This window comes from Heptranchias perlo, chromosome 28 (genome assembly GCF_035084215.1).
Source record: "Heptranchias perlo isolate sHepPer1 chromosome 28, sHepPer1.hap1, whole genome shotgun sequence".
In the NCBI taxonomy this organism is placed as follows: domain Eukaryota; kingdom Metazoa; phylum Chordata; class Chondrichthyes; order Hexanchiformes; family Hexanchidae; genus Heptranchias; species Heptranchias perlo.
The window spans coordinates 4368418-4484169 of record NC_090352.1 but is presented as its reverse complement, the minus strand read 5'-3'; the positions used below and the strand labels follow the sequence as shown (position 1 = coordinate 4484169).

The window sequence follows — 115752 nt, the reverse complement described above, 5'->3', positions numbered from 1 at the left end:
CCTTCTTTTAGGCCTTTTTGCATCAAGTACTAATCCTTAGCTCTGAGGAAAGGCAGGAGACACATTTCTAGATCTTTACGAATGGAATTCCAGTCCGAGCTACTAAGAGGTGTACAAGTGCTTTCCTTTCCCTCGCTGAAGCACCAATCTCTTACAGCTGGAACGAGACCAGAAACTCACTGCAGGGACAGGTTGGGGAAACCGGCACAGAAATAATGCCGCCTACGGTTGCCAACACTGGTTGGGCATATTCCAGGAGGTTCCATCACATGACCTCCCTCCTCCAACTGCCCGCCCCCACACTCTAGCCATTGGTCGCCTGGCACGTCAATACCCACAGCCCACCATCTTCTCACGCCCGTTATTTGGAAAGCGAACAGACTCTAGGTTACTTGATTGCATGATATTTGCCTGTTAGTCAAACAGCCTTTTTACTCATCTCCAATATTTTTATAATTAATAAATGGAAATGTTCAAAGAAGACTAAGAAAACATAATTTTTTCTTAATTCCCCTATGATTTTTCTCCTGAAGATTAATTCTTGGAGACTCCAGTACAATCCTGATAGGTTGGCAAACCCTAATACAACCCCAAACTTTATTGTTGCTCTGGACTTGCAAGCACAGGCGTAACCACTGTGGGGTTGAGGGGGACGTGTCCCACCAATTTATTTTTTGGCATGGCTCTCCTGGGTCAGATCCCAGAACCCCCCAATGTCCCCAATCAACTCTTTCCAGAGTGTTGCTCCTATGTTTGAAAGGCAAGGATAATGTTTGAAAGAGCAGTAAATGATACCACCCTGTCAGCCTGTTTACTAACATGATTTTAATGCTTGATATAGAAGACACATGGGACGATTTCCAGCTGTTATTATTGTGTTAATAGTAATATGGCACCAAGATGTTAACATCCAAGTACTTCCCAATAAATATTAATTGCAACGATATCGTATTTCATCAACAGCAGTGCAAAAAAAAAACCTCGCTGCTGCACTTGACAATTAATTTAGGGAACAAATTGCGCTACCAATCTGCAGAGCGCTGTGCATTTCCTACCAAATTTGGGGAGGGGGAGGAGAGCAGCGCCACAAGGCAAGAAGCCGGCTCAACCACACTTGACGCAGACTCCCCTGGCGACGACGTCCGCGTGACTGACAGCCCGGTCAACCAACCAGATCGCGAGAAGCCACCGCCGCTCGCCCAAGACTCGCCAATCGTGAAAGAAGGAAGCAATAAAGGGGCGGGGGCTAACCGGCACATCACGTTCGGATGCACGGAAGCACAAGGGGCGGCGGCGGCGGCGGAGACGGAGATGGGGAGGGTTGAGCTGGTCGCAGTGCGCATGCGTGGATCAGGCCGGAGAACATAAAACTTGAAGAGAAAGCGAGCGGGGGGAGCTGGTGCGTGTCGGCGCGGATCGCGAGGGGATTGCCTTTGTGCGCTTCACGGTCCGGTATCATGACAGAGCCGCAATCGGCGCTCTTACTCCGCAGGCAGCTGGCAGGTAAAGGCTATTAGCGGCATCCGCTCCGGTGTCCGCGGCTGGGATCTCTCTTCACCTCCTCCCCGCCGCCCGCCCGCCGCCTCCCCTCCCCTCCTTATTTCCGAGCCTTTTTAAGGCTCTCTATGGCGACGATCGTTGCACAACACCGGGCGGAACGGCACCTCACGAACTGCGCCCGATTGTCTGTACAAACGGTTATTTTTTAAACCGACTATTTGCCTGTTTTAAGTGCCGAGTAGCTCGGGTTATTGGTTCTCACCGTCTGTTGAAGCCGGAGGCCCGGTTCTTTGTCCGGTTACGGTCGCGCTTTCCCTCACCCCCCCCCCCTCTCCTTTTTTTTTTCTTCTGTCCGTCGCGCGTTCCTCCACCCCCCCCCCCCCCGCGTGTCATTCGCTCGCTTTCCCCCCCCCCCCCCCAACACATGGACCGGCTCGGCCGCCCGCGCATGCGTATGGCGCCAAGCGTGTCAGGTAGAGGCAATTGAGGTCTGCGCCTCTATTGTTGGCTTGAGTTAAAGGAACAGCCGTCACCATTCTCTTCTTCCCCCCCCCCCCCCCCCCAATTTCTTTTCTCTTCAGTGTCCTTCTAATCCCAAAATGAATCTCGCATGTACAGCATTTGCACCAAGAGCTTTTGATTGCAAACCATGTTATGAACGTTTCTTGTATGAATCTTTCAGGAATAAAATGCGAGTACAGATTTCGAGAAACTGGCCCATTTACAAATTTGAAACTAACACAAAATACTGTGGATGCTGAAAATCTGAAATAAAAACAGAAATTGCTGAAAACATTCAAGCAGGTCAGGCAGCATCTGTGGAGAGAGAAAGTTAACGTTTCAGGTTGATGACCTTCCTTTCTTCAGAACTTTACACTGACCAAACTTGCTAGTAATACATTCATGTAATATAGAAGGGTACTCTTGCTATTTTAATGGATCAGTAAGATGTCTGTTTAAATGGGTGCTAAAAATTATATAAAGTGACATTTCTTTAGCCATGCCAAGCAAGATTGCTTTTCTCCTGTAGTGATAGGAAAATTGTACATTGAAGTGAAAGAATGGCCTCTATGGGGGATGTGGTGTGGTGGGTGGATAAGAGGGAGTGTTCATAGTAGAAAATAATAATAAATGCCTGAAGTTTCTTATGTTAGTAGAACATAACTTTATTCCCAGTATGGAGGAGTCTGACCATGCTAGGTGTTGAATATGTTTTTTAAAATTTGTTCATGGGATGTGGGTGTTGCTGGCAAGGCTAGTATTTATTGCCCATTCCTAATTGCCCTTGAGAGGTAGTGGTGAGCCGCCTTCTTGAACTGCTGCAGTCCGTGTGGTGAAGGTTCTCCCACAGTGCTGTTAGATAGGGAGTTCCATGATTTTGACCCAGTGACTATGAAGGAACGGTAATATATTTCCATGTGGAGTGTGTCCTGGAGTTCTGGCATAGAACGTTAGTCAGTTGTAGGACACTGGAGAACTCACACCACCTTCTCTTTAAATAGTGCCTGATCAGGTGGATGGATCTTTGATTTAATATCTCATCTGAAAGATGGTAGTGCAGTATTTCCTCAGTATTTTGCTGAAGATTATGTGCTCATGTCCTGGAATGGGTTTGCTATGACATCTAAACATAAATAACAAAAGGGTGGGGCTGATTAGGGATCACATAGAAAATCTTGTGGCGGCAGAGGTACTGAATGAGTATTTTGCATCTTTTGTCACAAAAGAAGAGGATGCTGCCAGTGTCGCTGTAAAGGAGGGGTAGTAGAGAAATTGGTGAGGATAAAAATAGATGAGGTACTTAAAAGGTTGGCAGCACTCAGTAGAAAAGTCACCTGTCTGAAAGGGATGCATCTTAGGCTGCTGAGGGAAGTAAGGGTGAAAATAGCTGAGGCTCTGGCCACAATCTTCCAATCCTTCTTTAGATATGGGAATGGTGCAGAGAACTGGAGGGTTGCAAATGTTACACCCCTGTTCAAAAAAGGAACAGGGTAAACTACAAGCCAGTCAGCCTGATTCTGATGACGGGGGAAACTTTGAGACAATATTCTGGGACAAATTGTCACTTGGGAAAACATGGATTAATCAATGACAGCCAGTGCAGATTTGTTGAAGGCACATTGTGTTCGACTTACTTGATTGTTTTCTTTGAAGTAACGGAGAGGGTTGATGTTGTGTATATGGACTTTCAAAAGGCATTTGATAAAGCACCACGTAATAGACTTGTTAGCAAAATGAAGCCTATGGGATTAAAGTGGCAGTGTGGATACAAAATTGGCTCAGACAAAGTAGAGTAGTGGTGAATGGTGGTTTTTTCAGACTGGAGGAAAGTATAGTGGTGTCCCCCAGCAATTGGTATTGGGACCACTACTCATTTTGATGTATGTTAATGACCTGGACTTAGGTATACAGGGCATAATTTCAAAGTTTGCAGATGACGACACAAAACTTGGAAAAGTAGTAAAGTGAGGAGGATAGTAGCAGGCTTCATGAGGACGTACAGACTGGTGAAATGGGAAGACACATGGCAGATGACATTTAATGCAGAGAAGTGTGAAGTAATACATTTTAGAAGGATGAGGAGAGGCAATAATAACTTGCATTTATATAGTGCCTTTTTAACGTAGTAAAGCATTTCAAGGTGCTTCACTGGAGCGATTATCAAACAAAATTTGACACAGCTGCATAAGGAGATATTAGGACAGATGACTCAAAAGCTTGGTCAAAGAGGTAGGTTTGAAGGAGCATCTTTAAAGGAGGAGAAAAGGGTAGAGACGGGGAGGTTTAGGGAGGGAATTCTAGAGCTTAGGGTCTCGGGTGGAGTTGAGGTCTAAGATCAGCCATGATCTGATTGAATGGCAGAGCAGGCTTGAGGGGCCGTGTGGCCTACTCCTCCTATTTCTTATGTAGGCAGCTGAAGGCAATATAAATTAAATGGTACCATCTTTTTAAAGGGTGTAGGAAGAGTGAGAGACCTGGGGGTTTACATACTGAAATCTTTTTGAAGGTAATAAGGCTTTTTTTTAAAAAAGCACCTGGGGTCCTTTAATAGAGGTACAAAAGCAAGGAAGTTATGGTAAATCTTTATAAATCACTGGTTATGCCTTAGCTGAGGTATTGTGTCCAATTCTGGGCACTGCACTTTAGAAAGGATGTCGCGGTCTACTAGAATGGTACCAGGGATGAGGAGCTTCAGTTATGTGGAGTGACTAGTGAAACTGGAGTTGCTCTCTTTAGAGCAGAGGAGCTTAAGGGGAGATTTAATAGTGGCTTTTGAAATCATGAAGGGTTTGATGGAGTAAATAAGGAGAAACTGTTTCCACTGGCAGAAGGATTGTTACCCAGAGAACAGAGGCAAAAGAGCCAGAGATGATGAGGAGAATTTTTTTTATGCACAGCCTGAAAGGGTGGTGGAACTAGATACAATAGTAACTTTCAAAGGAGAATTGGATAGCTCTTTGAGTCAGCACAGGCATGATGGACCAAATGGCCTCCTTATGTATTGTAATGATTCTATGACCACCATCTCAAGTTAAGAATGCTGCCAAGAGCCAAGCTAACAGCATAGTTTTTTTTTGGTCAGGTTGAAGCATCTGGGCATTGATTGGCTCTGTGTGGCTGCCATTCTTTGTCCTAAGGTGTTACTTGAATAAACCTTGCATAAGACTTGTACAGCAAGTAGTGCACACTGAAGCTGAGAGGTCTGGTCATGAGGATATTGACACTTAAAACAATGGCCAGTTGTTTTTGGAGGGGGAGGAAGGAACATGACTAGCTCTGTTGAGCTGCAATATGTGCAATATTGGGGAAGAGTAGGGAAAGGGGGGGGGGGGGAGAAGAGTAGACTGTATTTGACTCCTGACTAGACTTAAGTTCCTGGAAAAGCAGCTATTGTGACTGATGGAAACCCAAGGATCAAAAGGAATTACAGTCCCCATTGCATATAGTGGGCATGTTCACACTAATATGATTTACCTGCTATAAGCTATGGGGGTAAAACCATCTGAATGAAGCATCCTGAAGTCTTCACTTTCCAACTGCCTCCTGCAGTTGGAGCTGCTCAGACCTGAGCTTTTAAATCATTAAGTACTCACGGCACAGTGCGTTTAATACATTTTAAGTGGTGTCTTTGTAATTGATACCTATGGTAATGACGAGTAGTTAGTGCCATTTGCCCAATATGGTGGCTGCCCATGATCATGTGCAGTGTAAATAGTGGGGACTGCGAAATTTTGTATTGCACCCTTTTTGTCAGAATGCCCCAGAGAGCTTCTCATCCAATGAGTTACTTTTTGAAGTGTAGTTACTGTTACATAGGGAAACGTGGCAGCCAATTTGCACTCAAGATCAGACAAATGGTAATTGCAATGGATAACCAGTTTTTGGTTGAGCGGAGTCAGCTTGGATACCAAGCTAGCCACCCCTACCCCTTCTTGAATATTGCCATAGGATTTTTACTGTACTCCTGTCCAGGCAGATGGAACTCCATTTTACCAGTATCTATGACATACAGCACTTCAGTGCACAAAGCTTCAGCTTAGGTTATGTGCTGAAGTCCTGAAGTGGACCTTGAACCCACAACCTTCTGACTTGAAGTGAGGGTATTGCCAACTGAGCCAAGGAGATGCTTAAGCTGATTAATTATTAAACATGTATTGCAGACCTAGTTTTTTTTTTCCTTGGGGTTTAAGGTTATGATTTGTCTAGTCACCAGCCAAATTGCACAAAATTACCCTTCCACAGATAAGGGCTGTGGAGGAACTTGGCACTCAGAAATTCAGGAGTTTACCATTTGTCAGGCTTGTAAGAGGTACAAGAAATAGTAATTTTTTTGGCTCTAGGTGATCTTTACCTGCTTGGACTTGAGCAATCTGAGGATCACCTAGCCCCATAAAATTACTATTTCTTATTCCCTTGCCTATGTGATCCATAAGTTAGGTGAATTTGAAGAAATTGATTCCTGGTCTGTGCTGAGTTAGCTGATTGTCACCAGGACAGTATGAGGGTGCTACATTTGGACAGAGGGGGGAGGGAAAATGTTGGAAGTAAATACTCATTTCTAGGCTAGCCTTACAAGCATATAAAGGCTTTTAAAAATGTATTTTGCATGATTTGATATATATTTGGCTCACATTTTAAAATTGAGCTTATGCCCTGCAATGCAAGCTGAAATGTGATTTCTAGTGTCTCATCCACTGGTACCTTTCAGTGAAGTTGAACGATTGGTCTTTTGAACATTAGCTGTCCAGTGAATAAATTCACTGTCTGGCCCTGAGCCAGATAGAGCAAGAATGTCTGAAAATGACTCTTGGTCTATGTTGAATTAGTGTAGAGTGGTGGTAGGAAAGCTACAATTGACCTTGGATGTGCTAGGCTTGTACTTGACCAAAGTTTGTAGTTTTGACCAAAGTTTCTGTTCAATTGCTAGGCTGACTATGTAATGATGCTCCCTGCCCCCACAATTGAATAGCCTGCCAATATTTTGTCTAGGCTCTCACTTGAAGGCTGGCCACGTGGGTGAGTTATTGGAGGGCATTTGGCAGTAGTTCAACAATATCTGCAGATGCTGCCTTCTATAAAGGAACAACAATACCTAGAATTTTAATAGTATTACGTGTATCTTGGTTCTGGTAAGTATTGCACATCCATGGTAAAAATAAATATGCTGGTCTTGTATTGGAAAATGCATTACGGTGTACAAAAATATTTGGTTCACCGTGTAACTTGGTACCAGGGAAACCACAGCATTGAAAAGTGTCCAGAATTCACAATTGTTTGTTTCAAATTGCTGTGACTGCAAACTGCTTTTAGCATGCTGCCTGTTTTTTGAAAGGATGTATATTACAACACTTTCCAAACTGCTGGAGTAGAGGAATTTTCCAGTTTTACCCCTTTTGCAAGGGTGTGAAGAATGGATCACTGACCCATCCACCAGTGGAAACAGTTTCTCCTTTACTCATTCAAAACACTTGGGTTTTGAACACCTCTATTAAACCCCTCTCCAATCTCCTTCTCTGCTTCAAGGAGAACCTTCCCGCTTCTCTAGTCTCTCCACATAACTGAAGTCCCTCATCCTTGTAATTACTTTGAGAACATGTGGCTTGGAACTATACTTGCTGAGTAGTAAAGGTTAGGTTGATTCATCAAATGTCATATTGCCATTAACTTGTGTACCCATGAAGAATGGCAGATGGCTACCATTTTAAGCCTAGATCATATGAGCATGGCACTGTTTGGGGATAGGACTGATGATTATTTTCCATCTAGCTGGTACTAAATAACAGAAGTATGATGCACTGCTTTCATGCCCCCCCCCCTCACTTTTGTCAAATATGTATTGAACTCTTATTTTGAATTTGCTCACAATATCTGCTTCTACTGTCTCCTGAAGTGCTGCAAGTGGCCAGAGATGCAAGGGAAGGTGCACAGATTTAACTACTCGACAGAGCTTGGTGAATATAGTCAGTGTATTCATATATACATCCACACTGTTAAATCTGTGGCCTGTTCACCTTCCCTCGTGAGCTGGAGTCTTTCTCTCTGTGAATTTATTCATCAAACCCATTTCTGTTCAATTCATTTATACTTCCTTGCTGCCTTTCAGTGAGCTTTCCAAACGTGCCTCCAGATCTCTCTTGTATTGTCCTGTACAATAACACTATTTAGCTTGTATTTTCATAGCCATATTCTCCTTTCCCATTCTTGGACACTGTTCTTGTTAAATGACATCTGCTTCTTGTCATTCCCCATGCACTCTATGAATAGTTTTCAGAATTTGTAATTAAAACATCCCCTGCCACTGCAACAGGGGGAAAAAAAAGCACACAATCTACTTGACATTCTTGCCAGCATGTAATTTATCAATGTGACAAGTTCATGTAATGTACTGCAGTAAGTATTTATACTCTTGCAATGTATTCTGCCTGTTTAGTAAATTAGAATTTCGTTTTATTGTATCATTACTTTTGAAGGTGCTGGCAATAACTTCTACTGAATGCAAATTGCAAGCTGCAGCATCTAGGTTCTTTTTAAAGTTGGGTTTGCTTACCTGGGTTTTCTTGTTTGAAATGTACCCTCCCCCCCCCCCCCCCCCTCCTCGGGCCTTCAGTTGGTTGCAGTACCAATGGTTTTTTTAAATCGCCACTTTCCAAGAGGAAGGGGCTTTGATTACCTGTCGACTTTTGTTATACACCAAAGGGTCTTGCCAAGTATGGCAGATATGGATGTTCCACTTCATAACAACTTTTAAAGTTGAAAGCTGTACTTTTTTTTTCCTGCACCATGCCTTTGGCTGAGGAAGAAAAGGCCAGTAGCTGGCCTCTACCAAAGCAGTTCTTTCTGCAATGTGTAGATGGCTTGGGTTAATTAGCCCTCTTTGTTTCCAACCTGTGCCGTACATCATGGTCTCTGCTGGGAACCTTTGTTTATGAATCTGCAGTTCAATTCTGGTATGGCATTTTGGTGCTTAAACAAACTGCTGTGCCATTTTAAATTTATAAATTCAGCTTCTGGATTTTTGCTAGTAGACTTGGTTATTGAGCATTGTTTTGTTCTAGGAAAGTGGTGGCTGTACAGTAGTTTATTGCCACAATACCATAGCTGCAGGATGGCCTTAAGCCATATAAATTAATCTACTTGAATAAGCAGCTGTTATGGGGACCAATTTGTACAATAGAAAATTTCATCACAGCCAACACAGCATCTTGTGGAATGGGATGTTTTCAAATCCTGCAGTAAGGCTGAAAGTGTTCTTTATATTTGAAACTTGGAAACCAATTTTAATAGCTAACTGCTTGGTGGAAGAAACATGCAATGGTTACACTGTACTGTAAAATTGATCCTAATAACAGTGGTACTGTTCTTGTGTTCTCCACTTAACTGAAACTACTGCAGAGTAAGTTTGTTTCTGCAGCAAATTTGTTTCTCCTTCATACAGGTGTTTAGTGAGCAACAAGGGAATTGGAGAAGGAATGCTTGCTTATTGATGAGCTTACATTACAATCTGCAGTTAATTATGGGAGGGAAGAAAATGTTTGTTCAGACAGCACCTCTGTAGACTTGTTTGTGCTAGAATACCATAATTTATATTTAATTCATAAATGATATGCAATATACTGGCTGTAGTACTGCAGGAAATATCTAAAGTTTCAGTCAAATATCTTTGTTTGCATTTAGCTTGTCCCTCAAACCAACATACAAACATACAGCAGGAGTAGGCCCCTTGAGCCTGCTCTGCCCTTTGATAAGATCGTGGCTGATCTGATTGTTACCTCAACCCTACTCCCATCTACCTACTATAACCTTTGACTCCCTTGGTAATCAGGAATCTATCTAACTCAGCCTTAAAAAAATATTCATGACCCTGCCTCCACCGCTGTGGGGAAGGGAGTTCCACAGACTCTCGACCCTCAGGAAAAATTTGTCCTAATTTCTGACTTAAATGGGAGACCCCTTATTTTTAAACTGTAGCCCCTAGTTCTAGTCTTTCCCACAAGGGGAAACCTCAGCATCTACCCCTTCTAATCCCCTCAGGATCTTCTTTCAATAAGCATCACCTCTCATTCTTCTAAACTCCAGTGTATACAGGCTCAACTTGTCCAACCTTTCCTCATAAGGTAACCTCCCTCATCCCAGGAATCAGTTGAGTGCACCTTCTCAACAGCCTCCAAAGCAATTATGTCCTTTCTTAAATAAGGAGACCAAAACTGTACCCAGTATTCTAGATGTGATCTCACCAATGCCCTGTACAACTGTAGCAAAACATCTCTACTTTTATATTCCATTCCATTTGCCTTCCTAATCACTTGCTGTACCTGCATACTAACTTTTTGTGATTCATGTACTAGGACACCCAGATCCTTCTGTACCTCAGTTCTGCAACCTCTCTCCATTTAAATAATATACTGCTTTTCTATTCCTCCTGCTGAAGTGGACAAGTTCACATTATACTCCATCTGCCAATTTTTTGCCCACTCATTTAACCTATCTACTTCCCTTTGCAGACTCCTTAAGTCCTCTTCACAACTTGCTGTCGTTCCTACCTTTTTGTCATCAGCAAATTTAGCAACCATATATTTGGTCCCTTCAACCAAGTCATTGATGGATAAATATGAAGATCTTATGAAAAACAGCACTGACATTTTCTGGAGTAAATGTTTAGTGTTGGCAATTGTGATGTATTCGATTACTTAAACTATTAATTCTATAGCTCTGTGCCAGTCTGTATCTGATATGTTTCAGTCAAAAGTCGTCTTTTTTTTCTAGTCTACACAAGGACATGGTGGTATGCTGATCCATAGCTCAAATGGCATTTATTGCCTATCCTGAATTTCTCTGGTAATGGGTCTTCTCCTTGAACAATACAGTCCTTGTGATAGTGCTCCCACAATGGTGTTGGGTGGGAACGTTAGAGGTGATGGTGTTAGCACAGTAATACTGATCTTGATTTACACAATCTCATTGGCATTGTGCCTTTTCACATCCCATTTATATTGGACCTTCCATTGGAAGTCGTTGTGTAATATAATCTGGGTCTGTCGCTGCTCAATCTGCCCTTTTTTATATTGTGGAGCAGATGAAGCAACAGAACCACTAGTCTGGCTGCCAATATCTCTGATTTGGGAACTACAATGAAAGCACACTGCTGGCTTATGAGGATGGGCTGAGGGGTCAGTCTGTGACTGGAACCCAAGGTGGCAGATCAGGTGCAAGACCCATTGGGCAAACTTCCCAAAGAGGGTTGTTTCTCCGATGGTATTACTGCTAACTTACAGGGTTGTCTCTAGTAGAAATAAATAGTTGATAAGCTCCCATGTTCTTTATTAATGTGTTGTACAGTTAGTGTGATTTAGTCTGCAAGATGGTGACTTGATTTAATGTGTCATGAAGGCTATTGGTGATGTCTGGTTGCTTGGGCCACTTCACTGTCTTGGCAAAGAATGGTACATTTGATGTAGTGACTTGAATGTGGGTGGAGTGTCTTGCTGCAATGCCTGCACTTGTGCTTCACCTGTAGTAAGTGAAATGTCAGTCATACTGGTCTGGCAAAAGTTCAGTTTGTCTTTGTACATTACAAATTTTCCACAAATATTAATGTGCTGATTGACTTGGGTTCTAAAGGTGGTGACTGGCAGGCACTGATCCAAATGAATGTTCAGCACCTGAAAAGCTATGACACATCTGGGAGGCACCAAAATGTGTAATAGGCTATACTGTAGTCAAATTAGAGCTGTACCTGGGGACTAAAACTAGACTGTACAGGTTGTCTATTGTGAATTGTTGAGTATAAACTAAAATTAGTACTCCTGGTGCTATAAGTTTTATTTGCTTATTGGGAATGACCATAATTTCCATTTAAATCCAGTGGCAGATTTTTCAGTGCATTTGGCTTTGTATGGTCTGACTTAGTGTAAGTGGTACAAAGTACAAGTTATACAGGTTTGGTAGCATAATGGTTGTTACTGGGCTAGTAATCCAGAGGCCTGGACTAATAATCTGGAGTCATGAGTTCAAATCCCACCATGGCAGCTGGGGAATTTAAATTCAATTAATTAAATTTTAAAAATCTGGAATAATCACCCTCTGAAATGGCCTAGCCAGCAACTCAGTTGTATAATTGCTACAAAAAGTCATAAGAATAAAACAGGTATTGGCACCAAGCCCAGTTGACCCTGCAAAGCCCTCCTCACTAACATCTGGGGACTTGTGCCAGAATTGAGAGCTGTCCCACAGACTAGTCAAGCAACAACCTGACGTAGCCATACTCACAGAATCATACCTTTTTAGCCAACGTCCCAGACTCTGCCATCACCATCCCTGGTATGTCCTGTCCCACCAGCAGGACAGACCCACCAGAGGTGACAGGACAGTGATATACAGTCAGGAGGGAGTGGCCCTGGGAGTCCTCAACATTGACTCTGGACCCCATGAAATTTCATGGCATCAGGTCAAACATGGGCAAGGAAACCTCCTGCTGATTACCACCTACCGTCCTCCCTCAGCTGATGAATCAGTCCTCCATGTTGAGCACCACTTGGAGGAAGCACTGAGGGTAGCAAGGGCACAGAATGTACTCTGGGTGGGGGACTTCAATGTCTATCATCAAGAGTGGCTTGATAGCACAACTACTGGCTGAGTCCTGAAGGACATAACTACCAGACTGGGCCTGTGGTGGTGAGCAAACCAACATGAGGGGAAAAACCTACTTGACTTCATCCTCACCAATCTACATGTCACAGATGCATCTGTCCATGTCAGCATTGGTAGGAATGACCACTGCACAGTCCTTGTCAAAACAGTCCTGTCTTCACACTGAGGACATCATGTATGGCACTACCACTGTGCTAAATGGGATAGATTCAGAACAGATCTAGCAGCTCCAAACTGGGCATCCATGAGGTGCTGTGGGTCAGGAGTAGCAGAATTGTATTCCAGCACAATCTGTAACCTCATGGCCTGGCGCATTCCTCACTCGACCATTACCAACAAGCCAGAGGATCAACTCTGGTTCAATGAGGAATGTAGAAGAGCATGCCAGGAGCAGCACCAGGCATGCCTAAAAATGAGGTGCCAACCTGGTGAAGCTACAACACAGGACTGATGCATGCTAAACAGCAGAAGCAACATGCTATAGACAGCTAAGCAATTCCACAACCAGCAGATCAGATCAAAGCTCTGCAGTCCTGCTGCATCCAGTCATGAATGGTGGTGGACAATTAAACAACTAACAGGAGGAGTAGGCTCCGTGAACATCCCCATTATCAATTATGGCAGAGGCTGGTACATGAGTGCAAACGACAAGGCTGAAGTGTTTGCAACCATCTTCAGCCAGAAGTGCTGAGTGGATGATCCATCTCTGCCTTCTCCCGATATTCCCACCATCACAGAAGCCAGTCTTCAGCCAATTCAATTCACTCTGATATCAAGCAACGGCTGAGTGCACTGGATACAACAAAGGCTATGGGTCCCGACAACATCCCAGCTGCAGTGCTGAAGTCTTGTGCTCCAGAACTAGCTGCGCCACTAGCCAAACTGTTCCAGTACAGCTACAACACTGGCATCTAGCTGACGACTGTGGAAAATTGCCCAGGTATGTCCTGTCCACAAAAAGCAGGACAAATCCAATCCGGCCAATTACCGCCCCATCAGTCTACACTCAATCAGCAAAGTGATGGAAGGTGTCGACGACAGTGCTATCAAGCGGCACTTACTCACCAATAACCTGCTTACCGATGCTCAGTTTGGGTTCTGCCAGGACCACTCGGCTCCAGACCTCATTACAGCCTTGGTCCAAACGTGGACAAAAGAGCTGAATTCGAGGTGAGGTGAGAGTGACTGCCCTTGCCATCAAGGCAGCATCTGACAGAGTGTGACACCAAGAAGCCCTAGTAAAATTGAAGTCAATGGGAATCGGGGGAAAACTCTCCAGTGGCTAGCACAAAGGAAGGTGGTAGTGGTTGTTGGAGGCCAATCATCTCTGTCCCAGGACATTGCTGCAGTAGTTCTTCAGGGCAGTGTCCTAGGCCCAACCATCTTCAGCTGCTTCATCATTGACCTTCCTTCCATCATAGGTCAGAAATGGGGATGTTCACTGATGATTACACTGTTCAGTTCCATTCATAACCCCTCAAATAATGAAGCAGTCTGTGCCCGCATGCAGCAAGACCTGGACAACATCCAGGCTTGGGCTGATAAGTGGCAAGTAACATTCGCGCCAGGCAATGACCATCTCCAACAAGAGAGTCTAACCACCTCCTCTTGACATTCAACAGCATTACCATTGCTGAATCCCCCACCAACAACATCCTGGGGGTCACCATTGACCAGAAACTTAACTGGACCAGCCACATAATACTGTGGCAAGTGACTTGCCTCCTGACTTCCCCCAAATCCTTTCCACCAACCACAAGGCGCAAGTCAGGAGTGTGATGGAATACTCTCCACTTGCCTGGATGAGTGCAGCTTCAACAACACTCAAGAAGCTTGACACCATCTAGGACAAAGCAGCCCACTTGATTGGTACCCTATCCACTACCCTAAACATTCACTTCCTTCACCAGTGTACCTGGCTGCAGTGTACCATCTACAGGATGCACTATGGCATCTTGCCAAGGCTTCTTGGACAGCACCTCCCAAACCCATGACCTCTACCACCTAGAAGGACAAGGGCAGCAGGAACGTGGGACCAATACCACCTGCACATTCCCCTCCAAGTCACACCATCCCAACTTGGAAATATATCGCCGTTCCTTCATCACTAGGTTAAAATCCTGGCACTTCCTACCTAACAGTACTGTGGGAGAACCTTCACACTGACTGCAGCAGTTCAAGAAGGCAGCTCACCACCTTCTCAAGGGCAATTAGGGATGGGCAATAAATGCTGGTGTTGCCAGGCACTCCCACGTCCCATGAACAAATTTTAAAAATATATACTTTTATAACTAAATCCTGCATTGAGCAAACAATGATCATGTCTAGTTATGAGTCAATCAAGACCTTGTCTATTAAGTTGAAACCTGCTTGGCATGCTTCTGTGATGTTACCCTGGAGGTGTGGTCTTGGCTGTTACATGAGTCTAGGTTTTAAAAAGTACTAGTTGTCTCAGTCATGTATCTGTCTGGTTACTTATAAATATCCAATTGATGAAAGCTGCACAAATCCAAAACAGTGAAGAAACAATCAAATTTCCTTTTTCGCCCCCATGGCTACCATTCACTTAGTGCCACAAAATCAAATGATCATATCTCAACTTTTTTTACATTACTCAGTACATAAGAATGGCATTCAAAAGCAAAGACAAACAAAATAGGTACAATATAATTTGTATGCCTGTTGTACTTAGAGCAAAAAGGATCAAAACAGACAACTATTGTGACCTGAAGGGAATTACAGGAGAACGGCCATAGCTTTGAGTAGTGCAGTTTAATGCATGATTACCAGATATAATTTTATCTATCTATTACATAATTTCTGTAACACATCCATTATAAAGAACTATCATGTAACTTGGAGGTCTGCTGGCATTGCTGGGGGAAAAAATAAAATTGCCAAAAGCTAATGCCTTACCATAGTGGTGTGCAGGTTATCACCCCCATTTCTTGCATACAGAGTTTCTGACCATGTAAATGAATGCTAGTACCTTTCCGCATTGACGCCTGTGGTTCTCCCATCAGCAAAAGTCTGGTACTCAAGTGGCATAGCACTGTTTTACTATTTTTAACTTTCTATTTCACCCAGTCCTGCTCTACCCTGGAATCCTATGTCTGATAAATGCCATTCGACTTCTAGCTAAACATTGGGGTCTATTTTTGTGTCTTGTCCATGGCTCCTAAAATTCTTGTCTCAACTGTAAATATGGTTGGGTTTTTAGTATTTTGCAATGCAACCTTCCACTTGGTGCCTTAATCATTAGTGAATGCCAGGTGGTTAATGAGTGCAAGTGGTGGATTTTGATATTGGAGGCTGATTGAATCAGGGTTGCTTTGCCAGTTAGTACACCAAGGATGCAGAAACTGCAAGCTGGTAAAATTCAGATATTGATGCATAATTTCCAACAAAAAAAATCCTTTGTTCAAACATTTTACTATTTATACAAGACCTAACAGTTCAAGTGCAAGAAGAAAGAACTTGCATTTATATTGTGCCATTTATGATCTTGGGATGTCCTGAAGTGTTTCATAGGCAATGAATTACTTTTGAAGTGAAGTCACTGTTTTATAATGGAGGAAACATAGCCAATTTGTGCACAGCAAGGTCCCACAAACAGCAATGAGATAAATGACCAGATAATCTGCTTTAGTGATGTTAGTTGAGGGCCAAGACACAAGAGAACTCTCCTGTTCAAAGGCTGAAGCAGTTTGCCCCAGGTATGTCTTGGTGACTTCTGGTTGAATATCAATACTGCACCCACTTCTAATTTTAGATCTTAACAAATGTTCAACTGACAATTCTATTTGTGCTTTGATTTAATGCTGATAAAAATTTCATTCACTTACAATGTAATATGGTTTAAGGCCAGCACTAGTGTTAAGTGGCTTTTAATTCTGTGTATTTCATGTTCACCATGCCGCTTCAAATTGTCACCAACAAAAATCTCCATTCTACACTGAGCCATTTTCTGTAGAGCAGCTGTTTTTCCCTTGCCCAGTATGTTGTGTGCCTCAATCTGTTATACATGGAATCCTCACAGGAAAATGAAGTTCAAAATACAATTTTTTTCCTCAATGATATAATTAAAATCCTTTCTTCAATGTGAAGGAATACAGAGGTAACTGCTTTTAAGAATTTCTTGTTGCTGTTGGAGTGAGTCTAATGCTGAGCACCACAAAATTCAGAACTCCGCCTGTGGCATTTGCAAGTTGCTTAACTAACTGCTTATTCTTCTGTTCGTGTGTTTTTGTTGGTTCATTTAATCTGAACATGAAAATACAAGGCCTCCCTACCTTGGCGAGGGGAAAGATGTTGGTGATGGTGCTGCCTGCTAGCTTACTTGATGACTATTAATACATCTTTGTTGGGTTGCTTTTATTAAGTTGGGCGGTACTGCGGTTGTAAAAAATCAGTGTTCAACCTTGTAACTTAATGTGAACTGTCCCTCTTCAGGCTGCATTGCCTGAACATTAACATTTAGGTGCTGTTTGAAAGAAGTTTGCAGACAATGGTGATTATAAAATGCCAAGTTTGGTGGGGGGGGAAACTGACCAGGTGGGGGGAAGGAAAGGAATGTTAAATTAAATACATAAAATTGCAGTCTCGTGATGGCTTAGTTATTGCCATGCTGTTTTATATACTATAACAACCTGTAATGTAGAATTGCTTTTCCTTGTTCAAATGCTTCAGGGAATGATCTTGGGTTGGGAATGGTTGCAGCTCAACAGACCATGGTGTCCTCGGTCAGGATATGTGCTGCAAGTCTGAAGTTGAGTCCTACTGCCAAAAGCTGAAACTGCAGTTTGTTATGACGCAGTGTTGGAGGAAACTGAGCTGTCTGACCCTGTTTGACCTAATTATCTCACTGCATTGTGGGATAGTTGAGAACTTTTAAATAATGTCTTTAAAAAAAAGTCAGTACAGGAATTGCTGCCTTGCCTAATGTATTTTAAGAAATATGGGTCAACTCAAATTTACCTTTTTTAAATCACTGAAAACTAATGGTACATAGTGCCATCAAAAATTCAATTTAACTGTTTTAAATCCTATTGTGCACTACATATATTCATGACCTGCTTACTATAATGATTAATATTTGCACATGCAGAATTTTCCTCCTTTTTGCCCCTCTGTTTCCAAACCCCCATGAGTACTGAATTATGCTGAGACATAATTTTGCAGTACCTTTTGTTGAGAATGTGGTCACTTGGGCATGTAAACCTGACCGTTAAGATTCCAGGCTATTGGGAAGTATTGCAGCGGAGTCCTGTCCAGTCATACTTGTGCTTTGCAGCATGGGTAACTGGATAGTAGTTGAGAATGAAAGCCGAGTTTTTTTTGTTCCTCGTTCTCTCTCCTTCCCCTAGGCCTCTGCACCTTCAGCTCAAGGTGAGTGCAATTACAACCCCTCATGCTATCCATGGCCTTTTGAACACCTGGGGTCTCCCTAGTTTGTGGCTGTTGGTGAGCCATCAGGGAACTTGATTCTTTTAATACTCATTGTAATGGTGCTGTATCAGCAATAAATCTAAACAGCATTCTGTTTAACAAAAAAAAACATCTGCAGCATTACAAGTGAGGAACAAAGCTGTAATGTAATCTTAAATGCAGATGACCTTATGATTCAAGTATCTGTCCTGGAATTGTTGCCTCTTTAATAATCTACAGTGTGTAAACATTAAATGTTTCTTGCTTTCAAGAGTCCAGGTACATAGCTGAGTGAAGGTTGGGGAAGTAATGTTGAGCTCCTTTTTTTAGATTGAAAAGCTGTGTCCAACTGTTTCATAAGTTTGCGAGCAAGGAAACTGTTCCATAGTGATTTAGTGTAAAGCATTTTTAAACACGACTGATAAAATTTTGTCTGACCTTGATCATTTGCATATGGAATGGCTACACTCAAACTACAACTGCTAGAAATATTCACTTTTTTTATTCATTCATGGGATGTGGGTGTCGCTGGCAAGGCCAGTATTTATTGCCCATCCCGAATTGCAATTGAGAAGGTGGTGGTGAGCCACCTTCTTGAACCACTGCAGTTAGTGTGGTGAGGGTTTTCCCACAGTGCTGTTAGGTAGGGAGTTCCAAGATTTTGACCCAGTGACAATGAAGGAATGGCTATATATTTCCAAGTCTGAAAGGTGTGTGACTTGGAGGGGAACATGCAGGTGATGTTGTTCCCATGTTCCTGCTGCCCTTGTCCTTCTAGGTGGTAGAGATTGTGGGTTTGGGAGGTGCTGTCAAAGAAGCCTTGGCGAGTTGCTGCAGTGCATCCTGTAGATGGTACACACTGCAGCCACGTTGCACTGGCAGTGAAGGGAGTGAATGTTTCGGGTGCTGAATGGGGTGCCAATCAAACGGGCTGCTTTGTCCTGGATGGTGTCGAGCTTCTTGGGTGTTGTTGGAGCTGCACTCATCCAGGCAAGTGGGGAGTATTCCATCACACTCCTGACTTGTGCCTTTTTAGGTGGAAAGGCTTTGGGGAGTCAGGTGAGTCACTCTATGCTGAATACCCAGCCTCTGACCTGCTCTGTAGCCACAGTATTTTATGTGGCTGGTCCAGTTACATTTCTAGTCAATGGTGATCCCCAGGATGTTGATGGTGGGGGATTTGGCGCTGGTAATGCTGTTGAATGTCATGGAGGTGGTTAGACTCTCTTGTTGAAGATGGTTATTGCCTGGCACTTGTCTGGCACAGGTCTTGCTCCATGTGGGCATGGACTGCTTCATTATCTGAAGGGTTGTGAATGGAACTGAACACTGCAATCATCAATGAACATCCCCATTTCTGACCTGGGAAGGTCATTGAAGCAGCTGAAGATGGTTGGGCCTAGGACACTGCCCTGAGGAATGCCTGCAGCAGTGTCTTGGGGCTGAGATGATTGGCCTCCAACAGCCACTACCATTTTCCTTTGAGGTATGACTCTAGCCACTGGAGAGTTTTCACCCTGATTCCCAATTTTACTAGAGCTCCTTGGTGCCACATTTGTTCAAATGCTGCCTTGATGTAAAGGGCAGTCACTCTTTCACCTCACCTCTGGAATTCAGCTCTTTTGTCCCTTTGGACCAAGGCTGTAATTTAAGTCTGGAGCAGAGTGGTCCTGGTGGAACCCAAACTGAGCATTGGTGAGCAAATGCTGCTTGATAACACTGACAACACCTTCCATCACTTTGCTGATTGAGAGTAGACTGATGGGGCATTGCTTGTTGGTGAGTCAGAGGTTACATTCTTGCTGGGTGAAGATATGTATCTTCAATGTAAATTTGGTAAGTTTATAAGATCTCCAACTGACTCCTGACTGGTCCCTGGAGAATAGTTTTCCTTATCCACAGTAAATTGCATGTAATCTGGGGAAGTAGCTCTTTACTGTCCACTATTTTAGAATCCTCACTTTTATAAGTGAAGATAAAGAAATATATAGAACGTATAAAAACATTTGGCAATGGAAATTGCACTGGTGTGTAGTGTTTGTTTGATTTAATAACTTTTTTTACATCAGGACTTCTGTTCCAAGCCTCCCTCTAATCTAAATTAATGGTCCTTCCTGCTGGTCTTTAATTTTTTTTTGCAACCTAGTGTATTCTAGATTTCTGTACTGCAAGGTATAAAAATACACTGATTTTATGAGTCATTTCTCACTAACTAGTTTTTCTCCTATGTGTATTTGTCTGCTTTGGAGTGTAGTTATGGGAGATCAGCTAGTATATACTAGCTTTCAAAGTTTGATGAATTGATGCTTCATTTTGTTTGTGAAAATCAGTTAAATTCTGGCTGATATATTGCTGTTCAGAGCTTTCCTGGAGGATAACATTTGAATTCAGAACTTTGAAATTTGTGCTGGCATTGGACATTTTTGTGGAGTGGGGGGATGGAAGGAAAGAGGAGCTCGAAGACTTTTAGATGCTGGGCTTTGGGAACACCTTGCTGGGGGAGGAGTTGAGGTTGGTATGATTTGGTGGGGGGAGTAGGAGGAAAGAGAAGGGGTGGCTAGGCATTTGTGGGAGCACAGCACTGGCTGAGATTTGGTGTGGCAGCGGTGGGGGGGGGGGGGTAGGTGCATTGTGTGCGATTGAATTTTATGAGCATTTAAGCATGGCATACTGAGGGCTGGAAACAGTCCAGGACAATCCTTGGCCCATGTTTGGAAGCTAATGGATGCAGAATGGAGTGCAACAGAAGTACTGTGCTGGAATATGCTGAAGTATTGGGAAGCAGGTAAGAGGTGTGACTGAGAAAGCACAGCTAAAGAAACTGAAGATGGAATTTCCTTGAGATTAAGTTCTAACTTCACTGGAACAAAATGCTGAAGTTCTGCAGCAAGGTGGAGTCAATGAAGAAAGGGCCCTAGGCAGCAGAATTAAAGACATTTCCACAAATATAATTTGGCAATGAAGGCCAAGGAAATAATTGAAGCTTAGGCCAAGTATTCTAATTTAAATCTGTTCTCTCTCCGATGTAAGGAGTCACACAACACCAGGTTATAGTCCAACAGCTTTATTTGAAATCACAAGCTTTTGGAGCTTTGCTCCTTCGTCAGGTGTGTGAAGAGTTGCATAAAGGCACCACATATATAGTCAGAACAATGCCTGGTAATTACAGATAATCTTTCTAACTGCCCTTATCACACCTCGGCAGAGATAATCACAGCAATCAAAGGAGTGAATGGTGTTCAGACAAGTTAGTCAGGGAAACATTACATCCAAGAATATTACATCCAAGAATGCTGAGGTGTGATAAAGGGCAGTTAGAAAGATTATCTGTAATCACCAGGCATTGTTCTCTGACTATATATGCTGTGCCTTTTATGCAACTCTTCACTCACCTGACTAAGGAGCAAAGCTCCGAAATTTTGTGATTTCAAATAAAGCTGTTGGACTATAACCTGGTGTTGTGCGACTCCTTGCATTTGTCCACCCCAGTCCATCACCGGCATCTCCACATCATTCTCTCTCAGAAGTAGGCCTATAAAAAAATCTTTGCAGGGATTTCCAGCCCATAAAAGCAGCTTTGATTTAAATGGCATTTTTATTCAGAATTTTTTTTAATAGGCTGTTATAAATGTTACTTCCACCAGAGCTGGGTGATAAAAAGTGGTTTTATTAATTTATAAAATTTTTCACGCCATCGTGGCTTTCGGGAGGGAGCCGGATGAATACTTGGGGGTGGGGCAACTGGCTGGGTTGCTCTTTTATAGAGCTGGCGCTGACTCGATCGGCCAAATGGCCTCCTTCCGTGCTGTAACTGTTCTAATGATTCTAATTGTATTTCCTGATGTTGCTCAGTTTAGAATCTTGGTGATATCTGAAGATATGGGGTCAGCTTTTGCATTTACTGACATCCACCTGTACCTCCTTAACAGGTGTCTCAACTCCTGCTGTCTGTGCTGCCAGACTGCTGGTCAGAATCCAATCTTGGATAAGCAGCAGTTTCCTCCAGCTTAATGTTACAACTTCAGTTTCTCTGCTGTGCACCAATGCAGTCATATATTAAAGTAACCTTGGAGTTCAAAGTTATGTAGTTGCTACATGGAGGAGACCGCCCAGGATAGGTCTGGAGGAGAAGGCATTGATTGAGACCTTTTTTATTCATTCTCTGTGGGCGTCACTGGGAAGTAGGAGTATAGCTGTTTGTGCTGTGGGAGGTGCAGAAACCTGATTGAAGAGATTCAAATAGTGTAGATGCAGTTGCTCCTAGTCTAGTCCAATGACTAATTGGATTTCATATGCAGCTACAAATCTAGAGTGAAGAACATGTGGTCCATCAAGTTCATGCCATCTAGTTGATAGTACATCTACTCACCCTTTAGCAATATTTCCTGGTACAGTATTCCACATGCTTCAGCAGTTTCATCCAGATGAGAAAACTTCCTGGCATCTAACCTAACTCTGTTCCCTATATTTTATAGGCCTGATCACTAGTGCTATCATCCCTATCTATTATAAATAATCTCTCTAATGGAACTGTAACAAATCATATCTCCCTGTAAGTTTGTGATTCAGTAAATAAATGAATTTCTTGGAGCCTAAGCAATTGAGCACTCCCAAGATTTGGTGGTAGCACATGGAGAATAATGAATTATCATCTCCAGTTTCTTCAAGTCTTGTATTGGCCAGAGAGCTACTGGCTTGGGGACAAAAGTAGGAGTGAAAAACTTTCATGACTAAAGCCCTTTTATTTCTAAGGAGGATCAGACTAAATGAGAAGATCGAATATAGGTTCAGAGTGCATATGTAAATGCACAAAGCGTGGTAAATAAGGTTGGTGAGCTGCGGGTGCAAATAACCACATGGCAGTATGTTTTAGTGGTGATAACTGAGACCTAGCTCAGGGCAGGATTGGGTACACGGTGTTCAGGAAAAATAGGGAAGGGAAAGAAAAGGGGGTGATGGTATTGATTTTTAAGGAGAATATTGCTGTGCTGGGGAGCGGATGTCCTTGAGGGGTCAAGGACAGAATCTATTTGGTTAGTTAAACAGTAGAGGTGCCATAATACAACTGGGTGTATTCTGTAGGCCACCAACTAGTGGGAAGGAGATAAAGGAGCAAATTTGCAGGGAAATTAGAAGTGCAAGAACAATAGAGTAGATCCCCAGGACATTGCTGCAGGACAGTGTCCGAGGCCCAAACATCTTCAGCTGCTTCATCAATGACCTTCCCTCGAGCATAAGGTCAGAAAAGGGGATGTTCGCTGACTATTGCAGTGTTCAGTTCCATTCTCAGTCCGTGCCTGCAAGCAGCAAGACCCGGACAACATCCAAGCTTGGGCTGATAAATGGCAAGTAACATACACACCAAACAAGTGCCAGGCAATGACTATCTCCAACAAGAAAGTCTAACCACCTCCCCTTGACATTCAACGGCATTACCAAGGGTACGGTAGCATAGTGGTTATGTTACTGGGCTAGTAATCCAGAGGCCTGGACTAAAATCCAGAGACATGAGTTCAAATCCCGCCACGGCAGCTGGTGAATTTAAATTCAATTAATTAATTAAATTCAATTAATTAAAATACTAGTATCAGTAATGATGCAGCCATGAAACTACCGGATTGTCGTAAAAACCCATCTGGTTCACTAATGTCCTTTAGGGAAGGAAGCCTGCCGCCCTTACCCGGTCTGGCCTATATGTGACTCCAGACCCACAGCAATGTGGTTGATTCTTAATTGCCCTCTGAAATGGCCTAGCAAGCCACTCAGTTGTAAAATCTCGCTACGAAAAGTCATAAGAAGAATAAAACCGGACGGACCACCCGGCATCGGACCACTCTGCACCGGACACGACAACGGCAAAACACCAAGCCCAGTCGACCCTGCAAGGTCCTCCTTACTAACATCTGGGGACTTGTGCCAAAATTGGGAGAGCTGTCCCACAGACTAGTCAAGCAACAGCCTGACATAGCCATACTCACAGAATCATATCTTTCAGCCAACGTCCCAGACTCTTCCATCACCATCCCTGGGTATGTCCTCTCCCACCGGCAGGACAGACCCACCAGAGGTGGCGGTACAGTGATATACAGTCAGGAGGGAGTGGCCCTGGGAGTCCTCAACATTGACTCTGGACCCCATGAAATCTCATGGCATCAGGTCAAACATGGGCAAGGAAACCTCCTGCTGATTACCACCTACCGTCCTCCCTCAGCTGATGAATCAGTCCTCCTCCATGTTGAACACCACTTGGAGGAAGCACTGAGGGTAGCAAGGGCACAAAATGTACTCTGGGTGGGGGACTTCAATGTCCATCACCAAGAGTGGCTCGGTAGCACCACTACTGACCGAGCTGGCCGAGTCCTGAAGGACATAGCTGCTAGACTGGGCCTGTGGTAGGTGGTGAGCGAACCAACACGAGGGAAAAACTTACTTGACCTCGTCCTCACCAATCTACCTGTCGCAAATGCATCTGTCCATGACAGTATTAGTAGGAGTGACCACCGCACAGTCCTCGTGGAGATGAAGTCCAGTCTTCGCACTGAGGACACCATCCAACGTGTTGTGTGGCACTACCACCGTGCTAAATGGGATAGATTCAGAACAGATCGAGCAGCTCAAAACTGGGCATCCATGAGGCGCTGTGGGCCATCAGCAGCAGCAGAATTGTATTCCAGCATAATCTGTAACCTCATGGCCCGGCATATTCCTCACTCTACCATTACCAACAAGCCAGGGGATCAACCCTGGTTCAATGAGGAGTGTAGAAGAGCATGCCAGGAGCAGCACCAGGCGTACCTAAAAATGAGGTACCAACCTGGTGAAGCTACAACTCAGGACTACATGCATGCTAAACAGCGGAAGCAACATGCTATAGACAGAGCTAAGCGATTCCACAACCAACGGATCAGATCAAAGCTCTGCAGTCCTGCCACATCCAGTCGTGAATGGTGGTGGACAATGAAACAACTAACGGGAGGAGGAGGCTCTGCAAACATCCCCATTCTCAATGATGGCGGAGTCCAGCACGTGAGTGCAAAAGACAAGGCTGAAGCGTTTGCAACCATCTTCAGCCAGAAGTGCCGAGTGGATGATCCATCTCAGCCTCCTCCCGATATCCCCACCATCACGGAAGCCAGTCTTCGGCCAATTCGATTCACTCCACATGATATCAAGAAACGGCTGAGTGCACTGGATACAGCAAAGGCTATGGGCCCTGACAACATCCCAGCTGTAGTGCTGAAGACTTGTGCTCCAGAACTAGCTGCGCCTCTAGCCAACCTGTTCCAGTACAGCTACAACACTGGCATCCACCCGACAATGTGGAAAATTGCCCATGTATGTCCTGTCCACAAAAAGCAGGACAAATCCAATCCGGCCAATTACCGCCCCATCAGTCTACTCTCAATCATCAGCAAAGTGATGGAAGGTGTCGTCGACAGTGCTATCAAGCGCCACTTACTCACCAAAAACCTGCTCACCGATGCTCAGTTTGGGTTCCGCCAGGACCACTCTGCTCCAGACCTCATTACAGCCTTGGTCCAAACATGGACAAAAGAGCTGAATTCCAGAGGTGAGGTGAGTGACTGCCCTTGACATCAAGGCAGCATTTGACCGAGTGTGGCACCAAGGAGCCCTCGTAAAATTGAAGTCAATGGGAATCGGGGGGAAAACTCTCCAGTGGCTGGAGTCATACCTAGCACAAAGGAAGATGGTAGTGGTTGTTGGAGGCCAATCATCTCAGCCCCAGGGCATTGCTGCAGGAGTTCCTCAGGGCAGTGTCCTAGGCCCAACCATCTTCAGCTGCTTCATCAATGACCTTCCCTCCATCATAAGGTCAGAAATGGGGATGTTCGCTGATGACTGCACAGTGTTCAGTTCCATTCGCAACCCCTCAGATAATGAAGCAGTCCGAGCCTGCATGCAGCAAGACCTGGACAACATCCAGGCTTGGGCTGATAAGTGGCAAGTAACATTCGCGCCAGATAAGTGCCAGGCAATGGCCATCTCCAACAAGAGAGAGTCTAACCACCTCCCCTTGACATTCAACGGCATTACCATCGCCGAATCCCCCACCATCAACATCCTGGGGGTCACCATTGACCAGAAACTTAACTGGACCAGCCATATAAATACTGTGGCTACGAGAGCAGGTCAGAGGCTGGGTATTCTGTGGCGAGTGACTCACCTCCTGACTCCCCAAAGCCTTTCCACCATCTACAAGGCACAAATCAGGAGTGTGATGGAATACTCTCCACTTGCCTGGATGAGTGCAGCTCCAACAACACTCAAGAAGCTCGACACCATCCAAGATAAAGCAGCCCGCTTGATTGGCACCCCATCCACCACCCTAAACATTCACTCCCTTCACCACCGGCGCACTGTGGCTGCAGTGTGCACCATCCACAGGATGCACTGCAGCAACTCGCCAAGGCTTCTTCGACAGCACCTCCCAAACCCGCGACCTCTACCACCTAGAAGGACAAGGGCAGCAGGCGCATGGGAACAACACCACCTGCACGTTCCCCTCCAAGTCACACACCATCCCGACTTGGAAATATATCGCCGTTCCTTCATTGTCGCTGGGTCAAAATCCTGGAACTCCCTTCCTAACAGCACTGTGGGAGAACCGTCACCACACGGACTGCAGCGGTTCAAGAAGGCGGCTCACCACCACCTTCTCGAGGGCAATAAGGGATGGGCAATAAATGCCGGCCTTGCCAGCTACACCCGCATCCCGTGAACGAATAAAAAAAAAAAAAAAAAAATCCCCCACTGGCAACATCCTGGGGGTCACCATTGACCAGAAATTAACTGGACCAGCCACATAAATACTGTGGCTACAAGAGGAGGTCAGAGGCTGGGTATTCTGCGGCGAGTGACTCACCTCCTGACTCCCCAAAGCCTTTCCACCATCTACAAGGCACAAGCCAGGAGTGTGATGGAATACTCTCCCCTTGCCTGGATGAGTGCAGCTCCAACAACACTCGAAGCTCAACATCATCCAGGACAAAGCAGCCCATTTGATTGGCACCCCATCCACCATCCTAAACATTCATTTCCTTCACCACTGGTGTACCATGGCTGCAGTATGTACCATCCACAGGATGCACTGCAGCAACTCGCCAAGGCTTCTTCAACAGCACTTCCCAAACCAGTGACCTCTACCACCTAGAAGGACAAGGGCAGCAGGCACATGGGAACAACATTACCTGCACATTCCCCTCCAAGTCACACACCGTCCCGACTTGGAAATATATCGCTGTTCCTTCATCGTTGCTGGGTCAAAATCCTGGCACTCCCTACCTGCAGCATTGTGGGAGAACCTTCACATGGACTGCAACAGTTCAAGAAGGCAGCTCACCACCACCTTCTCGAGGGCAATTAGAGTTGGGCAATAAATACTAGCCTTGCCAGCAATGCCCACATCCCATGAATGAATAATAAAAAAAAAATAATGGACTTTACTATCCTAACACAGACTGGGATGGTAATAGTGTGAAGGACAAAGAGGGGGAGGCATTTTAAGTGTGTTCAGGAGAACTTTATTTCAGAGTGTTTCCAGCCCAATGAGGAAGGAGGCATTGCTGGTTCTGCGGAATGATGGTCAAGTGGAGCAAGTGTTTGGGGGGGAATATTTAGGGAACAGTGATCTTGTATCATAAAGTTTAGATTCCTTATGGAAAAGGACAAGGAGCAATGTGGAATAAATATACCTAATTGGAGGAGGGCCAATTTCAGTGGGTTGAGAACAGATCTGTCCCAGATAAATTGGAATCAACAATTGGCAGGCAGAACTGTAATCAAACAATAGGCGGCCTTTAAAGAGGAGATGGTTCGAATACAATCTAGGTACGTTCCCACGAGGGGAAAGGTAGGACAACCAAAGCCAGAGCTCCCTGAATGACTTAAGATGAAGTATGTCAGATGTCAGGTTGATAATACAAGTGAGAACAAGGCTGAATATAGAAAAAAGTGGTGAAAAAGTAAAGAGGGGCAAAGAGTAGGAGAATAGACTGCCAGCTAACATAAAAGGGAATCCAAAAGTCGTCTTTATGCATATAAATAGTAAACTGGTAGTAAGAGGAGACATGGGGCTGATTAGGGACCAAAAAAGATCTCAGCCATGCCCTCTGTTTTCATACTGAGGTACTAAATGAGTACTTTGCATCTGTCTTTACCAAGGAAGAAGATGCTGCCAAAGTTACAATAAAAGGGGAGGTAGTTGAGATACTAGATGGGGTGAAAATTGATAGGAGGTATTAGAAAGGCTTGCTATACTTAAAGTAGATGAGTCACCCAGTCTGGATGGGATGCATCCTCGGTTGCTGAGGGAAGTAAGGGTGGAAATTGCAAAAGTGATGACCATAATCTTCCAATCATCCTTATATAGGGGATGGTGCCAGAGGACTGGAGAATTGCAAATGTTACGCCCGCGTTCAAAAAAGGTGAGGATAAACCCAGCAACTACAGGCCAGTCAATTTAACCTTGGTGGGGAAGCTTTTGGAAACAATTTTTTTTGTCCCAGATTATCAATTGTCACTTGGACAAGGTGGATTAATAAGAAAGCCAGCACTGATTTGTTAAAGGCAAATTGTGTTTAACGAACTTTTTTTTGATGAGGGCAATGCATTTGATTCTATATGGACATTCAATAGGTGTTTGATAAAGTGCCACATAATAGACTTGTCAGCAAAATTGAAGCCCATAGAATAAAAGGAGCAGTGGCAGAATGGATACAAAATTGGCTAAGTGACAGGAAACAGTAGTGGTGAACAGTTGGTTTTTGGACTGGAGGAAGGTATGTTGGTGTGTCCCAGGGGTTGGTACAAAGTCTGCTGCTTTTCTTGATATATTAATGACTTGGACTTGGGTGTACAGGGTACAACTTCAAAATTTGCAGATGACACAAAACCTGGATGGGTTGTGAACAGTGAGGAGGATAGTGATAGACTTCAAGAGGACATAGACAGGCTGGTGGAATGGGTGGACACATGGCAGATGAAATTTATGCAGGGAAGTGTGAAGTGATGCATTTTGGCAGGGAGAACGAGGAGAGGCAATATAAATTAAATAATACAATTCCAAAGAGGATACAGGAACAGAGATCAAGGGGTATATGTGCACAAATCTTTGAAGGTGACAGGACAGATTGAGAAAGCTGTTTTTTAAAAAAATAAGGGATCCTGGGCTTTATTAAGAGGCATACAGTACAAAAGCAAGGAAGTTATATTGAACTTTTTATAAAACACTGGTTGGTTTGGCCACAACTGGAGTATTGTGTCCAATTCTGGGTACCACACTTTAGGAAGGATGTCAACACCTTAGAGGGTGCCAAGGGGATTTACTAAATGAATTTTTTGCATCTGTTTTCACTATGGAGAAGGACGATGTAGACATAGAAATACGGCAGGGGGACTGTGATATACTCGAACATATTAACATCGAGCGGGAGGAGGTATTGGCGGTTTTAGCAGGCCTAAAAATGGATAAATCCCCAGGCCCGGACGAAATGTATCCCAGGCTACTGTGAGGCAAAGGAGGAGATTGCGGGGGCTCTGACACATATATTCAGAACCTCTCTGGCCACAGGGGATGTGCCAGAGGACTGGAGAACCGCTAATGTAGTACCATTATTGAAGAAGGGGAGTAGGGAAAAACCGGGGAACTACAGGCCAGTGAGCCTAACATCAGTGGTAGGAAAATTATTGGAAAAAATTCTGAAGGACAAAATTAGTCTCCACTTGGAGAAGCAAGGATTAATCAGGATAGTCAACATGGCTTTGTCAAGGGAAGATCATGTCTGACTAATTTGATTGAATTTTTTGAGGGGGTGACTAGGCGTGTGGATGAGGGTAACGCAGTGGATGTGGTATACATGGATTTCAGTAAGGCCTTCGATAAAGTCCCTCACAGGAGACTGGTCAAGAAGGTACGAGCCCATGGAATCCAGGGTGCCGTGGCACTTTGGATACAAAACTGGCTTAGTGGCAGAAGGCAGAGGGTGATGGTCGAAGGTTGTTTTTGTGACTGGAAGCCTGTGGCCAGTGGGGTACCACAGGGATCGCTGGGTCCCTTGCTGTTTGTGGTCTACATTAATGACTTGGATATGAATGTAAAAGGTATGATCAGTAAGTTCGCTGATGATGCAAAGATTGGTAGGGTGGTAAATAGCGAGGAGGATAGCCTCAGTCTGCAGGACGATATAGATGGGTTGGTCAGATGGGCGGAACAGTGGCAAATGGAATTTAACCCGGAAAAGTGCGAGGTGATGCACTTTGGAGGGACTAACAAGGCAAGGGAATATACAATGAATGGGAGGACCCTAGGCAAGACAGAGGGTCAGAGGGATCTTGGTGTGCAAGTTCACAGATCCCTGAAGGCGGCGGAACAGGTAGATAAGGTGGTAAAGAAGGCATATGGGATACTTGCCTTTATTAGCCGAGGCATAGAATATAAGAGCAAGGAGGTTATGATGGAGCTGTATAAAACACTGGTTAGGCCACAGCTGGAGTACTGTGTGCAGTTCTGGTCGCCACACTACAGGAAGGATGTGATTGCTTTGGAGAGGGTGCAGAGGAGATTCACCAGGATGTTACCAGGGCTGGAGCGCTTCAGCTATGAAGAGAGACTGGGAAGATTGGGTTTGTTTTCTTTGGAGCAGAGGAGGCTGAGGGGGGACATGATTGAGGTGTACAAAATTATGAGGGGCACAGATAGGATGGATACTAAGGAGCTTTTTCCCTTCGTTGAGGGTTCTATAACAAGGGGACATAGATTCAAGGTAAAAGGCGGGAGGTTTAGAGGGGATTTGAGAAATAACTTTTTCACCCAGAGGGTGGTTGGAGTCTGGAACTCACTGCCTGAAAGGGTTGTGGAGGCAGGAACCCTCACAACATTCAAGAAGCATTTGGATGAGCACTTGAAATGCCATAGCATACAAGGCTATGGACCAAATGCTGGAATATGGGATTAGAGTAGGCAGGGCTTGATGGCCGGCGCGGACACGATGGGCCGAAGGGCCTCTATCCGTGCTGTATGACTCTAGGGACGAGGGACTTCAGTTATGTGGGATGACTGGAGAAGCTGTGGTTGTTCTCCTCCTTGGAGCAGAGAAGGTTAAGGGGAGATTTGATAGTGTTCAAAATCATGAGGGGTTTAGATAAAATAGAGAAACTGCTCCCATTGGCGAAGTGTCAAGGACACAGATTTAAGGTGGTTGGCAAAAGAACCAAAAGCGAAGTGAGGAAAAACTTTTATGCAGCGAGTAGTTATGATCTGGAATGCATTGCCTGAAGGAGTGGAGGATTCAGATTCAATTGTGGCTTTCAAAGGAATTAGATAAATGCTTGAAGGGGGGGAAATATTTGCAGGGCTGCAGGGGTATGGGACAACTGGATTGCTCTTACAAAGAGCCAACACAGGCCTAATGGCTGCCTCCTGTGCTGCAACGATTCTAGGAGTGGGGGGAAACTATTTCGAGTTTTAGAGTCTGTGCCCAGCAAATTTTCATCTACAGTGTGGAAGTTCCAATAAAGAAATGGTCTTCCCAAAAGGCCTTACCCACATCAACAAAATGGCTGCAAAGGTTCAAACTCCTACTGAAAAGTAGTCTTGCTAGCTTTGGTAAAGGAGGCAGTGATAGTGATTCTGACTGGAAACTTTTTTCCCCTTTGTACAGCTGCTGCTTTTGTGGCCCAAATCAGGAATTGCTTTGAAACGTTCATGTTTCCTCAACTTGCTCTGCAAAAAGTAATTTTCCTTGGCAAATGTTCCTTCATCACTGTCTAAGTTAATGGGAGCCTGAAATTCTTGACTTGCCTATGGAGTGAAGTAACTTTGGCTGCAGGCCATACACTTAACCTTGAGATCCGTTTCAGAATTTTACAAGAGAATAACCAGTCTGTATAATGTGGCCTGACCACAACATGGTGTATCGCTTGCGGGTGGATCAACATTACTTGGTGGTTTTGACAATGTGAAATCCTTACATGGTTCATGGATGCGTTGATGTCCTTGCCTGCCATTACCACATAGTTTCTTAGAGTTTGGGGCATAGGGCTCTTAACTGGATAGTATTTATACAGTCTGGACATGAGTTTCCTAAAGTTTTACTTGGGAAATGAATGGGGGAGGAGGAGAAGAGAGGAGACATTTGGAAAAGCCAAACTTGGAATGGTTGGAGGATGTACATGGGTCCATCTAGGATTATATTTTGGTTATGACAAATTTTGTAGGACACACCAGTGAGTACTTGTAGCCCTTAGGTTTTTGTAGGCCAGAAACAAATCCAGTGCTCCCCTCTTGAGGAAACTCATGTAGCAGATGATTGAACCTGTACTTTAAGGGTTATGGTCAGTTTGCAGATTGTACTTTGACCTAGAACTCCTGTGATTCAAATTTAAACTGAAATTGGAGTACAGATTTGGATAATATGGCCTGAAAACAGGTCCCTTTTTGTTCAGGGATCACTTTCCATTGTTTGCAGCACAGTATTCCAGGATAATGCTGTAAGCATTAGTGACTGCTGACTTGGACTTTTTGCTATGAGTTGAGGCTGTTGAGCAACAGCTGCTTTTGCTGCCAATCCTACTGGATGGGATATTGCTATGATTTTTTTCTCCAAATTAAAATTGATCTGAAAGACCATCTGGTTAGAGGGGCAACAATACCCTTCAATACTAGTAATAGTATTGAAGCACTTTACATTTATTTGCCAGTTATACAAAAACTTGAACAGTAAAGATCAGATCTGTAGGATAAATATTTCTCCCTTTTTTTCTCCTCCTGCCCCTTTGTACTGCCAATTAAGTAATTGCTTTTAGCAGGCTGCTGAATATAGTTTCCACCCTAAACTTGAGTTGCACAATGCAGTGAAGATGGAATTTTGAGGTAAGGGAGCCAAAACTTGCAGTTGCATTGGAGGAAGATATTTGACCCACTGTGCTGATGCTAGCTGTCAGTTGGAGCTGATCCTGTTTCTTTGTATCCTATATGCTTATCCCATTTTTTAAATGATTAGTCTTTGCCTCAGTCATGATGTGGAGATGCCGGTGATGGACTGGGGTTGACAATTGTAAACAATTTTACAACACCAAGTTATAGTCCAGCAATTTTATTTTAAATTCACAAGCTTTCGGAGATTTTCTCCTTCCTCAGGCAAATGCCTCAGTGGCATTTGTGGTAAAACATCATACTTCTCTGCATCTGCCTACTTTGCTAACATGTTCGGTCTGCCTGCATGCATTCTCATTTTTGCCATGGTGGCTGATTTGATATAGTCCTCTTGTGCCTAAGTAGCACTGTATCAAATTCCTTCCCCAAATTCTGTGTAATTAGGATAATATTCCAGATAGCTTTAGAAATTGTGGTCGTTCTGATACTTTGGCAGGGATCCCAATCTGGACTTTATATTATGCAGTAAAAAGCTAACTAGTTCAGTTTGCAAACTAAGAACACATGCATGTTCCTCCCTAACTTCCAAGACAGCTTCTCTAAGCAAGCCCTAACTCTCCATGAGCCAGTGATTATTAGCACTATTTGCTAAACTAGAATTGTTCGGTTAAACAGATACCCTAGTTACAGTAGCTCACTGAATTGACAAGACAGTCAAGTGTTCTTGGATAGTGGAAGAATAAATGTACTCAGACTGTGACTTGTGCTATAAAATATGAATTGAGTTTAGGGTTATCCATTAAAGCTAGAGTTAAGCTGACTTGTGAAGGGTAGGTTGTGCTCAGCTAGTTTATTAGCCTGTGCTGTTGCTAATTATCCTGCACACCCACAAGAGGTTAGACTAGCCCCCAAAATGGCCTGGTTTATCCTCTTCCCTTTCTGAACAGGGATTACATAGAATGTACAGGCTATTTGGCCCAACAAGTCTGTGCTGTGTTTATGCTCCATACATGCCTCCTCCCTCCCTACTTCATCTAACTCATTCCTTTCTCCCTCATGTTTTTCTAGCTTCCCCTTAAATGCATCTATGCTAGTCACCTCAACTACTCCTTGTGGTAGTGAGTTCCACATTCCAACCACTGAGTAAAGAAGTTTCTCCTGAATTCCCTATTGGATTTATTTGTGACTCTTCTATTTATGGCCCTAAGCTCTGGGGTCTCCCATAAGTGGAAACTGCTTCTGTGTCTACCCTATCAAACCATTTCATAATCTTAAAGACCTCTCAGGTCACCCCTCAATTTTTTTTTTCTGAAGAGCTCCAGTTTCTTCAGTCTTGATCGATCTAACCTCAATTCTAGTAAATCTTTTGTGCACCTTCTCCAGTGCCTCGACATCCTTTTTTCTTTTACAATACGGAGACCAGAACGGTTCACAGTTTTCCAAGTGTGGTCTAACAAAGATTTCTATAAAAGTTGAACTTCTCTGCTTTTCAATTCTATCCCTTTTTAGAAATGAGTGTTTGGTTTGCTTTTTTCTTTGTAACATTCAGCACTCTTCTGGTTCTTTGGCATAATTTTGGTTTCTTAAGATTTAAAAAAAAAATCTCTTGTTGCCATTATCTCTTTTCCAACCTCCTTCAGTATTCAGATGTATATATTTTTTTTATTCGTTCACGGGTTGTGGGCGTCACTGGCGAGGTCAGCATTTATTGCCCATCCCTAATTGCCCTTGAGTATATTATTTATGCCACTTTTTAATCTCTTTAATAGCTTCCTTTTTAAAATATTTATTTCCAGTATTGGCCTTTCAACTTCTTTGGTACTCCTACAGTCCCTTTGCTTTACTAGGTTTATAAACTAAGCTGAAATACTTGTGGGATTTCCTCACTCAGGTAAAAGATTACACTGGAGTTTTTCTCCCCTGACTTTTACTACACATGTGCTCTAAAGAGGCCCCTTGCTATTCCCCATGTTAGCTGCCAGTCATTCATATTCTCTCTTCCATGTTTCCTAATTTTTTTTGCTTCCCGGTTATCAAATTTTCATTTAAAGGGTTCCATGGACAAGTCATGCCAGAATGCCTGTAACTTGTACTGGATCCAACTGATTTTTAAGTTTCCCATTGCTAGTCTGTTTTGATTTGCCATTTTTCCAACCAATTATTTTGGGCTTGGTCTCTCATTCCACTGAAATTAGATAACTTCTGGATCAGCACTTATTTTTCTTAAAGAAATCTCTACAATTTAAATGATGTGAACTGAAGTTGTGGTTCCAGAATGGTGGCCTTCCTTGTCCAGCTTTTAACTAAAGGTAAAACTTTGTGTAGGATTCAATGTGGTTGACTCTTAACTGCCTTCTGAAGTGGCCTAGCAAGCAACTCAGGACCATAGAAAAGATATAGCACAGAAGGGGGCCATTTGGCCCATGTCTGCACCAGCTCGGAGAACAACCAGGTGCTGATTCTAATCTCCCCTTACAGCACCCGGTCTGTAGCCCTGCAGCTTACAGCACTTTAGGTGCAGGTCCAGGTACTTTTAAGGAGTTCAGGGTCCCTGCATCTACCACCACCCTCTGGGTAAAGTTTTTCCTCATGTCACCTCTAATCCTTCCACCAATCAGCTTAAATCTATGTCCTCTAGTTCTTTCTAAATGGTAAAAAGTTTAAAAACAGTGGATGTCCAAAGGAACCTAGGGGTTCAGGTACATAGATCATTGAAGTGTCATGAACAGGTGCAGAAAATAATCAGTAAGGCTGATGGAATACTGGCCTTTACATCTAGAGGACTAGAGTACAAGGGGGCAGAAGTTATGCTGCAGCTATACAAAACCCTGGTTCGACCGCACCTGGAGTACTGTGAGCAGTTCTGAGCACCGCACCTTCGGAAGGACATATTGGCCTTGGAGGGAGTGCAGTGTAGGTTAACTAGAATGATACTCGGACTTCAAGGGTTAAGTTAGGAGGAGAGATTACACAAATTGGGGTTGTATTCTCTGGAGTTTCGAAGGTTAAGGGGTGATCTGATCGAAGCTTATAAGATATTAAGGGGAACGGATAGGGTGGACAGAGAAATTATTTCCGCTGGTGGGGATTCTAGGAGTAGGGGGCACAGTCTAAAGATTAGAGCCAGACCTTTCAGGAGCGAGATTAGAAAACATTTCTACTCACAAAGGGTGGTAGAAGTTTGGAACTCTCTTCTGCAAACGGCAATTGATACGAGCTTAATTGCTAAATTTAAATCTGAGATAGATAGCTTTTTGGCAACCAAAGGTATTAAGGGATATGGGCCAAAGGCAGGTATATGGAGTTAGATCACAGATCAGCCATGATCTTATCAAATGGCGGAGCAGGCATGAGGGGCTGAATGGCCTACTCCATGTTCTTGAACTCTCTGCTAGGGGAAACGTACTTCCTGTCTACTCTACTGTCTAGGCCCCTCATAATTTTATACACAATCAAGTCTCCTCTGCTCCAAGGAAAATAACCCCAGCCTATCCAATCTCCTCATAGCTGCAATTTTCAAGCCCTGGCAACATTCTTGTAAGTCTTCTCTACTCTCTCCAGAGCAATTACATCCTTCCTTTAATGTGGCGACCAGAACTGCGCACAATACTCCAGCTGTGGCCTCACCAGCGTTTTATACAGTTCCATCATTACATCCCTGCTTTTGTATTCTATACTCGGCTAATAACAGAGCATTCCATAGGCCTTCACAACCTTATCTACCTGTACTGCCACCTTCAGGAACCTGTGCACATGCACTCAAAGGTCTCTCACTTCCTCTATCCCTCAATATATTCCCGTTTACTGCGTATTCCCTTTTTTACTGTTTGCCCTCCTGAAGTGCATTACCTCACGCTTCTCCCGGTTGAACTCAATTTGCCACTTTTCCACCCACTCCACCAACCCATTGATATCTTCTTGGAATCTACAGCTATCCTCTTCACTTTCAACTATGCGGCCAATTTTTGTGTCAGCAAATATGCTAATCATGCCCCCTACATTCAAGTCCACATCATTAATATATACCACAAACAGCAAGAGACCCAACACAGCCCTGTAGCACGCCACCGGAAACTGATTTCCGTTGGCAAAGACATCCATCGACTTTTACCCTTTGTTTCCTGTAACTGAGCTAATTTTGGATCCAATTCGCCAGATTTCCTTGTATCCCATGGGCTTTTACCTTTCTGACCAGTCTGCCATGTGGGACCTTGTCAAATGCCTTACTAAAATCCATTTAGACAACATCCACTGCACTACCCTCATCAATCTTCCTTGTCACTTCCTCAGAGAATTCAATCAGATTTGTAAGGCATGATCTTCCCTGAACAAATCTATGCTGACTATCGCTGATTAAACCATGCCTTTCCAAGTGACAGTTTATCCTATCTCAGTATTGATTCTAATAATTGTAAACAATTTTACAACACCAAGTTATAGTCCAACGATTTTATTTGAAATTTACAAGCTTTCGGAGGCTTCCTCCTTCCTCAGGTTAAAAATATTGATTCTAATAGTTTGCCCACCACTGAGGTTAGACTGACCGGCCTATAATTGTTCAGCCTTTCCATCGTACTCTTTAAACAAAGGTACTACGTTTGCAGTCCTCTGGTACCTCCCCTGTATCTAGTGAGGATTGGAAAATGATCCTCAGGGCATCTGCTATTTCCTCCCTGGCTTCCTTCAATAGTCTAGGAAACAATCTATCTGGCCCTGGTGACTTATCAACTTTCGAGGATTCCAATCCCTCTAGTACTTCCCCTCATTATGTTTACCTTATCCAATATTTCACACCTCTCCTCTTTACTACGTCCAGATCATCCCTTTCCTTTCTGAATACGGAGACAAAATATTCATTTAAAATCCTACCCACATCCTCTGCTTCTAAACACAAGTTACCCTTATCCCACCTTTTCCTTAGCTATCCTCTTGTTCTTAATGTACTGATAAAACATTGTTGGGTTTTTTCATGCCCTCTTTGCTTTCCTTTTTTACATCATCCCTGTACTTTCTATACTCCTCTAGGCTTTCTGCAGTATTTAGTTTTCTGTGACCATCATAAGCTTTCTTTTTCTGCTTTATCTTGCCCTGATGCTTCTAGACAACCAGGGGGATCTAAATTTGGCAGTGCCACCCTTTTTCATTTGAGGGGACATGTCTGCATTGTTCAAGAAGGCACATTACCATCACTTTCTTGGGGCAGCTAGGGATGGGTAATGAATACTGGGTTTGCCAGTGACATCATTGCCCAGAGAATGAATAAAAATAATGTGATCAAATTTGTAATTATTCTGTTCTTTCCTCACCGCCCCCCCCCCCCCCCCCTGCCCAAAACAAAGGATTTTGAAGTGCACTAAGGGAATACTGTGGCTAGGTGGACTCAATGGACTGAAGGTCTTTTCCCGATTTGAAACACTGTTATCTCTGGGTGAGAGGACGGGCAGGTGAAGTGGCTTATGGTGATTCTCCTTTTTTGGTGCCTCAAAACCTCTGCTGTACTACTGCAGGAAAGCAACATGTGAAATTGATGAATAGATTTGTCTGCCATTTGTTGCAAATGTGTATTTCAAATGCATTGGCACTCCAGTACATTGATGCCCTGAGTGATTTTAGTCCTAATTTGTCTAAAAGGTTGCACACCTTTCAAGAGTGTGTGAAGTGCTCTTGCTGTATCACCATTACAATCAGTAAATAGGCAGTTTGAAGATTCAAAAAGTCTAAGTTGTGAATTAATTTTGTTCTGAATGTTACTGATTTGCCCCATAAACTCCAGAGACTTGTCTAGTTTGACTCATTAGCAGTCTGATTAAAGCCCAAACAAAATTCTGGAGTAGGTCCACACCTGGTACAGTCAAAACACATTTATTCATAGGCTTAATACTCTAGTACAGGAAAGACAAGTGTTGAGAGCAATTGAAAGCTGCTCCAGCCATTTGTCTTTGTAAAACAAGTCATCCTGTTTTTTTTCCTTCCTTCTCCCCCGCCCCCCCCCCCCCCAACCAAAAAAAAAATCTCTTCAGCATGGTACAACTCCATATCAAGATTTAGTGCTTATCTCATCCGTTCAGAGCATGAATAATCCTGGCTGTAGCTGGAATCTACTTTATTGGGCAGGTATCCATGCAGACCTATTATAATTAATTTTAGTTCAACTAATTATCTTGGATTTCTAAATCCAACACATTCTTGGTAATGCAACAAATGTATTTAACTCGTCCAGTAAACTAGCATGGCAATCAATGCTCGTTATATTGTTTGCAGTGTATTTATGTAAACTTTTGTTCCTGTTGGCTGGTGCTGTGGATTGTGTCTTTAACATAAGACCACTCCTTTCCCATATGTGATGTGGAGACATATGAATCATGATAAACTAGTTAAAATTTGAGATGGAGAAAGTTCAGCTTCTAAAAATAGAATGTCCTTAGTGTTGGCCTGTATCATACTAGTAGGTTTTAACAGGCTGGATTTTGCTGTAAAAATAACGGTGAGGCTAACAGCAGTTGCCATTATGTGCAAATCGGACAGTAATTTACAGCAACCGCAAATATGCAGTTAAACACGGAAATCCAGAAGTTGCTGTCCCAAATGCCCTGCTCCTTCCAAAGCTGCATGAAAACATTGTGCCATCTGACTCACCATTCAGTTTTATTGAACAGTATGAAGTTCCTGTACTTACACTGGAATGGACAAACCCTAATTTTTTTTTTCGGTGTGTTTAGTCGATATCTAAGAGTAAGTACCCTTTTAACAGCATGGTAGTTCTTAATTACTGCCAAACAACCCCTCTAGCACAAATTAACTTTTACAAGTGTGGAATCTCATTCCTTCAGCTTTTAATTGTTAGACATTTTTACAATTTTTTTCTTGTCTGTCTCTTAATCCAATCTTTCTTTCCTTCTATTTTGCTTACTGTACCTGATTTGACATTGAATTCACTATTCTAACTTACAGTTCCTGCTTCAGTCTCTGTACTACTCATTAACGATTCTTCAATCTGGTTAAGTAGATACACTGTTGCTTGCCCTGCTCACACAGGTCCCAGATGCCCTGTAGAGGGCACCATGCCATTTGGCTGTCCCGCTGACAGCAACTTGCCGTGCTAAACCCCGTAGAAAGTCTAGCGGCAAGTGCAAGTCTAACTAACAGTTGATGCTACTCACGGCAAAATCCAGCCCATAGACTAAACCCCTGGGTTTTGCACTGACTTGATGGTTTGTAATTGTAAACAATTTTACAACACCAAGTTATAGTCCAACAATTTTATTTTTAATCCCACAAGCTTTCGGGGGCTTTCCCCTTCCTCAGGCGGTGTGGAAATGACATTTTTGAATCCTTTGCATTTTAAGATCACATAACAATGCCTGGTGATTACTGCCCGTTGCCAAGGCAATCACAGTGAGCAGACAGAAAGGTGTCACCTAAAAAGGCCACCGAATATACGAGAGAGAGAGTGTGTTCGCTGGTGGGGTTACGTGTAGTGTGACATGAACCCAAGATCCCGGTTGAGGCCGTCCTCATGGGTGCGGAACTTGGCTATCAATTTCTGCTCGACGATTTTGCGTTGTCGTGTGTCTCTAAGGCCGCCTTGGAGTATGCTTACCCGAAGGTCAGTGGCTGAATGTCCATGACTGCTGAAGTGTTTCCCGACAGGGAGAGAACCCTCCTGTTTGGCGATTGTTGCGCGGTGTCCGTTCATCCGTTGTTGCAGTGTCTGCATGGTCTCGCCAATGTACCATGCTCTGGGGCATCCTTTCCTGCAATGTGTGAGGTAGACAACGTTGGCCGAGTCACAGGAGTACGAACCGTGCACTTGATGGTTTGTATTAGTGTTACAACCTTGCAGTGTCCTCCCAGCTGTTCTGCAGCTTTTACACCTGAACTATGGGAGTGTAAACCTTGCAAGTGACTGAGTGCCTGAACTATCATTTGAAATGGAGTGATTCCATTTTACCAGTTGGTAACGACCCTGACTCTGGTTTATCTCGGGGCTTATTTCAAGTGTAAAGTGCTTTTCTGCTTGCTACAAAAGCTAAGTTCCCTCCCCAGTGTTTTGCACAACTGAGGTGGTGAGTTTTGCTGCTAGCTGTATTTGAGGGTTTCCTGTTCAGGATTATTCACACCCTTTGGCAGAACATACAATACTGAGGAAGTAACTCATTTTGATCTGTTTGAAATCTTCCATTGCTGTAACTTTCAACATTTTGGAGTTGTATCCCTTTGTAACCTTGACTGCCATCTGTAGTTTACTGGGGAGGGAGTTTGTTTTGAAGGGGTGGGAAGCAAATGGCTGTTGCAGCTTTCAGTTGCCCCCCCCATTCTGGGTCACTTCCCATTGTGCTGCCTTGATTTCCTGTAATAGGAGTGTTTAGTCATTTCTGTTATGAAACAAGTGTTTTGACTTTAGGTGCAATCAGCTCTGGAGCTGCTCCAGAATTTATTTTTATCTAACTGGGTTTTAATCAAAATGTTACAGGTGAAAGCAGGTATGGATCCCTGTTTTATTGTTGAAGTGCCATTTCTTGCAAATATAAGCTTAAAGCTATTAAAATTTCTCATACAGCAGGTGTGGTATGTTTTCCCTTATTTTGCTCCATGACTCTTTCTGCCATGCAGTAACACCAAATGAGAATGGTGTGGAGACTGGGTTGTAGATTCTCCACTACCATATTCATCAGTCAGCAGAACACATAAATCAGCTGGACAGAGGACAGTGTTTCCTGATGAATCGGCTGGAGGGAGGGCTGTCTTTCCTGCTTGAGAAAAAATTTGTGGAGGGCTGGCCTGTGTCTGGCAAAAACTGAGTTTGAGATGGGCAGCTCAGGGCTCTAACGTCTGACCATCTGCTTGGTTTTGTGTAGCACTCCCTTGTTGAGCTATGATTTTTGTACTGTTAAATTACAAATTTATTAGTCTTGATGATGGATTCGCTTACTTGGTATTGAATACATGTACAAATGACCTACTGAGGCTTTCTTCAGTGGACTTGTGATAGTGTTGTGCCTAGTTATTGCTAGCTTGTTTTCTAATCTCTACCAATTCATTTTTGTATTGCACAGACCTCTGCATGGAAGGGAATGAATACTATACAAATACCTGCAGTTGGTGGTTATGTGTGTGTATATGTATTCTGTAACATAGAATCTTTAGCACAAGTGGAATGTTAAATGCCATTCACTTGGTGACTCTTTTTTTCCTGCTACCACAGGACTCCTCTGCATGGAGTACAGATGGTAGAGGCAAAATTCAAATGTCAGGTCTTGGTTGTAATCATGCCCAAGATAGACTAAACAGATGTTTTAGTTTCACTTGGAAAAAGTTTACATAAACCAGGGAGTTTTGCAATATTACTTGTCTTAGTCAGGAGTATTTTTGTACCCACCCTTGTGTGAGGAATGTAGTTTGTTCAGACCTTGTTGCCTGCACCAGTCTAGCTGCTCAGTACTGATGTTCAATATTTGAATCCACAGACACTTGGCAGTGAAACTCTGGAATTTAACTGGACTTGTGAATGCATTTCCATGCCAGTACATGCTTATTGTTATGTACTTCCATCTTTCTTAATTTTTCTCTCCCTCCCTCCTCCTCCTGTCTTCTGTGGGCCTATATCACTTAAGCAGCCTGGTTGAGTCCTGCTTCCTACACCACATTTTCTCAACATTGTGGCTTGAGATGGGAGACAGGGTGTGTCACCACCTGTTCTGCTTCACAAACCACTTCCACATGCTATCTAAGCTGAGTACACCAGTGACTTACATTTCTGCAATTTCAATTTCAGGATCTTGCCCTTTTTGAAAGCCTTGATGTGAACAGCCAAATGTTAGTATTTTATCTCCTTTCTCGCCCTACCAGGCAGTAGTACCTATAATTCATACTGTTTTTCCATAGGTTGTTACGATTCATGATCTTGAAAAGAGTGTTTGGCAGGTGCTTGACTGTAGAAGTGCTGCAGCTTAGCAGAAATGTCTCTATTTTGGGTCAACACAGTAACTTTCAGCAGGAGTTACTGGATATTGATCAGGGCCTCCAGCAAAGCCAGTTGTGAATCCACTGGCCCCTCAGCACATGCCAGTGTTTTTTTTGACTTGGCTAGATACTTAACATGCATGGAAGCCTTATCCCCATGCTTCAGACTCAATCAAACAAGAATCATAACATTGTTACAGCACAAGAGGAGGCCCACTGAGCCTGTGCTGGCTCTTTGTAAGAGCAATCCAGTTAGTCTCTTTCCCTGTAGCCCTGTAGTTTTTTCTCTTCAAATATTGATCCAATTCCTTTTTTTGAAGCCACAATTGAATCTGCATCCACCATCCTTTCAGGTAATGCAATCCAGATCATAACAACTCACTTTTTTAAAAAAAAGTTTTTCCTCATCACCTTTTTTGGTTCTTTTGCCAATCACTTTAAATCCGTGTCCTCTGGTTCCTCGACCCTTTCGCCAATGGGAACAGTTTCTCTATTTACTTTGTCTAAACTGTCATGATTTTGAACACTGCTATCAAATCTCCCCATCTCCATCTATGCTCTAAGGAGAACAACCCCAGCTTCTCCAGTCTCAGTGGAACTGAAGTCCCTCATCCCATGAACTATTCTAGTAAATCTTTTCTGCACCCTCTAAGACAGTCACATCCTTCCTAAAGTGCAGTGCCCAGAATTGGACACAATTCTCCAGTTGTGACTGAACCAGTGTTTTACAAAGGTTCAACATAACTTCCTTGCTTTTGTACTCTGCCACTATTTATAAAGCCCAGGATCCCATATGCTTTTTAAACTATCTCAACCTGTCCTGCCACCTTCAAAAATTTGTGCACATATATCCCCAGGTCTCTGTTCCTGCACCCCCTTTTAGAATTGTACCATTTAGTTTATATTGCCTCGCCTCATTCTTCCTGCCAAAATGTATCCCTTTGCACTTCTTGGTGTTAAATTTCATTATGTGTCCGCCCATTCCACCAGCCTGTTTATGTCCTCTTGAAGCCTATTACCATCCTCTTCAATGTTTACTACACTTCCAAGTTTTATGTCCTCTGCAAATTTTGAAATTGTGCCCTGTACATTCAAGTCATTAATATATAACAAGAAAAGCAGTGGTCCTGGTAGTGATCCATGGGGAACACCACTGTATACCTTCCTTCAGTCCAAAAAAAAACTTTTTGCCAATTCTGTATCCATGTTGTCACTGCCCTTTTTATTCTATGGGCATCAATTTTGTTGACTTAAGATCTCTAAGTAGAATTTGACTGATAATGGAATGTATTCCCCAAACCCCACTTGAGGCTTTAACTTTTGTGTATGTTGGCAAGAGTCTAGGCTTGAGGGATCCCAGCGTACTGCTGGAGTTTAATGAGCACCAACTTGGAGTACTAGTAAGCATCCTGTTGTGTTTAGTAATACATTGACATGAAGGGTTATCCAGAGCTGCACCCTCAGGTGGTTAGACAGTTCATGGATCAGAGTAAGCCTGGCTGACCAGTGTCCAGAATACTGTGGACCTACCTGACTCTGGTATTATATTACTGAGTGTACCATAGAGGCTTCACTTCCTATCCCAATCTGTTGTTGGCAAGTGTGTCATCTTGGAGCCAACATGACTTCCTCTCCCCGCAAACCCCCCCCCCCCCCCCCGCCCCCCCCCAAAGGGATTCTGCTTGCCTCCTACCATATCTGCAATGACATGGAACTCCTTGAAATAAGGTAAGTACAATTTGCCAGTAAGAGTGGAATACTATTTCCATCCTGATCACTACAGGGGCCCACAAATGGTAGCTCCACCAGCTAAAAGCAGAACTTCAGCAACTTCTTGCCTCTCTGGAACTTAATTGAGGTGGTCATGAACCTTAGCTATTTATGTCACCAGTCTCCAGTAGGATGGCGATCTGCTTTTAATATGATGGAAGGACCTAATCAAGATGCATTACAAAGTGCTAGGTACCTTGATGTTTTGGGCATTTGAGTCTGTACCAGGCTTACTCAACATTTGGATTTGCTTTAATAATTTGCTGGTGCTGCTTGCTTCTGGTAATGACTACCTGATTAAACTGGTTTGGTAAAGTGTGTGGTGTGACTAATATTAGTTGCCCTCTGCTCTGACTGGGTGCACATTGGAAATCCTACCTTTAAATCCAGGGACAATAAATTGTTTTGTTTTTCCACTGAGTGTGTTATCTCCAATTCCAGACAAGCTCTTGCTGCAGTTCATGGGAGGTGCAGGCTTAGGTTTTGGCATTGGCTTGTGTTGGGCATGAGGAAAGGTATTTGAAGGTTGATTATAGGGTAGGCTGGAGTCTATATTCCCTCCCTCAACCATTTTCCTGTTTTGTCACAAATTTACCTCTGTTTTGTCCTGGATCTTGTACATGGGCCAAAGGAGTTGTTTCAGTGGAGACAAACTGCATGCACCAGTAATTGAACCTGGGATGTTTGCTTCTAAACTGTACAATTTAGCAGCTACATGTGTGTTTACAACAAAAAAATGAGCAATTTGTGTGGCAATCAAAGACCATTCCTAAAATTTGTGAATTGAAGTAAATGGGATTAAGAATTTGCAGGAATAATCCAAAGGCTGTATAATAACCTTGGTTTAGACTGATCATACCTTGTTTATGCTGCAGCACATTATGATGGCTCAGCATTTTTCTCCCTCTGCTGGAGAAACTGCTGCATTTATGCTGCAGTGCTGAGAAGTTTGCTTTAGTGACTTTTTAAAAAAGTTGTCTGTCTGAGCAATAGTAATGTATAAGCAGCATTAAAATGTGTGGATACTCTTTTTTTTAAACAAAACTACTTTTTGAAACCTCTTCCCTTAAACTGATTCATACTTGGTTATAAATGACCATAAGTGCAAGTGGAATTATTTGACTTCAGGCAGTGTTTTCTCAACAACCATAAAATCAATGTTAGACTTCCTACCTTTTGAGACCCCAAGTCAAATTAGTGGACTTTATAGTGACCAAGTGGGAGTGCCAGCTTTTCTCCTGCTAGAAAGAGCTTGTATTAGAGTTTCTTTCATAACCTCAGGACATCCATGCTTCACAGCACACTTTTTGAAGTATAGTCACTAATGTAGGGACTCACAGCAGCCAATTTGCACACAGCAAGGACCAGCAATAGTCATGAGATAAATGACCAGATAATCTGTTTTTGATGGTTAAATGTTGGCCAGCCATTGCTCTTCAAACAGTCCCACAGGATTGTTTGGCCCCCTGAGCAGTTAGATAGGGCCTCTTGTTTGTTTAATGGGTTAGCTGGAATACAGGAAAACCAGATGTTTTTGTTTTAAACTGCTGACTTCTTTACATAGAATGTACAGCACAGAAACAGGCCATGTCGATGATTATGCTCCACACGAGTCTCCCCTCATCCTATCCACATAACTTTCTACTGAATGCCTAAGACAAAAAAAAACTTCTGCAGTCTAGTGTGCTCCCACTGGTCACAGGGGACAGAGTTTTGGTCTGTAGTCTGCAAATTTGAAACTTCAGTGGGGACACCAGAGCAAATGACCTGGCCAATGAAGCAATAAAATAATTCATGTTTGTTGCTGGTTTTAGAGCTTACAGGAAAGCTGTATCCACTCACTTAGCGCAGTAGCTGATAATTCAAAGCTAACTGGTGCTATCAAAGTTCCCATCAATGGGTTAAAATTCACACATGACTGGACTTGTAAAACCCACACAAGCAAATTCGTGCCAATATTGAAATATACTCATCACTAGACCTCTAACATAGGAATGCACAGGACTAGAGAAAGCCACCTATAGTGACCGCTTGCCTCAGCTAATAGGACTCTTACCCCAGTGCCCTGCCCCCCCCCCCCCCCCCCCCCCCCAAAAAAGTCAGAATGTTTTGGCTTCAGGTCCCACTGCAGGACTGAGTATGTAATCTATGCTAACATTCTGATGCAGTACTGCCCTCGAGGTGTGATGCTGAGGCATCAGTGAGGGCCCCCCCCCCAGCCCCGGTTTGCCTGTTTAGTGGCTTGTTAAAAGTCATGTGACATTTTTTGATGTGCAGAGTCCTCACTTGGTTAAGATACCACCTTCCTCTTCTCCCTCCCCCCCCCCCCCCACCATTTTTCTTTTTTTTTCCCCTCACCCAACACCCTTAAAAAAAAACTATTGCCACACCATTTTCTGCCTGAAATAACTAAATCTAAACTCTCTGCTTGCTTTCCTGCTTCTAAGCTTTAGTGTGCTCCTTAGAGTTTGTCAAATATATTGAGGTTCAATTTATCTGTACCCCTTAGAATCTTGACAATCTCAATAAGGAACCCCCCCCCACACAAGCTCTTTTCTCTAATGTAAATAATCCCAGTTGCTATACCAGCCTGTTATCTTGGAATTAGGCACCTGAGCTGTGTTGATTTGCAATATGCTTCAATGCCAGACTGACTCACTATCAGTGACCAGTACTCTAGGTGGGGCCAAACCTGTGCTTTATACAAGCTTGTCTCTTCTTGTGACTAATGTTCCAATACTCAGTGTACGGTCAGAGTTAGTGCAGTGTGTGGCAGCAGTAATGAAAATAAACTAACAGTATCAATCAACTATTCAAGTACCTCCACATCCCTCTCATGGCTTGGCCTTTAGGCAGGTTCCCCAGCCTCTAGAGGTGTCCTGTTAGTGGATCTCTGTCTGTCTGTCATCCACTGCTAATGGCTAAATGTGGCAGAGGCAGTGTTTCCCTTATTTTGTATGAAGTTTACATATGCCCTCCCAAATAACTTTCCCATCTGATCCCCATATCCCTTGATTTTCCCCTAGAGTCCAAAAATCTATCTTGGCCTTGAATATATTCAATAACTGAGCATCCACAGCCCTCTGGGGTGGAGAATTCCAAAAACACAACCCTGAGTGAAGAAATATCCTCATCAGTTCTGAGTGGCCAATCCATAGTTTTGATATAACACTTGCCACAGCCTACATGTGACCATTTCAGTAAGCTTGTAGTATTGCATCAACGGACAAAATACTTTCATGACTGCATCTTAACTTTTATATCTAACTCAGCATCAATAAAAAGGCACAGAATAAGTCAATTATTGTTCCCTGTCAATGTCTTGGGTTACTTTTTAAAAAATTTTGCTCTAATTGCCCCCATTTTGATTTTTGCAGTATTTGCTTAAGATGAAAGTACTTTTTCTTGTTTGATTTGATTATAGATTTCTACTTGCTTATCACAATGGATTTGTGGCTTTGGCTAAAGCTGATACAATGGAAAGAGAAGTTTTTCCCCTTGGTCATTTACAGTGATTCAGGCCTGAATGTCTGGAATCAGCATCACAATGCCACAAAAATCAGTTTCCCTTGGCAACATCACAAAAAAAATCCCAAGCAACTCTGACTTTTTTTAAAAATGGCTTAGACCATATGAAAAGCAAATTATTTTTTTCTCTTCAGCTGCTCATGCCTCAATTTGTGAATTTTGTGCCTGGCTCTAGTTCCATGGGAGCAGGATGGAAAAACAACCCACCTAAATATGAAACATTACCTGAAACTAGAATTCATTCTCCATCTTATTTAGCAAAACAAAAACTTAGTCCTATTGTGGCATAGTGATTCATCCCTCCAGTTGTACAGAGATCACATTGGGAGATTCTGCACATGCTCAGATTGTAGCATCCTTTGAACTACAGTGCAAAAAATGTTGCTCAGGCATAGAAAGAACTTGCATTTATATAGTGCTTTACAGTCAGTGAAGTACTTTTTTTGATGTACAATCACTGTAGGAAACACAGCAGCCAATCCACACAGCAAGGTCCCACAAACTGTGATAACGACATAATCTTTAGTGTTTGAGGGATAAATATTGGTCAGGACATCGGGGAGAATTACATAGAATTTACAGCAGAGTGACAAGCTATTCAGCCCAACAGGTCTATGCTGGTGTTTATGCTCCATATGAGCCTCCTCCTATCCCTCTTCATCTAACTATCAGCATATCCTATTCCTTTCTCCCTCATGTTTATCGAGTTTCCCCTCAAATGCATCTGCTATTTGCCTCAACCGCTCCATTTGGTAGCATGTTCCACATTCTAACCGCTATCTGGGTAAAGAAGTTTTTCCTGAATTTCCCTGCTCTTTGGCTTCTATCCAAGAGTGCAGATGGGACCTCTGGTTAACGGCACCTCAGTACTGCACTGTAAGTGTCAGCCTAGATTATAATGCTAAAGTTGCTGGAGTGGGACTTCAATGCACAGCCTTCTGACTCGGGCGAGAGTGCTACTACTGAGCCACGGCAGACACAATTTTAGGGACGTTTTAATCATATTCTGAAGTATGTTGATGGAGCCTGCAGTTGGCAGACTGGTCAGAGGAAGAGGAGAGAATTTTGGATGACTTGGTTTGCTGCTTTACCATAAATTTGCATGAATTAATTACAATTTGCATAATAGCCAAAAACACCAATTCCAGCTAGCTAGGTTCAAATTTATGTATGCTAATCAAGCAACAGAGGGATACAAAATGTGTGCAAGTGTGGGTTATTGTGGTGATTTGTAATTGACTAGTAAATCAACTCCTGTGGGTCACATCAGAGGATGTACTATATGAAGACTAGGACAATGTACTATACCCTCCCAACAACCAACCCCCCCCACCTTACCAAAGTGTTCTAACTGAAATTTGCATTAGATGTTTGTGATGATATCTGAAATATGAAGGACATGATGTGTTTTTGTAAAGTTTCATACTATATACAATGCAGTGTGGCAAAAATACTTTTTTAAAACTGATGTGGCATACTATATCTGGAGTGGGGGTGGTTTCTAGTAACAATTTTGAAATGTTTGTTTTAAACAACACTAAGTTTGACCTGATTTTGAATTAACTTGCCACTGTTTCAGTTTATACAGCCTGTAATCTGTCTGCAATGTAGGCTGAGATATTGAAACATTTTTGCTGCACTAAGTGTGCCATTGCCAGCAAAGTGCAATCAGAAGTTTAATCTGCAAGCCCAATTAAGACCACTTCCACTTGCAAAACTTGTGTACTGTATTCTTCTTGCTAAATGCTTTCCCAAAGGGCCCTCATTCAATATTCTTCAGCATAAGGCACCATCTTGTTCCAGATGCACAATAGATACTATCTTGAGAGCAGACCTATGGACTCTGCTGTAAAAGCCCCAATGGCATTGAAAGGAGGCAATGCTGGCACCAAAGCAAAAAAGAGCTATATCAAATTGAAAGAATTGTCAGAATTTGAAAGCTATGGGAACTCGTGACTTTTTCAAGAATAACATTAACCAGACCTCAAGGTTAACTTTTTTGGGCAAGTAGCCCAGTTTTTTTGGCTGAAATTTTCTGGCAAAAGTATGTGCTGCATGGAGACCCTCCAGTAAATCTGTTGATCAGTCACTAAAATTGATAAATACAAAATGTTCCCATAGTTATTAAAGGATGATCTCAATTTCCCACTCTAATCTATTGTTTACAATTGCTAAATTGATCTTTTGGGTAGGCTGAACAAACTACCCCAACATTACTTGGAAAAAGCATAAATTCATGCTTGCCTTTGCTACTAGCTGTCAGCTGTGGCTCAGTGGTAGTACACTCTCCTCCTGAGCCAGAAGATTGTAGTTTCAAGTCCCACTTGAGACCTGAGCACAAGATCTAAGCTGACATTTCAGTGCAGTACTGAGGGAGTGCTGCACTGTTGGAGGTGCCATCTTTCAGATAAGATGTTAGTCTGCCCTTTCAGGCGGAAGATCCTGTGGCACTATTTGGAGGGGTGGGGAAAAGAGAGAGAGTTTGCCCTAGTGTTCTGGCCAATAATTATCCCTCAACCAACATCGCTAAAACAGATTGTGGTCACTTTCTCATTGCTGTTTGTGGGACCTTGCTGTGCCTAAATTGGCTGTCGCACTGCCTACTTTATAACAGACTACACTTTAAAAAGTACTTCATTAGTTGTAAAGTGTTCTGGTGTCGTGAAAGGTGCTATATAAATGCAAATCTTTTTTACTAAAATGCAAATCTCCAAAACTAGTCTTTATCACAAAGTAGTTCTTCCCAACTTGTCACTGCAATGTTAAAATAACAGTACAGATGAGCACTGGCTTCAAAATAATATTGTACATATGTTCTCATGAACAGCCTTTGACTTTTTATTGGATTAATAGTGTTGTCTGCAAAGCTGTCCCAGTAACTGGTGGTGTGGCTCTTTGAACAATGCTTTGTCAGTATTTTGTATGAAATATGGGAACTTTGTTAAAAATGTAACCTTTGCCCATGCTTATCATTCTAGAGCTGAACAAGAATCCCGTTGATGGTTTTTCAGCGGGGTTGATCGATGACAATGACCTATACAGATGGGAAGTACTTATCATAGGCCCTCCTGACACTTTATAGTAAGTATCACACCTATGGCCTATTTTGAGGTGGGTGATTGTGCAATGGTTTGTTTCATCTCACAGGAGTCCTACGCAGTGAATAAAATTATCTGCAATATCTAGGTGCTGACAACCAGTGTTACCCTTCATGTCGGGTTGGTGGAAGAAAGCTATACTATTGCTTAAAACTGGATTACTTTCTGGGCTGCTTTGCTGTGGGTTCTTGAGTTTCTATGGAGGAATATTGAATGGGTGATTTGAAATGCTCACTGTTTTCTGGTTTTACTAAGATCTTCCGAATTAAGAATTGTCCTTTTTGATTGTAACAGAGCAGGCTATTCTAGATTTGGTAATGCATAATGAGACAGGATTAATTAATGACCTCATTGTAAAGGAGCCTCTAGGTAGCAGTGATCACAATATGATTGAATTTCGCATTCAGTTTGAAGGAGAGATGAGTAGGTATAAGACTAGTGTTGCTGCAGGAGTTCTTCAAGGCAGTGTCCTAGGCCCAACCATCTTCAGCTGCTTAATCAATGACCTTCCCTCCATCATAAGGTCAGAAATGGGGATGTTCGCTGATGATTGCAGTGTTCAGTTCCGTTCGCAACCCCTCAGATAATGCAGTCCGAGCCTGCATGCAGCAAGACCTGGACAACATCCAGGCTTGGGCTCAAAAGTGGCAAGTAACATTCGTGCCAGGCAATGACCATCTCCAAAAGAGTCTAACCACCTCCCCTTGACATTCAACAGCATTACCATCGCCAAATCCCCCACAATCAACATCCTGGGGGTCACCATTGACCAGAAACTTAACTGGACCAGCCACATAAATACTGTGGCTACAAGAGCAGGTCAGAGGCTGGGTGTTCTGCAGTGAGTGACTCACCTCCTGACTCCCCAAAGCCTTTCCACCATCTACAAGGCACAAGTCAGGAGTGTGATGGAATACTCTCCACTTGCTTGGATGAGTGCAGCTCCAACAACACTCGCAGCTCGACACCATTCAGGACAAAGCAGTCCGCTTGATTGGCACCCCATCCACCACCCTAAACATTCACTCCCTTCACCGGCGCACAATGGCTGCAGTGCACTATCTAGAGGATGCACTGCAGCAACTCGCCAAGGCTCCTTCAACAGCACCTCCCAAACCCGCGACCTCTGCCACCTAGAAGGATGAGCAGCGGGTACATGGGAACAACGCCACCTGCACGTTCCCCTCCAAGTCACACACCATCCCTACTTGGAAATATTGCCGTTCCTTCATCGTCGCTGGGTCAAAATCCTGGAACTCCCTTCCTAACAGCACTGAGGGAGAACCTTCACCACATGGATTGCAGTGGTTCAAGAAGGCGGCTCACCACCACCTTCTCGAGGGCAATTAGGGATTGACAATAAATGCTGGCATTGCCAGCAATGCCCATGAACAAATTTTTAAAAAAACTTAAAAGGCAATTATGAGGGCTTGAAGACAGAGCTGGCTAAAGTGAACTGGGAAATTAGGTTTAGGGATAAGTCAGTAGAGATGCAGTGGCAGACATTTAATGAGATTTCATAACACTCAGCAAAGATACATTCTGGTGAGAGACTCTAGGGGAAGGATGTACCATCTGTAGCTAACTAAGGAAGTTGGATATTATCAAATTGAAAGAAAAAGCATACAATTCCAAGAAGATTGAACAGAATATAAAAAACAGCAAAGAATGACAAAGAATAATGAGGGAGAAATTAGAATATGGGAGAAAGTTAGTAAGAGTTTCCATGGGTATTTAAAAAGGAAAAGAGTAAGTAAAGTGAGCATTGGTCCTCCTAGAGTGAGTCTGGGGAATTATAATGGAGAATAAGGAAATGGTGGATGAATTGAACAGATATTTTGTCCGTCTTCACTGTAGAGGGTCCATCTTCACTGTAGAGGGTACAGATAACATGACACATAATTGTGAATAGAGAGGTGAAAGGGAGAGAGGAATTTAAAACACTTACAATCACCAAGGAAAGGGGTCTGAAAAAACAATATTAGAACTAAAAGCTGACAAGTCCCTAGGGTCTTAAAAGAAGTGGCTGCAGAAATAGATGCATTGGTATTAATTTTCCAAAATTCCCTAGATTCCAGAAGGGTCCCATCAGATTTGGAAAATAGCAAATGTAACTCCTCTATTCAAGAAAGGAGGGAGACAGCTGAAAACTACAGGCCAGTTAGCTTAACATCTGTCATAGGGAAAATGCTAGAATCTATTACTAAGGGGGTTATAGCAGGGCACTTAGAAAATCTCAATGCAATCAGGCAGATTCAACACAGATTTGTGAAAGGGAAATTGTGTTTGACTAATTAGAGTTCTTTGAGGAAGTAACCAGCAATGTGGATAAAGGATCCTGTGGATGTGGTGTACTTGGATTTCCACAAGGCATTTGACAAGATGCCACATCAAAGGCTACTACACAAAATAAGTGCTCATGATGTAGGGGGTAACATATTAGCGTGGATAAAGGATTGGTTAGCTAACAGGAAACAGTAGGCATAAATGGGTCATTTTCAGGTTGGCAAGATGTAACGAGTGGAGTGCCACAGGGATCAGTGCTTGGGCCTCAACTATTTACAATCTATATCAATGACTTGGATGAAGGGACCGAATGTATGGTTGCTAAATTTGCTGATGACACAAAGGTAGGTAGGAAAGTAAGTTGTGAAGAGTATAGGAGCCTGCAAAGGGATATAGATAGGTTAAGGGGAGTGGGCAATAATTTGGCAGATGGAGTATAATGTGGGGAAATGTGAACTTGTCCACTTTGGCAGGAGGAATAGAAAAGCAGTATATTTAAATGGAGAGATTGCAGAACTCTGATAGAGGGATCTGGGTGTCCTCGTACATGAATCACAAAGTTAGTATGCAGGTACAGCAAGTGATTAGGCAGTCAAATGGAATGTGGTCATTTATTGCAAGGGGAATGGAATATAAAAGTAGAGATGTTTAGCTACAGTCATACAGGGCATTGGTGAGACCACATCCAGAATACTGTGTGCAGTTCTGGTGGCCTCATTGCTTTGGAGGTGGTTCAGAGAAGGTTCACTTGACTGATTCCTGGGATGAGGAGGTTATCTTATGAGGAAAGGTTGGACAAGTTGGGCCTGTATACACGAGTCTAGAAGAATGAGAGGTGATCTTATTGAAACATAAGATCCTGAGGGGGATTTGAAGGGGTAGATACTGAGGACATTTCCCCTTGTGGGAGAGACTAGAACTAGGGGCCACAGTTTTTAAAAATAAGGGGTCTCCCATTTAAGACTGATGAGAAATTTTGAGGGTTGAGTCTGTGGAACTCCCTTCCCTAGAGAGCGGTGGAGGCAGGGTCATTAACAAGGGAGTCAATCTAACTCAGCCTTAAAAATATTAATCAGGAATCTAAGGTTATAGTTGGTAGATGGGAAAGTTGGGTTGAGGTCACAATCAGATCAGCCTTGATCTTATCAATGGCAGAGCAGGCTTGAGGGGCTGAATGGCCTACTTCTGCTCTTAGTTCATGTGTATCAAAACCAGTGAAAGGACTGTGCACTAAGCTATTGCATCTTTTACCTCATCTGACTGAGGGGATGAAACTCTGCACTCTGTTAAAACCAAAGTCATTGAAATCCACTTCCTAATAATAAATGTGGGTCCACAATAGATTGTCAAGTGCCCCTCATGGCTTTAATGGAAATAGTGGTATGGGGGCTGCTTTGGGTGAAGAGAAGAAAAAGTTGGAGTTTTTTTCTAGCTTATCCTATTCCTAAATAACTTATACAAACAGACATAGTGATGACGCAGAAAACACAAATGCAAGTAAATGGCTGACCACTTCAGAAGATGGACAAATGGCTTTCATGTTTTAAGTTTTTTTTGATGCGGGTAATGCATTTGATGTGTGTATATATGGACTTTCAAAAGGTGTTTGATAAAGTGCCACATCATTTATGCCCATGGAATAAAGGGGGCAGTGGCAGCATAGATGCATAGATGCAAAATTGGTTAAGTTACAGGAAACAGTGGTGAACAGTTGGTTTTTAGACTGGAGAAAGGTGTCCCCAGGGGTTGGTACTAGAACCGTTGATTTTTTTATATATGACTTGACTTGGGTGTACAGGGCACAATTTCAAAATTTGCAGATGAGACAAAACTTGGAAGGATAGTGATAAATTTAATCTGCTATGTGTCCACTCATTCCACTTGAAGTCTTAACACCGAAAAGTGCAGTGTGATACATTTTGGCAGGAAGAAAGAGGAGAGGCAATATAAACTAAATGGTACAATTCTAAAGGGGGTGCAGGAACAGAGATCTGGGTATATATGCACAAATCTTTGACAATGGCAGGACAAGTTGGGAGCAGTTTTAAAAAAAGCATTTGGGATCCTGGGCTTTATAAATAGAGGCATAGAATGCAAAAGCAAGGGAGTTATGTTGAACCTCTTAAACACTGGTTCAGCCACAGCTGGAATATTGTCCAATTCTGGGCTCTGCACTTTAGGAAGGATGTGAAGGCCTTAAGAGGATGCAGAAAAGATTTACTAGAATGGTTCCAGGGATGAGGGATTTCAGTTAAGTGGATAGACTGGAGAAGCTGGGGTTGTTCTATCCAATCTCCTCTGCCCTGAGAAGTGGTGTTCAAAATCATGAAGGGTTTAGATAAAGTAAATGAAGAGAAACTGTTCCCATATATGGAAAGGCAGAGAACTAGAGGACACATATTTAAGGTGATTGGCAAAAGAACCAAAGGTGACATGAGAGAAACTCTTTTATGCAGTGAGTAGTTATGATCTGGAATGTGCTGCCTGAAAGGGTGGTGGAAGCAGATTCAATCCTGGTTTTCAAAAAGGAATTGGGTAAATACTTGAAGGGAAGACATTTGCAGGGCTACAGGGAAAGAGTGGGGGAATGGGACCAACTGGATTGCTCTTACAAAGAGCCAGCACAGGCTCAATGGGCCAAATGACCACCTTCTGTGCTGTAACCATTCTATGATTGTAATGTGTTGTGGACTAAATTGAACTGCAAGATTGAACATAAATAGGAGTAGGCCATACTGCCCCTGGAGCCTGCTCTGTCATTTAGTAAGTTCATGGCTGATGTTTGACCTCAACTCTACTTTCCCACCATTCTCTGCTGCATGCCACCTTTTTTTCCCCCATCCCTTAAAAAAAATCTATCTCTCAGCCTTGAATATACTCAATGACTCAGCATCCACAGCCTTATTGGGGTAGAGAATTCCAGAGAAGCACAACCCTCTGAGTGAAATTCCTCCTTGCCTCACTCCTAAATTGCCCACCCCCTTATCCTGAGACTATGCCCCCTAGTTCTAGACTCTCCAGCCAGGGGAAACAACCTCTCTGCATCTACCCTATCAAGCCCCCTCAGAATCTTGTTTCAGTTAGATCACCTCTCATTCTTCTAAACTATAGGCTCATTCTACTCAATCTTTCCTTATAGGACAACCCTCCTTAGATAAGGAAACCAAAACTGTGCACAGTACTCCACTTGTGGTCTCTCAAAGCCCTGTACAATTGTAGTAACACTTCTTACTCTTGTACTCCAACCCCCTTGCAATAAAGGCCAAAATGCCATTTGCCTTCCTAATTGCTTGTACTTGCATGCTAACTTCCTGTGGTGCTTGTACGAGGGCACCCAAATCTCAATGCCAACATTTAAGTTTCTCACCATTTAAAAAATATTCTGTTTTTTCTATTCCTATCAAAGTGAATACCCTCACATTTCCCCACATTACACTGCATCTTCCACATTCTTGCCCACTCACTTAACCATCACTTTGCAGCCTCTTTGCGGCGTCCTCGCAGCTTACTTTCCCACCTAACTTTATAGCATCAGCAAACTTGGATACATTACACTCTGCCCCTTCATCTAAGTCATTAATATAGATTGTAAATAGCTGAGGCCCAAGCACTGATTCTTGCGGCATCCCACTAGTTACAGCCTGCCAACCTGAAAATGACCCATTTATCTGTTTTGTCTGTTAACCAATCCTCTATCCATGCTAATATATTACAGCCCTTATCTTGAGTAATAACCTTTTATGTGGCACCTTATTCACTGCCCTTTGGAAGTCCAGATATATCGCATCCACTAGTTCCCCTTTATCCACCCTGCTAGTTACATCCTCAAACGCAATAGATTTGTCAAACACTGTTTTATTAAAGGGAAATAATGTTGACTCTGCCTAATGATTTTGAGTGCCCTGTTACTACTGCCTTAATGGATTCTGGCATTTTCCCGATGACTGATGTCAGGCTAACTGGCCTGTAGTTCATTGTTCAAGAAAGGAGAGAGAAAACAATGGTGTTACATTTGTTACCTTCCAATCCACTGGGACCGTTCTAGAATCTAGGAAATTTTGGAAGATCATAACCAATGCATCCACTATCTCTGCAGCCACCTCTTAGAACAAAAGGATGTAGGCCATCAGGCCCAGGGGATTTGTCAGCTTTTAGTCCCATTAGTTTCTCCAGTACTTTTTCTTTACTAATATTAATTACATTAAGTTCCTCACTCTCTCATTGGCTCCTTGGTTCCCCACTATTTCTGGTATGTTTTTGTCTTCCACTGTGAAGACAGAAAATATTTTCTAACGTATCTGCTGTTTCCTTATTTCTCCTGTCTCAGCCTCTAAGGGACCAATGTTTGCTTTTGCTACTCTGTTCCATTTTGTATACTAGTAGAAGCTCTTACAATCTGTTTATATTGCTAATTTACCCATTCTATTTTCTCCCTCAATTTTTTGGTCATCCTTTGCTGGTTTTTAAAACTCTCCCAATTCTCAGGCTTACTACTATTCTTTGCAACATTATAGAATCAGGTTATAGCACGGAAGGAGGCCATTCAATCCATCAAGTCCATGCCAGCTAGTCCCTATCCCTGTAGCCCTGCAAATGTTTTCCTTTTAAGTACTTATCCAGTTCCCTTTTGAAAGCCACGATTGAATCTGCATTAAATTTCAACTGCCATATGTCCACCCATTCTACCAGCCTGTCTATCCTCTTGAAGTCTATCACTGTCTACCTCACTGTTCACTACACCTGCAAATTTGGAAATTGTGGCCTGTACACCCAAGTCCAAGTTCTTTATATATAATCAAGAAAAGCAGTGGTCCTAGTACTGACCCCCTCCAATCTGAAAAAGAACTGTTCTTCACTACTGTTATTACCTAATTTTGTATCCATGCTGCTGCCCCCTTTATTCCATGGGCTTCAATCTTGATGACAAGCCTATTATGAGCACTTTATCAAATGCCATTTGAAAATCCATATACACCACATCAACTACATTGCCCTCATCTACCCTGTTACCTCATCAAAAAACTCTTATCGGGTTAGTTAAACACAATTTGCCTTTAGGGAAAGTCAGCATGGATTTGTTAATCAATCCACATTTGTCCAAGTGACTGCTAATTCTGTCCCAGATTATCATTTCTAGAAGTTTCCCCACCACTGAGGTTAAACTGTCTGGCTTGTAGTTGCTCGGTTTATCCTTGCACCCTCTTGAACAAGGTGTAACTTTTTTGCAATTCTCCAGTCGTCTGGCACCACCCCCGAATCTAAGGATGTTTGGAAGATTATGGCCATACCTCCACAATGTCCACCCTTACTTCCCTTAGCAACCTAGGATGCATCCCACTCAGACTGGTTTACTTATCTACTTTAAGTACAGCTAGCCTTTCTAGTACCTCCTTTATTAATTATTAGCCTATCCAGTATCTGGACCACATCTTCCTTTTACTGAGGTTCTGGCAGCATCTTCCTTGGTAAAGACAGATGCAAAGTACTCATTTAGTACCTTATCTATGCCCATTGCCTCCTTTTTTGTCCCTGATTGGCCCCACCCCTCCTCTTACTACCCATTTACTGTTTACATGCCTATAGAAGACTTTTGGATTCCCTTTGCTGCCAGTCTATCTTCATACTCTTGCTCTTTCCTTTTTCACTTCCCTTCTGAACTTTCTATATTCAGCCTGGTTCTCATTTCTTATCAACTGGACACCTGTCATGTGCCCCTTTTTTCTGCTTCATCTTGCACTCTGTCATCCAGGGAGCATTGGCTTTGATTGCCCTACCTGACTCCCTTGTGGGAATGTACCTAGATTGTACTTGAACCATCTCCTTAAAGGCTGCCCATTGTTCAATTACAGTTTTGCCTGCCAGTCTTTGATTCCAATTTACCCGGGCCAGATCAGTTCTCATCCCACTGAAATTGGTTCTTCTCCAATTGAGTTTTTTTACTTGAGTGGTCCATGTCCTTTTCCATAGCTATTATAAACCTTATGATACTATTATTGCTGTTCCCCTCCCACTGACAGTTGCTCCACTTGGCCCACCTCATTTTCCCAGAACCAAGTCCAGCAATGCCTCCTTCCTTGTTAGGCAGGCAATATACTGGTCAAGAATGTTCTCCTGAACACACTTCAAAAATTTCTCCCCCTCTTTGCCCCTTATATTATCCCAGTTTATATTAGGATTGTTGAAGTCACTGTTATCAGTACTCTGGCTTTTGCACCTCTCTGTAATTTCCCTGCAAATTTGCTCCTCCTATCTCCTTCCCACTAGTTGGTGGCCTATAGAATACACCCAGCACTGCAATATTCTTAATCAATACTGCTGCCCCCCCCCCCTCACTCTGTTCTTCCCTATCTTTACTGAACACCTTTTTATCCAGGAAAATTTAATATCCAATCTTGCCCTTTTTTGAGCTGGGTCTCATCACCATATCATATTCCCATGTGGCTAACTGTGCCTGCAGCTCTCCAAGCTTCATAGGTTTACAGGTATACACACATGCACTATCTTAGATTTTCTTGAACTCTTAGTGCAGTAGTAGATGGGACCAGACTATTTCTTGCTTTAGTGCTATCATTCTCTCCTGATCCTTTGCACCTTTGTTTTTTGTTTCCAATTCTACATCCTGAATCCCACCCCCCTGCCAAATTAGTTTTAAACCCCCCCCCCCCCCCCAAACAGCACGAGCAAACCTCACTGCAAGGACATTGATCCCAGCTCCATTGAAGTGTACATCGGAGTACTTTTTAAATGTGATTGAGGGTTTGTGCCTCTACCACCCTTTCAGGTAGTGAGTTCCAGGTCCCTACCACCCTCAGTGGGGGGGGGGGGGGAATTCTCCTGAGCTCCCCTCTAATCCTTCTACCAATTCCTTTAAAGCTATGCCCCCTGGTTATTGACTTCTCTGCTAAGGGAAATAGGTTCTTCCCATCCACTCTATCTAGGCCCCTCAATTTTATACACCTCAATTAAATCACCCCTCAGCCTCCTCTGTTCCAAAGAAATCGACCCCAGCCTATCCAATCTTTCCTCATAGCTAAAATTCTCCAGTCCTGGCAACATCCTTGTAAATCACCTCTACTCTCTCTAGTGCAATTACATCTTTCCTGTAATGTGATGACCAGAACTCTATGCAGTACTCTAGCTGTGGCCTAACTAGTGTTTTGTACAGTTCCAGCATAACCTCCCTGCTCTTGTATTCTATCCCTTGGCTAATAAAGGAAAGTATCCCATATGTCATGTTAACCACCTTTATCTACCTGTCCTGCTACCTTCAGGGATCTGTGGACATGCACTCCAGTCCCTTTTTCCTTTACATCTCTCAGTATCCTCCCATTTATTGCATATTCCCTTGCCTTGTTTGCCCTCCCCAAATGCCTTGCCTCACACTTCTCTGGATTGAATGCCAAGTGCCATTTTTCTGCCCATGTGACCAGTCTACAGCTTTCCTCCTCACTATCAACCACACGGACAATTTTTGTCATCTGCAAACTTCTTAATCATGCCCCCTACATTTAAGTCCAAATCATTAATATATACCACAAAAAGCAAGGGACCTAGTACTGAGCCCTGCAGGACCCCACTGGAAATAGCCTCTAGTCACAAAAAAAACAATCTTCCTGCCACTGAGCCAATTTTGTTTCCAACTTGTCACTTTCCCTTGGATCCCATGGGCTTTCACTTTTTTGACCAGTGTGCCATGTGGGACCTTGTCAAAAGCCTTGTTAAAATCAATGTAGACTACATCAAACACACTACCCTCATCGACCCTCCTTGTTACCACATCAAAAAATTCAAACAAGTTAGTCACTACCTTCCCTTAACAAATCCATGTCTGCTGTCCTTGATTAATCTGTGCCTTTCTAAATGATGGAATCAATTGAGGGACAATATAAACCAATAATTTGCTCCCCACTGATGAGTGACTGGCCTGTAATTACTAGGCCTATCCCTTTCTCCCTTTTTTAAACATTAGTAGTCCTCCAATCCTCCTGTAGCCAGGGAGGATTTAGTTAGCCACAGGTGGATCACTCTTCCCGTGGAGTTTTTATTTCTCAATGGAATATATATTTGTTGAGAATTTTGAAATTTCTTTAAATGTCTGCCACTGCTTATCTACTGTCATTTATGATGTGGAGATGCCGGTGATGGACTGGGGTTGACAATTGTAAACAATTTTACAACACCAAGTTATAGTCCAGCAATTTTATTTTAAATTCACAAGCTTTCGGAGATTTTCTCCTTCCTCAGGCCTGAGGAAGGAGAAAATCTCCGAAAGCTTGTGAATTTAAAATAAAATTGCTGGACTATAACTTGGTGTTGTAAAATTGTTTACTACTGTCATTTAGATTGCTTAATGATCCTGAGTTGCTGGCTGAAGGAAGGTGGTGTTGTAGTTCCTTCCATCCCTGGGGAGGGGGAAGTTTGGTATATAAAGCAAGGTTCTGTGGCAGGAGGAGGGAAAGGCAAAGTGTTATTGTACAAGTGCACACAACAGATAGTGTTCGTTATTAAACATGATTTATTCAACAAAATTACCTGGGTTATCTGGTGCTGTGAGTCATCCAACTTTTTTGAGATGAATCTTGCATACAAGCTACAAGAACATTGTGTTCAAGTGGGATCAAGATTAAGTTTCTGGTTCAGGTTATTGTCTCCATTTTTTTTGTTCACTTTAGGGATTTTTGCTTAAAGACTGAATATTAACTTTTTTAAAACCCTGCCTGCTGTTAATTGTGCAGGCACTGAAGTTGAGTGTGGTGGAATTTTTGACTTGTTTTTCCACATCTTTATTCTGGAAAACAATTCAAGGAGGAGGTAGTCAGGGTTCAGAGCAAATATGATCCCACAAGGAAAAAAGGTGAATGCCAAATCTTGAGCCCCCCCCCCCCCCCCCCCTGGATTTCAAGGTAAGATGAAGCAAAAAAGGAAACTTATGTCAGACACAGTGCTCAATACTGCAGAAAACCTAGAGTATAGAAAGTGCTGGGGTGAAATTAAAAAGATTGGGAAAGCAGAGGGCATAGAGAAAATACTGACTAGTAAAATCAAAGAAAACCCAAAGATGTGTTATAAATATATAAAGAGCAAGATGATAACCAAGGAAAGATTAGGGCCTATTAGAGACCAAAAAGGTAACCTATTTATGGAGGCCGGAAGCTGTGGGTATGGTTCTTAATGAATGCTTTGCACCTGTCTTCACGACAGGAACGATGCAGATTGTAGTGGAGGAGTGAAATATTGGATGGGATAAACAGTGAAGGAGGAAATATTAAGTGGGTTAGCATCTTTGAAAGTAGATCAATTGCCTGCCCTGGATGAAATATATCCGACTGTTAAGAGAAGCAAGGGAGGAAATAGTAGAGGCTCTGACCATTATTTCCAATCCTCCCTGGCTACAGGCATGGTACTGGAGGATTGGAGGACTGCTAACGTTTTACCCCTTATTAGAAAAGGATAGACTGAGTAATTACAGGTCAGTCAGCTGTACCTCAAGTGGGCAGATTATTGGAAGCAAGGGACTGTATAAATAGTCATTTAGAAAAGCACAGATTAATCAAGGACAGTCAGCATGGATTTGTTACAGGACTGACTTGATTGAATTTTTTTGAGGTGGGTCAATGAGGGTAACTCGTTTGATGTAGTCTACATGGATTTTAGTAAGGCTTTTGACAAGGTCCCATATGGCAGACTGATCAGAAAAGTAAAAGCCCATGGGGTCCAAGGGAAAGTGACAAGTTGGATCCAAAATTGGCTTGGTGGCAGGAAGCACAGGATAATGGTTGACGAGTGTTTTTGTGACCAGAAGGTTGTTTCCATTGGGGTTCCACAAGGCAGTACTAGGTTCCTTGCTTTTTGTGGTATAAATTAATGATTTGGACTTAATCATGCCCCCTACATTTAAGAAGTTTGCAGATGATACAAAAATTGGCTGTGTGGTTGATTAGTGAGGAGGGAAGCTGTAGACTGCAGGAAGGTATCAATGGATTGGACAGTTAGGCAGAAAAGTGGCAAATGGAATTCAATCTGGAGAAGTGAGGTAATACATTTGGGGAGGGCAAACAAGGCAAGAGAATACACTAAATGGGAGGATACTGAGGTGTAGAGGAAAAAAGATCCTTGGAGTGCATGTCCATAGATCCCTGAAGGTAGCAGGGCAAGTAGATAAGGTGGTTAAGAAGGCATGCAGGATACTTTCCTTTTTTATTAGCTGAGGGATAGAATATAAGAGCAGGGAGGGTGTGCTAGAACACTAGGCCACAGCTTGAGTTCTACACACAGTTCTGGTCACCATGTTGCAGGAAAGATGCGAGTGCACTAGAGGGTACAGAGGAGATTTATGAGGATGTTGCCAGGGCTGGAGAATTTTAGCTATGAGGAAAGATTGGATAGGCTGGGGCTTTCATTGGCACAGAGGAGGCTAAGGATGATTTTAATTGAGGGGCCTATTTCCCTTAGCAGAGGGGTCATTGACCAGAGGGCATAGATTTAAAGTAATTGGTATAAGGATTAGAAGGGAGTCAAAGAGAAATTTTTTCAGAGGGGTCTGGAACTCACTGCCTGAAAGGGTGGTAGAGGCAGAAACCCTCACTACATTTTTAAAAAGTAGTTGGATGGGCACTTGAAGTGCCGTAACCTACAGGGCGACAGACCAAGTGCTGGAAAGTGGGTAACTCTTTCGGCCAGCACAGACTAGATGGGCTGAATGGCCTCTTTCAGTGCCGTAACTTTCTATGATTCTGACAAGTCTTACAAGTTGTGTTCTAATAGGGTTCTTAAGAAAATTGACTCTTCTGCAACTTCAATCCAGTGTGATGTAAATATCACCCTCTTGCTGCAGAGATGAATGGCTTCATCATTGACCTTAGAATTGAATCTCAGCACAGAAGGAGGCTGTTTGTGCAGGTGCTGGCTCTTTGAAAGAGCTGTCAAATTTAGTCCCACTCTAGCTTTTTCCCCATAACCCTGAAAATTAGTCAATTAGTCCTCAAGTACATGTCCAGTTGTCTTTATGACAGTTCTTATGGAATCTGCTTTCCCCCCCAAAAAAAACCTTTCAGGTAGTGCATTCCAGAGCTTAACAACCCTCTGAAAAATTCTTTCTCTTGCCAATTACTTAATGCTGCCTCTCTATGTTCCTTCCAAAGTGCATCATTTCACACTTATCTGCATTAAATTGCATCTGCTGTGTCTGCCTATTTCACCAGTCTGTTAATGTCCTCCTGAAGTCTGCTGCTATCTTCCTCACTATTTATTACATTGCCAAGTTTTGTATTATCTACAAAGTTTGAAATTTTACTCCCTATGCACAAGTCCAGGTCACTTTTTTTATACAGGCAAAGCAATGGTCCTAATACTTCCTTCCAGCCAAAAAAAATTCCATTCACCACTATGCTCTGCTTCCTATCCTGTAGACAATTACATAACCAAGTTATCGCCATCCCTTTAATCCCATGCATTTTTGTTTTTGTCCATGGGATGTGGGTGTTGCTGGCGAGGCCGGCATTTATTGCCCATCCCTAATTGCCCTAGAGAAGATGGTGGTGAGCCGCCACCTTGAACCGCTGCAGTCCGCCTGGTGAAGGTTCTCCCACAGTGCTGTTAGGGAGTTCCAGGATTTTGACCCAGCGACTGAAGGAACGGCGATATATTTCCAAGTCGGGATGGTGTGTGACTTGGAGGGGAATGTGCAGGTGGTGTTGTTCCCATGTACCTGCTGCCCTTGTTCTTCTAGGTGGTAGAGGTTGTGGGTTTGGGAGGTGCTGTCAAAGAAGCCTTGGCGAGTTGCTGCAGTGCATCCTGTGGATGGTACACACTGCAGCCACTGTGCACTGGTGGTGAAGGGAGTGAATGTTTTAGGGTGGTGGATGGATGCCAATCAAGCAAGCTGCTTTGTCCTGGATGGTGTCAAGCTCCTTGAGTGTGGTTGGAGCTGCTCTCATCCAGGCATGTGGAGAGTATTCCATCACACTCCTGACTTGTGCCTTGTAGTTAGTGAAAAGGCTTTGGGGAGTCAGGAGGTGAGTCACTCGCCACAGAATACCCAGCCTCTGACCTGCTCTTGTAGCCACAGTATTTATATGGCTGGTCCAGTTAAGTTTCTGGTCAATGGTGACCCCCAGGATGTTGTTGATGGGGGATTCGGCGATGGTTACTGTTGAATGTCAAAGGGAGGTGGTTAGACTCTCGTTGGAGATGGTCATTGTCTGGCACGAATGTTACTTGCCATTTGAGCACAAGATTGGATGTTGTCCAGGTCTTGCTGCATGTGGGCTCGGACTGCTTCATTATCAGAGGGGTTGCGAATGGAACTGAACACTTTGTTTTCTGAATAAGTCTGTTATGTGGTACTTATCATTTTGAAAGTCCATACATACAACATCTACTGCATTACCTTCATCAAAGAACTCAATCAGGTTAGTCAAACCACCATTTGCCTTTAACAAATATGTGCTGGCTGTCCCTTATTAACCCATGCTTCTCAAGGTGAGAATTAATTTTGTCCTTGACACTGGTCTCTAGTAGTTTTCCCACCACTGAGGTTAGACTGATTGGCCTGCCATTACCAGGTTTATCCCTCTACCTTTTGAATGGAATGTAACATTTGCAGTCCTCTGGCACCACTCTTGGGAGAAGGATTGAAAGAAAGATTGTGGTCAAAGCTTCAGCTACCTCTGCTGTTGCTTTCTTGAGCAACCTAGGATGCATCCTGTCTGGACCAGGTGACTTGTTAACTGAGTGATACCAACCATAGCACCTCCTTTCTATCTGTTTATCTTATCCAATATCTCTATTCCCCATTCCTCTACTGTGACATTAACTTCACCATTCTCCTGTGAAGTCAGATGCAAAGTATGCATTCAGTAGCTCAGTCAGGCCCTCGGCCTCAAGATTTCCTTTTTTGTTCCTATTGGACCCTGCCAGTCCTTTTACTTTGTTTATAAAAAATTTTGGAGTTCCCTTTTGTTACCTGCTAATCTTTTCTCATACACTCTTAACCCTTAACGTTTTTCAATTTCTCCCTGCATGCTGTGTTCTGCCTGGTTTTCTACTGAATTTTGTACCTGACATTTGTCATTAAACCTCCCTTTTCTGTTAATTTCTATTTCCTTTTGTCATCCAGGGAGCCGTAGCTTTGGATGTCCTGTCTCTCCTCCTTTATGGGAATATGCTTGGTTTATACCCAAACTATCTCTGCCTTGAAGGCCTCCCATTGCTCATTTTACTATTTTCTTGGCCAATCTTTGTTTCCAGTCCACCTGTGCTAGATTCCTTCTCAAATCACTAAAATTGGCTGTCGTCCAGTTGGATATTTTCACTGATTTTTCTTTGTCCCTTTCTGTAGCTACTTTAAGCCTATATTATCACTATTACCCAGATGTTCTGCCACTGAAACACACTCCACTTGCCCTACTTCATTCCCTAGAACTAGGTCCAGTGCTGATTCCTTCCTTGCTGGGCTAGAAACATACTCACTAAGAAAGCCACCTCCATTTTATATCACTGGGCAGTTTCACCAACAATGGAGGGGGAAATCTACTATTTGCTCCCAGCCCCAAGTCTCGACTGAAGCAACTCTTGGAGACTTTGGAGAATCTAAGGATTATAATTGGGGCCCCATGAATTCTGCAGCACCTTGAGGCCAATTTCTATGATTAAACCCAACCAAATTCTGCATTAGTGTATAAGATTTTGTGACCAGTCTATCCCATTTCTGTAGCACATTACTGAGCATACTTGTTAATTCGCTACATTAGGGTGTATTTATACTGCAGTCTGGTTTGTGGCTGCTTCTTTACATTTCTTTACATTTACTATTCTCTGTACAAGGTTGGATATGTGCAGAGCTGATGCCCAGAAGTTAGAAATCTAAACATTGGGTGGAAAGGGAGAATCTGTGCTGTTTACATTTAAATGGGTTTAAGTGTCCAGGGAGTCAATCAAATTTGGAGTACTTCACAAACCAGGTTTAAAACTGCACAGGATTTACACTGAGTGACACACCTAATTGGTGAAATTGCCTTTTGCTAGAGTTTCTCTTTAGTTGGGCCCAGAAATTACTTCAGACATTGAGCTTGCAGTCTAGATGTACCCTTAAGCAGCAACCAACCAGTAACTAATACACATGCCCTTGCAGAATCATAAAGGAAGGGGGAGATAAAAAAAAACACACTGGCTGTTCTTTCAAGACTTCACGCTTGCTTTGAGCCTTGTGTTACATAGTGTACAGCACAGAAACAGGTCATTTGGCCCAACTGGTCCATCCTGATGTTTATACTCCACACAAGCCTCCTCCTGCCCCTCTGCATCTAACCCTATCAGCATATCCTTCTATTACTTTCTTCCTCATGTACTTATCTAGCTGCCCCTTAAATGTATCTGCTATTTGCCTCAGCCACTCCTTGTGATAGCACATTCCACATTCTTACCATTCTTTGGGTAAAGAAGTTTCTCCTGAATTCCCTATTGGATTTATTAGTGATTGTCATTTAGTTTTGGACTCTCTCGTGGAAACATTTTCTGTCTACCCTATTAAACCCTTTCATAATCTTAGACATCTATCAAGTCACCCCTCAGCCTTCTCTTTTCTAGCAAAAAGAGCCTCAGCCTGTTCAGCTTTTTCTGATGAGTATATTTTTGGTTCTAGTATCATCCTTGTGAATATTTTTTGCAAATTCCAGTGACCATTTTTTTTAATAATATGGAGACCAGAACTGTTCACAGTACTCCACGTGTGGCCTAACCAAGATTCTATACAAATTTAACATAACTTCTCTGCTTTTCAATTCTGTCCCTCTAGAAATGAAGCCCAGTGCTTGGTTTGCTTTTTTTAATGGCCTTATTAACCTGTCACTCCTTTTTTAGCAATTTGTGTCTGTACCCCCTAGGTCCTTTTACTCCTCTATCCCATTTAGACTCTTATTATCCAAGCAGTATGTGTCTTCCTTATTCTTCCTGCAAAATGCACTGTCACTTACTTATATTGAAACTAATTTGCCAATTACACACCCATTCTGCAAGTTAATTTCTTGTATTTTGTTGCATTTGTCTTTAGTATTAACTGTACCCCCCAAAAAAATTTGGTGCCATCTGCAAATTTTGAAATTATACTTCTGATTAGAGTGTAAATTGTGAACAACAATGGTCCCAGCACCGATCCCTGTGGAACACTACTTCTCCCCTTTAGCCAGTCTGAGTAGCTACTCTTAACCTTGACTCTGTTTTCTGCTTTGTACCCAGCTTGTTATCCATTCTTCTATTTGTCCCCTGACTCCACTTTAGTCACTTATTGAACACTTTCAAAATCCAAATATACTGTATCTACTGCATTACCCTTGTCTGCTGTTTTGTTAGTTCGTCAAAGAATTCAATGAACTTAGTTAGTCATGCATGACCTTCCCTTTTGAAATCTGTGCTGACTTGTATTTTTGGTTTCTAGGTGTTTTTCTATTACATCTTTGAGTAAAGATTCCATTATCTTTCCTACCACCAACATCTCCCTGGTAAATACTGAGGCAAAATTAACAGAACGGATCGGAAAATGGGGTTGGTTCATCTGATTCATGGTGCTCTTGATTTTTCAGAAACTGGGACTTCATTGACATTCTCTGATCAGCACTCATTTAGTGCAAAGCTCTGCTCATAAAATTGGCCCTAGCTTCTCTTTTAAACAGGGAAAAACATACTTTAGGAAATAGTTTTAAACCATTTACCACATCTAACTACTAAATCACCAAAAACTTTTTTCAAAAAAAAATAGGACAGACCCCTCCAAACCACAAGGGAGTTGTGCTTGGAGGAACAGGGCCCTTTGTCTACAGAACACATTACTGTGGTTTTCCTGCAGCTTTGTTTAGTTAATGCTGAATTGCCTGATTTGGTATCACGTATTGTCCACCCCATTTTTTTACACCCTTAACTTCAAAATGGGAATATTGGTGAGGGCCAATTCTGTAGCTGGGTAAATTCCGCAATTGTGGAAAATGGGGAGCCTTGATTTAATGGTGGATAAATCTAAACTGCCGTAACAATGCCTAGCTGCAGTTAAAAGGAAAATGGTGTCCTGAGTTCATTAGCAAAGATATAGTGCAGAAGTAGTTGTTTAACAAGTTGGTAGACCCCTCCTGAAGTACTGAATACAAATTCTGGACACTTTAAATCAAAGGAAGGATGGTATTGCTTGAATACAATACTGAGATTTCAGGAAAAGCTGTGGGAATTGTTTGTTCCAGGAGATGCTATTGAGTTTCACAATTATTAGTAAATCTCCTGTGGAGCTCATGGTGAGCTGGTGGTCACACTGTTGTGATGGGAGAGGGAAGAGAGGATGCATGTTGTCTCAAACTTTTTTTGGATAGGGAAATGGGGGGCAGGGGGAGAGGAGGGGCTGTAGCAGTGGCATGGAGCTGCTGCAAGTGAGCCAGAGCCTGCTGTTCAAGACTTAGCATTCAATTAGCTTTTTTTAAAAAAAAAATTAATCTCCAGCTCAAATGTTTGCCCATCAGTTAGAAGCAAGGCATCCTTGATGTGTGCTGGGAGCAATAGACTGCTGCTTCAGTGTTTAGTACTTTGCTAAGATCCTTGCAGGCACTGTCTCTACCAGAAAATGTTATACATTTGAAGCAGAGAAAATGTTGTAGAGGACTTGACCTTTTTGTCTGTTGCAAAATTAATTTCCAGCATTAAGCTTTCAGCATAGTGGAGAAACTAAGTTTGCAGCCAAAATGATTTTTGGAAAACTATTTAATTTGCTCATTATTTGTGCTGACTGCTTGTCCTTAACTTTCATGTATCCTTAGCAGATCGTTTTTCTTGATTCATACATTCCCTATGTTTTAAGTTGCCATTTGTTTGTTTCTGTACTGCCAAACTCAAGTAACTTATCCTGAAGGTGGTATATCTTGTCCACCATCCTTTTCTGTATCCTGGGCTTTAAAAGTTGGAAGTAAATGAGCATATGGGAAAAGGAGCATCTAATTGCTAGGGTGTGTAATGAAGGATACTGCATTGCTATAATTTGTAGCTACATCTAGAGACCTAGGACCAAGAATTTCACTGAAGGGGTTTACAGCTTTGCTTTGTCACAAGTTCTGGTCAAACTAACTACTACAACAGCAACTTGACTTTATATAGCACCTTTTTAATGTGGGAAAACCTCAAGGTGCTTCACAAAGGGTGATTAAGCCAAAGGAGGTATTAGTACAGATGGCTTAAAAACTTAGTCAGGGAGAGTCTTGTAGGAGGAGATGTTTAAGGAGGGAATTCCAAAGCTTGGGGCTCAAGATGGCTGGAAGCATTGCTGCCAATAGTGGGATGAAGGAATTGGAGGATACACAAGGCCAGAATGAGAAACACAATTCATGGAGGGTGTAGGGCTGGAGGAGGTTAGAGATGGGGAGGGGCAAGGCCATGGACAGATTTGAACAAAACGATGAGAATTTAAAATCAAGCTGTTGGTGGACCAGGAGCCAATTATAGGTCAGTGAGCAAGGGGTGATGGGAGGGTTAGGCTATAGGCAGCACAGTTATGGATGTGTTCAAGTTTATGGATGGTGGAAGCTGAGAAGTGGGCCAGGAGCATTGGAATAGTCTTGTCTGGAGGTAACAAAAGCATAGATAAGTGTTTTAGCAGCAGGAGGGCTGAGGCATGAGCAGAGACAGCAGTGTTACATTGGTGTAAGTAGATGTTTTTTGTGATGGAGGATATCTTGGTCGGAAGCTCAGCTCTGGGTTAAATGGATGCTGAGGTTGAGGAGCCATATAGTTCAGTCTGTGTGTCCAGGGAGAGGGATGGAATTGGTGGGTAGGGAACAAAGTATGTGGAGAGCTGAAGACAATTCGGTCTTCCCAATGTTTAATTGGAGAAAATTGCGGCTTATCCAGGACAGGATGGCTGACGAGTAATCTGACCACCATCTTCAGCCAAAAGTGCTGAGTGGATGATCCATCTTGGCCTCCTCCTGCTATCACCACCATCACAGAAGCCAGTCTTCAGCCAATTTGATTCACTCCACATGATATCAAGAAACTGCTGAGTGCACTGGATACAGCAAAGGCTATGGGCCCTGACAACATCCCGGCTGTAGTGCTGAAGACTTGTGCTCCAGAACTAGCTGCGCCTCTAGCCAAGCTGTTCCAGTACAGCTACAACTCTGGCATCTACCCGACAATGTGGAAAATTGCCCAGGTATGTCCTGTCCACAAAAAGCAGGACAAATCCAATCTGGCCAATTACCGCCCCATCAGTCGACTCTCAATCAGCAAAGTGACGGAAGGTGTCATCAACAGTGCTATCAAGCGGCACTTACTCACCAATAACCTGCTCACCAATGCTCAGTTTGGGTTCTGCCAGGACCACTCTGCTCCATACCTCATTACAGCCTTGGTCCAAACATGGACGAAAGAGCTGAATTCTAGAGGTGAGGCGAGAGTGACTGCCCTTGACATCAAGGCAGCATTTGACCGAGTGTGGCACCAAGGAGCCCTAGTAAAATTGAAGTCAATGGGAATCAGGGTGAAAACTCTCCAGTTGCTGGGGTCATGCCTAGCTCAAAGGAAGGTGGTAGTGGTTGTTGGTGGCCAATCATCTCAGCCCCAGGACATTGCTGCAGGAGTTCCTCATGGCAGTGTCCTAGGCCCAACCATCTTCAGCTGCTTCATCAATGACCTTCCCTCCATCATAAAGTCAGAAATGGGGATGTTTGCTGATGACTGCAGTGTTCAGTTCCATTCGCACCCCCTCAAATAATGAAGCAGTCTGTGCCTGCATGCAGCAAGACCTGGACAACTAGGCTTGGGCTGATAAGTGAGAAGTAACATTCGTGCCAGGCAATGACCATCTCCAAGAGTCAAACCACCTCCCCATGACATTCAACGGCATTACCATTGCCAAATCCCCCCCACCAACATCCTGGGAGTCACCATTAACCAGAAACTTAACTGGACCAGCCACATAAATACTGTGGCCACAAGAGCAAGTCAGAGGCTGGGTATTCTGCAGCAAGTGACTCACTTCCTGACTCCCCAAAGCCTTTCCACCATCTACAAGGCACAAGTCAGGAGTGTGATCGAATACTCTCCACTTGCCTGGATGAGTACAGCTCCAACAACACTCAGAAGCTCAACACCATCTAGGACAAAGCAGCCCACTTGATTGGTACCCCATCCACTACCCTAAACATTCACTCCCTTCACCACCGGCACACTGGCTGCAGTGTGTACCATCTACAGGATGCACTGCAGCAACTAGCCAAGATTTCTTCGACAGCACTGCCCAAACCAGTGACCTCTACCACCTAGAGGAACAACACCTGCACGTTACCCTCAAGTCGTACACCATCCTGACTTGGAAATATATCGCCATTCCTTCATTGCTGAGTCAAAATCCTGGAACTCCCTTCCTAACAGCATTGTGGGAGAACCTTTGCCACACGGGCTGCAGAGGTTCAAGAAGGCAGCTCACTACCACCTTCTCAAGGGCAATTAGGGATGGGCAACAAATGTTGGCCTTGCCAGCGACACCCACATCCCATGAATGAATATATTTTTTTTAAAAACAGGCATTGAGAAAGTGCTGGTGAGGTGGACTGGGATGTTGTCTGCATACATGTGAATCGTGTCTTCAGATGTCACTATGGGGCAGCATTTGGATGAGCAATAGTGGGCCAATCCTTAGGGGACTCGGAGGACTGGATAGGTAAGTGGAACCAGGCAAGGGCATTCCTGCTCAGCAGGACAACAGATGAGGTGTTGGATGAGAAAGGTGTGGCCGCCATGTCAAAGGCTGGAGAGGTAGAGAAGGATTAGGGATAGTGCGTCAGTCACAGGATGTAAATTATGACCTTTGATTAGGGCTGTTTCAGTTATGTGGCAGGACTGATTGGAGAAGTTCAAACTTCTAGTTCTTGTGTCCAGAAGAACTTAGGTTAGGCACAAGTTGCTGGTCTGTCCTGCTTTTTGATGCAAATATCCTTAACTGAGCATAGTCTCATTATAGTGCAATGGAGCATTTCTTGATTTCAGTATGGCCCCCTGTGATGCAAGCAGATGATCGTAGTGTAATTCTGTGGTGGCATTATGCCATTTGTTGCATGTCAAATTTGAGCAAAATCAGTTCTGTTTGAATGTCAGTGGTACCTGCAGATTCAATGTGCTGGTGACTAAAGTATTTAGTATCTCAACACAAACTGAAGACTTGTAAATTGGGATGGTTAAAACTATTTTGTTCATCTATATATTTCCACCTTTTTTAAAAGTGGAACCAGAAAGGAATACAATGAGTTACTTGCTCATCTATTCATATTACCTACCTTGTAGGTAGCATTTAGCAACTATGCAGTATCTTGCCATGATGGCATAAATGCTGGTTCCCAACATTTAATAGGCCATTGATTGAATTAAATTGTAATCTGATTTTATAGAAGTGTTGCAAACTACCCATTTCCCAATTTGAGAGCCAGCAGGTAGCCTAGTCCTAGGCCTTTGCTGCCTTGTAATTGGGTAATTGCACCAAAAGGTCAATGCCATGTAGTGTTTGGCAGGTTGCTTGCCTCCTACCTAATGTTGGTAGGAATTTATCAAGTGTGGACTTGGAGGTGTGAATTTTTCACTAATAACCAAGTTGTAATTAGTGATGTTTTCTATGATCCATTAACAACTGCCTTACAATGTGTTCATTTTAAAATGTGATAACTTTTTTAAAGTGTAGTTTACTATGTGGAGCCAGTTGTAAGCCAGTTTGTTCCAGATGTGTTGTAAGGCATCCAATGTGACATTGGAGGTACATTGCAGGCAATCCATATGTGCACTGTAAAATTTGTTTTTGTAATGAAAATTTAAATATCCAAAAGAACTTTGAAATATTTTAGTGTAACACTGGGACCTTTTCATTTTTCTCTTTTTACCCAGTTGTAACTTAACACTTCAACCTGCATTTATATAGTGCCTTTTTTAATTTAGTAAAATGTCCTGCTTTTGACATGTGGGACAAACCTTTTTGTGGTTTTTACTTGTTTTGTACATCAAATGAGGTTCCTAATTGACTTGCACTGTGATGTGGTTGTTCATAGTTTTCTTCCTTTACCACATGCTGGGTCTGGTTGAGGTGATCCTGCAGCCTATTCTCAAATCTCAGCATACTACTGGGAAGTGCCTACTAGCTGTGGGGGGAGGTGTGATTTGTTTTGCTTCCACTCAGCATCTCCATAACCATGTGTTTGAAAATGGTAAATTGCTTGTTGCAAAATTTTGATTGCATGATTCAGCATTCCAGGGTGTTACATGTTAAGTACTTTTTTTTAGAAGACCATCAAACTACACTAGTACGTTCAATTGTCAGACCTCTTAAACTTCTAAATTGGTGTTTTGGTGGTGAGGGAAAGAGGAGGAACAGGCAATTTACTAAAATTGAGGCACCTCAATGACTGGAAATTTTTACTGCCTGTGACGACTGTAGCTTTGAAAGACCCTGCCTTAGGTGTGACAATTTAGTGTCTGCCCTCTACCTCCCACTACACCTTGACTTAGTGTCCCCTCCATCTTCTAGTGTCTTGCAATGTTAAAGGGAGGCCATTCGGCAAAACTGTGCCTGCACCAACTCTCTAAGCTATCCACCTAGTCCCATCTCTGGCCCTTTCCCATGCCTGTCTTAATTTTAGTTATCATTTTTTTCCCCCAAATAATCATCAACTTTTTGTTTCTGATGGGGCAAACAGCCAACTGCAGGTTTAGTTTTTTCCAAACTTTTTTTTTCCTGGACTTGCATTTATATAGCACCTTTCACGACCTCAGGACATCCAAAATGCTTTGCAGCCAATTAAGTACTTTTGAAGTGTGGCCACTGCTGTCGTGTAGGAAATGTGGCAGCCAACTTATGCACAACAAGGTCCCACAAACAGCAGTGTGATGTCCAGATAATCTAAGTGATATTGGTTGAGGGATAAATATTGGCTAGAACACCAGTGATTGGGGTGGGGGGGGGGTACTCCCCAGCTCTTTGAATAGTGCTGTGGGATCATTTACGTCCACCTGAGGGCAGACATTTCTCAGTTTTAACATCTCATCTGAAAGACGGCACCTCCAACAATGCTGCTGAAGTGTCAGCCTGGATTATGTGCACAAGTAATTAATCTTATAACACCAAGTTATAGTCCAACAATTTTATTTGAAAATCACAAGCTTTCGGAGGCTTTCTCCTTCGTCAGGTGAATGTGGGAATCCTTGAACGTTTCGCATTTATATTCAGAGAACAATACCTGGTGATTACAGATAATCTTTCCAACTGCCCGTTGTCAAGGCAATCAAAGTGCTCAGACAGAGGTGTTACCTACAGGACCACCGAATATACAAACGGCCAGAACACAAAACAGGGAGAGGGAGAAACATCCAAAAGGAAGAGAAAGACAGAGAATGACCCGTTGTATTAAAAACAGAGAGCTTTTATTCACTGGTGGGCCGTCCTCATGGGTGCGGAACTTGGCTATCAATTTCTGCTCGACTATTTCGCGTTGTCATGTGTCTCGAAGGCCGCCTTGGAGAACGCTTACCCGAAGATCGGTGGCTGAATGTCCTTGACTGCTGAAGTGTTCCCCGACTGGGAGGGAACCCTCCTGTCTGGCGATTGTTGTGCGGTGTCCGTTCATCCGTTTTCGCAGCGTCTGCAACGTATGAGGTAGACAACGTTGGCCGAGTCACAGGAGTATGAACCATGTACCTGGTGGGTGGTGTCCTCTCGTGTGATGGTGGTATCTGTGTCGATCTGGCATGTCTTGCAGAGGTTGCCGTGGCAGGGTTGTGTGGTGTCGTGGACGCTGTTCTCCTGAAAGCTGGGTAATTTGCTGCGAACGATGGTGTGTTGAGGTTGGGTGGCTGTTTAAAGGCGAGTAGTGGAGGCGTGGGGATGGCCTTAGCACGATGGACATCTCCACACCCGTATCCCCCACGATGACTGCATCGCTGCAACAGCCTCAGTACTCAACACCAACAACAGCCAATCTCCAGACGCCATCCTACAACTCATCCGCTTCATCCTGGATCACAATGTCTTCACCTTCGATAACCAGTTCTTTATCCAAACACACGGAACAGCCATGGGGACCAAATTCGCACCCCAATACGCCAACATTTTCATGCACAAGTTCGAGCACGACTTCTTCACTGCACAGGACCTCCAACCAACGCTATACACCACATACATAGACGACATTTTCTTTCTATGGACCCATGGCGAAGAATCACCTGAAGAGACTACACGATAACATCAAGTTCCATCCCACCATCAAGCTCACCATGGACTACTCCTCAGAATCGGTTTCTTTCTTGGACACACGAATCTCCATCAAAGACGGGCACCTCAGCACCTCACTCTACCGCAAGCCCACGGACAACCTCACGATGCTTCACTTTTCCAGCTTCCACCCTAACCACGTCAGAGGCCATCCCCTATGGACAGGCCCTACGAATACACAGGATCTGCTCAGACGAGGAGGAACGCGATGGACACCTACAGACGCTGAAAGATGCCCTCGTAAGAATGGGATATGACGTTCGACTCGTCGATCGACAGTTCCGACTGGCCACAGCGAAAAATCGCATAGACCTCCTCAGAAGACTAACACGGGACGCAACCAACAGAGTACCCTTCGTCGTCCAGTACTTCCCCGGAGCGGAGAAACTACGCCATGTTCTCCGCAGCCTTCAACATGTCATCAATGACGACGAACACCTCGCTAAGGCCATCCCCACGCCTCCACTACTCTCCTTCAAACAGCCACCTAACCTCAAACAGACCATCGTTCGCAGCAAATTACCCAGCTTTCAGGAGAACAGCGTCCACGACACCACACAACCCTGCCACGGCAACCTCTGCAAGACGTGCCAGATCATCGACAGATACCACCATCACACGAGAGGACACCACCCACCAGGTACATAGTTCATACTCCTGTGACTCGGCCAACGTTGTCTACCTCATGCGTTGCAGGAAAGGATGCCCCGGAGCATGCAGATGCTGCGACAACGGATGAACTGACACCGCGCAACAATCGCCAGACAGGAGGGTTCCCTCCCAGTCGGGGAACACTTCAGCAGTCAAGGACATTCAGCCACCGATCTTCGGGTAAGCGTTCTCCAAGGCGGCCTTCGAGACACACGACAATGCGAAATCGTCGAGCAGAAATTGATAGCCAAGTTCCGCACCCATGAGGACGGCCTCAACCAGGATCTTGGGTTCATGTCACGCTACACGTAACCCCAACGGGTCATTCTCTGTCTTTCTCTTCCTTTCGGATGTTTCTCCCTCTCCCTCTGTTTTGTGTTCTGGCCGTTTGTATATTCGGTGGTCCTCTCTGTCTGAACACTTTGCCTTGACAACGGGCAGTTGGAAAGATTATCTATAATCACCAGGTATTGTTCTCTGAATATAAATGCGAAACGTTGAAGGATTCCCACATTCCCCTGACTAAGGAGAAAGCCTCCGAAAGCTTGTGATTTTCAAATAAAATTGTTGGACTATAACCTGGTGTTGTAAGGTTCTTTACATTTGTCAACCCCAGTCCATCACCGGCATCTCCACGTCACAAGTAATTAGAGTTGAATCCACAACCTTCTGACTGAGGTAAGAGTGCTATCACTGAGCCACAGCTGGCACCCAAATTAATGCCCTCTAGTTGCTGGCTGACTGGTGGAAATTGTTTTTCCTTATTTTTATCTTATCAAAACTGCTAATTTTGAATTAGATCCTGTGATGCTTCACTAGGAGAAGGCTCCATTTTTCATTAGTCTCACCACATAACTAAAGCCATTTGTCCTTGTTATCTAAATTGCTTCCATACACTTTCCATGGGCATATCATCCTTTCTAAACAAAGACACCTAAAACTACACTATTCTAATCAGTCTAGCTATCAATGTCTCCATGTTTTCCTCATGATTCTGCTGCTTGCACTTTCTTGATCTTTCTCTGTTTCTTCCATCTCCTCCTAAATGGAGCAGAACTGTGTGCAACACTCCAACTCCTTACAAGTGGTTAGCAGGACTGCCCAGTGCGATACAGCCATATGGCTGTCAACATCTTGTCCCCCAGGCCATAGTTTCAGACACAGCAGTTTCTTTGCAGGCACAAAATCAGAGGTGCAAACCTCTTGGGTGTGGGGGGGGAGGGGGGCTAGCAAAGTTACGTGGTTTGACTACACAAGTCAGTAATGAGGTCTTTCTGTAGTGTGGAGGTGAAATTCCTCTTCCATTGCTCAAGTTAGTCTGCATGAGTACAAAACCCAACTCTTGGTTTGGGTTTGTACTTGTTCAGACAATAGCATGTGGACATTTGTTAAAATTTATCAACTGGTGGAGTTTGACCAGTTTTACCTCGCCACCACTGATTTAATCTAATACTTGTCTAGCTTGATACATTTATTTTACAGAAAAACTAACTGTTGTATCTTTATTCACAGCGAAGGCGGTGTGTTCAAAGCCCATCTCACCTTCCCCAAAGACTATCCCCTGAGGCCACCAAAGATGAAATTCATCACTGAAATCTGGCATCCAAATGGTAAGAACAAAGTCTAAAATGCCAGCAAAGCTTGGCCATAGAGTGGGGGTTTGGTGGGAGTTGAGCAGGGGAGAGAAGAGGCAGAGGGATAGTACAAACTTGCAGTTTGCCAAAATGCAAGATGTAAAGCTCCAGTAACTTTAGTATTTTGTCTGGTGAGGTGGCACATGGTGAGTTGGAGGATATGCTGTTTTATACCCTGCAATGCACGCTGTTATATAAAGGAGGAAAAATGCTCCATCCCGGCACGTAAAATTCTTGGAAACCAACAAAAATAACAAGCACAGATAGTGAAACCCACAATCCATTCGTATGCAGACATCACTTATCCCTTACTCCTCTTCAACATAAGTTACCTTATTTTTATACCACTGGCTGTATTAAAAATGAGTACTAATTGTGCAAATAGCTATTAACTCACTTACAATGAAACACCTTTTGTACTTTAAGCAATGGGCAGAAGATATTTTAGTGACCAGTTTTACATGTTCAATTCCATGCACTGGTTTTGGTCTCATTAGACTACATTGTGCTTCATTCTTTGTATTAGAGTTATGGAACACTTGATCTAGCAAGGAACGCAGCTCTATGACCACACTGGTTTAACTTCATGTTCTTCAGCTGAGCCCTGATTGGAGATTTGGTGCTTATGACTGTCCAAACTGGTTTATACTCTGGGAATAATGAGGTGCCATTATCCATGTTTCTTATACCTGCCCTGCATTCCAGCAACCACAAAGATATGGAGCCTAGGCAGACATATCCAATACAAGCCTAGGTGCAGCTGCAGTCCCAACCTCTGGGCCATCTGGTCTTGATGTCAGTGCTGGTGGGACTCTCTGCTAACACTGTCACCTAACTCCTATATTAAAAAAAAAAGTGGGGAGGGGAGGAAAGAGGAAGAAAAGAAAATATTAATTACCATAACACATTAGCACAAAGATTCATCCTTTATTTCAAATATATAAAACTATAAAATAAAAACTGAGGGTTAATTGTAATTTGAGTAGGAAAACATGTACATTTGAGGACTGATTAAATCAAATGGTAGAAGTGGGGCTAATGCCACTGCTTAAAAGTTCTGTGATGACAAGCTGAGTGCCAAATTGGGTCATAGTGCATGTACTAGTTTTCTGGTGGGAGAAGTCACCTGACCAGAATACCAGTGCAGTCGAGTGCATTTCTTAAAAGCAAGCTGAAGTGCAACTTAGTTTTTTGTCTTACGGGGTTCTCGAGAAATGCAGAATAATCCTTAAAATGTTGAAGGCTAATAAGAACTTGTTGCATCCTGAATAATATTTAGTAGCTTAGGAGTAGAAGCTGGACATTGCGCTGCCATTGATCACAGATGCTAGCTTTCCACTTGGCCATCTGGAAGCACACTTAATTTCCGTTGTTGCCAAGGAGTAGGGCTGTACACTTTTGCCTAGTAGAAAGGAAGAAAATGCTGGAAACACTTGGTCAGTCAACATTTGTGGAGAAAACTGGTGAAATGTATAAGAGGAAGTAGAATGATATAGAAATTTTTTTTTTTAAATGGTGAGAAACTATTAAATGTTGGTGTTCAGAGAGACTTGGGTGTCTATGTACAAGAAACAAAGTTAATATGCAGGTACAGCAGGCAATTAGGAAAGCAAATGGCATGTTGGCCTTTATTGCAATGGGATTGGAGTACAAGAGTAAGGAAGTCGTATTACAATTGTACAGGGCTTTAGTGAGACCTCACCTGGAGTACTGCATATAGTTTTGGTGGTCTTATCTAAGGAAGGATATATTTGCCTTTTTAGAGGCGGTGCAACAAAGGTTCACTAGATTAATTCCTGGGATGAGAGGATTGTCCTATGAGAGGTTGAGTAGAATGGGCCTATACTCGAGTTTAGAAGAATGAGGTGGGACCTCATTGAAATATAAGATTGAGAAGGCTTGACAGGGTAGATGCAGAGAGGTTGTTTCCCCTGGCTGGAGAGTCTAGAACTAGGGGGCATAGTCACAGGATATGGGGTCGGCCATTCAAGACTGAGATGGAGTTTCTTCACTCAGGGTTGTGAATCTTTGGAATTCTAGAGGGCTGTAGATGCTAAGTCCTTGAATGTATTCAAGGCTCAGATGGATGGATTTTTGGACTTTAGGGGAATCAAGGGATATGGGGATCGGGCAAGAAAGTTGATCAGCCATGATCTTATTGAATGGCGGAGCAGGCTCAAGGGGCCTTCTGGCCCACTCCTGATCCTATTTATGTTCTGGTGACCTGTAAAGTGTTTAAATGGAAAACGAGAGATGGTTAAAGGGTTGAAGAGATATTGGCATGAGACAATAGGAGGTAGTGAGTGTGTCTGGTCAATGTCTCCAGTTTCAATGTGTAAATAGTTGAGGTGGTCAGGGGTGAGGCAGGTAGAAATAGAAGCAAGAACAACTGACAGAGCGAGTCCATGCTGAATGTAGAGTTCCCTGCCAGTACAGTGTTCGGATAGTGTCCCCACGCTGAGCACCAACCTGTGTTTTTTTTTCCCCTCTTCTGGGCCCTAGAATGTTGACTGGGTGGAAAATTCAAGTAGGCCTGTACTCCTACTTTTCTGATTCCCACCAGAAATTGTCCAAAGCAAGTTGCCTTGCCTGTGCAGGTAGTAGAGAAGTTCACCCAGGATAACTGAGGCTTTGTGTTTGCTGTTTTGTTTGAACTTCTATGTTTAAAAATACTTTCTGGTGCCAGATTCACCAATCCATCTTTTGACCTACCATGGTCAGTTTTGTCCCAATTGCACTTGCCTATGGCTGATGCTGATTTTTCCAATTCAAAATCTGTCCGATTTTTTTGGTTCTTTACAATAACCAACTCAACGCTGTTTTCCAGTATTAGAATGTGATGTCTGCATAGCCATTCAGAAGGGTTATGGAAGGGCTAGTGTAACAAATGTTTTGTCTGGACAGAAATGCTTCTCCACTCTCTGGTCAATTAAGGCCTATTGAGACTGTTTCCAGTGGCACCCATGTAAAGATACGCTGTAAAGGGAAAAAGGTGGTGGTATTGGTTTGCACAACTGTTGCATTTGGCTGTTCTGCATCTTGAACCTGGGTCTGGAATGTAGTGGAGCTGAAGACTTTTTTAGATGACTGCATGCTGCCACATGGGCCTTGTTGAATGTCATCTGACCTTTTTGCAGCTATGTTGAGTGAGTACCAGGACAAGAGACACGGGGATTAGCTTCTCAGGGCACTGACACAATAATCCAATTAGCTAATGTCAAATACTGCCATTCACATGTGGCAATGGAGTTTCTGCCATTTATGGAGCAGAGACCAGTGCTTGTCTCATAGGTCTTCTGGTTCTGTATGCCTGTGTTTTTCCCTGCCCCCTACCCCCTGCTGTTGATTCTTGGTTTTTGCAGAAGTAAAAGGGGCAAGATGCTGTAACTGGCTATTTAATTGATCTTTAGAGCAGTTCTTCCTGGAGATGCTCAGGAAGATCTGTTCCGCTCCTAGGTTTAGGACACTGCTGTCAGTGTTTAACACTAGGCACATTTGATCCTTTTTTCAGTGATCCCCAAGTGAGTGGGATTGTAAGTTTTAGCTTGCCATGCTTCTGTATTGATACCTTTTTGTGCCCAGATAAGGGTGATGACTACTCCTGAATATTTGTCCCTAACTGTTTAATTAGCATGTGCAGCACTCTTATCAAAGCCTTCCTTTTAAGAATACATTGAAGATGTCCCTTTTCAAGCCTCAGGTTCTAGCTTACAATAAAAATTTGGGTTGTACAAACCTGAGCTTTTCAAATCGGCTTAGTGAGATGGGGTTGTCCTAAGGAAAGTTGCCATTCTGATATTGATTCATTGTCTTCTAGGAGAATTAACTTCACTGAGATTCCACACCCTTAACTGGTGTGGGAATAACAGCTATTTTTGCTCTAACTTGTGTCTGAAATGTTCATCACAACTTTTTTCCATAAACTTTTAATTTCTACAATTATTAAAAGGAACACTAGTTGCATATAGACAGTAGAATTTGCAGTCAACTAAGTAATAGAACAAATTTGGTCAAATAAGGAATAGCTTTCTATATGTAAATACATTTAGCCAGTATAGCAGTATCTCCTGACCCAAGATTTGGGGGATTGGGTATGGTGGTGGTCTGCAACTGCTGCAAAGCCTTTGAGCACTAATCTGACTTGGCTGCAAAGGGTTACATTTTCTGCCTTGTTTCCTGAATAGACAGTGTTGCTACTCCTAAAGTTTGTTTCATGGGAAAGTGCATTGTTGAGGTTTAATGGGCCATCGGATGGCTGTGACCCTGAATGTGCGAATCTAGTTGGCAACGGTGAAATAAGCAATATAAGATTTTGTAACTCGAGTAAAGAAACTGTCTGTTTTGTTGCAGTTGATAAGAATGGTGAAGTGTGCATCTCTATCCTTCACGAGCCTGGTGAGGATAAATATGGATATGAAAAGCCTGAGGAGCGTTGGCTGCCGATCCACACTGTGGAGACTATTCTTATTAGTGTGATTTCAATGTTGGCAGATCCAAATGGAGACTCACCGGCCAATGTGGATGCAGCGGTAAGAACTTTTGTTGGAAGTCAGAACTTTGGCTTCAACGTCATAACATTGGGGGAACTTGGTCATAAGAGGCTGAGGTTAAGAAGCAGTTTCATTTCTGTTTAAGTTTTTTGTTTTAAACCGTTCCAGCCTAAAGAATAAATCTGAGACTAATGGTACATTCAGTAACATTGGCCTCCACCATAAGTAGGAGCAGAAACAAGATTGTTTAGAGAAAGCCTGCTCAGATGTCTGGGATTAATCCTAACCAGTTGCTAAATTCTCATAACAGAGCAAATCAACTAAATAGTTAAAAATCTGGAACCAAAAATAAGGCAGGGGCATGAAAGTGAATGTTCATTTGTAACTACTTTGCATATGTTAGTGCACCTAGATGAAGTGATTTCTATTTTTGTTTGGCTGTAATTTACCAGTGTTACTATTTGAGGTTGCAATATATTTTTTCAGATCATGGGTATTGCAAAGAAATGTTTAAAAATGTTTTAAAGTAGCATCTTTCAAATGAGGTATCAGGTGGATGTTAAAGATTATATGGCACTATTCAAGGGCAGGAAGTTCTAGTGTTCAAGCCAACATATCTCCTTCAATGAATAGTATTTTTTTTAAATTAACCGATCATTTTGCTTGCCATTGTGGGACCTTGCTGTGTGCAAACTAGCTGCCACATAATATAGGAACAGGAGTATGCTGTTTTCCCATTCAATGGCCGATCTTTACCTCAACTCCCATTTACCTGCCTTTTGTTCCATGTCTCTGGACTTTCCACGATTCCACTGCTGATTTTATAGAAGACAGCATTATTGCAATTAAACAGTCAACTTCTGCACATGTAATTCAACCACCTACTTTGAGAGCTGGGAAGTGTATTGTTGCCATGCTTAAGCATTGAAGGAACCATTCTAACCAGATTGATCAGATGTTTTGTCTCAATCGAGGCAGCAATGGATCATTAATGTCCAACTGCAGCTTTAGTTAACTTCCTACACATTCATGCTTGCACTAGCTATCTGGTTAACTTTTTTTAAAAATCATTTTGCTTGCTATTGTGGGACCTTGCTGTGTGCATGGTGTCTGGGGTGCTTAGACTCCAGTCTCATCCCCACAGCTGGAAGATCAAACGTCTTGACGTTTTATGACCAAATCCTCATCTAGCATACCTGCCCATGAAAGCTATGGTTTGACTATCTTGTTCTTCCTTTATGTTCTGTGTTCTCTTAACTAGAATATGTGGCCCAGAGTCTATATAAAGTTTGAATATCTTGCTGGGGTTCAGATAGAACCAGGATCCCTAGGAGAAAAAAAGAAATAACTTCCATTTATATAGCACTTTTTATGACCTTGATGTCCCAAAGCACTTTACAACCAGTAGAAACATAGAAAATAGGAGCAGGGCTAGGCTATTTGACCCTCTGAGCCTGCTCTGCCATTCAATATGATCATGGCTGCACCTCTATCTCAATGCCATGTTCCTGCTCTTTCCCCATACCCCTTGGTGCCTTTTGTGTCTAGAAATCTATCTAGCTCCTTCTTAAATATGTTCAGTGACTTGGCCTCCACAGCCTTCTGTGGTAGAGAATTCCACAGGTTCACCACCCTCTGAAGAAATTTCTCCTCATCTCAGTCCTAAATGTCCTACCCTGTATCCTGAGACTGACCTCTCGTTCTGGACCCCCCCAGCCTGGGGAAACATCCTCCCTGCATAGTCTGTCTAGCTCTCAGAATTTTGTTTCAATGAGATCCCCTTATTCTTCTAAACTCTAGTAAATACAGGCCGAGTTGACCCAATCTCTCCTCATATGACCGTCCTGCCATCCCAGGAATCAGTCTGCTAGACCTTTGCTGCACTCCCTCCTATATGGCAAGTATATCCTTTCTTAGGTAGAGACCAAAACTGCACACAATACTCCAGGTGTGGTCTCACCAAGGCCCTGTATAATTGCAGTAAGACATCCTTGCTCCTGTACTCACATCCTCTTGCAATGAAGGCCAACAAACCGTTTGCTTTCAGTGACTGGTGTACAAGGACACCCAGGTCCCTTTTGTACATCAACATTCCCCAATCTATCGCCATTTAAATAATACTCTGCCTTTCTGTTTTTCTTTCCAAAGTGGATAACTTCATTTATCCACATTATACTGCAGCTGTCATATTTGCCCACTCACTCAAATTGTCTAAATCACCTTGAAGTCTCTTTGCATCCTCCTCTTAACTCACATTCCCACCTAGTTTTGTGTCAGCAAACTTGGAAATATTACATTTGGTTCCCTTGTCCAAGTCATTGATAGCTATTGTGAATAGCTGGGGCCCAAGCACTGATCCCTGCGGCACCTCGGTAGTCACTGCCTGCCATCCTGAAAAAGACCCATTTATTCCTACTGTTTCCTGTCTGTTAACAATTTTCAATCCATGCCAGTATATTACCCCAATCCCATGTGCTTTAATTTTGCACACTAACCTCTTATGTGGGACTTTATCAAAGGCCTTCTGAAAATCCAAATAAACCACATCCACTGGTTCTCCCTTATCTATTCTACCAGTTACATCCTCAAAAAAAAACTCCAGTAGGTTTGTCAAACACTATTTCCCTTTCAGAAATCCATGTTTACTTTGTCTAATCCTGTTATTTTCTAAGTGTCCTGTTATCACATTCTTTATAGACTCTAGCATTTTCCCTACTACTGATGTTAGGCTAGCTGGTCTGTAGTTCCCTGTTTTCTCTTTTTTAAATAGTGGGGTCATATTTGCCACTCTCCAATTTGCAGGAACTGTTCCATAATCTAGAATTTTGGAAGATGACAACTAAAGCATCCACTATTTCCATGGCTACCTCTTTTAGTACTCTGGGATGCAGATTATCAGGCCATGGGGATTTATCAGCTTTCAGTCCCATTAATTTCTCCAGTGCATTTTTTACTAATACTGATTTTCCTTTAATTCCTCCTTCTCACTAGTCCCTTGGTTCCCTAGCATTTCTGGGAAGTTATTTGTGTCCTCTTCTGCGAAGACAACCTAAGTATTTGTTTAATTACTTTGCCATTTCATTGTTCCCCATTATAAATTCTCCCCTTTCTGATTGTAAGGGAGTACTTTTGAAGTGTAGTCATTGTTGTAATGCAGGATACATGGCAGCCAATTTGCACACAGCAAGGAGATAATGACTAGACCATCTGTTTTAGGTGTTGATTGAGAGATAAATGTTGGCCAGGAGATTGGGAGAACTCCGCTGCTCCTTCAAACCATGCCATGGAATTTATTACGTCCACTTGAGAAGGCAGATGAGACCTCTGTTTAACATCTCATCTGCAAGACGGCACCTCCAACAGTGCAGCACTCCCTCCAGAACTGCACTAAGTGTCAGCTTGGATTATGTGCTCAAGTCCCTGGAGTGGAACTTGAACCTACAACTCTGAGGCAAGAGTACTCCCACTGAACCAAGAAGTTCTGTGATTTTTCTAATAATGGGATATCAATATTGAGAAGACATACCAGGCCCCACGAAATTCGGTCAAACTCAATGGTATAAATATGGAGATCAGGGAAGCATGTGCAGAAACAGTGTGGTTATTACGGAAGATTCTAATTTTCACATAGACTAGGAGAAGCAGAACAGCTGAAGCAGCAAAGGCAATTAATTTCTCGAATGTGTTCGGGACAGCTTTCTAGAACAGTGGTTTATAACGGACCAGAATTAGTTAACAATCTGATGGTAAGGGAGCATCTTGCAAATTGTGACCATATGATTCAATTTGGTATTGGGTTTGAGGGGGAGTCACAAACTAAGGTTTTAAATTTAAGAACTGTAAACTTACAAGCGATGAGATGAATTGACCAGTAAAATGGGCTGAACTGTTAATGGGTGAATGACAGACAAACTGTTATAAAACCAGTGCATACCCTTTAAGGCAAAGGCTTCCCTTGTGTAGTTATGCAACCATGGTCAACAAATGAAGTGTGAGCTGGTTCCAAGCTGACTGGGAGAAGTATAAAAAGCAGTAAAGGGATAAAGAAAGTAATTGGGTGCAAAAAGGAATATGAAAAATAACTTGCTGAGCATATCAACACTAACTGAAAAGTTTGAGTGGTAAAAGGAATGTGGGCCAATTATAAGACTAATGCAGGCAAGACTATAATGGATAATAAAGTAGCAGACCTGTACTTTCTATTTTCATAGTGGAGGAAGAGGACAAAATACCAGTGGTAGAAGGGAACCTAAAAATAAGTAAGAGGAGGAACGTAGTGGATTTAATACAAGTTTTTAAAAATGGTAATGGGGAAAATGGGACTTGGGAGATAAATCTCCAGCATCTGATGGTTTCCACCCCAGGGTGGAAAATGCAGATGCATTAGAAATAATTTTCCAAAGCACTCTAGATTCCATAATTGTGCCTTTTTGGATTGGAAAATTGCTAACTACAGACCTGTTAGTGGGGAAGTTACTGGAATCTGTCATCAGGGACTGAATGAGCACTTAGACAAGTACAAGTTGATCAGAGTTGGCCTGGATTTGTGAAAAGTAGGTCATGTTTGACTAATCTAGTTGAATTTTTTGAGGTCACCAACATGGATAGGAAAGAGTCTATGGGTGTTGTCTATAGGGACTTGCAGAAGATATTTGATAGGTTTCGCATGAGATTATTAGCAAAAATGAAAGCTCATGGAATTGAGGGTAACCTTGACATGGGTTAATAATTGGGAGTTAGGAGACAGGGAATAAGAGTCCTTTTCTGAATGGTGGGACGTAACAACTGGTGTTCCCCAGGGATCTGGGCCTCAGCTTTTCACCATGTTGGCTTGCATGAAGGAATAGAGAATTATATATACAGGTTTGCAGATAGTGCTTATTGGGCCTCCTAACTTAATGAAGTTACAATGGGACATAGACTGGGTGGGGGGGAAACTGGCAGAGGGCATTCAATGTGGTGAATTGAGGTCGTCTACTTCAGATCAGAGAAACACATCTGAATATTAATGGTGAGACTAGGTGCTGTGGAGGAGCAAAGGGATTTAGGTGTCAATGTACACGTTCCAACAAGCTAGTGCATAGGTACAAAAAAGGCTACTGGAATGTTGGCCTTTATCTCAAGAAGACTGGAATTCAAAAATAAGGAAGCGATGCTTCAGTTGTACAGAGCCTTGGTCAGACAGTGTCTGGAGTACTATGTTCAGTTTTGGGTACTGAACCTCGAAGGATATGTTGGCCTTGGAGGGGGCAGTGCAAATTTGCTAAAATGATACCAGGGCTTAAAGGGTTACATTGAGGACAGGTTGCATAAACTTGACTTGTATTCCCTTGTTCAGAAGGTTCAGGGGTGATCTAATAAAGGTATTTAAAACTATTAAGGGATTCACTGGTAGATATGGAGAAACTATTTCCTCTAGTAGGGGAAATCCAGAACAAGGGGGCATAAGAAAATTAGAGCTAGGTCTTTTTAGGAGTGAAATCAGGAAGTGCTTTTTTAAACACAGGGTAGTAGAAATCTGGAATTCCCCCCCCCTGCCCCCCTCAAAGGCTGTGGATCAATTGAAATTTGAGGCTTTAGATTGTAGAATTTTGTTGGGGTATCAAGGGCAGGTAAATGGAGTTGACATACAGATTAGCCATGGTCTAATTGAATGGCAGAACAGGCTTGAGGGGCTGAATGGATCACTCTTGTTCTGTCACTGGCATTATAATGCAGTGTTGCCTGCAGCAGTGACTTACTGAGTCTTTTAATAGGCCAGAGTTTAGTACAGCTCCTACCTTAAATGCTAGAACTACTGAATAAGCACTCTACCAAATGAGTCCTTATGTAGATTACTTTAAGCTGACTTCTGTACAAATTGCTGCAATTTCAGAGAAAAGTAGTTTCCCAAGTGATCATCTCTTCCCTTCCCCCCACTCAGCTGTATAACTGCCTCACTGAAGCAGACTTTTTCCCCCTCCTGTCCCTTCACACCTTTTGCGAATAGCATTCAAAACAAAAAACGAACCATAGAACCCAACCAATTCCCAAATTGCTGTGGTTAAAGTAAGGTAATTCGGGGACCTGATCTTCAGGATCCTTTGTTCTGCATAGTATAAAACCAGGTGATACCTCATTGATTGTGGCACTCTTATTGACAGGATATTTTGTCTGAGGGAAGCCCTCCTCTAGGCTGAAAGAAAAAAAATCCTCTTTCCTATGTTGGAGGTTCTGACTAGGAACAGACCCTATGTAATCAATGTTGAAATGGCCTTTAGTTACAACAAAGTCATTTTAAAACTTAAAGTATGAGTTGATTGTAGTAGTTTGGGAAGAGACTGGTAATGACTGCTGCTGAATCAGCTTTTGTGCTAGGACTTTAGCTGTGAATATTTGCCTTTTTTAAATGGCAGAACTGGATTTCTAAGACTTTGAAATTTTGCTGTGGGGTCAGTAGAACTGTGGTCCTTAATGGTCTGATTTGTATATTCTAACAATTCCCTTGTACCTAGGATTGTCCCCTGGAGGTGTGATCCAGCTACCCTTCCAGCATTTATTAAATTGCAGTTGGAGAGTTCATGTTGCAGCAACTCTCCTCTCTAATGTTTCCTACTGAGAGTTCTATGTGACTTCCCAAGTTCATGAATGATGCCTAGGAAGCTCAGCACTTAGCAGACCACACCTATGCTGGAGTTCCTGCTTCAGTTTGTCTTTAGACTTTACCAATGGTTTCTTGTGATCTTGAATGAAGACTGTTCCTCCACTTGTGTTTATTTTTATTCAGTGTTAATGAGCATCATGCTTTGCTGACTTTTTTTAAAAAAAAAATTTAGCACTGAATAAGTAATATACATTTCACTTGTTTTTCTCTCTTCCCCCTTTTTGCTTTCCTTCAAAGTATTGATCAGAGCATTGGTGTTGTATGTAAATGAAACTTAAACAAAACAGAACTACTTAAGGTACTTGCATAAAGCCAGAATTTTAAATAATTAGTGATACTAGTTGGTTGTGGATATGGTCAGAAATGTCTAACTAGATAGAAACAGCAAAAGGCTCACTAAATTGATTGCTGGGGTGAGAGGGTTGACCTATGAGGAGAGATTGAGTAGAATGGGCCTATACTCTCGAGTTTGGAAGAATGAGAGGTGATCTCATGGAAACATAAGATTTTAAGGGGGCTTGACAGGGTAGATGCTGAGAGGCTGTTCCCCTGGCTGGAGAGTCCAGAGCTAAGGGGCTTAGTCTCAAGATAAGGGGTTGGCCTTTTAGGATCGGGATGAGGAGAAATGTCTTTACTCAGAAGGTTGTGAATCTTTGGAATTCTCTACCCCAGAGGAGTGTGGTTGCTCAGTCATTGAGTATATTCATGACTGAGATCGATAGATATTTGAACACTAAGGGAATCGAGGGATAGGGCAGGAAAGTGGAGTTGAGAGAACATCAGCTATGATAATAAATGGCGGAGCAGGCTCGAGGGGCCATGTGGCTTACTCCTATTCCTTATGTTCTTATCCAACCATTGATGGAGACTGACAGTGATTGACTGCTTGGTGTTATGTAAACCTGGGAAGAGTTCAAGTACTGTGGCACCTGGTCAGGGTGGAACTTGTTTGGGCATCTTTGTTTACACACTCAGTCTTCTCCATTTTCCACTTGAGCGCAATACATTTTTTAAAATATAGAATTATGCATCTGCGGATGCCCTCCCCATAGGTTTACACGCAGTTCAACACAAACTCACGCCAACCAGAGGGCTGGGTACAAGTCGTACTCTAACATGGTGCATCATATGACATATATTAGGAACACCCTATAGGTAGGCCTTTCACTGAGTTTGAGTGAATGGGTATCGAATGTATTTCATTCATCCTGATGCACTGAGCAGCTAGGAAAAAGTTGGAGCTGATTCAGCTTGTGGTATCTTGTGTAATGGCCAGCATTGCCTCAACAGCTCTGTATTGGTATCAAAGATTCTGGAAAAAATAGTACTATAAGTTAATCTGAATTGCATTGATTGCCGCCACCAATATCACCAACCATAACTGATCTGTATTCGTAATGTCTCTCTCCCTTGCAGCCCAACATGTGCTGTAGACACAGCTTCTGTAGAAGGATGAAACACTTGTAATTGGATTGCAGGGAGGTTTTTGTAGTTCAAACTAATGTGGAAATTTGGTTTTATTGAATTTCTAGTGACCACCACCCTATCCTTCATTCCAAATACCTCAAATCATGATCGAATGCTAACGTTTGCACTCTGACACCTGGTCTTGCCTGCAAATCCCTGTTTGTCCACTGTCTGTTCATTGCCTTCACCTGTTCTTGTATAGAGAGATTATCTCCACAGTGGTCTTCAGCCCTAACTTGAATTCAGCTGGTGTTCTGGAGTCAGCTTATGATTTAAATTCTTTACTAGAATTCATTTTTAAAATTCTTCCCCCAGAACAGTTAGTTTGTTTTAGATTATACACTTAATTATTCTTTTTGACTCAAGATTCAACAGAATGAATCTGCTACTTGTTTTGTAACAATAAATTTTTATGCTTAATGTAACCTTTTACAGTTTTGCTTTTAGTAAAGAAAATGATTTAAATTTAATTCAGAGTACAAAAAGATATTTAACCCTAACATCAGTTGGAGCAATTTGGATATCTCTAATTTATGCTTCCCTGGAGTTGATTAGAGAATGGGTGGAGGCAGGGTGCTATGTAGTATTGCAACATAGTTCTGTATGAAGTGTTAACCTTGGCTTGGTAGCACTCAATCCAAGTCAGAAGATTCAAGCCCCACTGCAGCAACTTAAGCACATAATCTAGGCTGATAAATCAGTTCAGTACTGCACTGAAGTGTCGGAAATACTGACTTTCGATGAGCTGCTAAACCAAGGTCCTTTTCTGCCTCAATGCCATAAGATCCTTTTGTGTCCACCTATTTGAAGAGTAAGGGAGTCCTCCCATGTCCTAGCCAACATTTATCTCTCAACCAGCACCACTTTATTATCTGATCATCTCACTGCAGTTTGTGGGACCTTGCTGTGCACTAATTGGGTGCCATGTTTACCTACACTGCTATAATGAAATTGATTTTTGAACTGTAAAGTATTTTGGGATGTCCTGAGGACATGAAAGTTCTCCAATGGGTAAGGAGTTATAATACTAAGGTTAAAGCAAAGGGCCATCATGGAATTTTCAAAGGTCAAAATCCTGGAACTCCCTTCCTAACAGCACTGTGGGAGAATCTTCACCACACGGACTGCAGCATTTCAAGGCTGCTCACCACCACCTTCTCGAGGGCAATTAGGGATGGGCAATAAATGCTGGCCTTGCCAGTGACGCCCACATCCCATGAATGAATAATTTTTTTAAAATTTGTATCCACCATATGCAGCTCACCAGCTTCAATTTTGAATGTTGGGGACAAATGAGCTTTTGCTGACTTGTTCATCAGTATGTTCTGATTTGCAACTTGCAGAAAGAATGGAGGGAAGACCGTAATGGTGAATTCAAAAGGAAGGTTGCACGCTGTGTAAGAAAAAGTCAAGAGACTGCGTTCGAGTGACACTTCATTCATCAGGAAGCTTCACTTTTCAGGGTAAGCAAAATGGAGAACTATCAATCTGGTACAATATAGCCTAACTTGGGATTTTCCTACCATCAGGTTGGTTTGCCTCAGATGTTGAATGACTGGAGTGAGTTAAATGGCTGTGAAGCAGTTACAGTTTTGATATCCTAACCTGCTTTAGTTTTGCTCTAGTGACTTATGACTAGCAAAATGCAGAGATAGGATTACAGCCCTACTTCTGGTCTCTATATGCCATCCCTCTGACCATTGTACAGCAAGTATGTTGACTGGTAGTAAAGCAGGTAGTGAGAGCCCTGAAGTTGTATAGCATTACATGGTGTTTTGCATTGGCTTTAACAGTAGATTGTCCAGAATGTACAGATTACATATCCAGTTATCCAGAATGTGTTCAGGATGCATCATTGTATTTAACCACTTCAATACACTTAAACTACCATTCAACATTGCTTTTCCTAATGAAACCATTACTAGGTTCAGCATGATTGAAACATACTCCCATGTTTGAAGTTTGTGCTACAAATGGAAAGCTATATTTATAGCTAAGTGCTTTTCTGCAGACTACACACCAACTAAAATGTGCTGTATAGATGCCTGGTGCATAATGGAGACAGGTTTGCTTTACTGTTTTAATCACCAGTGTTGTCATTAAGCCTTTTAGTATACTGGCACCAGTGAGCTACAAGAAAAATGGCACTTAAGCCATTACACTGATATTGTAGGGTACACTTGTGTAATATTCCCCATTGCTTGCATCTATCATTACTGCTATCAATATTTTAGTATGGTACAGCTCAAAATGATCTTTAGTCACAGCCCAAATTTAGGAGGACAGTCTATACAGTTGTACTGCTGGGTATTCTTGGCTGAAGTACTAGTGACAACATTGTAAAATGTATGCAAAACTCTAATGCATATGAAAGTGTACAATATTAGCTATTCACTACCTGCCTAAACTGATGTTCCTATAACTGAGCCACATTGGAATGATGGGTAACCATGACTTGTATAATGCACATTTCAGCTTTACATTCACTGCCCCTTGTAGATACTAAACTACTTAACTGGATCACTTGTCCACTTTAACCAGTAAGATTTTGAGCTACTAGGTTGAAACTTCTGTGGCTTTGCTTTGGGGAAGGGAGGTGGGGCATGGGGTTGAAGAGCAGAGAAGGAACTCTGGTGTTACTACCAAGGCAGCATATTCAGTCCAACCTGTACTCCTGACCCTCTTTACTGGATTTACTGTTTTCTTAGTTCTTGCTGAACATGCTTGGTGTCCTCAAGTGTAAAGTATTTGTAACCTATATAGTACAATGTTAATCAATAATTGCTAATGTGAGGCAAAAACAATTTAAGTAGCATCACTTTTTTTAAAAGCCAACAACTTGAGTCACCATGTTTAGAATCTAACCAGTATAATGTCTGCTGAAAATCTGGGTGTTGAGGCAAGCAGAACTCTTAACAGAGCATCGGCAGGAACCTCCTAACTTTTCCTGCACATGTTGCTCTCTGACTGCAACATCCCATTAAGCTTCCATCAACAGCCACTGATGTATTTCCTACAAACCAAGCGCCAACTCTTCTAGTACAGCAGAGACTTCCCAGGAGACACTGGGGCATAGTATGTACAGGAGAGAATCCAAAATTGTTCTGTTAAAGGCATACAGTTCATGAGCCAAGTCCAAACCCAAATTGGTCTCCTTTTTAAAAAGCCACTTTTGTTTGCACTGACTTCAATAATTCTACAGAAATGCCTCCAGCACATCGTTGTATGCATACGTGTTATTGAAGATGCTTTAAATGTTGTCGGTGGTTGGTTTTTTCTGGAATTTTATCTGCAGGTAATGTAAAATTCTTTTCCAAAGCATACATTTTCTTTCAAGGGGTTACAATATCTTAAGCCCTACCAACCAGCAATCATGTTCCCTCTTTGCAAATAATTTAAACCCAATACCTACAAAATCAGCGTAAAATATAATGTATTGCTTCAAGTGGTCTTTGTGCATAAAGCAGCCTCATTAAATTGAAGGCTCCTTAGCTAATAGGGGGTAATGGTTGGACTTGGTGAGGGGATCTAATGCTGATCACTCACTGACCACAATAGTTGAATAAAATTTTTAAATAAAAGCTAGCTATTGTCTGTCAGCGTGGGGTTGGTAAGTACCACATTTGTTTGTGGGGGTGTGGAAGTTCATGTCCTACAGTTCCCAGCAGTAAATGCTGTACCCCTTTTTATTTCTGTCTTGCATGCCTTATTGACTGCAGGAATGTTGGAGCTGCTTGAATGCAAGTCACAATTGGATATAAAATAGTCTGAAGGGATCAAAAATTTGTGTATTGTTGGATAATATTACAATGCATCAGCTCTATTTGAAATCCAGCTAATTGGTTTTGTTTATTTTGAGCTGGGAGAATAGGTTTTTTTCATGGCTTCCATGTCTAGACTTTGCATTGTTCCTCACTAACAAGTCAAAAGTCTTGTTTCTGAATAAGGGTCATGTTTATAGATAGTTTTGAATACCTCTGTGAGGATTGTGGTTGAGGAATGCTCTTCTCTAAGTACAGTAGTCTTGAGGCACTAGCCCTTAATGGACAGTTTCCTGGCTCCTAGTAACTGTGGTACCTCACTCATGGCCATTCTGTCTGTGTCTGATATGGTTGGGAGGGGCTCCTGTTTGGCACCATCACATGTAAAGGGGTGTCAGGTTTATTTAAGTAAGTAGTTGGACGAAACTGCAGTAATAACTAATGGGAAATTTCTGAGTTGCAGGTCTCCAATTAAGAACCAACATGGCACTGTTGACTTTCTGCACTCAACTCACCAATTGTTGGACCTCTTCAAACTGGTAACAAGTTGGTAATCCTGGATTGGCATTCTGGAGCTGAGTGAATTATGCCATCCTCATTGTGGAGTAAAGCCTAACGTGCCAACTTGGGGGGAAAACAAAATGATGCATCAGGATTCCTGTGAACTGCTTTGATCTTCAGGAGGAATTGTAAAGACCTGTACATAGCACAACATTATCTGGATATTCTATATACAGTACTTAGACACCCACAATATGCATTGTACCAAATTATAGCTTGCTTGTAGTTAGAGAATCGTGTAAATTCTGAAAGATTTTAGCAAGGGGCTTTGTGCATTCATTTTTCTTAAGTTTACTATTATAAAAAAAAGTCTTGTAAAAGGTGTCTTGCACTGTAAAACTAAAAGTTGCATTTATCAATTTTTAAGATGGCCTACATAGTGAGAATATTTTACCAGATATTCTGATGCTGCATTAACACTCGGTGCCCTCAAATATTGTGGGTGTAAATACTAGTGCTTTTGCAGATCTTCAAATATTTAAGATGCAGATACTTTTAGTTTTACAGTAAGGGGTTAAAGTTTATACCTGAATTTGAAATTAGCCAAGGTGACCTCATTAGTCTTCACTGCCCAACTGATGAAGCAAATGTTTTCCGAGCTTGTTTTTGTGGGGAGTGTCTGGAGTAGGTTTCACGTGTTTAGGTGTAGGCTTTCACCCTTCTAAGTTGGCAGTTTGAGGATTTTGGGTATTAAAAATGCTGTTGTGTGTGTGTTTTTCTTTCTAGCTATACTGCAGATTTTCTGCCTGATGTACAAAGACAAATGGTGATGTATATTTTCATGTAATTTGATTTTTGGAATTCTGTCACCTGTAGTGAAAGTTCTTCCAAAATATAATTGTTTTCCAATATGAGTTGTCGGTTTCGATTGTGTTAAAGCCTCTCCGTTGCAATTTTTTATAAAGCTTGATATATGTTTCATATGAAAGTTGTTGAAATTTAAGAACTCATGCACAAAATAGGAATGCAAGCAGATTAAACTGTATGCAAACTGTACTTTTGTACAAGAACTTCAGTGTAGTTTTTAGGTTCAGCTTACAGTGCACTTGAATGCAATCTTAGATTTCTGCATAAAAATCTGATTATTGATTGCTTTTTGAATATGCCCTTGTGCAGGATCTACTGTTACAAGTCATTCAATGTTGGCAGGCATGCAAACACATGACTGTCATCCTCTGCTATTTTCTTGGTAGTTCTCATGCATACTAGTTGCATTTTTAAATGTGCAAATGCAGGGTGGCTTTTTAAATGACTTTCTTTTGGGCCTTGTTTAGCAGCCAAAGTAAAAATGTTTTTCCTCCCCTAGCCCCATTCATCAGAGGGGAAAATGGGCAGAGAAGATGGCTGCAAATCTAACACTTGCAATTCAGGAGTGAGTCCTGCATATGTTTTTAGGTACAAGTGCATTGCTGAACTCTAATTTTTATGGTGTGAGACCTTTTATTTTGGATCTAGTGCAGTTTCAAATTGAGGTGCACTGGGTTATTATTGTGATCAGAATGCACCATAACTTTGAATCCAGTATCCTTTCAAAAACTGCATATGTGCAACTCTGACTTATGTAAAAGCCTCCTGAAACAGATGAAGGAAAATGCACAAGACTTATTGGATTTTTATTGTAACTCATGGGGGGGAAAAAAATGGTCCCTATAGGGTGGTGAATTGCTCATACTGTAAATGTGAAGCCTACGGTTCCAATGGTCAGACTCGTCTGGTCATCAATGTGTAGATTGTAGAGCAGCAGTTACATTCCAAGCTCTTGTTGCTCCAGCTTTATGAAATGAAAATAGCATAGTGGTTATGTTACTGGACTAGTAAGCCAGAGGCCTGGACTAAAATCCAGAGTCATGGTGAATTTAAATTCAATTAATTAATTAAATTTAACTAATTAAATAAAATCTGGAATTAAAATACTAGTATCAGTAATGATGACTATGAAACTACCAGATTGTCGTAAAAACCCATCTGGTTCACTAATGTCCTTTAGGGAAGGAAACCTGCCGCCCTTACCCGGTCTGGCCTATGTGAGTCCAGACCCACAGCAATGTGGTAGATTCTTAATTGCCCACTGAAATAGCCCAGCAAGCCACTCAGTTGTAAAATCTCACTACGAAAAGTCATAAGAATAAAACCGGACGGACCACCTGGCATCGGACCACGAGGCACCGGACACGACAACGGCAAACCAAGCCCAGTCGACCCTGCAAGGTCCTCCTTACTAACATCTGGGGACTTGTGCCAAAATTGGGAGAGCTGTCCCACAGACTAGTCAAGCAACAGCCTGACACAGCCATACTCTCGGAATCATACCTTTCAGCCAACGTCCAGACTCTTCCATCGCCATCCCTGGTTATGTCCTGTCCCACTGGTAGGACAGATCCACCAGAGGTGGTGGTACAGTGATACACAGGCAGGAGGGAGTGGCCCCAGGAGTCCTCAACATTGACTCTGGACCCCATGACATCTCGTCAAACATGGGCAAGGAAACCTCCTGCTGATTACCACCTACCGTCCTCCTCCATGTTGAGCACCACTTGGAGGAAGCACTGAGGGTAGCAAGGGCACAAAATGTACTCTGGGTGGGGGACTTCAATGTCCATATCCATCACCAAGAGTGGCTCAGTAGCACCACTGCTGGCCGAGTGCTGAAGGACATAGCTGCCAGACTGGGCCTGCGGCAGGTGGTGAGCGAACCAATACGAAGGAAAAACTTACTTGACCTCGTCCTCGCCAATCTACCTGTTGCAAATGCATCTGTCCATGACAGTACTGGTAGGAGTGACCACCGCACAGTCCTCGTGGAGACGAAGTCCCGTCTTCGCACTGAGGACACCATCCAACGTGTTGTATGGCACTACCACCGTGCTAAATGGGATAGATTCAGAACAGATCTAGCAGCTCAAAACTGGGCATCCATGAGGCACTGTGGGCCATCAGCAGCAGCAGAATTATATTCCAGCACAATCTGTAACCTCATGGCCTGGCATATTCCTCACTCTACCATTACCAACAAGCCAGGGGATCAACCCTGGTTCAATGAGGAGTGTAGAAGAGCATGCCAGGAGCAGCACCAGGCGTACCTAAAAATGAGGTGCCAACCTGGTGAAGCTACAACTCAGGACTACATGCATGCTAAACAGCGGAAGCAACATCCTATAGACAGAGCTAAGCGATTCCACAACCAACGGATCAGATCAAAGCTCTGCAGTCCTGCCACATCCAGTCGTGAAAGGTGGTGGACAATTAAACAACTAACGGCAGGAGGAGGCTCTGCAAACATCCCCATCCTCAATGACGGCGGAGTCCAGCACGTGAGTGCAAAAGACAAGGCTGAAGCGTCTGCAACCATCTTCAGCCAGAAGGGCCGAGTGGATGATCCATCTCGGCCTCCTCCCGATATCCCCACCATCATGGAAGCCAGTCTTCAGCCAATTCGATTCACTTCACGTGATATCAAGAAACGGCTGAGTGCACTGGATACAGCAAAGGCTATGGGCCCCCGACGCCATCCCAGCTGTAGTGCTGAAGACTTGTGCTCCAGAACTAGCTGCGCCTCCAGCCAAGCTACAACACTGGCATCTACCCAACAATGTGGAAAATTGCCCAGGTATGTCCTGTCCACAAAAAGCAGGACAAATCCAATCTGGCCAATTACCCTCCCATCAGTCTACTCTCAATCATCAGCAAAGTGATGGAAGGTGTCGTCGACAGTGCTATCAAGCGACACTTACTCACCAATAACCTGCTCACCGATGCTCAGTTTGGGTTCCGCCAGGACCACTCTGCTCCAGACCTCATAACAGCCTCGGTCCAAACATGGACAAAAGAGCTGAATTCCAGAGGTGAGGTGAGAGTGACTGCCCTTGACATCAAGGCAGCATTTGACCGAGTGTGGCACCAAGGAGCCCGAGTAAAATTGAAGTCAATGGGAATCAGGGGGAAAACTCTCCAGTGGCTGGAGTCACACCTAGCACAAAGGAAGATGGTAGTGGTTGTTGGAGGCCAATCATCTCAGCCCCAGGACATTGCTGCAGGAGTTCCTCAGGGCAGTGTCCTAGGCCCAACCATCTTCAGCTGCTTCATCAATGACCTTCCCTCCATCATAAGGTCAGAAATGGGGATGTTCGTTGATGACTGCACAGTGTTCAGTTCCATTCGCAACCCCTCAAATAATGAAGCAGTCCGAGCCCGCATGCAGTAAGACCTGGACAACATCCAGGCTTGGGGTGATAAGTGGCAAGTAACATTCGCGCCCCATTAGTGCCAGGCAATGACCATCTCCAACAAGAGAGTCTAACCACCTCCCCTTGACATTCAACTGCATTACCATCGCCGAATCCCCCACCATCAACATCCTGGGGGTCACCATTGACCAGAAACTTAACTGGACCAGCCATATAAATACTGTGGCTACGAGAGCAGGTCAGAGCCTGGGTGTTCTGTGGCGAGTGACTCACCTCCTGACTGGCCAAAGCCTTTCCACCATCTACAAGGCACAAGTCAGGAGTGTGATGGAATACTCTCCACTTGCTTGGATGAGTGCAGCTCCAACAACACTCAAGAAGCTCGACACCATCCAAGATAAAGCAGCCCGCTTGCTTGGCACCCCATCCACCACCCTAAACATTCACTCCCTTCACCACCGGCGCACTGTGGCTGCATTGTGTACCATCCACAGGATGCACTGCAGCAACTCGCCAAGGCTTCTTCGACAGCACCTCCCAAACCCGCGACCTCTACCACCTAGAAGGACGAGAGCAGCAGGCACATGGGAACAACACCACCTGCACGTTCCCCTCCAAGTCACACACCATCCCGACTTGGAAATATATCACCGTTCCTTCATTGTCGCTGGGTCAAAATCCTGGAACTCCCTTCCTAACAGCACTGTGGGAGAACCGTCACCACACGGACTGCAGCGGTTCAAGAAGGCGGCTCACCACCACCTTCTCTAGGGCAATTCGGGATGGGCAATAAATGCCGACCTCGCCAGCGACGCCCACATCCCGTGAACGAAATGAAAATGTGCATGTTGCAGTGAAATGAATTCCCCTCCCAACATCACTTTGCAGATTCAGCTAATTTGAGGGTACAATCGTGTAATGTTGCCACTTGTGTAATCTTAACTGCTGTGCTTTTTGTATTTTAATACAGTCCCATTCATTTCCTATGAAATGAGGAAGTTTGTTTTGTTGCAAAATGTTCAGCAATTGGCACAATTCAAATGTGTTTTACACTGAACATATGTCTGAATTAAAACTGATTAAATTCTTAGAGTTCCACTCCTGTAGAACATGATGTTTCTACAGCACAACACAGGGGTGAAAGTGTGGCAATTTACTACTCCCACTCCCAGTGAACATTGCTTTCCTTTACAATGAATGGTGCTTCATCTACTCTAATTGGCTGTGGGTGGTACTGGAGATGTTTGTCACACTGGGATAATTCACCAGCTCCTAGTTAACTTATTCGGTACATTATCATCTCAACCATTTCAGTTAATCATCACACTATATTAAAAAGAAGTTTAAAAAATCAAACCTTAGAAATCCCTACAGTTTAACTGCTGTATCCATGATCTTGGCTTGTCTATCAAGGAGCAGTTGCACAACAGTAGGAGGATCCCAGGTCTGAGTTGGCTCCTGTCACTTGGTAATGGTAGGTGTTAGTGGACCTCATAGTCTTTTTGGTTAGGGAGGACAGGAATGGGCTTGTCTGGTATACCTCAAGGCCTGAGAACAATAATTGTCAAAGCTCACGCTTGACTAATGGTTTATTGGAAATGGTGCTGGGTGATGAGCATAGCCTAGCAAGGGTGTTAGCACCTTCAGGAAAGGAAGGGGAAAATATAAACTGGGCGGGGGGAAAAAGTTACACATGCAATATTGGATATTTATTCAACAGGTCAAACTGATACACCCTTAGAGTTCAAGCAGCTCTGCTTGCTAAGTAAATATAATTAGACTCTATTTTCTTCAGTGATTTTGTTTGTGCATAACCTCGCACTCAATTTTCTTCCATTGGCTACGCTGAGACTAACTGCTAAATATGGCATGCACACATATGTTGCTGGTACAATGTTCATCTCTTAAACCTCCCCCCAAAAAAATGGAGTTTGCCTGTTTGAAAGAGGTGTTGAGGCCTGCTTGTTGGGGAAGGAGGCCATCAGCCCTGGGTCTTTGAAGGCCACAATGGATCTGGAGCTAGTTCCAGAAGAGCTGTGGCAGTTACTCCTTGCTGTGTGGGACTTGGTTCTACTCTTATCTAACTGTAGCCAGAAGATCTTCAGCAATGGCTTCCCTTCCTATCCTGCCCAGTTACTTCTGGATTCTCCCAAGGATCTATCTTTGGCCCTCCTCTACATCTTGCCCTGGTGATGACATCTAAAGCCATGGGGTCTGGTTCTACATATAGGCTGATCACACCCAGCTCTACCTCCCCATCACCTCTATTGACTTTTCCACTACCTCTGGTTTCAGCACGTCCAGTCCTGAAGGAGCTACGGTTTCCATTAGTTAACACTGGGAAGAACGAAGCTACCATCTTTGGTCCCTTTTCCACTGATTCCATTTCCTTTCCTCTTCCCTCCCTCCCACCCTGCCCCCAGCTGAGTTGCAGGTTGAATGAAACAGTTTGCAATGTCAGTGTCTTATTTGACCCTGAGCTGTTTCCAACCCCATGTCCTCTCCATCACACAGACTGCTTACTTCCACCTCTAGCATTTTTTTTAAACCTTCAGACTCAACAATTCTCCAGCTTCCATAAAATTCAGCTCATCCAAAACTGGCTCTCTGGTTCTGCAAGTGCCTCCAATTTGAAATTCTCATCCTTGTGTTCGAATCCCTCCCATGTCCTCACTTCTCCCTATCTTTATAACCTACTTCAGCCCTATAACTCTCCAATCACTGGGCTCCTCTAACTCTGGTCTCTTGTGCATTCTAAAATCTGTTTGCCCCATTACTGGCGGAAGTGCCCTTAGCCGTCTAGACCCTAAGCTCTGGAATTCTCTCCATACATTTCACCACCTCCCTCATCTTTTTAAAATCCACTTCTTCGCCCAAGCTTTTAGTCACCCCTCCTAATATCTCCTCCATTGGCTCGGTGTCCATTTATGTCTGATTGCTTTTGTGAAGGGCCTTGGGATGTTTTTCTACTTTGGTGGTGCTATATAAATGTAAGTTGTTCTAATGAAAGAGCAACCTTGGAAAAATAAACCACTACTACCTTGTAAGGATGCCAAAAGGTAGATTAAATTAAATCAAAAACAAGAGTGAAATTCTAAGAGTAAAGATCCTGAGCCCTCTGAGTGTTAACCATGAGAAATAGGAGCAGGAGTAGGCCATCCAGCCCTCGACCCTGCTCCGCCATTCAACAAGATCATAGCTGATCATCTACCTCAACACAATCTGTATCAGGAGCAAAAGAGAAGGGATGTTGGTGAATCAACAAAATAGTCACACAATCCTTGTGGTTTAAAATCTCGATGTGGAGATGCCGGTGATGGACTGGGGTGGACAAATGTAAGGAATCTTACAACACCAGGTTATAGTCCAACAGTTTTATTTGAAAATCACAAGCTTTCGGAGCTTTCCTCCTTCGTCGAAGGAGGTAAGCTCCGAAAGCTTGTGATTTTCAAATAAAATTGTTGGACTATAACCTGGTGTTGTAAGATTCCTTACGTTTAAAATCTCTACATACTTTGTTCAGACAGTGAATGGAAGTTGGAACTGTTATGAAAAAATGGCTGATTCATTTTCCTTCCTTCCCCCACCTCCCCATAAAACTTAGTTTTTTCCTAATTCTCCCAAAACTAAGTTTAATAAAAATATCAATTATCTTGCACTTGGGGTCTGTGGTGTGCTGCAAATGGTCAAAGAGAGAAACAGTCAAGCGCTACTGATACAACTGGAGAGCCTGCTTATCGAGTTACGTAATCAGATCTGTATTGCAATGGAGCAACCCATTTTCCAAGAAGCAGTGAAATTAAATCCTTTGCTGCTTCAAAGTTCTAACTCTGGACTTTACAAATCATATAATGGAATTCCTTCTGCTGCAACTAGCAACCAACAAATTCAACTGGGAACACTGACTTGTACTGAAGGACCTTATCAATACTGTCCCTTGGTACATGGAAAGTCAGAGGTGCCAGATTTTGAATAGCATGAAACTACCACTTCTAACTAATGGTAACAATGAAGGGGAGACAGTACTTGTCCAGATAATATATACTAAGGCCAGTCACAGTTACCTGGAGCTAGAGGGAGGAAAGGAAATGGTGTGCTCTGCCTGCTGAGGAGGACGTGGAAAGGATAGAGGAGCTCTGCAATGTAAATTTCAGATTTAAGGAGACTGAAGCATTGATGAAAATGATGACTGCACCAGTGATGACTGACAACGTTCTCTAGCCGTTCCTATGAGAGTTTGTGATGGCAGTACGGTCACTAACACCTTAGCAACAGTCCTTGGTGTATCTTGGAACAAAGAAACAGAAAGCTAGGGCAACGGAATTTGTTCTTAATTATGAGCAGCAGTCAAATCTTCCTAAGCCTCACGCACTACTAATTAGGCCGTTGATCGCATTTTCTTCTCTGTATTGGGGAAAAGACAGAGGTCCTCCTGCTGTGACCTTACGGCAAGTTCTGGGGATCAACATCTGCCCAGCAATGGTGAAGGTATGGGAAAATAAACAAAACAATTTTAGTTGATTATCTGTGAGCGAGAGTCCAGCAGAAATAGATTCTGCTAAAAAATGAACAAACAAGCCAATAATGAAACACCATGAAAGAATAAAAGAGATAAGGTTAAAATTGAAACTAAAGAAAAAAGGCATACTCTAAATACATAGTCAAAAAGGAGAGGCTGATAAAAGGGAATACAAAGAGGTTGGGAAGAAGTCACGAAAAAAATTAGGAAAGCAAAGAGGCACTATGAAATTAAATTATCATGGAATATAAAAAGAAATAGCAAAGTATTTTACAGACATATACATAAAAAAAATCAGCATAGGGACAAGGCCACTAAGGAATGCACAAGATAAACTCACAGATAATGACAGTGAAATGGCAGAAATATTGAACAATTACTTTACCAGGGAGACTAACAAAGTAGACATAACAGACGAAGAGATCAAAAAAGAAAGAAAGGGGAGAGATAATTGGTAAACTAATCAAACTTAGAGAGGATAAAACTCCTGGTCTGGATGGATTGCACCCATACATATCAAAAAATGCTAGGGAAGAGATAGCAGAGGCACTGCTACATATATAAAAATTCATTAGAAAAGGGAATAGTGCCAGAGGACTGGCGGAAAGCTAATGTTATTCCTATATTTAAAAAGGGAGATAGAATAAGTCCGGGGAACTACAGACCAGTTGGTTGTAGGAATAATAATGGAATCTTTACGGAAAGGTGCAATAAAAAAATTTGCGGATGACACCAAATTGGGGGTATAGTTAATACTGAGGAGAACTGACAAAATACAAGGTGTTAATAAACTTGCAGAATGGGTGTGTAATTTTTTTTTTATTCGTTCATGGGATGTGGGCGTCGCTGGCGAGGCAGGCATTTATTTGCCCATCCCTAATTGCCCTTGAGAAGGTGGTGGTGAGCCGCCACCTTGAACCGCTGCAGTCCGTGTGGTGAAGGTTCTCCCACAGTGCTGTTAGGAAGGGAGTTCCAGGATTCTGACCCAGCGACGATGAAGGAACGGCGATATATTTCCAAGTCGGGACGGTGTGTGACTTGGAGGGGAACGTGCAGGTGGTGTTGTTCCCATGTGCCTGCTGCCCTTGTCCTTCTAGGTGGTAGAGGTCACGGGTTTGGGAGGTGCTGTCGAAGAAGCCTTGGCGAGTTGCTGCAGTGCATCCTGTGGATGGTACACACTGCAGCCACGGTGCGCCGGTGGTGAAGGGAGTGAATGTTTAGGGTGGTGGATGGGGTGCCAATCAAGCGGGCTGCTTTGTCCTGGATGGTGTCGAGCTTCTTGAGTGTTGTTGGAGCTGCACTCATCCAGGCAAGTGGAGAGTATTCCATCACACCCCTGACTTGTGCCTTGTAGATGGTGGAAAGGCTTTGGGGAGTCAGGAGGTGAGTCACTCGCCGCAGAATACCCAGCATCTGACCTGCTCTTGTAGTCACAGTCTTTATGTGGCTGGTCCAGTTAAGTTTCTGGTCAATGGTGAGCCCCAGGATCTGGATTGTGTGGGATTCGGCGATGGTAATGCTGTTGAATGTCAAGGGGAGGTGGTTAGACTCTCTCTTGTTGGAGATGGTCATTGTCTGGCGCGAATGTTACTTGCCACTTATGAGCCCAAGCCTGGATGTTGTCCAGGTCTTGCTGCATACGGGCACGGACAGCTTCATTATCTGAGGGGTTACGAATGGAACTGAACACTGCAATCATCAGCGAACATCCCCATTTCTGACCTTATGATGGAGGGAAGGTCATTGATGAAGTAGCTGAAGATGGTTGGGCCTAGGACAGTGCCCTGAGGAACTCCTGCAGCAATGGCCTGGGGCTGAGATGATTGGGCGCCAACAACCACTACCATCTTGGCAAATTAATTTCAATATAGGTAAGTGTTAAGTGTTACATTTTGGTTGGAAGAATAAGGAGGCCACATACTGCTTGGATAATAAAGGTCTTATTAGGGTAAAGGAGCAAAGGGATCTCGGGGTACAGATACACAAATCACTATAAGTAGCAACACAGGTTAATAAGGCTATAAAAAAGCAAACACGGATACAATTGAAAAGTAGAGATGCTATGTTAAACTTGTATCAAACCTTGGTCAGACCACACTTGGAGTACTGTGCACAGTTCTGGTCTCCATATTATAAAAAGAATTTAGAAACACTGGTGAAGGTGCAAAAAAGATTCACAATAATGATACCAGAACTGACAGGATATGCTTATCAGGAAAGGCTGAACAGGCTGGGGCTCTTTTCTCTGGAAAAAAGAAGGCGGAGGGGTGACCTAATAGAGGTCTTTAAAATTATGAAGGGGTTTGATAGGGTAGATGTATAGAAGATGTTTCCACATGGGGGAGACCAAAACTAGGGGTCATATATATAAGATAGTCACTAATAAATCCAATAAGGAATTTAGGAGAAACGTCTTTACCCAAGGAGTGGTTGAGATGAATAGCATAGATGCATTTAAGGGGAAGCTAGATCAGCACATGGGGAAGAAAGGAATAGAAGGATTTGCTGATAGGGTTGGATGAAGAGGGGTGGGAGGTGGCTCATGTGGAGCATAAACTCTAGCATAGATCAGTTAGGCCAAATGGCCTGTTTCTGTGCTGTAGATGCTATGTAATTCGAGAAATCTCTGCTCCAGAACCAGTGGTAAGAGAAACTATTCCGGGTTTTGTCCCAAACTCGGGTAGCAATAGAAGGTGAAACACAAATTGTTCAGCTTAATGAATAGCTAACCACATTCACAGTTATCGCTGTTGTCCACAAGGGATGGGGTTTCTGTGTACGCGGTTAGGTTTAGTGCTACAGCAGACCCAGAACAAAGAAGTGGTGAAGAGGGGTCTTGAAGCAATGCTACAGACTGTTTAGCACAATGAAGATGCAGTCACATTTATCGGTTTCTCATGTTCAATGCACCACCAGATTAATCCAGGTCACTCTCTACAGATCAGATTTGTTTGAGATGATTGCTTTGCTATCAGATCAGGTGCAAAGTATCAGAATTAAAACCGTCATGGCAATGGTGTATCTCTACATGTATCAGCGATCATCAGAACAAAAGTATCATAAGGTGTGGGTGCTTTCTTTCTGTTTGGAAAGAGCGTGTCTGAAGTAGAGGAATTATGATATTGAAAATGGCCAAAAGGAAGAAAACATCATTGTGGAAACAGCCTGAACTGTTCTACAGATTTTGCAAATGGGATGATGAATGCTTTTTACCCTCTTGCACACCATTGCTCTGTAAAGGACACCTCTGCTCTAATTATCAATCACAACAAGCTACAGTCTCACTGGAAAATAAATCTTTGAATATAAAGTTCACTTAAAAGAATTTATCTCCATTTATTTTACAAATAGGATTTATTTATTAAGCAAACCAGTGTAAAAAATATTTTTTTGTGTTTTTCTCTTTAGGTCCTGCACGCAACCAATAACAACTTGCATTTATATAAGCACATTTATCCCCTTCCTCTACCGAGATGAAAGGTGGCAACTTACTCCCAGGCCTCTGGCAGTGCCAGTCTACAGTCACTCATGGGGTCTCACTCTCCAATGTTACTTCCCTGCCTGACCTCGGCTTGACCCCCTCCCTCTCGCAGATACATCTTGTGGAAATTGAGGACTTGCTGTGTGAGGGACAATGGGCACAAACTGATGTCCCTCCATCCTCCCTGCAGTGTTTTGAACTTCCATCACGCTGTGCCACCTGCCTCAGTTAATTATTTATTTCCTTCAGTTTTTTTTTAAAGGAGGAAACTGTCCACAAAGAACTACTTGTACCTCAAAAACTATCCAGAATAGATTCTCAGTAGGTATCCAAAATGGATGCAAGCCATCTTTTGCGACAATTCTGCTTTTGTCAGTTTTTATAGTAAAAAATGTCAATAGCATATTTTATAATATATAAACGGACTGGGCTTTTTCCTGATAATCAAATGTTGATTATCACATAACAAATTTACTTTAGAACTGTTAATCCTTCAGTCTGACTGCATCAGTGGCACCGAATGCTCTCTATCTCCGTCAGCCATCACAGGTACTGGCAGAAAGAATGAACCCAAAGCTAAATAACATCACTCCTCAAAACTCCCGAGTGTATTTAATAACCACTAAATTGTTTTGCTGAATGAGAATCGAGTGTGGGGGTCATTGCTCCTGATTCATGGTGCTCCCCGTGTTTCGCTTATTAATGGCCAGGATTTTGCGCTGAGCGAATGGTGCCTGTCGCTCGTTAGATTTAAACTCACCCACAAACTATCCATGGGCTTCTGGGTGCCAACTTCCTGCAACGGGGAGCTGAAAAAAGCACAGCGTTCTCTCCTGGGCATCTGTGAGCGGTGTGAGCGGTGCAAGCAACTGTATATCCCCTTAACCTATAAGGTTGAAGCATCATTAACGAGCCGTGCAGACACAGAACCAGGAAGTGTCAGTTAGACTAGTAAATTCAATGTAAAATCAGTTACAGAAAGCAAAATAAAGAGAGGTTAAGAAATATTGAATTAAAAGAGATAAAGAAAAAGTAAAATTATAAAAATTTTAATTTTTTTTAAATATCCAACGCAATTACATTTTGAAGCAATGAGACTCCACGCTTATAAAAGTAAATTTGCTGTGCCAGAGAGGCTGTTTGGCAGTAATTAAGACTTACCACCCCGTTAAAATTTTATGATGTGGAGATGCCGGTGATGGACTGGGGTGGACAAATGTAAGGAATCTTACAACACCAGGTTATAGTCCAACAAATTTATTTTAAAATCACAAGTTAAAATTTTAGTTAGACTAAAAAAACTGGACGCACCTTAAAATTAGAGCTAGGCTGTTTAGGAGTGACATCAAGAAGATCTTTTTCACACAAAGGGGAGTGGAAATCTGTAACTATCTCCCCCAAAAGGCTGTAATTGCTGGGGGTCAATTGGAGCCTTCAGGAATGAGACCAATAGATTTTTGTTGGGCAGGGGTATCAAGGGGTAAATGGAGTTGAGGTACAGATCAGTCATGATCTAATTGAGTGGCAGAACAGGCTTGAGGGGCCGAATGGCTGACTCCTGTTCCTATATTTCAGGCACATTCCTAGTACATTCCAGGCAGGCAGCAAAATAATGAAGCAGGTGGAGACTAGAATGATTCTGGGCGGCTTATTGGAGCTCTATCAAAAAGCAGTATGTAGGTTCAGTTGATAGTGGTGGAAATGGTGTAGTGCAATTTTTCCAATCTATTAGTGACAGGTAGTACCAGGGTTGCTTGCCACACTGGGATAATTCCATGTGTTCTCTTGGCAGACCATTATTGGAAGTGTCACATGGGGGCAGTTTTCCATCTTGGTGAAGAATTAGTTTTTCTCATCCCACCAAACTTCTTCTGGTGAATATTTGCTGGAAAAATGACCAAGGAGAGTAGTGACTGGATTGTCCTGGCCTCTTCATCTGCGAAATGAAGAGGCCCTTCCAGGGGGGAAATGGGAGTGACACTGAATGAAAATAAATCCATAAAGTCCAAAGGGTTCAAAATTCAGTCGATGGTATGCAGTAAGTCGCACTCGGCCATCACCCCTGTCCTCACTGGCTCCCTAAGACAAGCACATCGAATTTAAAATCTCCTACTCATCTTCAAATCCCTCCAAAGCCTCCCCCACCTTATCTCCATAACCTTCTCCAGCCTTATATTCCCTCCCACTAGCTTCGGAGACTCTGGCCCTCCATACAGCCCCCTGCACTCTCACCCCACCACTGTAGACAGAGACCTCAGACGCATTGGCCCCTACTCTCTGACATTCCTTCCCTAAACCTCTCTGCTTCAGTTCACCTTTAAAACCTTCTCAAGACCCATCTTTCTGACCAAGCTTTCAGTTATCTTTCCTGGTCCCCCCTCTCTCCCCACCAGTGGCTCAGCATCTGCCTTTATCGCTTTTCTCTGTTTTTAAAATCTTTTTCTACCTTCCCCCCATCACAACGGGAAAAAAATCTGCATTTTCAGACCTGGTGATCCTGAAAAAGCAGAGAAATAAACTAAAATTTAAAATGAAAAAGCAGTATGTCAACTCAATTGCAAGGTTGAAAATGTAATTCTGTAGAAATTAAGAAGCTTCCTAATAAATAAAGCCTCCCTCTTCCCCTGCCACCAACCCCCCCATCCCCCCCACAACATTTCTCTACAAGGACCAAATGGTGCATTTACCTATTGAGCTGCCAATGGAGCGGGAAGTAACATTTAATTTTTGCATTAAAACCATGTTCTGTGTTACAGGTATAAGCTGTGGCTCAGTGGTATCAGTCTCACCTCAGTCAGAAGGCTCTAGGTTCATGTCCCACTCCAGAGGCTTGAATATAAAATCTAGGCTGACATTTCAGTGCAGTACTGAAGGAGTGCTACACCATCAGAGGTGCCGTCTTTCAGATGAGACATTAAACCAAGGCCCCGTCTTCCCTCTCATGTGGATGTAAAAGGTTCCATGGCACTATTTGAAGAAGAGAAGGGGAGTTCACCCTGGTGTCCTGGCCAATATTTATCCCTCAGTCAACATCACTCTAACAGATTATCTGGTCATTTATCTCATTGCTGTTTGTGGGACCTTGCTGTGTGCAAATTGGCTGTTGCGTTTCGCTACATTACAACTGACTAAACTTCAAAAGTACTTCACTGGCTGTAAAGTGCTTTGGGGCATCCTGAGGATGCGAAAGGCGCTATAGAAATGCAAGCTCTTTCTTTACTGGAGTGGCATCCGAAACTGGCTTGATTTATTTGCTGTCATTTCTGAACCGAGGAATGAAGATCCCTAACAAGCAGTAAAAGTATTGCATGCAGCAGAAGCCCTGTAACTCAATGCAGCAGTGATGAGCAATGGAATTCATGACCTGGCATCGCGTGACATCAAGATCATGTAGCGTACTGCATGTCTTTGGACCAACACAATTTTATTACCAAAGAGGAACACATTAATTGGGAGTGATTGACAGACCCTCCTGGTGGCAGTGCAGGAGGAAGCACAGAGTCGTGTTTGGTTAAAAATAACTTGCTTCAAATTCCAGAAACGATAGCAGTGCACAAGTCTCACATAACCTGGTCAAAGTGAACTAAATAACACGTATACTCAAGGGAGCTCTGGTAGTTTTGAGGCTTTTTTTTTTGCCAGTTCCTCCAAAGTTCACCCCTTGCCCGTCACCAAATTTGCCACTGATATCGCCACGGCTCCTAAATTAAATAAACTGCTGGATTATCTTTCACCTTCCATAAACTTGAGCTCATCCAAAACTCTGCTGCCCCTATCCCAATTTGCAAAAAGTCCCGTTCACCCATTACCACTGATGTTCACTGACCTACATCGGCTCCCGATCCACCAACACATCGAATTTTAAAATTCTTATCCTTGTGTTCAAATCTCTCCATGGCCTCGCTCCTCCCTAGCTCTGTAACCTCCTCCAGCCCTACAACCCACCGGGAATTCTGCATTCCTCCAACTCTGGCATCTTGTGCATCCCCCACTTCCTTCACCCACCATTGGCAGCTGTGCCTTCAGCTGTCTGGGCCATAAGCTCTGGAATTCCCTCCATTAACCTCTTTGCCTCTCTACCTCTCTCTCCCCTCCTTTAAGATGCTGCTTAAAACCTGCCTCTTTGACCAAGCAATTTGGTCACCTATCCAAATGTCTCCTTCTTTGGCTCAGTGTCAATTTTTGTCTGATTCCGCTCCTGTGAAGCACCTTGGGACATTTTACTACACTAAAGGCGCTATATAAATGCAAGTTGTTGTTGTTTTCTCCCTCCTTTCCTTTCCACTCTGGAATCTCACTGGACGCTTCACGCTGATCAACCACAGTGGCCCAGTCATGAAGGGCGGAATAGCAAATTTTGTTAGGCATCTTGAGAGAAAGTGATAAAGACAAAGGCCACCCAATAAGACCATGCTGTCACTAGACTCCCATCGCATGCCTCTCACCAGGTGACTGTCCACGTGTCTCTCACCTCCTCATGGTGGCCCGCTGAAAAGCAATAATAGAGGCCTGGGAATGTGTCCCCTCTCTCTTGGCCATAGGGGGTGGGTCTCCCAGAAGACAGCACAAGAAAAAGGGAAGAAACCTTTGACAAAAAACGGACCTGCCAGAAAGCTCCTTCCATTTCACAACGCTGAGTATCATATTATGCGCTCATTTACCCAACTCGAATGCTGAAATATCTACCATGTAACGGTCGGACGGAGGGTCATTGACAATATAGAGCACCAAGGACAGATGAGAGCTGCAGCCCATCCAGCCAACAAAACCCATTCTTACATCCTTTGGCTTCCCTTTGTATCCTGTAAACTTTTCAACTTCAAAGATTAAAAACGCAGAAGTAAGAGGATTTTTAATTTGAAGTAAACAAAAAGAAAGAACTCGCATTTCTATAGCATCTCTTATGACTTCAGGACATTCCAAAGCGCTTTACAGCCAATTAAGTACTTTTGAAGTGTAGTTGCTGTTGTAATGTAGGAAACGCAGCAGCACATTTGCACATAGCAAGGTCCCACAAACAGTAATGAGATAATGACCAGATAATCTGTTTTAGTGATGTTGGTTGAGGGATAAATATTGGCCACGACACCGTGGAGAACTCCCCTATTCTTCTTCACGTATTATAATTGACAATACCTCAGCTCATCTTCTCCAATAAGTGGCTCAAGAATCTCATTTGTGAGCCTTGAGTTAGGACCTTCCCTGGAGCAGAACACAACAGTCGGACGGAGGGTCATTGACAACATAGAGCACCCAGGACAGATGAGAGCTGCAGCCCATCCAGCCAACAAAACCCACTCTTACATCCTCTGAGTCCCCTTTGTATCCTGTAAACTTTTCAACTCCAAAGATTAAAAATGGATAAGTAGGGGGATTTTCAAACCTGTCTGTAATCTTATCAAAAATGTCAGCTTAAGCTATGAACCAGTCAGGCTTTGTTCTCACTCCTTTAATGTCATTTGTAATCATTCCTAATTATACGTTAGTCTCTATTTTATTAAATGTTACTTTTTAATATTTATATCAAGTAGTAACTCATTAGCCTGCTAAGGCTACTATTTCAAACATGGGTGGGCTGAGCAGTCTGCAGTTTAAAATTACCACCCACTTGCAGTCATACTCTGTTTCAAAGGCACCCCTGGTACCGTGATCGGGGCAAAAGGTGGGATCACCTTGGTTAGAAGTTTCATGAATTGAACACTTAAAAAAAAGTCCAAAAGCTTATAGAGGCAAATTGCTACATTAAATGCATCTAATCAGGTCCAATTATATGGGACATTCTTTGATTGCCTTGGGCTGGAGGAATAATGCCATTGAAGCAAAAATTAATAAGATTAAATTATCTTTTCCAAATGTTACCTACCTCTCTTTCCTTATCTATCTTTACAAGTCTAGATAATTCGATATCTCATTTTATTTGGAATGGTCAAAGACTTAATGAGGATGAAATTGTTCTTTGGTGATAACGCAAAATGGACGATTGTGTCAATGACGTCAATGGAAATCAACATCGGGCAGTGTGTAAAACGGGATGCCGATTTGCACTACTGCCAAAGACCAATTTCACCGCCCAATATATCTGTCCATCTGATTGAAAGTCTTAGCGTGCATCCATCACATTTCAAATGCATCACATCTGAGAGTTATAATTCTGGGCGTCACACCTGATGGTGTCACACGTTCATAGGACAAAAATTAGTGATTGTCCAAATTGAAGAGTTGACTGTTAAGAAAGGAAGAACAAGCATTGGTCCTCAGGATGCCCCAAAGTGCTTCACAGCCAATGAATTACTTTTATTAAAGTGTAGTCACTGGTGTTATGTAGGCAAAGTCACCAATCAAATATCTGATTGACTAACAACAAACAAAACTATTTTGATTCAGTCAGTAAATGCCAAACTAATCTAAGAAATTGCTCCTTTTTTAAGCTACCAATGCCATACTGGAAAGTTCCCAATCAAATTGCTAAAATAATTTTGTGAAATTGGCTTGAGCGCCATCTTGAATTTAACCTACCCGAAAGTTTGTGAGTAAAAGTAACATTTCATAAAACATTAAATGATTCTGAATAAAATGCTTAATTTTATTCTTAAGAGTGGCCTGGAAATCATTTTCTCAGTGATGATTGCTCTGTGTCAGGGGCCTAACGCTTAACTTGGATTTCCTGCCCAGCCACCAGTTTTCTCCTATGTTAGCATTTAGGAGTTGTGAAGATCTTAAGGAGAGTCGGCGAATTGAGCAGAAGACACGAATGAATCAACATCTTGGGATGAAACTGGCAGCTGGAGATGGAGATGGCTGGGAACGACTCGGGGGGTGGGGGTACTTTTTGTTCAAAAATTCCCTCTATTTAATAAAGTGAAATAATAGTCTCACCAGAATCTTGTTTGACCATTTGTTAAAAAAAATTAATTTCCTACCTTAATGTAAAATCCTCAATAAGGATCCCCTCCCCAATTGTTAGACTGCACCTGTGTCGCCACTGACGGGGAGCATCCCCCTTGGGTCCCAGTCCGGCTCCGTATCGAACCAACAAGGCTGCAAGTTTGGACTGGTCTGCTCCCAAGCTGTTCGATCCTGGGAAACCAGGTACTGGTTGGGAGTACGGATGTTTAAGTAATCCACAGAGCACGTTGGAATCATGGAGGTCTTGTCTATGGAACAGAACTGGTCAGGGATCAACAGTGTGGTTAATGGGGTTGGTTTGATGCCCCAGGGTTCTACGCAATTGCATTTGGGAGAACAGGGTTTATCCACTCGGAGATTTCACCTGTAGTTAGTTGTCTCCCTCGGGACACTGAAAGGGTTGGGTAGAGTCCATAATCACTGAGTGTACATCTACAAAACAAAGAATGGGCATGATGAGCAGAGTGGCCCTTTCTCGTGATCTGCTTCCTTATCTTCTCATGCAGGTGTTTACATTGTCTTATATATGAGCCCACAAGCTCTTTTAAAAGGGAATTAGATAGT

The 115752-nt window shown here is 42.9% G+C and overlaps 1 protein-coding gene across 1 annotated transcript; it reads left to right on the top strand.

Annotated features, from left to right (window-relative positions):
- The first annotated feature begins 1306 nt into the window (after positions 1–1306).
- On the top strand, positions 1307–96947 carry ube2g1a (ubiquitin-conjugating enzyme E2G 1a (UBC7 homolog, yeast)). Its single transcript, XM_068007946.1, has 6 exons — positions 1307–1503; positions 51208–51310; positions 79055–79152; positions 83527–83705; positions 93120–93239; positions 96001–96947. The coding sequence occupies exons 1-5, from the start codon at positions 1458–1460 to the stop codon at positions 93204–93206; spliced, it is 513 nt and encodes a 170-aa protein (XP_067864047.1). The 5' UTR covers positions 1307–1457; the 3' UTR covers positions 93207–93239; positions 96001–96947.
- The last annotated feature ends 18805 nt before the right edge of the window (positions 96948–115752 follow it).

What these genes read in the sequence shown, in the direction of transcription:
- ube2g1a (XM_068007946.1), top strand. Translation starts at nt 1,458, where the DNA reads ATGACAGAGCCGCAATCGGCGCTCTTACTCCGCAGGCAGCTGGCAG. An exon ending in ACTCCGCAGGCAGCTGGCAG is followed by an intron (nt 1,504 to 51,207) that starts GTAAAGGCTATT and finishes TTATCATTCTAG; the next exon opens with AGCTGAACAAGAATCCCGTT. An exon ending in CGGCCAATGTGGATGCAGCG is followed by an intron (nt 83,706 to 93,119) that starts GTAAGAACTTTT and finishes TGCAACTTGCAG; the next exon opens with AAAGAATGGAGGGAAGACCG.